The following is a 144,179-nucleotide window of genomic DNA, read 5'->3' on the forward strand; positions in this document are numbered from 1 at the left end:
ACACGTACCTGGCCTGTGCCTACCTTGGAGGGATAGGGGGCCTCAAAAATATGAGTGTACTGGGCCCCAGGATATCTGTTGCTGGCCTGGTGACAACCACAATTGCACAAACACAGCTTTTTTTTTTTTCTAGACTGTATGCCCACTACCCTGAACACACCACCCTTACTCCACTCCACACAGACAGTGCCCTTGCCTGCCCTATACAGACTTGAAGGGAACTGTGAGTATGCACCGCTGTATTCGGTGTGTCACACACACACACACACACACACACACACACACACACACACACACACACACACACACACACACACACACACACACACACACTGCTCCAGCCTCCAAACAGACAGTGCCCCTGCCTATATAGACTTGAAGGGACACTGACTGTGCACTTCAATAGCTGCTGCTAGCTAGCTAACTAACTTTCACTGAGAGCTCTGCCTACTCCATCGGATATCACTCAAGAAATGGCACCCAAGCACGGAGAGGGACTTTTAAATGCAAGCCAAATCATGCAAAATCTGACAGAGGACGACGTTTTACCTAATTTTGGGATGCAAGTCAAGCGGGAAAACCTGAGCCGAACTCAGATCCCCGTCGGATCTCCTATGCTCGGCTGGGTCCGATTTTCGGATAACCAGAACCACTCATCTCTAAAACTAATAACATAAATATGAGGTACACCCTGTCACGATCCGGGTAATTAGTCACCACTTTTTACCTTCTAAGTGCCTCCCAGCGTTCCAAGCCTAGATTCCACCTGCGTTGTCTACGTGCAACGCACTGTACAACATTGCCTCAGTCTCCCCTCAATGATCCCGGCAGCGCTGTCATGGCAACTACACAGCAAGTTCCTTCTGTCATAGTGAATGGCGTCTCCTGTCCTCCGCAACCTCCGCCGCCCTTACTACAGATTCCCACATGTTAGTTCAAACAGATTTTCCCTCCAGAACCAAACATGGGCGCAGCAATGTTTGGAATCATCACATGTTACTTCATAGCCTATCCGCAGGACTCTGCCTGATTGCTTAGCCAATACCTGCTTTCCAGCTGGTATAAATATCCTGCATCAAGGCTGCATAATCGTCAGTGCCTTGGTTGTCTTTCCCAGTGATACATGTCTCTTCTGCCTGTGGTTGTTCCAGCTTGTGCTTCCAGGTATTCCAGCTCCTGGGACCTTGCTCCACTTAAAGAGACCCCGCACCAGTTTCCATCCTGCGGTGCTGCCTGATTCCAGCAGTGTTCCTACACTGTCCCTTGTGATCAGCAGTGATTCATCACAGGCTTCCAGTGTTGTGATGGAGGGACACGGAGGGCACAGCGCGCGCCTCTCCTGTGTCCCTCCTGGGTCTCCGTCGGGTCTAATAAATGAAGTGCCGTTCGTGAGCTCTGATTGGCTCACGAACCGGCACTTGCTTTAACAGACCCGCCGGAGACGCAGGAGGGACACAGGAGATACGTGCGCTGTGCCCTCCATGTCCCTCCATCACAAAACAGCGGGGGAGTGCGCAGGGATTTAACTGGCACAGGGGGGAGCATATTCGGCACAGTGGGAGAGGGAGCATACTTTGCACTTTGGGGGGCATATGTGGCACTTAGGGGGCATATGTGGCACTGGGGGGGTATATGTGTACGTGGCACATGGGGGGGCTATATTTGGCACTGGAGGCATGTGAGTACCTGGCACTGTGGGGGAATATCTGGCACTGGGGGTATATGTGGCACTGGGGGCGTATATGTGTACCTGGCACATGGGGGGGGCTATATTTGGCACTGGGGGTATGTGAGTACCTGGCACTGTGGGGGAATATCTGGCACTGGGGGCATATGTGGCACTGGGAGCACAGCCCTAGCAACAAGCACTACCCCCTAGCAACGAGCATGACACCCAGAGCATGAAACCCCTGGCAACGAGCATGACACCCAGTGCATGAAACCCCTGGCAACGAGCATGACACCCTGAGTATGAAAACCCCTGGCACCGTGCATGGAACCAAGAGCATGAAACCCCTGGCAACGAGCAGGTAATTTAAAAGTAATTAGAAGCCTTACTGTAGGACTTAATGTGTAATGGGCATTACGGTGTGTGGCATAATGTATCACGGACATTGCGGTGTGTGGTATAATGTCTCAGGGGCATTGCAGTGTGGCATAATGTATAACTGGCATTGCGGTGTGTGGCATAGGGTATAACGGGCATTGCGGTATGTGTCACAGGCATTACAGTGTATGGTATACTATGGTGCCCGGGCATTGTGATATGTGGGATAATGTCTCAGGGTCATTGCAGTGTGTGGCATAATGTATCACGGACATTGCGGTGTGTGTCATAATGTGTCAGGCATTACGGTGTGTTGTATACTATATCACGGGCATTGTGGTATGTGGTATACTGTCTCAGGGTCATTGCAGTGTGTGTCATAATGTGTCACAGACATTGTATGTGCTATAATGTATCAGGGGCATTGCAGTGTGTAGCATAATGTATAACGGGCATTGCGATTCCTGTCATAATGTGTCACAGGCATTACGGTGTGTGGCATAATGTGTTGGGGGCATTACGGTGTGTGCATATTGTGTCATGTGCATTATTGTGTGTGGCATAATGTCTAAGGGCCATTGCAGTATGTGGCATAATGTATACTAGGCATTACTATAAGGAGGAAAAATGACAAATAATGTAAGGGGCATGAATCAGGATTATTTTTCTTTCCTGTGGTGGCTAACGTCTGGGCGTGCAGGTTGCAAAACTGGGGTATAAGGTAGTATTTTCTTGCAATGCCACGCCCCTTTATGCGAAGCCACACCCCTTTATGCGAAGCCACACCCCTTTTGTGACATGTTTGCCCCTTTACTAGTGCCAATTATGGGGGATGGGGGATGGGGAGGCGGGGGGGGGGGGGGGGGAGGGGTGCCGAATAATTTTTTAGCTTGGGGGAGAAAAATTTCTAGTTACGCCACTGTGTGTTCCTGTGTCACTTCAGCACTCAGCGGTGTTCCTGCATCACCTCCAACACTCAGCGGTGCTCCAGTATCGATATCCGTTCCTTACGGTGTTCCAGCATCATTCCATCTGTCAGCTGTTTCTCAACATCGAACCACAGTTCACCATCGGTGCTCACCATCGGACTCTAACATCATCGTGAGTTCCGCTACACCTTTCTGTCTGGACCGGTTCCATCCGGCATCTCCGGCAGTTCTCCTGTGCATCTTCTCAACCTCTGTGCATCCATTAGAAATCCAGCTTTCAAAGTATCATCTGCTGGTCAGTATCTGCTCGTTCTCATCTACAGTGGTTAGCTGTGTCCAACGGACATTACATTTCTGGGTCTTGCAGAGACTTTATTACCAACTCATTCTATATTGCCACAGTATCTTTTTACCATTGCACTAAAGGAACTGTACTGTTATTATCACTGCACAATCTACCGTTGAATTACCTGAACTGACTAGGTGTATACGAACTGTGTATTTAATAAACAGACTTTATTTTACCACGTTGTCTTCATCACGCCTTCGGGCTTCAGTGCCTAATATTCTGCATATCTAAGAACCCTATTCAACCATCCAGGTTCAAATACACATCCTCCCCTACGCCTGAGGCTTCCTTAGGTCAGCCTCAGCCCTCAGTTGTGACACACCCTGAGCTGGATTAAGGGGGGCGGAGGGGACACTGACCCCAGGCCCTCTCAATCAAGGGACCCCCCCTGCCGGAGCACACTGGCATCACCATCTCTCCCTCTTCTCAGTGGCGGATCTAGACTTAACTTTTAGGGGGGGCGGTTTAAGAATGATGACTCCTCCCCCTAATCATAGCCCCTCCCACTTAGTAATGCCCTTCCCGTTCGCTTCTAAAATTTCCTATTGTTGCCATTACTAATAAAATGTTGCCAGTTAGTGGAGACAACCCTGCGCACTGGTAATACAGACTGGCGAATCGCCATTCCTTCCATCAGGGGTGGTAGAGGCTGAGACAGTAGGGCAATTTAAACATGCATGGGATAGACATAAGGATCTCCTTACAAAGAAATAAGGATCAAATAAGGTTAGAGATAACAATAATGTAAAAAAAAAAAAGGGGCAGACTAGATGGGCCAAGTGGTTCTTATCTGCCGACAAATTCTATGTTTCTATAGCACACAGAATGAGCCGAAATTCACATTATAGCACACTGAATGAGCTGAAATTCACATTGTAGCACACTGAATGAGCCGAAATTCACATTATAGCACACTATATGAGCCGAAATTCACATTATAGCACACTGAATGAGCTGAAATTCACATTGTAGCACACTGAATGAGCCGAAATTCACATTATAGCACACTGAATGAGCCGAAATTCACATTATAGCACACTGTATGAGCCGAAATTCACATTATAGCACACTGTATTAGCTGAAATTCACATTATAACACACTGTATGAGCTGAAATTCACATTGTAGCACACTGAATGAGCCGAAATTCACATTGTAGCACACTGAATGAGCCGAAATTCACATTGTAGCACACTGAATGAGCCGAAATTCACATTATAGCACACTGTATGAGCCGAAATTCACATTATAGCACACTGTATGAGCCGAAATTCACATTATAGCACACTGAATGAGCCGAAATTCACATTGTAGCACACTGTATGAGCTGAAATTCACATTGTAGCACACTGAATGAGCCGAAATTCGCATGATAGCACACCGAATGAGCCGACATTCACATTGTAGCACACTGAATGAGCCGAAATTCACATTATAGCACACTGAATGAGCCGAAATTCACATTACAGTACACTGAATGAGCCAAAATAATGCAGGCACTGGGAGCAAGGGGAATCCTACCCCCATATTAACTTACACTGGGGCAGCGAGGAAAAAAAACACAGGGGGGAGACGTGGCACACACACACTTTAGCTAGGAGGGGGGACATATCATACACTTTAGTTAGGAGAAGAGGGGGGAGAAATGGCACACAGACACTTTAGCTAGGAGGGGAGGGGGGAGACATGGAACACAGACGCTTTAGTTAGGAGGGGAGACATGGCACACACACTTTAGCTAGCAAGCTAGGAGGAAAAGGGGGGTGGATGACACACACACACACACACACACACACACACACACACACACACACTTTAGCTTGGAGGGGAGGAGACATGGCATACACTGACACCTACTCATATTTTGTCCGCAGCAGCATGAGGAGTCGGGATGGAGGCCGGGTCCCGCCGCGGTGTTGGGAACGGGGTGGAGAGCGGTGCAGCACGGCGGGGGAAGGGGAGAGAGAGAGCGTCCTGACGCGCATACAGGGAGGAGGGGGCGTGGTCAGAACGGATGGCAGAGGCAGCAGTGTATACAATCACTGTAGCCTGTCCCCGCCGGCCTGTGTTCTGACCACGCCCCCTCCTCCCTGTACGCGCGTCAGGACGCTCTCTCTCTCCCCTTCCCCCGCCGGTGCCGGTATGTGTAGGGGGGGGCGTTCGCCCTAATCGCCCCCCGCTAAATCCGCCACTGCCTCTTCTGCAGCAGCAGAGGGAAGAACCTGGGCAGCCAGAATACAAACAGAACAGTGTGCAGTGGAGGCAGAGACAAAGGAGTATCAGGTCACAAGAGCTCCTGACCAGAGGAGAAATCGGAGTGGTGAGAGAGCTGTCCGTGACCCAGAGATCCCATCATAAACAGCAGACTAGATTGATGTGTCTGGGTCCTGTGTAACCTGTTATCTGATGAGATCATACGGGATTGGAGAGAGAGATACTCAGAGAGTCCACCTAAGTCTTGTCCCAGGGCCTAATTCAGTAAGAATTGCAATTGCAATTCCTTGCAGTGCAAATGCAGGAGTAGGTGCATACCACATCTTTCCTGCATTTGTGATGCAATTGCATCTGTGATGTACATCTCGACCATCGGTTGCGATGTTCATTTGCTGCCACAGTGTGGCTTGTGTCGCAGTGTGGTTTGTGAGACCAAGGAAACTGCGTACACAACACAATACTTGGCCACGCCACTCCTGGAAAATGGTGGTGACATGCCCCCATTTTCCCCACCACTGCAGTGGCGGATTTAGCGGGGGGCGATTAGGGCGAACGCCCCCCCCTACACATACCGGCACCGGGATAGAGGCCGGATCCCGCCGCGGTGTTGGGAACGGGGTGGAGAGCGGTGCAGCGCGGTGGGGGAAGGGGAGAGAGAGAGCGTCCTGATGCGCGTACAGGGAGGAGGAGGCGTGGTCAGAACAGAGGCCGGCGGGGACAGGCTACAGTGATTGTATACACTGCTGCCTCTGCCATCCGTTCTGACCACGCCCCCTCCTCCCTGTACGCGCGTCAGGACGCTCTCTTTCTCCCCTTCCCCCGCCGCGCTGCACCGCTCTCCACCCCGTTCCCAACACTGTGGCGGGACCCGGCTTCCATCCTGACTCCTCATGCTGCTGCGGACAAAATATGAGTAGGTGTCAGTGTATGCCATGTCTCCTCCCCTCCAAGCTAAAGTGTGTGTGTGTGTGTGTGTGTGTGTCATCCACCCCCCCTTCTCCTCCTAGCTTGCTAGCTAAAGTGTGTGTGCCATGTCTCCCCTCCTAACTAAAGCGTCTGTGTTCCATGTCTCCCCCCTCCCCTCCTAGCTAAAGTGTCTGTGTGCCATTTCTCCCCCCTCTTCTCCTAACTAAAGTGTATGATATGTCCCCCCTCCTAGCTAAAGTGTGTGTGTGCCACGTCTCCCCCCTGTGTTTTTTTTCCTCGCTGCCCCAAAGTTAATAGGGGGGTAGGATTCCCCTTGCCCCCAGTGCCTGCATTATTTTGGCTCATTCAGTGTACTGTAATGTGAATTTCGGCTCATTCAGTGTGCTATAATGTGAATTTCGGCTCATTCAGTGTGCTATAATGTGAATTTCGGCTCATTCAGTGTGCTACAATGTGAATGTCGGCTCATTCGGTGTGCTATAATGTGAATTTTGGCTCATTCGGTGTGCTACAATGTGAATTTCAGCTCACACAGTGTGCTACAATGTGAATTTCGGCTCACTCAGTGTGCTATAATGTGAATTTCGGCTCATACAGTGTGCTATAATGTGAATTTTGGCTCATACAGTGTGCTATAATGTGAATTTCGGCTCATTCAGTGTGCTATAATGTGAATTTCGGCTCATTCAGTGTGCTACAATGTGAATTTCAGCTCATTCTGTGTGCTACAATGTGAATTTCAGCTCATTCAGTGTGCTATAATGTGAATTTCAGCTCATACAGTGTGCTATAATGTGAATTTCGGCTCATACAGGGTGCTATAATGTGAATTTCTGCTCAGTCAGTGTGCTACAATGTGAATTTCAGCTCATTCAGTGTGCTATAATGTGAATTTCGGCTCATACAGTGTGCTATAATGTGAATTTCGGCTCATTCAGTGTGCTATAATGTGAATTTCGGCTCATTCTGTGTGCTATAGAAACATAGAATTTGTCGGCAGATAAGAACCACTTGGCCCATCTAGTCTGCCCCTTTTTTTTTTTTACATTATTTTTATCTCTAACCTTATTTGATCCTTATTTCTTTGTAAGGAGATCCTTATGTCTATCCCATGCATGTTTAAATTGCCCTACTGTCTTAGCCTCTACCACCCCTGATGAAGGAATGGCGATTCGCCAGTCTGTATCACCAGTGCGCAGGGTTCTCTCCACTAACTGGCAACATTTTATTAGTAATGGCAACAATAGGAAATTTTAGAAGCGAACGGGAAGGGCATTACTAAGTGGGAGGGGCTATGATTAGGGGGAGGAGTCATCATTCTTAAACCGCCCACCCCTAAAAGTTAAGTCTAGGTCCGCCACTGCACCACTGGCTGCCTCCGCCCCTGTACCGCCCTTCAAACAAATGATTGACAGGCAGACGCGTTCGCGTCCCTGTGGTGTGATTGCAGGATCTGTTCTGCACTTGCGCAGTTTCCTATCAGGAATATGCAGTAAGTATCGCATAAGCAATCCTTACTGAATTAGGCCCCCAGTGTGTAAGTACTACAGAAGCTGTGTATTTTAAGGCTGTTTAAGTTGTCTTTGTTAAACTGCAAGAAAACTCTATAATATAGTTGTCTCTCAATTATGTGGAGTTATAAACAGTATCCAGGTACTATTAAACCATTACTTTAAATCTAATATACAGTATTGGTTTAAACTTACCGGTAATATACATAATATAAACATCACACCCCACCCCAGAAACACATTGCTGCACTTGCACTGTGGTGCTGACAATATGTGGAGGGCCAGAGGAATGGGGACGGGCCCCCTCTGTCTTAAGTGCCTCGGACCCCCCTAATGCTTAATCTGGCCCTGGGTATATGGGGACATCGTCATCACCATTAGTGCGTATTTTGTACCAGGGCTAAAGCACATACAAGTAATCTGGGACATTTTGTGTGAACATACTCTCACTGTACTTTCCCACTGCTACAGTAATACACCCCATCCAATCCTAGGCCCTGCCCATCTTGCCCCTGCTGGCACAAGGATACTTATGAATTTTTGGTGTGCATGTGCAATACAAAAACATTGCTGTTTAAGAAGGGTGTAAAATTTGTTTGTGTACAACTCTACACAACCCCTTATGTCATTATATCTATTCTAAATCTCCCAGAATAAATCCAGATTCACAGCTAACTGGAGAATGATTACAGGGATCATAAATCCTGGAGGATGGAACATGAATAAATGCAGAAGCATGCCGGGATTCACTAAAGGGAAAATGCGGTAAAACCTCCATTTTACCGCATTTTCATATGTACTAACCCCCGACCGCCGCGTTTTTTCCCCATAGGGTATCGCCATCTTTTTATGGCGATACCCTATAGAAGCCTATGGGATTCTTACCACTGCCGCCGCATCCCACCGCCGCCCCGTGCTGCTCACGACGACCTCCCCCCCCTCCACCCGGCATACCTGTGAGTTGCTGCTGGTGCGGCCTCCCTCCTCCTTTTCCCCCGCAGCACAGCCTTGTCTCCTTCCGGCTGCAGGGGGGAGGAGGAGGAGCCCGGGGGCTCCCTGCACACGTCACCTTCCGGGTCTGGGAGGTGGTGGAGACCCCCGCTGACCCCCACGACCCCTGCAGACATCATCGCGGGGGCCTCCTATACCGCATTGCGATATTAATCGCATATGTTAGTACATATGCGATTAGTATTGCTGCGGTAGGCGGTGAGTGACAGCGATGAGAATAATAAATCCCGCTCGCAGTGAGCTTGAGCAAATCTCTGCCATTGACATGCCTAGTAGGGATAGCATACCCTGGATTGGTGTATTTCATTCTTACTGCATTCTTCCCTCTTCAGGTTCACAAGACATGTGGCTGTTCTGCTTTGGAGCTGGTGTTGTCTGCACTAGATATTACAAATTATGCTGATGGATCACTTACTGATTGGACAGCTACCTCCACTAAATCCACTGGGCCTTTGTAGACTTGGGAATACATGATGCGTGTTAGGATTCGGAATACTTTTGATCTCTCAGAAGTTAGAGAAAATCAGGAGAAATCCTCAAGTTTTCATTAATAGCACTAATCAACATCTCACTCGCACTCACGGCACAGAAAAGAGTTTCCTCCATTTTCCTACTAATGTAATTAATTACTAGGCCCAGGATTCTTTGTCTAACCTATTCTAATCCTTTCCTATTACACTCAAAATTTCAGTTTCCTTTTATGTTTTATGTACCAGGGAATAAAAATACTTAATTTCTACAGGACCTAAAATGACCTAATCTGGGTGTTAGTACCTAAAATGACCTATTTTGACTGTTAGAACCTAAAAAGACCTGATTCTGTTACTTAAGTTGAAATTATATAAATTTACTGTGGAAATGTGTGGAATGAGTAGTTTTCATATGTAAATCATATATACAGACAGTGCGGACTGGGGCATGAAGGCCCCACCGTGGAATGCAGTGGTAGGGGACCATGTTTAGGGGTTGGTCAGTCTCCAGAGGGGGTGTGGCCAGCCGCTACATTGGTTTGCCTAACCATTAGTGAGTGCATGGGCTGGGCCCCTTCATAAATATATAAATACTGCTACTGCGTGCATGATAATGTACAAGATAAATATTGGCAATGCACTGTAGAGAATACATCATAGTCCTGTGCAGTATAAGGTAACATATGTATAATGTATAATTCAAGAACACAGTCTGGAACCTGATCACTAGAGGAGGAGGAGGGGCCCCAGGCAGTGAGGCCCACCGGTGGTTTCCCCTGTACCCCTGTGGGCCAGTCCGACCCTGTATACAGATGTGTCCGGCTACAGCCTTGTTTTTTTAGTTTCACTTTTTTAACAAGTTTAGCTGACATTGGGGGTGATTCCGAGTTGTTCGCTATTTTTTTCGTTAGCACAACATGGCCCTCATTCCGAGTTGTTCGCTCGGTATTTTTCATCGCATCGCAATGAAAATCCGCTTAGTACGCATGCGCAATGTTCGCACTGCGACTGCGCCAAGTAACTTTGCTATGTAGAAAGTAATTTTACTCACGGCTTTTTCATCGCTCCGGCGATCGTAATGTGATTGACAGGAAATGGGTGTTACTGGGCGGAAACACGGCGTTTCAGGGGCGTGTGGCTGAAAACGCTACCGTTTCCGGAAAAAACGCAGGAGTGGCCGGAGAAACGGTGGGAGTGCCTGGGCGAACGCTGGGTGTGTTTGTGACGTCAAACAGGAACGACAAGCACTGAACTGATCGCACAGGCAGAGTAAGTCTGAAGCTACTCTGAAACTGCTAAGTAGTTAGTAATCGCAATATTGCGAATACATCGGTCGCAATTTTAAGAAGCTAAGATTCACTCCCAGTAGGCGGCGGCTTAGCGTGTGTAACTCTGCTAAATTCGCCTTGCGACCGATCAACTCGGAATGAGGGCCCATATTCGCAATTTTGCGAACACGTTGCACAATAGCGAATAACCGCCCCCAACGTATTTTTGCTATTTCGTACGCAGTATTACACAAAGTAGGCGTATGCCAAATGACACCGCACTAATGCATACCCATCGCAATTTCACAAACCTCATCGTAAAAATCCTAACTCCTCGTAAATTTACACATTCCTCTTAAAAATGCTCACGCTTTTGCGGAAAAACGCACAGCAATGTTTTTTTTTTCCAAGTTATATTACACCTTTCAATTCAAACTCAACAAGCCTTCCTCAATTACGAATCTAATTAGTGTAATGAATGATTGTGGTCATGACCAATTAAGTCTTCAAAGAATACCTACAGAACACTTTGTAGGCATAATTGGCCATTACCATGTTTGTTTATAAATAAGTGAAATAGATATGTAAACTGGGCCTGGCCTAATGTTAAATAGCATATTTTTGTGTGGAGGTGTAGTGTGTGAATATATGTGTTACATGTTTTTCTAAACAATAAGCTACTAATTGACATAATTTGTTTGTTTTTTTTGTAAATAATAAGATTAATATTCGTAAGTTTAATGTGTGTTTTTTGTAAGGCAACCAATTTCTGCTAGGCAATATGCTGTTCCTTTATTGCATTAAAAAACACAACAACCGCTTAACTGTAATAATCAATTTTTTATTTTTGTACATATTTTTTTCATTTTTGTGTGTGTTTTTTTTATAACCAACAACAAATATTTACAAATTTTACAATTAACAAATTGGAAAAATGTTTCAATCCTCTCTACATCTGCCAGCATGGCCTGCAAATTAGTCTTTAGCCTTGTAATGATGCCAGGCAGGCTTGTGGGATCTCCAACTGCACCATCTGAAAAGAAGAGCAAAAATAAAAATAAAAAACTTACTCACATTACCTATTACACAAGCAAGCCACAAAGCACACTTTAATGGCAAAGGGACTACATCATGGATGTTTGAATGTTAAAACAGTAGCATAGCAACACACAAGCAAGCTCAGCAATGTTTGTTATTGTTAACTTTCAATTTTAAAAAGTGTACCACACCATGATGTACATTTACTAAGATGGGAGTTCTATTTAAGATGGGACGTTGCCCATAGCAACCAATCAGATTCCACATATCTTCTAGAAGGTGCTAAATAAATGAGAAGTTGAATCTAATTGGTTGCTATGGGCAACATCCCATCTTGAATAAAACTCCTATCTTATTGAATGTAACCCCATGCTGGGATTCATTCACATCTGGAGTGAAGCAGACTTGTATTTTTTGGTGTTTGCCCTGCATCATCACACTGCATATCAACATCTTCAGAAGGACAACATATCCTAGCATGCCCACACTCCCTGAAAGCCTGCCTTACTACATAAGGTGAAACATGTTTTTTTTTACTAAAAAAAAACATTTTTTGAGTGTAACTTTCACAACACAAATCATTGTGTCCTTAGCCTGGCTAACAAAGTGAAGCATGCAAGTTGAATGTGCAAATATTAGGAATACCCAGGCACAAGTGTAAAAGAACAACAACATACTAAACTCCACTCAGGTCTAACTGTTTCACTGACAACCTAGCACATATAAACCCTGTTGTCCTGGCAACCCTGTGGACCTAATGAGTGTCGACCTAGAGTGGACACCCTAAACATTGCAGACATAGACATTGTACATCTAATGATACTCACACAAATGTAAATACAACATCCATTCCATGATGAAGAAAACAAACATTTTTCCTTGGGCCAAGATTGGCCACAGTACAACACTGCATGTATTGGAATTTGAAGTTAAAGTAGGTAACAAATACATTTTAAATGTGTTAAAACTTACTCTCATCAGCCACATGCGCAGCACCCTCAACAGCCCCAGGGGCTTCTGCTGCCCATTCACTGGGTGGGGAAGGAGGCTGGATGGGGGAAGGAGGCTGGATGGGGGAAGGAAGGTGGATTGGGGAAGGAGGATGGATTGGGGAAGGAGGAGGGATTGGGGAAGGAGGATGGAATGGAGAGTTGTTTACAGAGGGTGGGTCTGATTGAGAGGGGGAGGGGGGCGGAGAGGGTGTTTGGGCCACAGAGTGGGAGGGGGCCAGAGAGGGGGAATGGGAAAGAGAGGGGGATGTGGGCGGAGTGGTGGTTTGGCCTACAGAGGGGGAGGGGGACAGAGAGGGGTATTGGTAAAGAGAGGGGGAGGGGGACAGAGAGGGGTATTGGTAAAGAGAGGGGGAGGGGGGCTGAGAAGGGGATTGGGAAGGAGAGGGGGATTGGGTGACAGAAGAGGAGGGGGGCTGAGAACGGGATTGGGAAGGACTTTCTGCAGCAGCTTGCCGTTGTGTTCGCCCTAGAATGACATAGGTAATATTTAGGTTGTTGGTTTAAAAATGATAACAACAGTATTTTTTAATTACACTGTTCTGTCCCATTTTAAAGACACAGGGGTAAAATTGATAATTTTACAAAAACTGGTGATGTTGCCCATAGCAACCAATCAGATTCTACGAGACATTTATTAGGCTGCTTCTAGAAGATAATATATTTAATCTGATTGGTTGCTATAGGCAACATCACCAGTTCTAAAAAGCTCCCACCTTAGTAAATTTACCCCACAGAGCAAGTTATTGGGTTCAGTTGACAGCCTGTGTAGCAACTCAGTACAACAACATTCACTTTTTCAGAAGCACTTTGCTACACAGTCAGTACTGCTTGCCCTAACCACACACACTGTGTCATGTTTGTTCTACAATAGTTCATTGTCAGTGTGCTAATTTTCACACTATATAATTTAGTGAAAATATGCAAGTTTGGCATTACAAATTTCTGCTAATAATCTCAGTGTTATTTAATGTAATATGAAACTTACTGCGCCTACGTCTAGTGCGGATTTGTTGGCGGAGTTCCGCCAACAGGTCCGGTGTGCGATGGCGGAGGTCGCTCCAGCGCCTTTCAAGCTGGATTATGGAGCGTGTGGTCCGGGTGCGGCTGCGGAGTATGCGGCGGACCTCCGCGTAGGCCTCACACTTTATCCTATTGGGGATAAAGGGGGCTGCGCGTCCTACGCGGCGGTCCATCACCGCAACCAACACACGCAGCTCACGGTGGCTAAATGCTGCTGCGCGCATGGTGCCAATGGCGTTTTCCATATATGGGCTTATATTTATAGTGTGTGGTGGCATGTGATTGGTTGTAAATTTATGGTGTCATCTAATAAACTTTATTGATGTGTGCATTGCTGTGAAGGACAGTGGGTACAGTTCGCAATAGCGGAAATTCGCAGCCGCGGAAGAACAAAAAACAATACATACACTCACAATTCCACTCACATACACACACACTTATAGAAAAGTAATTGGTACAATCTGTGTACTCACCACATTTGTCAATAACAATCAGCTGCACAAAGTCACAAAGTTTTCGACATTTAGGATCATATGTTGTGTCATTTGTAATGTAAACAGATGCATGGCATATAGACATTTGTGGAACAAGGGTTACAAACAGAATATTTAGTCAAACATTGCATATTAAAAATGTAAACAGGTATGCCTTGCACAACACTTAACTGGGCATATAATTAAAAATTTAAAAATAGGACCTGGGGTTACTAGGGGCAACATTACCTAATATTAGATATGGACACATATTTCCCCCCCCCCCAATTTTTTTTAATTAAGTAACATTAAGTGTAGCCTGCATTATGTGGTTCATGTTATTTGGTATGTACAAAGGAATATGTCTATGTCGATAAGATTTAGGTAGGTTCTAAGTTGGTTTATTCACCAGTGATTGCATTTGCTACTATTAAATAATTTCAACATGCATTTAACATCAATGTTTATTTTGGGTAAACAAAATTTTTTTTATTTGGGAGCATGTCAGATGTGTAGGTGCTAACAATAAAAATGTTATGTGCCCAGACAATTGCTGTCTGTAGTATTTTGGCTGAGCAGTTTGCTCAGTAATTGGACAACAGGTGAATTCATTGGCATAACAATTGCTAATTAGGGCAGACACACTAGTCACAGTACTTCGCAAGTGCAGAGTAACTGCAGACTTACTCCTCGGCTGCGACAGGATAGCGAACATTTGTTGTGTACATTTACCATCGTATACGCATTTCTGCACAAAACACGCCTACTGCTGGTTGCATACTCCCACACTAGCCGCCCACTTTCACGCCCATTTCGTTAGGTAGCGAAGCCGTACCTCTGTCACGCCTCCGTCACTCCCAGGTTTTCAGTTAGTTATTTTGCTCAAGCGTCGTATCGCTCCCTTTGCGCACGTGCAGTATAGCTGTTGCGCATGCGCAGTTGGCGGATTTTCGCCATTTTGCGATGCGATGAACTGCTGCGATCAACTCGGAATGAGGGCCATTGTACAGAAGGCCTGAGATCATACCTCCCAACCGTCTTGATTTTTGCGGAACAGACACTTTTTTGGGACAATGGGGGTCATTCCGAGTTGTTCGCTCACTAGCAGATTTTAGCAGCATTGCACACGCTAGGCCACCGCCCTCTGGGAGTGTATCTTAGCTTAGCAGAATTGCGAACGAAAGATTAGCAGAATTGCGAATAGAAAATTCTTAGCAGTTTCTGAGTATCTCGAGACTTACTCCTACACTGCGATCACCTCAGCCCGTTTCGTTCCTGGTTTGACATCACAAACACGCCCTGCATTCAGCCAGCCACTCCCCCGTTTCTCCAGACACTCCCATGTTTTGTCCTGGCACGCCTGCGTTTTTCCGCACACTCCCAGAAAACGGTCAGTTTCCGCCCAGAAACACCCACTTCTGTCAATCACACTCCGATCACTTCAACGATGAAAATTCTTTGTTCGGACGTGAGTAAATCTACTAAGTTTTGTGCTAAAATACTTAGCGCATGCGCACTGCGTGCGCATTTTTGCCTTAACCGCTCCGTTGTGAAAATCGACAGCGAGCGAACAACTCGGAATGACCCCCAATACGCGGATCGCAGTGTTCCACAGTGTGTGTGTATGTGGGGGAGATTGTTGGAAAGTCTCTGTCATTCGCTGCCCTGCCTAGAGAGCAGATCAGTGGTGAATAGATGCTATTCACGGGAAACAGAGGGACTGGGGGCATGGCCAGCAGCTCACAAAGCGCTGGGCATGCCCCCTCAGTGATGAAAACGCAGGCATGTCTCGCGATTGCAGTACTCCCGCAAAGCCACGCTCCTTTTCCCATAGGCCACGCCCCTTTTTGGTTGTAGATGTTGGGAGTTATGTGAGACCATGGTTCACGTGCAGTGCACATTGGTCTGACCTAAGTCCCTTTTGTCACAGAGGACCCCCATCTGGCTTGTGTAAAGGTACGTCTATGCTTACATCTGTTGGCTCAGCATCACTTGGAAGGTTCCAGAGACATTTTAATATTAAATAGAGGTGATAAAAAAAATGTATTACTGCAATAGGTGGTGATAAAAAATGTTTTCTACAGCTGCTTATTGATAAAAACAAAAGTCCCCTTAATCTTAATGTGAGTGTGTAGATGAGTCCATATCCTATTTACAATTGTAACAGCATATTTCTTCACTGAATAAGCTATATTTTAAGCCTACATCTGAGTAGTGCTGGGAACATACTGCTTTTACCCTCCCAGTGCAGACTGTACCTTTTTCAAAACCATTCAGTAGTGGCTGAATTCCCATAGTTCAAGTATCAGAAACCGATTGTGTTATACAGTAACTTCAGTTTTTTGTGTTCCACCAGTTACCCATCCTTTCACATAATTGACCATCCTCCTACATCCTGCAGGAGACTCCTGCCTCATTGTAGAGTATCCCGCTGCTCTACAAAGTTCAACAAAAACCCCAGATTCCCCGCTGCCCCATCGGGAATCTGGGCTGCACATGCGTAACCTTGGATGTGACGGGGGTGGGGCCTGAACAAGAGGAGCAATCCGAGGAAATATCAGAATGGAGGCAGCTCCACACTACAACCTCCATGCTTTGCTCAACCTAGACAGGAAGTGTGTTTACATTCACTCCCTGCCTGAGGCTGAGCTGCCAGAGAACTGCTAGACAGTGACACAGTCAGTCACAGAGCACACAGAGCAGCAGCTGCAGAATCTACCCCAGCCACCATATACTGACAGCAAAAAGGTAAGCGCTGGATGCGGGGGGCAAAGAGACATGGAGAGGGGGAACTCAGGTGCTGATAACGCTGCTATGGGAGGGGGGCAGTGACATGGAGAGTTGGAGCTCAGGGGGAAATGACACTGCTGTGAGCTAAGGGGGAGATTACACTGCTATAAGGAGAGGAAGGAGAGTAGGGGTCAGGGGGCTGATGACACTGCCATGGAGGAGGCAAAGATATGGAGAGTTGGGGCTGATGACACTACTATGTGGGAAGGTGGAGACATGGAGAGTGGGGGCTCAGAGGGAAAGGACACTGCAGAACACACCCATAGGTGGAGCTAGCCATGCCCTTTGGACAGAGCATGTCACGTAGCGCATTCTGCTGCCTACCTTAATCTCCCTGGAACTAGTTTTCAAAAGTATGTCCTTTCGTTTCATATGATATGATTGCTCATATTGTAGTGGGTGCAGAGGCTTTTGATGGACCTTTATGGATGAAATAATGAGCACTTTACCTTGGATCCATTGCATCACTGATAATTTCTCCACTGAAGCACCCACCATAGTTTCTGGAATGATAAAGTAGAGTGGGGAAAAGTGGAGGGGGAACCTCATGTCTCTGAGCAATCTCCAAATTCCAGTTCATATGTATAGTGAGACCTTTAATTCCATCTTTTCAGTATTACCTCTTTAACCTGAGCTGAATGTTTTACAAAAGACACAGTGCTATTTTAAGCAGTGATTTAATTCCAATCATTTCTCTTCTCTTAGCATACCTCCCAACCATCCTTTAGTGGGACAGTCCCACTTTTTGGACACTGTCCCATGCATGGGTTGTAGTGTCCCACGGGTGGTCAGATGATGGGTAACACTGTACCACTGTGTATCTGGAGAGCAGCAGCATCCCTCCAGTGCTGGGAGGAGGCTGGGGACTGCACAGCAGCTTTCAAAGTGCTGGACTCACCCTCAGTGTGATGTGGGCCTAGCGGACATGAGTAAATGCCTATATTCACAAACATTCCCAATTCTGAATATTGAATGTTGGGAGGTTTGTCCTTAGCAGTCTTTGATCTAGCTTCTATTAGGGCCTAATTCAGACCTGATCGCTAGCAAGTGATTTTTGCGCTACTGAGATCAGATAGTCGCTACCTACAGGGGGAGGGTATATTAGCTGTGCAAGTGTGCGAACGCATGTGTAGCAGAGCTGTACAAACAGATTTTGTGCAGTCTCTGTGCAGCCCAGGACTTACTCAGCCGCTGCGATCACATCAACCTGTCCAGGACCGGAATTGACTTCAGGAACCCTCCCTGCTAACGCATGGACACTCCTGCATTTTTCCAGACACTTCCTGAAAACGGTCAGTTGACACCCACAAATGCCTTCTTGCTGTCAATCTCCTTGCGATCGCCCGTTCGAACGGATCCGTCACGCAAACCCATCGCTGAGTGGCGATCCGCTTTGTACCCGTGTGACACGTCTGTGCATTGCGGTGAATACGCATGCGCAGTTTGTGCCTGATCGCCCTCTGTATGAAAACACACAGCAGCGATCAGGTCTGAATTACCCCCATAGTCACTAGTTTGCAACTTCAAGAACTGAATTATTATTTTCTCTTACGTCCTAGAGGATGTTGGGGTCCATTTTAGTACCATGGGATATAGACGGTTCCGCAGGAGCCTTGGGCACTTTAAGACTTTTCAACAGTGTGAACTGGCTCCTCCCTCTATGCCCCTCCTCCAGACCTCAGTTTAGAAAATGTGCCCGGGAGACTGGCTGCACATCAGTGAAGCTCTACTGAGTTTTGCTGAAAAAGACTTTGTTAGGTTTTTTTTATTTTACAGGGAAGCTGCTGGCAACAGTTTCCCTGCTTCGTGGGACTTAGGGGAGGAAGTAGGAACCAACTTCTCAGTTAGTTTAATGGCTCTGCTTCCGCTGACAGGACACCATTTGCTCCTGAAGGGTACTGAACACAGCCCTTGCCTGGCTGCTGCTCACTCCCACAGCACTGCCGCCACCCCCTAACAGAGCCAGAAGTCAGAAGGCTGGTAAGTATTAACCGGAGGGCTCTCCGGTCATCATGGCGGCATAAACGTACCAGCGCAGCGCGGGACGCTGCGCAGCAACATGTCTCTCAGCACAGGGTGCAGGGCGCGTGGGGGGGGGGGGCGTGCTCTGAGGGACATGATAAATCCTTACTCTCACTGGCAAAATGTACATACATGTGAGCCGCTGATGTACACTACCCCCGCCAGTATAAATATTACTGTTGCTGAACCGCACCATTACAGGGGGCGGGGCTTCACCTCAGAATTGCTTGTAACACTCATTTGGCGCCATTTTCTCCTCACAGAGATGCCGGAGCGCTGATCCTACAGGCTGCTTCTCCTCACACATCGCTGATACAAGTACCAGGGTGTTATAGAAGGGGCGGGGAGCACATAAATTATTGAAGTCTGCGGTCTTCACATTGGATATAAAGCGCTGTTTTGGTATATATGTATATTCATTGTATGTAATACATATAGGGCGCGTGGTGTGGACTGGCAATTCACTCTGGGTCCCTCTGACAGACATTAGTATAGGTCTGTCCCCATTAGCTCCCGTGTGTGTGAGTGGTGTGACTGTACATACACGCGTGTATCATGTCTAGAGAAAGTAGTTCCCCAGAGAAACCCATTTTGGAGGCACAAGAGTGTTCTGAGCCTGTGTGGGTGAGAAAGCTGCAGATTAATATGGCTAAACTAGCAAGGAAATTCTCTGAGTCTGAAGAACAGACAAAGCATTGGAGACAGTCTGTGGAAGATGCTTTATTTGCTGATTCACCTACAACGTCCACTCGGGACCCCTCCAGTTCCCAGAAAAGGTCCCGACACTGACGTCGACACTGGGGATTTGAGGGGGGTAGATCCCAAACTGGCTAAGAGCATTCAATGTATGATAGTCGCTATAAAAGAGGTGTTGGAATTTCCTGACACATGAGGAAAAAGATAATTTTAACATAAATATAAAACAGGTGGTGACTTTTCCTCCGTCTAAGGACTTAAATGCCTTTTTTGAGGAATCCTGGGCTAACCCGGAAAATAATTTTGCTATCCCTAAAAGGTTGCGGGTAGCATACCCTTTCCCTGAAGAGGATAGGCGTAAGTGGGAGTCACCCCCAATGATAGACACCTCAGTCTCTAGGTTGTCAAAGAAAATCATTTTACCTGCCCCGGGGTCAGCTTCATTAAAAGAACCTGCTGACCACAAATTAGAGACGACTTTAAAGTCCATCTATGTTGCTACGGGTACATTACTCAGGCCCACAATTGCTTCTGCGTGGGTAGGTAACGCAGTTGAAAGTGGGCAGATAACTTGATTGTTAATATTGACACGGTCGATAAAGATGCAAATTCTAGGTCATGTCAAAGTCAGAAAAATATCACTATGCACACTGCCATATTTGCACCTCGTGCGAGCTCCCGCTGCGCGTGCAAGAGCTCTCCCGTGCGTGCGCATACTCGCCTTCGCGGGCACCCGCAGGCGCACGATATGCGCATTTACGGTAGAGTTTGTATGCGTCTAGCGGGCGACTCAATCGTTACATATTTTAACCATATAAGGTATTTTGTAGATCATGGTCCCTTTGATAGATTCTGAAAGTTTAGTTAATGTAGCATGTTCATGGACAGAGAGATCCCTCTTTTTCTGATACAAGGGGTCAGACAAGGATTATACAGTGGTGTTTAGTATCCATCGGAAGAGTATTTAATTAGCAATATTCCGGTGTTGGTTTGAAGCGGATTAATCGCTCGTGCGAATAGTTATGGACATAAGAAGTTTATGTCCATTTACTATTATTTGCACTTACTTATCCATGCGGCGGGAAACCTAGTTTCCCACCCACCTGAGCAGTTGGAAGTAGACACAGCCCACCTGTATGAATCAACCTATGACCTTTTGTTTTAGTGCGAAGACGAATTCCTGTGTCCAATGAACAATGAGATTGTAGGGACCATTGAATTGTATTGTGTGTGGGGCATAAATAGACAAGCCGATCACATCCAGCTCACTCTTCAACGGTTCTCATTGCTGATAATCGGGAGCTGGATGTCCAGAGGCGCATGCGATCGTTCCCCTTTGTGCGTAAGTTTTCTCCGCAATCATATTGTCTTTCTTGTTATTGTGAGCCATATCTCTCTCTCTCTCTCTTCTCTTTCTCTCTCGTTTCTCTTATATAGTTATTGTACTGATATTGTATTTCCTGTGTAGTTATCTGGTTAGGTAGTCTATGTTATATTTGTAGTGTATGACTTGTATTGTATTATTCTTTTTGAACGTTCATTCATTTCCTTAAAAGGCGTTAGACCCTTAGACCGGTATTGTGTGTTTATTGCAGTGGGTAATAGGAGCGTCTCTATCGCTCAAACAGCTTTAGTGTAAACCAGCTTACACTGTGTTGCATTTTCACCTTATCACTACAAAAGGGTTTACAGTATAAGAATATCAATTCTGTGTGTTACATTCAAGGTCTACTGATTGTTATCTTGTGAGCGTCTGCGCCGCTCGTGATCTCCTCGTGGTCTCGAGCGTCCGCTACGCTGGTAGCGTAGCATTACGGTAGTCGCTCACCTATAGTGTGCCCGATACCAACAGCGTATTCTCGCGAGCGTTTGTGTCGCTCAAGCGGCTCGCTCCCGATACAGCGTCCGCTACGCTAAGAGCGTACCCTTACGGTACCTCGTGCGCCGGTTGCGTACAGTGTTTCTTAACCTCTGTATAGTGTGTTATATAGGATAAATATTTGGCTTTATCTAGTCGGCAGCCTATAGCGTGCCTGCCTGTGATCCCTTGGCCGTAAGTGAACGTGACGCTCGAGCGTCTCGACTACGGCTAAGCGATTGTTACGCAACGTGCGTACCCTTACGGTATACCATACGTAAATAGCGTACTGTGTTCTTAGACCTCTTAAAGGGTTTTAAGTAAGATAAATATTTAGCTTTATCAGTCATATCAAAGACTCTGCAGGTCACTTGGTTGAGGCTATGAAGGACGTAGGCATACTGGGCTCACGGGCCTCTGCTATGGCGATTTCAGCCCGCAGGGCGCTCTGGATCCGTCAATGGAATGCTGACGCAGAATACAAAAGAAATATTGAGGCGCTCCCTTACAATGGTGAGGTCCTCTTTGGAGAGAAACTAGATGCCATGATATCAACTACTACATCTGGCAAGTCAGCATTTCTGCACCGGCTAAAAAAGTATATCATTCTCATACTATGCAGTCCTTTCGGCCCAACAAGTACAAAAAGGCTAAAACTACCCCTTTTTTTCACAGGAAAGGGGAGAGGAAAAGGTAGAAAACCTACAACACCCTTAGGCTCCCAGGAGCAGAAGTCAGCAACTACTTCTGCAAAAGCCACAGCATGACGCTGGGGCTCCTCTGCGGGAGTGCTATCGAGTGGGGGCACGTATACTATTTTTCAGCCAGGTCTGGCTTTGCTCAGACCTGGATCCTTGGATTTTACAGATAATATCCCTAGGTTACAAGTTGGAATTTCAAGACCTTCCCCATGCCGATTTTTCAAATCAGCCATGCCAGTTTCCGCTCAAGACAGCACAAATGTTCTGAACGCAATACACAAATTGTGTCAAGGCAAAGTAATTGCCTTGGTTCCTGCCGAACAAAGGAACCAAGGCTTTTATTCAAGCCTGTTTGTGGTACCGAAACCGGATGGCTCGGTCAGACCAATTTTAAACCTAAAATCTCTGAATCTCTATTTGAAAAGATTCAAATTCAAGATGGAATCCTTGAGAGCAGTGATTTCCAGCTTGGAAGAAAAGGAATTTCTGGTGTCAGTGGACATCAAGGATGCTTACTTGCATGTCCCCATTTACATGCCACATCAAGCATACCTGAGGTTTGCAGTTCAGGATTGCCACTACCAATTCTAGACATTACCATTCGGGCTCTCCACGGCTCCGAGAATATTCACCAAGGTGATGGCGGAGATGATGGTTCTCCTTCACAAACAAGGAGTCAACATAATTCCATACTTGGATGATCTCCTCATATAAGCGAGATCCAAGGACAAGCTACTCCAGAACATAGCATTATCCCTGAAGGTGCTTCAACAGCACGGTTGGATCATCAACTTTCCAAAATCCCAGTTGGAACCGACAATGAGATTATAATTTTTGGGAATGATACTGGACACAGAGGTACAGAGAATATTTCTACCGGTGGAAAAGGCTCAGGAGATCCAGAGCATGGTCAAACAACTTTTGAGACCAAGAACAGTATCAATTCATCAGTGCATTCGCCTGTTGGGGAAAATGGTAGCGGCTTACGAGGTGCTACAATATGGCCCTTTCCATGCCAGGGTCTTCCAGTGGGACCTACTGGACAAGTCGTCAGGGTCGCATCTCCACATGCATCAAAGGATAATCTTGTCAGCGAAAGCCAGAATTTCGCTCCTGTGGTGGCTACAATTTTCTCACCTCCTGGAGGGACGCAGGTTCGGGATTCAGGCCTGGATCCTGGTGACCACGGATGCAAGTCTCCGAGGATGGGGAGCAGTCACTCAAGGAGAAAGCTTCCAAGGAAGATGGTCAAGTCAAGAAATTCACCTTCACATAAACATTCTGGAGTTGAGAGCGGTGTACAACAGCCTTCATCAAGCGCCACACCTTCTTCAAGGTCGTCCCATACAGATCCAGTCAGACAATGTAACGGCAGTAGCTTACATAAACCGTCTAGGCGGTACAAAAAGCAGGGCGGCAATGGCAGAGGTGACAAAGATACTCCTCTGGGCAGAAAGACATGCAAAAGCTCTGTCTGCAATTTTCATTCCGGGAGTGGACAACTGGGAAGCAGACTTCCTCAGCAGACACGATCTCCATCCAGGAGAATGGGGCCTCCACCCAGAAGTCTTTGCAGAGGTAACAAGTCGTTGGGGCGTTCCTCAAGTGGACATGATGGCATCTCGTCTCAACAAGAAGCTTCCGAAATATTGTTCCAGGTTGAGAGACCCACAAGCAATAGCAGTGGATGCACTGGTGACCCAGTGGGTGTTTCAGTCGGTGTATCTGTTCCCTCCACTTCCACTTGTTCCAAAGGTTCTCAAGTTCATCAGAAGAACAAGAGTTCAAGCAATTCTCATTGCTCCAGACTGGCCAAGGAGGGCCTGGTATCCAGATCTTCAGGAGTTATTACTGTAAGATCCTCGGACTCTTCCTCTTCGCGAGGACCTGCTTCGGCAGGGGCCGTTAGTTTATCAGGACTTACCGCGGCTGCGTTTGACGGCATGGCTGTTGAGCGCCAGATCCTAGCCCGTAAGGGTATTCCCAATGAAGTCATTCCCACACTTATTCTGGCCAGGAAAGGGGTTACGTCCAAACATTACCATTGTATTTGGAGAAAATACGTATCTTGGTGTGAATCCAAGAAGTCTCCTGCGGTGGAGTTTCAATTAGGACGTCTTCTCCTATTTCTACAGGCGGGTGTGGATGCTGGATTGAGATTAGGATCTATCAAGGTTCAGATTTCGGCCTTGTCAGTTTTCTTTCAAAAACAATTGGCTTCTCTTCCTGAGGTCCAGACATTCGTAAAGGGGGTTCTGCGCATCCAACCTCTCTTTGTGCCTCCTGCGGCGCCATGGGATCTTAATATGGTGTTGCAGTTCCTTAAATCGAACTGGTTTGAGCCTCTACAAGACGTAGAGTTGAAGTTTCTCACTTGGAAAGTGGTCATGCTATTGGCCTTGGCCTCAGGCAGACGGGTGTATGAGTTAGGAGCTCTCTCACACAAGAGGCCTTACTTAATATTTCATGAAGATAGGGCTGAACTAAGAACACGTCAGCATTTTCTTCCGAAGGTTGTGTCTTCTTTTCATATCTACCAACCAGTGGTGGTGCCAGTGGCTTCTGACACCTCAGCCGTCTCAAAATCCCTGGATGTTGTCAGAGCGTTGAGGATTTATGTTGCAAGAACGGCTAGGATAAGGAAAACAGAATCTTTGTTTGTCCTCTATGACCCCAACAAGATTGGGGGTTCTGCTTCTAAGCTGACTATTGCGCGCTGGATCAGGGGTACCATTCAGCACGCTCATTCCACGGCAGGATTACCGTTACCAACTTCGGTAAAAGCCCACTCTACAAGGAAAGTGGGTTCGTCCTGGGAAGCTGCCCAGGGTGTCTCGGCTTTACAAATCTGCCGAGCTGCTACTTGGTCAGGTGCAAACACGTTTGCTAAGTTTTATAAGATTGACACCTTGGCTGCTGACGACCTAAGGTTTGGTCAGTCAGTTCTGCAGGAACATTAGCACTTTCCCGCCCGTACTGGGAGCTTTGGTACATCCCCATGGTACTAAAATGGACCCCAGCATCCTCTAGGACGTAAGAGAAAATAGGATTTGAATTACCTGCCGGTAAATCCTTTTCTCGTAGTCGTAGAGGATGCTGGGCGCCCGCCCAGTGCTCATTTTTCCTGCTGATTACGTTTATCTTTTTGCACATTATTTCATGTGTTCAGTTGTTAACAGCTGTTGCTGTTGCGTTATGCATGCTGGTTAGCATGACTTATGTTAAAGGCCATGTTAGCCGACATGTTGTTTATGGATGGTGTGAGCTGGTGTGAATCTCGCCACAAGTTTAATAGTAATTCCCCTCTTGAGAATGTCCGTCTCCTCGGGCACAGTTCCTATACTGAGGTCTGGAGGAGGGGCATAGAGGGAGGAGCCAGTTCACACTGTTGAAAAGTCTTAAAGTGCCTAAGGCTCCTGCGGAACCGTCTATACCCCATGGTACTAAAATGGACCCCAGCATCCTCTACGGACTACGAGAAAAGGATTTACCGGCAGGTAACTAAAATCCAATTTTTTCAATCATAGCAATTTATATAATTTTTAAACCAAATTATAAAGCACAACAGAATATGCTGGTGCAATATAAATAATTGTTTATTAATAATTAATTAAACTTTTACATTTCCACAACTGAAATGATCAGCCCTTGTATAATTTCACTATGGACATTTGACATTTTCCTCTCTTTTAAAAACATTAAATATAAAGAATTTCTGTCAGTGGTGAATTTTACCTAGGGCTTGCAGCGCACCAGCAGTACAATCTGCCACCCCAGTGACTGCCCTGGCAGTGGCTTCCTAGAGATGAGCGGGTTCGGTTCCTCGGAATCCGAACCCGCCCGAACTTCAGGTTTTTTTACACGGGTCCGAGCGACTCGGATCTTCCCGCCTTGCTCGGTTAACCCGAGCGCGCCCGAACGTCATCATCACGCTGTCGGATTCTCGCGAGGCTCGGATTCTATCGCGAGACTCGGATTCTATATAAGGAGCCGCGCGTCGCCGCCATTTTCACACGTGCATTGAGATTCATAGGGAGAGGACGTGGCTGGCGTCCTCTCCGTTTATAGAGATTCGAGAAGAGAGTGAGACAGAGAGAGACACAGTAGTAATTTTGGGGAGCATTAGGAGGAGTACTACTACTACTAGTACTTGCTGAAGTGATAGAGATAGTGTGACTGTATTATCTGACTTGTGGGGGAGACACTGACAGTGGGGAGCAGTTAGAGTCTGAGAGCAGGACTCAGGACTCAGGAGTACATATAACGTACAGTGCACACTTTTGCTGCCAGAGTGCCAGCCACACTGCCATTGTTTGTGACCACACTGACCACCAGTATAATATATATTGTGATTGTCTGCTTAGGACTCAGGAGTAGAGATGAGCGCCGGAAATTTTTCGGGTTTTGTGTTTTGGTTTTGGGTTCGGTTCCGCGGCCGTGTTTTGGGTTCGACCGCGTTTTGGCAAAACCTCACCGAATTTTTTTTGTCGGATTCGGGTGTGTTTTGGATTCGGGTGTTTTTTTCAAAAAACACTAAAAAACAGCTTAAATCATAGAATTTGGGGGTCATTTTGATCCCAAAGGATTATTAACCTCAAAAACCATAATTTACACTCATTTTCAGTCTATTCTGAATACCTCACACCTCACAATATTATTTTTAGTCCTAAAATTTGCACCTAGGTCGCTGGATGACTAAGCTAAGCGACCCTAGTGGCCGACACAAACACCGGGCCCATCTAGGAGTGTCACTGCAGTGTCACGCAGGATGGCCCTTCCAAAAAACACTCCCCAAACAGCACATGACGCAAAGAAAAAAAGAGGCGCAATGAGGTAGCTGTGTGAGTAAGATAAGCGACCCTAGTGGCCGACACAAACACCGGGCCCATCTAGGAGTGGCACTGCAGTGTCACGCAGGATGTCCCTTCCAAAAAACCCTCCCCAAACAGCACATGACGCAAAGAAAAAAAGAGGCGCAATGAGGTAGCTGTGTGAGTAAGATAAGCGACCCTAGTGGCCGACACAAACACCGAGCCCATCTAGGAGAGTCACTGCAGTGTCACGCAGGATGTCCCTTCCAAAAAACCCTCCCCAAACAGCACATGACGCAAAGAAAAAAAGAGGCGCAATGAGGTAGCTGTGTGAGTAAGATAAGCGACCCTAGTGGCCGACACAAACACCGGGCCCATCTAGGAGTGTCACTGCAGTGTCACGCAGGATGTCCCTTCCAAAAAACCCTCCCCAAACAGCACATGACGCAAAGAAAAAAAGAGGCGCAATGAGGTAGCTGTGTGAGTAAGATAAGCGACCCTAGTGGCCGACACAAACACCGGGCCCATCTAGGAGTGTCACTGCAGTGTCACGCAGGATGTCCCTTCCAAAAAACCCTCCCCAAACAGCACATGACGCAAAGAAAAAAAGAGGCGCAATGAGGTAGCTGTGTGAGTAAGATAAGCGACCCTAGTGGCCGACACAAACACCGGGCCCATCTAGGAGTGGCACTGCAGTGTCACGCAGGATGTCCCTTCCAAAAAACCCTCCCCAAACAGCACATGACGCAAAGAAAAATTAAAGAAAAAAGAGGTGCAAGATGGAATTGTCCTTGGGCCCTCCCACCCACCCTTATGTTGTATAAACAGGACATGCACACTTTAACCAACCCATCATTTCAGTGACAGGGTCTGCCACACGACTGTGACTGAAATGACAGGTTGGTTTGGACCCCCACCAAAAAAGAAGCAATTAATCTCTCCTTGCACAAACTGGCTCTACAGAGGCAAGATGTCCACCTCATCATCATCCTCCGATATATCACCGTGTACATCCCCCTCCTCACAGATTATCAATTCGTCCCCACTGGAATCCACCATCTCAGCTCCCTGTGTACTTTGTGGAGGCAATTGCTGCTGGTCAATGTCTCCACGGAGGAATTGATTATAATTCATTTTAATGAACATCATCTTCTCCACATTTTCTGGATGTAACCTCGTACGCCGATTGCTGACAAAGTGAGCGGCGGCACTAAACACTCTTTCGGAGTACACACTTGTGGGAGGGCAACTTAGGTAGAATAAAGCCAGTTTGTGCAAGGGCCTCCAAATTGCCTCTTTTTCCTGCCAGTATAAGTACGGACTGTGTGACGTGCCTACTTGGATGCGGTCACTCATATAATCCTCCACCATTCTTTCAATGGTGAGAGAATCATATGCAGTGACAGTAGACGACATGTCCGTAATCGTTGTCAGGTCCTTCAGTCCGGACCAGATGTCAGCATCAGCAGTCGCTCCAGACTGCCCTGCATCACCGCCAGCGGGTGGGCTCGGAATTCTGAGCCTTTTCCTCGCACCCCCAGTTGCGGGAGAATGTGAAGGAGGAGATGTTGACAGGTCGCGTTCCGCTTGACTTGACAATTTTCTCACCAGCTGGTCTTTCAACCCCAGCAGACTTGTGTCTGCCGGAAAGAGAGATCCAAGGTAGGCTTTAAATCTAGGATCGAGCACGGTGGCCAAAATGTAGTGCTCTGATTTCAACAGATTGACCACCCGTGAATCCTTGTTAAGCGAATTAAGGGCTCCATCCACAAGTCCCACATGCCTAGCGGAATCGCTCCGTGTTAGCTCCTCCTTCAATGTCTCCAGCTTCTTCTGCAAAAGCCTGATGAGGGGAATGACCTGACTCAGGCTGGCAGTGTCTGAACTGACTTCACGTGTGGCAAGTTCAAAGGGCATCAGAACCTTGCACAACGTTGAAATCATTCTCCACTGCACTTGAGACAGGTGCATTCCACCTCCTATATCGTGCTCAATTGTATAGGCTTGAATGGCCTTTTGCTGCTCCTCCAACCTCTGAAGCATATAGAGGGTTGAATTCCACCTCGTTACCACTTCTTGCTTCAGATGATGGCAGGGCAGGTTCAGTAGTTTTTGGTGGTGCTCCAGTCTTCTGTACGTGGTGCCTGTACGCCGAAAGTGTCCCGCAATTCTTCTGGCCACCGACAGCATCTCTTGCACGCCCCTGTCGTTTTTAAAAAAATTCTGCACCACCAAATTCAAGGTATGTGCAAAACATGGGACGTGCTGGAATTTGCCCATATTTAATGCACACACAATATTGCTGGCGTTGTCCGATGCCACAAATCCACAGGAGAGTCCAATTGGGGTAAGCCATTCCGCGATGATCTTCCTCAGTTGCCGTAAGAGGTTTTCAGCTGTGTGCGTATTCTGGAAACCGGTGATACAAAGCGTAGCCTGCCTAGGAAAGAGTTGTCGTTTGCGAGATGCTGCTACTGGTGCCGCCGCTGCTGTTCTTGCGGCGGGAGTCCATACATCTACCCAGTGGGCTGTCACAGTCATATAGTCCTGACCCTGCCCTGCTCCACTTGTCCACATGTCCGTGGTTAAGTGGACATTGGGTACAGCTGCATTTTTTAGGACACTGGTGACTCTTTTTCTGACGTCCGTGTACATTCTCGGTATCGCCTGCCTAGAGAAGTGGAACCTAGATGGTATTTGGTACCGGGGACACAGTACCTCCAACAAGTCTCTAGTTGGCTCTGCAGTAATGATGGATACTGGAACCACGTTTCTCACCACCCAGGATGCCAAGGCCTCAGTTATCCGCTTTGCAGCAGGATGACTGCTGTGATATTTCATCTTCCTCGCAAAGGACTGTTGGACAGTCAATTGCTTACTGGAAGTAGTACAAGTGGTCTTCCGACTTCCCCTCTGGGATGACCATCGACTCCCAGCAGCAACAACAGCAGCAGTAGGCGTTACACGCAAGGATGCATCGGAGGAATCCCAGGCAGGAGAGGACTCGTCAGAATTGCCAGTGACATGGCCTGCAGGACTATTGGCATTCCTGGGGAAGGAGGAAATTGACACTGAGGGAGTTGGTGGTGGGGTGGTTTGCGTGAGCTTGGTTACAAGAGGAAGGGATTTACTGGTCAGTGGACTGCTTCCGCTGTCACCCAAAGTTTTTGAACTTGTCACTGACTTATTATGAATGCGCTGCAGGTGACGTATAAGGGAGGATGTTCCGAGGTGGTTAACGTCCTTACCCCTACTTATTACAGCTTGACAAAGGCAACACACGGCTTGACAAATGTTGTCCGCATTTCTGGTGAAATACTTCCACACCGAAGAGCTGATTTTTTTGGTATTTTCACCAGGCATGTCAACGGCCCTATTCCTCCCACGGACAACAGGTGTCTCCCCGGGTGCCTGACTTAAACAAACCACCTCACCATCAGAATCCTCCTTGTCAATTTCCTCCCCAGCGCCAGCAACACCCATATCCTCCTCATCCTGGTGTACTTCAACACTGACATTTTCAATCTGACTATCAGGAACTGGACTGCGGGTGCTCCTTCCAGCACTTGCAGGGGGCGTGCAAATGGTGGAAGGCGCATGCTCTTCACGTCCAGTGTTGGGAAGGTCAGGCATCGCAACCGACACAATTGGACTCTCCTTGTGGATTTGGGATTTCGAAGAACGAACAGTTCTTTGCGGTGCTTTTGCCAGCTTGAGTCTTTTCAGTTTTCTAGCGAGAGGCTGAGTGCTTCCATCCTCCTGTGAAGCTGAACCACTAGCCATGAACATAGGCCAGGGCCTCAGCCGTTCCTTGCCACTCCGTGTGGTAAATGGCATATTGGCAAGTTTACGCTTCTCCTCCGACAATTTTATTTTTGGTTTTGGAGTCCTTTTTTTACTGATATTTGGTGTTTTGGATTTGACATGCTCTGTACTATGCCATTGGGCATCGGCCTTGGCAGACGACGTTGCTGGCATTTCATCGTCTCGGCCATGACTAGTGGCAGCAGCTTCAGCACAAGGTGGAAGTGGATCTTGATCTTTCCCTAATTTTGGAACCTCAACATTTTTGTTCTCCATATTTTAATAGGCACAACTAAAAGGCACCTCAGGTAAACAATGGAGATGGATGGATACTAGTATACAATTATGGATGGACTGCCGAGTGCCGACACAGAGGTAGCTACAGCCGTGGACTACCGTACTGTGTCTGCTGCTAATATAGACTGGATGATTGATAATGAGATGAAATCAATATATATATGTATGTATATATAATATCACTAGTACTGCAGCCGGACAGGTAGATAATATATTTATTAGGTATTGGTAATGATGACTGATGACGGACCTGCTGGACACTGTCAGCTCAGCAGCACCGCAGACTGCTACAGTAAGCTACTATACTATAGTAGTATGTACAAAGAAGAAAGAAAAAAAAAAACCACGGGTAGGTGGTATACAATATTATATATATATATATATATATATTATATACAATTATATATATATTAAACTGGTGGTGATTGATTATTAAACTGGTGGTCAGGTCACGTTGCAACTTGCAACTAGTACTCCGAGTCCTAAGCAGACAATCACAAAATATATTATTATACTGGTGGTCAGTGTGGTCACAACAATGGCAGTGTGGCACTGACTCTGGCAGCAAAAGTGTGCACTGTACGTTATATGTACTCCTGAGTCCTGCTCTCAGACTCTAACTGCTCCCCACTGTCAGTGTCTCCCCCACAAGTCAGATAATACACTTACAGTCACACTATCTAATCTATAAATATCACTTCAGCAAGTAGTATAGTAGTATACAGTATAGTAGTACTCCTCCTAATAATGCTCCCCAAAATACTGTGTCTCTCTCTTCTCTAAACGGAGAGGACGCCAGCCACGTCCTCTCCCTATGACTCTATAAATATCACTTCAGCAAGTAGTAGAGTAGTATACAGTATAGTAGTACTCCTCCTAATAATGCTCCCCAAAATACTGTGTCTCTCTCTTCTCTAAACGGAGAGGACGCCAGCCACGTCCTCTCCCTATGACTCTATAAATATCACTTCAGCAAGTAGTAGAGTAGTATACAGTATAGTAGTACTCCTCCTAATAATGCTCCCCAAAATACTGTGTCTGAGTAGTATACAGTATAGTAGTACTCCTCCTAATAATGCTCCCCAAAATACTGTGTCTCTCTCTTCTCTAAACGGAGAGGACGCCAGCCACGTCCTCTCCCCCTATGACTCTATAATATCACTTCAGCAAGTAGTATAGTAGTATACAGTATAGTAGTACTCCTCCTAATAATGCTCCCCAAAATACTGTGTCTCTCTCTTCTCTAAACGGAGAGGACGCCAGCCACGTCCTCTCCCTATGACTCTATAAATATCACTTCAGCAAGTAGTAGAGTAGTATACAGTATAGTAGTACTCCTCCTAATAATGCTCCCCAAAATAGTATACTGTGTCTCTCTCTTCTCTAAACGGAGAGGACGCCAGCCACGTCCTCTCCCTATGACTCTATAAATATCACTTCAGCAAGTAGTATAGTAGTATACAGTATAGTAGTACTCCTCCTAATAATGCTCCCCAAAATACTGTGTCTCTCTCTTCTCTAAACGGAGAGGACGCCAGCCACGTCCTCTCCCTATGACTCTATAAATATCACTTCAGCAAGTAGTAGAGTAGTATACAGTATAGTAGTACTCCTCCTAATAATGCTCCCCAAAATACTGTGTCTCTCTCTTCTCTAAACGGAGAGGACGCCAGCCACGTCCTCTCCCTATGACTCTATAAATATCACTTCAGCAAGTAGTAGAGTAGTATACAGTATAGTAGTACTCCTCCTAATAATGCTCCCCAAAATACTGTGTCTCTCTCTTCTCTAAACGGAGAGGACGCCAGCCACGTCCTCTCCCTATGACTCTATAAATATCACTTCAGCAAGTAGTAGAGTAGTATACAGTATAGTAGTACTCCTCCTAATAATGCTCCCCAAAATACTGTGTCTCTCTCTTCTCTAAACGGAGAGGACGCCAGCCACGTCCTCTCCCTATGACTCTATAAATATCACTTCAGCAAGTAGTAGAGTAGTATACAGTATAGTAGTACTCCTCCTAATAATGCTCCCCAAAATACTGTGTCTGAGTAGTATACAGTATAGTAGTACTCCTCCTAATAATGCTCCCCAAAATACTGTGTCTCTCTCTTCTCTAAACGGAGAGGACGCCAGCCACGTCCTCTCCCTATGACTCTATAAATATCACTTCAGCAAGTAGTAGAGTAGTATACAGTATAGTAGTACTCCTCCTAATAATGCTCCCCAAAATACTGTGTCTCTCTCTTCTCTAAACGGAGAGGACGCCAGCCACGTCCTCTCCCTATGACTCTATAAATATCACTTCAGCAAGTAGTAGAGTAGTATACAGTATAGTAGTACTCCTCCTAATAATGCTCCCCAAAATACTGTGTCTGAGTAGTATACAGTATAGTAGTACTCCTCCTAATAATGCTCCCCAAAATACTGTGTCTCTCTCTTCTCTAAACGGAGAGGACGCCAGCCACGTCCTCTCCCTATGACTCTATAAATATCACTTCAGCAAGTAGTAGAGTAGTATACAGTATAGTAGTACTCCTCCTAATAATGCTCCCCAAAATACTGTGTCTGAGTAGTATACAGTATAGTAGTACTCCTCCTAATAATGCTCCCCAAAATACTGTGTCTCTCTCTTCTCTAAACGGAGAGGACGCCAGCCACGTCCTCTCCCTATGACTCTATAAATATCACTTCAGCAAGTAGTATAGTAGTATACAGTATAGTAGTACTCCTCCTAATAATGCTCCCCAAAATAGTATACTGTGTCTCTCTCTTCTCTAAACGGAGAGGACGCCAGCCACGTCCTCTTCCTATGACTCTATAAATATCACTTCAGCAAGTAGTATAGTAGTATACAGTATAGTAGTACTCCTCCTAATAATGCTCCCCAAAATACTGTGTCTCTCTCTTCTCTAAACGGAGAGGACGCCAGCCACGTCCTCTCCCTATGACTCTCAATGCACGTGTGAAAATGGCGGCGACGCGCGGCTCCTTATATAGAATCCGAGTCTCGCGAGAATCCGACAGCGGGATGATGACGTTCGGGCGTGCTCGGGTTAACCGAGCAAGGCGGGAGGATCCGAGCCTGCTCGGACCCGTGGAAAAAAGCTGAAGTTCGGGCGGGTTCGGATTCAGAGGAACCGAACCCGCTCATCCCTACTCAGGAGTACTACTTGCAAGTTGCTGATAGTGTGACCAGTGACCTGACCACCAGTTTAATAATCACCACCAGTTTATGAGTTTAATATATATATATATATATATATAATTGTATATAATATATATATAATATTGTATACCACCTAGCACCTACCCGTGTTTTTTTTTTTTTTTTCTTTCTTCTTTATACATACTACTATAGTAGCTTACTGAAGCAGTCTGCGGTGCTGCTGAGCTGACAGTGTCCAGCAGGTCCGTCATCAGTCATTACATAATAAATATATATACCTGTCCGGCTGCAGTACTAGTGATATTATATATACATATATATTGATTTCATCTCATTATCATCCAGTCTATATTATCAGCAGACACAGTACATTAGTCCACGGCTGTAGCTACCTCTGTGTCGGCACTCGGCAGTCCATCCATAATTGTATACCACCTACCCGTGGTTGTTTTTTTTTTCTTTCTTCTTTATACATACTACTATAGTAGCTTACTGTAGCAGTCTGCGGTGCTGCTGAGCTGACAGTGTCCAGCAGGTCCGTCATCAGTCATTACATAATAAATATATAATATATACCTGTCCGGCTGCAGTACTAGTGATATTATATATACATATATATTGATTTCATCTCATTATCATCCAGTCTATATTATCAGCAGACACAGTACGGTAGTCTACGGCTGTAGCTACCTCTGTGTCGGCACTCGGCAGTCCATCCATAATTGTATACCACCTACCCGTGTTTTTTTTTTTCTTTCTTCTTTATACATACTACTATAGTAGCTTACTGTAGCAGTCTGCGGTGCTGCTGAGCTGACAGTGTCCAGCAGGTCCGTCATCAGTCATTACATAATAAATATATATACCTGTCCGGCTGCAGTGCTAGTGATATTATATATACATATATATTGATTTCATCTCATTATCATCCAGTCTATATTATCAGCAGACACAGTACGGTAGTCCACGGCTGTAGCTACCTCTGTGTCGGCACTCGGCAGTCCATCCATAATTGTATACCACCTACCCGTGGTTTTTTTTTTTCTTTCTTCTTTATACATACTACTATAGTAGCTTACTGTAGCAGTCTGCGGTGCTGCTGAGCTGACAGTGTCCAGCAGGTCCGTCATCAGTCATTACATAATAAATATATAATATATACCTGTCCGGCTGCAGTACTAGTGATATTATATATACATATATATTGATTTCATCTCATTATCATCCAGTCTATATTATCAGCAGACACAGTACGGTAGTCCACGGCTGTAGCTACCTCTGTGTCGGCACTCGGCAGTCCATCCATAATTGTATACCACCTACCCGTGGTTTTTTTTTTTCTTTCTTCTTTATACATACTACTATAGTAGCTTACTGTAGCAGTCTGCGGTGCTGCTGAGCTGACAGTGTCCAGCAGGTCCGTCATCAGTCATTACATAATAAATATATATACCTGTCCGGCTGCAGTACTAGTGATATTATATATACATATATATTGATTTCATCTCATTATCATCCAGTCTATATTAGCAGCAGACACAGTACGGTAGTCCACGGCTGTAGCTACCTCTGTGTCGGCACTCGGCAGTCCATCCATAAGTATACTAGTATCCATCCATCTCCATTGTTTACCTGAGGTGCCTTTTAGTTGTGCCTATTAAAATATGGAGAACAAAAATGTTGAGGTTCCAAAATTAGGGAAAGATCAAGATCCACTTCCACCTCGTGCTGAAGCTGCTGCCACTAGTCATGGCCGAGACGATGAAATGCCAGCAACGTCGTCTGCCAAGGCCGATGCCCAATGTCATAGTACAGAGCATGTAAAATCCAAAACACCAAATATCAGTAAAAAAAGGACTCCAAAACCTAAAATAAAATTGTCGGAGGAGAAGCGTAAACTTGCCAATATGCCATTTACCACACGGAGTGGCAAGGAACGGCTGAGGCCCTGGCCTATGTTCATGGCTAGTGGTTCAGATTCACATGAGGATGGAAGCACTCAGCCTCTCGCTAGAAAAATGAAAAGACTCAAGCTGGCAAAAGCACCGCAAAGAACTGTGCGTTCTTCGAAATCCCAAATCCACAAGGAGAGTCCAATTGTGTCGGTTGCGATGCCTGACCTTCCCAACACTGGACGTGAAGAGCATGCGCCTTCCACCATTTGCACGCCCCCTGCAAGTGCTGGAAGGAGCACCCGCAGTCCAGTTCCTGATAGTCAGATTGAAGATGTCAGTGTTGAAGTACACCAGGATGAGGAGGATATGGGTGTTGCTGGTGCTGGGGAGGAAATTGACCAGGAGGATTCTGATGGTGAGGTGGTTTGTTTAAGTCAGGCACCCGGGGAGACACCTGTTGTCCGTGGGAGGAATATGGCCATTGACATGCCTGGTGAAAATACCAAAAAAATCAGCTCTACGGTGTGGAAGTATTTCAACAGAAATGCGGACAACAGGTGTCAAGCCGTGTGTTGCCTTTGTCAAGCTGTAATAAGTAGGGGTAAGGACGTTAACCACCTCGGAACATCCTCCCTTATACGTCACCTGCAGCACATTCATAATAAGTCAGTGACAAGTTCAAAAACTTTGGGTGACAGCGGAAGCAGTCCACTGACCAGTAAATCCCTTCCTCTTGTAACCAAGCTCACGCAAACCACCCCACCAACTCCCTCAGTGTCAATTTCCTCCTTACCCAGGAATGCCAATAGTCCTGCAGGCCATGTCACTGGCAATTCTGACGAGTCCTCTCCTGCCTGGGATTCCTCCGATGCATCCTTGAGTGTAATGCCTACTGCTGCTGGCGCTGCTGTTGTTGCTGCTGGGAGTCGATCGTCATCCCAGAGGGGAAGTCGTAAGCCCACTTGTACTACTTCCAGTAAGCAATTGACTGTCCAACAGTCCTTTGCGAGGAAGATGAAATATCACAGCAGTCATCCTGCTGCAAAGCGGATAACTGAGGCCTTGACAACTATGTTGGTGTTAGACGTGCGTCCGGTATCCGCCGTTAGTTCACAGGGAACTAGACAATTTCTTGAGGTAGTGTGCCCCCGTTACCAAATACCATCTAGGTTCCACTTCTCTAGGCAGGCGATACCGAGAATGTACACGGACGTCAGAAAAAGACTCACCAGTGTCCTAAAAAATGCAGTTGTACCCAATGTCCACTTAACCACGGACATGTGGACAAGTGGAGCAGGGCAGGGTCAGGACTATATGACTGTGACAGCCCACTGGGTAGATGTATGGACTCCCGCCGCAAGAACAGCAGCGGCGGCACCAGTAGCAGCATCTCGCAAACGCCAACTCTTTCCTAGGCAGGCTACGCTTTGTATCACCGCTTTCCAGAATACGCACACAGCTGAAAACCTCTTACGGCAACTGAGGAAGATCATCGCGGAATGGCTTACCCCAATTGGACTCTCCTGTGGATTTGTGGCATCGGACAACGCCAGCAATATTGTGTGTGCATTAAATATGGGCAAATTCCAGCACGTCCCATGTTTTGCACATACCTTGAATTTGGTGGTGCAGAATTTTTTAAAAAACGACAGGGGTGTGCAAGAGATGCTGTCGGTGGCCAGAAGAATTGCGGGACACTTTCGGCGTACAGGCACCACGTACAGAAGACTGGAGCACCACCAAAAACAACTGAACCTGCCCTGCCATCATCTGAAGCAAGAAGTGGTAACGAGGTGGAATTCAACCCTCTATATGCTTCAGAGGTTGGAGGAGCAGCAAAAGGCCATTCAAGCCTATACAATTCAGCACGATATAGGAGGTGGAATGCACCTGTCTCAAGCGCAGTGGAGAATGATTTCAACATTGTGCAAGGTTCTGATGCCCTTTGAACTTGCCACACGTGAAGTCAGTTCAGACACTGCCAGCCTGAGTCAGGTCATTCCCCTCATCAGGCTTTTGCAGAAGAAGCTGGAGACATTGAAGGAGGAGCTAACACAGAGCGATTCCGCTAGGCATGTGGGACTTGTGGATGGAGCCCTTAATTCGCTTAACAAGGATTCACGGGTGGTCAATCTGTTGAAATCAGAGCACTACATTTTGGCCACCATGCTCGATCCTAGATTTAAAGCCTACCTTGGATCTCTCTTTCCGGCAGACACAAGTCTGCTGGGGTTCAAAGACCTGCTGGTGACAAAATTGTCAAGTCAAGCGGAACGCGACCTGTCAACATCTCCTCCTTCACATTCTCCCGCAACTGGGGGTGCGAGGAAAAGGCTCAGAATTCCGAGCCCACCCGCTGGCGGTGATGCAGGGCAGTCTGGAGCGACTGCTGATGCTGACATCTGGTCCGGACTGAAGGACCTGACAACGATTACGGACATGTCGTCTACTGTCACTGCATATGATTCTCTCACCATTGAAAGAATGGTGGAGGATTATATGAGTGACCGCATCCAAGTAGGCACGTCACACAGTCCGTACTTATACTGGCAGGAAAAAGAGGCAATTTGGAGGCCCTTGCACAAACTGGCTTTATTCTACCTAAGTTGCCCTCCCACAAGTGTGTACTCAGAAAGAGTGTTTAGTGCCGCCGCTCACCTTGTCAGCAATCGGCGTACGAGGTTACTTCCAGAAAATGTGGAGAAGATGATGTTCATTAAAATGAATTATAATCAATTCCTCCGTGGAGACATTGACCAGCAGCAATTGCCTCCACAAAGTACACAGGGAGCTGAGATGGTGGATTCCAGTGGGGACGAATTGATAATCTGTGAGGAGGGGGATGTACACGGTGATATATCGGAGGATGATGATGAGGTGGACATCTTGCCTCTGTAGAGCCAGTTTGTGCAAGGAGAGATTAATTGCTTCTTTTTTGGTGGGGGTCCAAACCAACCCGTCATTTTAGTCACAGTCGTGTGGCAGACCCTGTCACTGAAATGATGGGTTGGTTAAAGTGTGCATGTCCTGTTTATACAACATAAGGGTGGGTGGGAGGGCCCAAGGACAATTCCATCTTGCACCTCTTTTTTAATTTTTCTTTGCGTCATGTGCTGTTTGGGGAGTATTTTTTGGAAGGGCCATCCTGCGTGACACTGCAGTGCCACTCCTAGATGGGCCCGGTGTTTGTGTCGGCCACTAGGGTCGCTTATCTTACTCACACAGCTACCTCATTGCGCCTCTTTTTTTCTTTGCGTCATGTGCTGTTTGGGGAGGGTTTTTTGGAAGGGACATCCTGCGTGACACTGCAGTGCCACTCCTAGATGGGCCCGGTGTTTGTGTCGGCCACTAGGGTCGCTTATCTTACTCACACAGCTACCTCATTGTGCCTCTTTTTTTCTTTGCGTCATGTGCTGTTTGGGGAGGGTTTTTTGGAAGGGACATCCTGCGTGACACTGCAGTGCCACTCCTAGATGGGCCCGGTGTTTGTGTCGGCCACTAGGGTCGCTTATCTTACTCACACAGCTACCTCATTGCGCCTCTTTTTTTCTTTGCGTCATGTGCTGTTTGGGGAGGGTTTTTTGGAAGGGACATCCTGCGTGACACTGCAGTGCCACTCCTAGATGGGCCCGGTGTTTGTGTCGGCCACTAGGGTCGCTTATCTTACTCACACAGCTACCTCATTGCGCCTCTTTTTTTCTTTGCGTCATGTGCTGTTTGGGGAGGGTTTTTTGGAAGGGCCATCCTGCGTGACACTGCAGTGCCACTCCTAGATGGGCCAGGTGTTTGTTTCGGCCACTAGGGTCGCTTATCTTACTCACACAGCTACCTCATTGCGCCTCTTTTTTTCTTTGCGTCATGTGCTGTTTGGGGAGGGTTTTTTGGAAGGGCCATCCTGCGTGACACTGCAGTGCCACTCCTAGATGGGCCAGGTGTTTGTGTCGGCCACTAGGGTCGCTTAGCTTAGTCATCCAGCGACCTCGGTGCAAATTTTAGGACTAAAAATAATATTGTGAGGTGTGAGGTATTCAGAATAGACTGAAAATGAGTGGAAATTATGGTTTTTGAGGTTAATAATACTTTTGATCAAAATGACCCCCAAATTCTATGATTTAAGCTGTTTTTTAGTGTTTTTTAAAAAAAACACCCGAATCCAAAACACACCCGAATCCGACAAAAAAAATTCGGTGAGGTTTTGCCAAAACGCGGTTGAACCCAAAACACGGCCGCGGAACCGAACCCAAAACCAAAACACAAAACCCGAAAAATTTCAAGTGCACATCTCTATGGCTTCCCATTGGAAACACTCCCTGCTAATCACAGCCAGACAGGCAGTCCCAGGGGTAGGTATTTACTCCCCATGGACTTCCAGTCTGGACTGCAGTAGTGACTGCAATGGAGCCACTCTCCTGCTTTGACAGCAGACCGACTTGACTTCTCTAGACTACAGCTGATGTGGTCCCTAGAAGCAGGGCAGATTTCTTTTTTTGCATGCGCACATTTATAGACCCCCGCCCTAAAGCCATACAAGTAAGGAGCCTGTCATACTTGCCTATTCTATCTCAGACTGATAGGAGAATAGCCCACCTTCCTGGATCACGCTGCTCTTCGTTGATAGTAGATTGTTATATGATGATGTAATTTATTACAAATCTTTGCCCCTCCCCACTTACCCACACTTACCCACCCAAAGTAGGCAAATATGAATTCCATCAACTTGAAATATTTTTTCTCTGACGTCCTAGTGGATGCTGGGAACTCCGTAAGGACCATGGGGAATAGACGGGCTCCGCAGGAGACTGGGCACTCTAAAGAAAAGATTAGGTACTATCTGGTGTGCACTGGCTCCTCCCTCTATGCCCCTCCTCCAGACCTCAGTTAGAATCTGTGCCCGGCTCGAGCTGGTTGCACACTAGGGGCTCTCCTGAGCTCCTAGTAAAGAAAGTATTTATTAGGTTTTTTATTTTCAGTGAGATCTGCTGGCAACAGACTCACTGCTACGAGGGACATAGGGGAGAGAAGCTAACCTACCTGCTTGCAGCTAGCTTGGGCTTCTAGGCTACTGGACACCATTAGCTCCAGAGGGATCGAACACAGGCCCAGCCTCGGTTGTCCGGTCCCGGAGCCGCGCCGCCGCCCCCCTTGCAGAGCCAGAAGACGGAAGATCCGAGGAGAAAATCGGCGGCTGAAGACTCCGGTCTTCATTAAGGTAGCGCACAGCACTGCAGCTGTGCGCCATTGCTCCCCATGCACACCACATACTCCAGTCACTGATGGGTGCAGGACGCTGGGGGGGGGGGGGGGGGGGGGGGGGTCCTGGGCTGCAATTAGATTACCTTAAAAATGGCAAAAATACACATAATATAGTCTAATACACTATATATGTGTAAAATCCCCTGCCATAATATTAATATAAAGAGCGGGAGAAGCCCGCCGAAAAAGGGGCGGGGCTATCTCCCTCAGCACACTGGCGCCGTTTTTTCTTCACAGCTCCGCTGGAAGGACGCTCCCCAGGCTCTCCCCTGCAGTTTCCAGGCTCAATAGGGTAAAAAAGAGAGGGGGGGGCACTAAATTTAGGCGCAATACTGTGTATTATAGCTGCTATAGGGAAAAATCACTTTGTGTAGTGTAATATCCCTGTGTTATATAGCGCTGTGGTGTGTGCTGGCATACTCTCTCTCTGTCTCCCCAAAGGACTTTGTGAGGTCCTGTCCTCAGTCAGAGCATTCCCTGTGTGTGTGCGGTGTGTCGGTACGGCTGTGTCGACATGTTTGATGAGGAGGCTTATGTGGAGGCGGAGCAGGTGCCGATAAATGTGATGTCACCCCCTGCGGGGTCGACACCAGAGTGGATGGATATGTGGAAGGTATTAACCGACAGTGTCAACTCCTTACATAAAAGGCTGGATGACGTAACGGCCGTGGGACAACCGGCTTCTCAGCCCGTGCCTGCCCAGGCGTCTCAAAGGCCATCAGGGGCTCAAAAACGCCCACTACCTCAGATGGCAGACACAGATGTCGACACGGAGTCTGACTCCAGTGTCGACGAGGATGAGACATATACACAATCCACAAGGGGCATCCGTTGCATGATTACGGCAATAAAAAATGTGTTGCACATTTCTGACATTAACCCAGGTACCACTAAAAAGGGTATTATGTTTGGGGAGAAAAAGCAACCAGTGGTTTTTCCCCCATCAGATGAGTTGAATGAAGTGTGTGAAGAAGCGTGGGCTTCCCCCGATAAGAAACTGGTGATTTCTAAAAAATACTGATGGCGTACCCTTTCCCGCCAGAGGACAGGTTACGCTGGGAGACGTCCCCGAGGGTGGATAAAGCGCTCACACGCTTGTCAAAAAAGGTGGCACTGCCGTCTCAGGATACGGCCGCCTTAAAGGAGCCTGCGGATAGAAAGCAGGAGGCTATCCTGAAGTCTGTATATACACACTCAGGTACTATACTGAGACCTGCTATTGCTTCAGCATGGATGTGCAGTGCTGCAGCAGCGTGGTCTGATTCCCTGTCTCCCTTGACAGGGACACTATATTGCTAACCATAGAGCATATTAAAGACGTAGTCTTATCTATGAGAGATGCACAGAGGGATATTTGCCGGCTGGCATCTAGAATAAATGCAATGTCCATCTCTGCCAGGAGAGTATTATGGACTCGGCAGTGGACAGGTGATGCGGATTCTAAAAGGCACATGGAGGTTTTGCCTTACAAGGGTGAGGAATTGTTTGGGGATGGTCTCTCGGACCTCGTTTCCACAGCAACAGCTGGGAAGTCGACATTTTTACCTCAGGTTCCCTCACAGCCTAAGAAAGCACCGTATTATCAGGTACAGTCCTTTCGGCCCCAGAAAGGCAGGCGGATTAAAGGCGCGTCCTTTCTGCCCAGAGGCAGGGGTAGAGGGAAAAAGCTGCACCATACAGCCAGTTCCCAAGAACAAAAATCCTTCCCTGCTTCCACTAAATCCTCCGCATGAGGGGCTCCACTGGTGGAGCCAGGTGCGGTGGGGGCCCGTCTCCAGAACTTCAGCGACCGGTGGGTTCGCTCACAGGTGGATCCCTGGGTTCTACGTGTGGTATCTCAGGGATACAAGCTGGAATTCGAGACGTCTCCCCCTCGCCGTTACCTCAAATCGGCCTTGCCAGCCACTCCCCAGGACAGGGAGGTAGTACTGGCGGCAATTCACAAGCTGTACCTCCAGCAGGTGATAAAAAAAAAAAAAAGTTCCCCTCCTTCAACAGGGAAGGGGTTACTATTCCACACTGTTTGTGGTACCGAAACCAGACGGTTCGGTGAGACCCATTCTAAATTTGAAATCCTTGAACACTTATATAAGAAGGTTCAAGTTCAAAATGGAATCGCTCAGGGCGGTTATTGCAAGCCTGGAAGAAGGGGATTACATGGTATCACTGGACATCAAGGATGCTTACCTGCATGTCCCCATTTACCCACCTCACCAGGTGTACCTCCGTTTTGTGGTACAAGACTCCCATTACCAATTCCAGACATTGCCGTTTGGTCTGTCCACGGCACCGAGGGTATTTACCAAAGTAATGGCCGAAATGATGATACTCCTTCGAAAGAAGGGAGTTATGATTATCCCATACTTGGACGATCTCCTTATAAAGGCGAGGTCCAGGGAGCAGTTGTTGGTCGGAGTAGCACTATCTCAGGAAGTGCTACAACAGCACGGCTGGATTCTGAATTTTCCAAAGTCGCAGCTGGTTCCTACGACGTGTCTGCTGTTCCTGGGTATGATTCTGGACACAGAACTGAAAAAGGTGTTTCTCCCGGAGGAGAAGGCCAAGGAGTTGTCATCTCTGGTCAGAGACCTCCTAAAATCAAAACAGGTGACGGTGCATCACTGCACGCGAGTCCTGGGAAAGATGGTAGCTTCTTACGAGGCAATTCCATTCGGCAGATTCCATGCAAGGATCTTTCAGTGGGATCTGTTAGACAAGTGGTCCGGATCGCATCTTCAGATGCATCAGCTGATCACCCTGTCCCCGAGGGCCAGGGTGTCTCTGCTGTGGTGGCTGCAGAGTGCTCATCTTCTCGAGGGCCGCAGATTCGGCATACAGGACTGGGTCCTGGTGACCACGGATGCAAGCCTCCGAGGTTGGGGGGCAGTCACTCAGGGAAGAAACTTCCAAGGACAATGGTCGAGTCAGGAGGCTTCCCTACACATAAATATTCTGGAACTAAGGGCCATTTACAATGCCCTAAGTCAGGCAAGACCCCTGCTTCAAAACCAGCCGGTGCTGATTCAGTCAGACAACATCACAGCGGTCGCCCATGTAAACCGACAGGGCGGCACAAGAAGCAGGATGGCGATGGCAGAAGCCACAAGGATTCTCCGATGGGCGGAAAATCACGTGATAGCACTGTCAGCAGTGTTTATACCGGGAGTCGACAACTGGGAAGCAGACTTCCTCAGCAGGCACGACCTCCACCCGGGAGAGTGGGGACTTCATCCAGAAGTCTTCCAACTGATTGTAAACCGTTGGGAAAGGCCACAGGTGGACATGATGGCGTCCGCCTAAACAAAAAGCTAAAAACATATTTCGCCAGGTCAAGGGACCCTCAATCAATAGCTGTGGACGCTCTAGTGACACCGTGGGTGTACCAGTCGGTTTATGTGTTCCCTCCTCTTCCTCTCATACCAAAGGTGCTGAGGATAATAAGAAAGAGAGGAGTAAGAACTATACTCATCGTTCCGGATTGGCCAAGACGGACTTTGTACCCGGAACTGCAAGAAATGATCTCAGAGGACCCTTGGCCTCTGCCTCTCAGACAGGACCTGCTACAACAGGGGCCCTGTCTGTTCCAAGACTTACCGCAGCTGCGTTTGACGGCATGGCGGTTGAACGCCGGATCCTGATGGAAAAGGGCATTCCGGTTGAAGTCATTCCTACGCTGATAAAAGCTAGGAAAGATGTGACAGCAAAGCATTATCACCGCATATGGCGAAAATATGTTGCTTGGTGTGAGGCTATGAAGGCCCCCACAGAAGAATTTCAGGTGGGCCGTTTTCTGCACTTCCTACAGTCAGGACTAAAATTGGGTTCCATTAAAGTCCAGATTTCGGCCCTGTCTATTTTCTTTCAAAAAGAACTGGCTTCACTGCCTGAAGTTCAGACGTTTGTTAAGGGAGTGCTGCACATTCAGCCCCCTTTTGTGCCCCCGGTGGCACCTTGGGATCTCAACGTTGTGTTGGATTTCCTAAAATCACATTGGTTTGAGCCACTTCAGACCGTGGAATTAAAATATCTCACGTGGAAAGTGGTCATGCTTTTGGCCTTGGCTTCGGCTAGGCGGGTATCAGAATTGGCGGCTTTGTCCTGTAAAAGCCCCTATCTGATTTTCCATATGGACAGAGCAGAATTGAGGAAGCGCCCCCAATTCCTTCCTAAGGTGGTATCAGCGTTTCATTTGAACCAACCTATTGTGGTGCCTGCGGCTACTCGGGACTTGGAGGCCTCCAAGTTGCTGGACGTAGTCCGGGCCCTGAAAATCTATGTTTCCAGGACGGCTAGAGTCAGAAAGACTGACTCGCTGTTTATCCTGCATGCACCCAACAAGCTGGGTGCTCCTGCTTCTAAGCAGACTATTGTTCGCTGGATCTGCTCCGCGATTCAACTTGCACATTCTGCGGCTGGACTGCCGCATCCTAAATCAGTCAAAGCCCATTCCACGAGGAAGGTGGGCTCTTCTTGGGCGGCTGCCCGAGGGGTCTCGGCTTTACAACTTTGCCGAGCTGCTACCTGGTCGGGATCAAACACGTTTGCAAAATTCTACAAGTTTGATACCCTGGCTGAGGAGGACCTTGAGTTGCTCATTCGGTGCTGCAGAGTCATCCGCACTCTCCCGCCCGTTTGGGAGCTTTGGTATAATCCCCATGGTCCTTACGGAGTTCCCAGCATCCACTAGGACGTCAGAGAAAATAAGAATTTACTCACCGGTAATTCTATTTCTCGTAGTCCGTAGTGGATGCTGGGCGCCCATCCCAAGTGCGGATTGTCTGCAATACTTGTATATAGTTATTGCCTAACTAAAGGGTTATTGTTATGAGCCATCTGTTAGTGAGGCTCAGTTGTTATTCATACTGTTAACTGGGTATTGTATCACGAGTTGTACGGTGTGATTGGTGTGGCTGGTATGAGTCTTACCCGGGATTCCAAATCCTTTCCTTATTGTGTCAGCTCTTTCGGGCACAGTTTCCCTAACTGAGGTCTGGAGGAGGGGCATAGAGGGAGGAGCCAGTGCACACCAGATAGTACCTAATCTTTTCTTTAGAGTGCCCAGTCTCCTGCGGAGCCTGTCTATTCCCCATGGTCCTTACGGAGTTCCCAGCATCCACTACGGACTACGAGAAATAGAATTACCGGTGAGTAAATTCTTATTTTTAGGCCAAACTCCAGACCTCAGCCTTGCCTGGGTGCTTTAACCAGCCACATACACTTGCATCAGAAGCTGTGATGATCCCCTAGAGGCCTAGAAGGTCAGCTGTACTCATCCTCTTACTGCTGCAATGATCTCCTGACAGAAGGTCATAATTTTTGTGAGTCTATTTCCTGAGTGAAGTAGGCAGTGCTTAAAGTGGTCTTAGAGAGGTGGTGGAACTCACCCCCACTCCCTCCGGCGCCCATGCAATAAAAGTATTGCGCGCGCCGTAGGTGCGCACCCAAAAAAAGTGGTGTGGTCTCAAAACGAAAGGGGCGTGGTCACACAATAGTAATAAAGCCCACAGTAGTAGCACCCCTAATACACATAATGCCCACAGTAATAGCACCCCGTAATACACAATGCCCACAGCAGTAGCACCCCTTTTACAATGACCACAGTAGTATTGCTCCTTATGCAATGTCCACTGTACTGGTAGTGCCCCTTATATAGAACCCATAGTAGTGGTATCCCTTATGCAATGCCCCCATTAGTAGTGCCCCTTATGTCCCCAGGAGTGATGCCCCTTATGAAGTACCCCCTTTACAATGCCTTCATTAGTAGTGCCCCCATTAGTAATGCCCTTAATGGTAATGCCCCTGTGTAGTATTGCCCCCAGTAATAATGTTGCCTGTAGTAATGCCCCGTCATTTAGCCCCCTGTAGTTTAGCCCCAGTAGTTATGCCCCCAGTAGTTTAGCCCCCAGTAGTAATGCCCCTGCAGTTATGACCCCAGTAATTTACCCCCACTTTATTTTAGCCACCCAGTGGTAATGCCGCCAGTGGTTTAGCCCCATGTAGTTTAGCCCCCAGTGGTAAATAATGCCCCCTGTAGTTTAGCCCCTGCAGTTGTGCCCCCAGTAGTTTAGCCCCCCAGTAGTAATGCTCCCAGTAGTTTAGCCCCATGTAGTTTGCCCCAAGTAGGAATACCCCAGTAGTTTAGCCCCAGTAGTAATGTGCCCCTGTAGTTATGCCCCCCGTAGTAATGTACCCTGTAGTTTGCTCCCAGTAGTTAGCCCCATGTAGCTTGCCCCCAGTAGTTAGCCCCTGTAGCTTGCCCCAAGTAGTAATGCCCCCAGTAGTAATGCCCCCTTGTAGTTTAGCCCCGCTGTAGTAATGCACCCCTGTAGTTTGCCCCAGTAGCTTGCGCCCAGTAGTTAGCCCCATGTAGCTTGCCCCCAGTAGTTAGCCCCCAGTAGTAATGCCCTCTGTAGTTTGCCCCCTTGTAGTTTAGCCATCTTGTAGAAATGCCCCTTGTAGTTTAGCCCCCCTGTAGTTTAGCTCCCAGTAGTGATGCCCCCAGTAGCTTGCCCCCAGTAGACGTGCCTTAAAAAAAATAAAAAAACACCATACTTACCGTAGATATGCCCCCAGTAGTAATGCGCCCCTGTAGTTTGCCCCCAGTAGTTACCCCCATGTAGCTTGCCACCAGTAGTTAGCCCCCTGTAGCTTGCCCCAAGTAATAATGCCCCCTTGTAGTTTAGCCCCGCTGTAGTAATGCACCCCTGTAGTTTGCCCCCAGTAGCTTGCTCCCAGTAGTTAGCCCCATGTAGCATGCCCCAAGTAGTAATGCCCCCGTTGTAGTAATGCCCTCTGTAGTTTGCCCCCTTGTAGTTTAGCCAGCCTGTAGTAATGCCCCTTGTAGTTTAGCCCCCAGTAGTTTAGCCCCCAGTAGTAATGCCTCCAGTAGTGTGCCCCAACTAGTAATGCCCCCTGTAGTAATGTGCCCCTGTAGTTTGCCCCCAGTAGTTACCCCCATGTAGCTTGCCACCAGTAGTTAGCCCCCTGTAGCTTGCCCCAAGTAATAATGCCCCCTTGTAGTTTAGCCCCGCTGTAGTAATGCACCCCTGTAGTTTGCCCCCAGTAGCTTGCTCCCAGTAGTTAGCCCCATGTAGCATGCCCCAAGTAGTAATGCCCCCGTTGTAGTAATGCCCTCTGTAGTTTGCCCCCTTGTAGTTTAGCCAGCCTGTAGTAATGCCCCTTGTAGTTTAGCCCCCAGTAGTGATGCCCCCAGTAGTAATGCCTCCAGTAGTGTGCCCCAACTAGTAATGCCCCCAGTAGTAATGCGCCCCTGTAGCTTGCCCCCAGTAGACGTGCCTTAAAAAAAAAAAAAACGTACTTACCAAGCCCCGCTCCCGCGTCCTTCAGCTGTGATCCTCCTGGAGTCCGGTTCTCTGCACTGTGAGTACAGTAGAGCCAGGAGCCGGAAGCAGGAGCTCCTGCCGCCGGGCTACGACTGTAACAGCGGGCGCCCGGCATCTCCCTGTGGCGGTGGCACACATCGGGTGAGGTGAGCCAGAGGAGGCGGAACTGCATTCCGTCTCCAAGTGGAACTGACGGAACGCAGTTCCGCCCCGTTCCGGCTCACTTTAACCCCTGGAAGTAGGTAGGACGGGGACGTAACAAAAAAGTTCATGGTGACCTATTTCATTGTAGCTCTACTACTGCTACATGTTCCTGCAAGGTTTTGCCTGTTTTCCAGTGTTTGTGAGCAAATTGTTGATAGTCATTTGCTATTATCCATTACCAGATATTTTTTACAACCAACCAGATCTGCCAGATAATTGTATAGTATATGCCCAGTTTAATTTACAGTGACCTCCTGACTGCAGAGAATCAGGACAGGATCAGACAGTGTAGTGCCTAGCCCAGTGGTTCCCAAACTTTTTTGAATCATGACGACGGAGTCTCAGAATTTTTTCACAGCACCCCTAGGCAAAAGTGTCCTATTCAGAAATTCAGAAAAAAATTAAATTACCTGTAAGTAAACTGTGTTATTATGTTATCCTTAGGTACAGTTGTGTGGTGAGGGACAGGATTCACTTCTGCTTGTCCACATATTTTATGATTGGCAGCCACCAGCACTGGTTTTGCCTATTACATTGACCATAAATAATTTAAATTAGTCCTGGACCACCAATCCAGGGCACCCCTCCAAGATCTGAGGCTCCCCAGGGCACCCAGTTTGGGAACCACTGGCCTAGCTACAGATTATCAGGACAGGACCAGGCAGTACTGAGTTTCTTTTTAATGCCCAATGATATCCTGACTGCAGAATATCAGGACAGGATCATACTGTAGGGCTTCTACCTAATTTCCTGTATTCTTCTGAGTGTGGATCCATAGATCTACAAGAAAAAAGGTCTACAGTCATTAGGTAGACCACTAATGGTCGACATGCATTAGGTCGACAGGGTCAAAAGGTCAACAGGGTCCTTAGGTTGACATGAAAAAGGTAGACAGTAGGAAAGGTCGACAGGGTCAAAAGGTCGACATGCCAAAAGGTTAACACAAAAAAGGTTTACTCAACATTTTAGCATTTTTCGTGTGTTTTTTGGCGTGAAAGCATGTGGAACCCCAATTAGTGTACTGTGTCCCTTCTCATGGCTCGTTTCGCTTGCCATGCATCGGCCCGAATGCCTCGCTCCGCTACTGCTGTGCTCGGCACAGGTCACTATTCCCAATCGAAGTCCATGTGGATGGTAAAGTATGAAAAAGTTGGTTAATATGCTAAAACCCCTCAAAAGTTTGTGTCGACCATATGCTTGTCGACCACATGTGACCATAAGCAACCAGTCAGACAGTTCTTCAACATGGTCATGTGGTGGCAAATTTCATTTTTAAAACCATTGATTATAAATATATTTTTTAAACATTTAAGTAATGCATAGTGTAAAGTATTGAGTAATGTATATTGGGGGTCATTCCGAGTTGATAGCTCGCTGCCGATTTTCGCAGCGCAGCGATCAGGTGAAAAAGCGGCTTTTATGCGAATGCGTATGGGCCACAATGTGCACGCGCATCGTACGGGTACAAAGCCCATTGTGGTTGTGCACAGGTTGCAGCAAAGTTTTCAGTCGCACTGACGGCCACAAGAAGATTGACAGGAAGGGGGCGTTTCTGGGTGTCAACTGACCGTTTTCAGGGAGTGTTTGCAAAAATGCAGGCGTGTCTGAATAAACGCAGACGTGGCTGGGCATTCGCTGGACGGGTGTATGACGTCAAATCCGGACACGAATAGGCTGAAGTGATCGCAAGCGCTGAGTAGGTTCAGAGCTACTCTGAAACTGCACAAACTGTTTTTGCAGAGCTTGGCTCCACAAGCGTTCGCACTTCTGCTAAGCTAAAATACACTCCCGAGTGGGCGGCGGCATAGCGCTTGCACGGCTCCTAAAACTAGCTAGCGAGCGATCAACTCGGAATGACCCCCATAGGCCGTATAGCCAGTTTTAATTAACATTTTTTTGTAGACTTCCAAGTGCCAGTGTTTTATATACAGCTCCAAGAGCTACTTTCAGGCCTGTTACTGTATGCATACTACTATAATAGCTCAAGAGTTACTCATGAATGTGGAGAACTACCATATGCTTTCAACTGATTAGATCTTTTTTAGGTATCTGTGTTCTAGTTAAGACCAGCCCTATTCTGAGGAGGTGGAAGATATGTCTCACTCTTTATCAGCCGACAGGACCTGTATATACGACTGGGTTAATGTCTGCAGAGATCTGCTGTTCTCAGCTAACAAGAATGAAACATTACTGCTGCAGAAATAGAATTCAATTCAGCCCAAGAGCTACCCATGAAAGCGGAGGAATTTGATGAGATGTTCAGGGATACTTCTGCATCCCAGTAGATGGCGCTGTTAGCAGTTTGGCTCTGCATACGTATTATACAGCTAAAGAAAATAACTCTTAACTCTTTTTAGTTAACCCTTGCCTACAAACATCTTCTCTAGGGATCGAACACACATTATTACAGCTGAAAATCAAATGAGCTATTTTATAACTTTTATATTATAAACCAAAAGTCACAACTAAAGTGGAATACAGCTTGTCTTTTGCGTTGTATGTGTAGTGTATTAGAAGTCATATTGGGACTGGTGAACAGAAAGATACATTTTATGTTCTAAATGCAGTTGTAAATGTAATGAAAAGCGTGTGTGCCAATTTTACATCAGATAAAAACAGGAATATGTGTCAGGTTGATATGAGGATAACACAGTAGCATATACTGTACACCTGACTTGACAGAACAGATTTGGCTTCACAGTGTAATAAATGCTGAAGTCACAGTACATCATTTGTACACAATATTGGACCTTATTCAGCTTCAGTAGCATTTTTGCTAATTTAGAAAAATTGCAACTGCTAATGCTGGGAACGGACCAGCACAGGGCAAAGCCTTTCCCGTTTGCAGTGGCCTTGTGTGATGTCACGCGGCCACCTTGAAAACATCCCAGACCCTAGAAGCTAATTGAGTGCTAGAAGGTTTGAAACAATTCTTGTAAGTGTTTCGCTGAGAGGGATAGACATGCTCCGCCAATCAGAAGCAGTTTCCAATCTTCATCATCATCACGTGTGGATTTCGCACCTGGAGTTGAGAACCAGTAAATAAGATTTTACTCACCGGTAAATCTATTTCTCGTAGTCCGTAGTGGATGCTGGGAACTCCGTAAGGACCATGGGGAATAGCGGCTCCGCAGGAGACTGGGCACAACTAAAGAAAGCTTTAGGTCACCTGGTGTGCACTGGCTCCTCCCACTATGACCCTCCTCCAAGCCTCAGTTAGGACACTGTGCCCGGACGAGCTGACATAATAAGGAAGGATTTTGAATCCCGGGTAAGACTCATACCAGCCACACCAATCACACCGTATAACTCGGGATACTATACCCAGTTAACAGTATGAATATAACTGAGCCTCTCAACAGATGGCTCAACAATAACCCTTTAGTTAGGCAATAACTATATACAAGTATTGCAGACAATCCGCACGTGGGATGGGCGCCCAGCATCCACTACGGACTACGAGAAATAGATTTACCGGTGAGTAAAATCTTATTTTCTCTGACGTCCTAGTGGATGCTGGGAACTCCGTAAGGACCATGGGGATTATACCAAAGCTCCCAAACGGGCGGGAGAGTGCGGATGACTCTGCAGCACCGAATGAGAGAACTCCAGGTCCTCCTCAGCCAGGGTATCAATTTTGTAGAATTTAGCAAACGTGTTTGCCCCTGACCAAGTTGCAGCTCGGCAAAGTTGGAAAACCGAGACCCCTCGGGCAGCTGCCCAAGATGAGCCCACCTTCCTTGTGGAATGGGCTTTTACAGATTTTGGCTGCGGTAGTCCAGCCGCAGAATGCGCCAGCTGAATTGTGCTACAAATCCAGCGAGCAATAGTCTGCTTAGAAGCAGGAGCACCCAGTTTGCTGGGTGCATACAGGATAAACAGCGAGTCAGTTCTCCTGACTCTAGCCGTCCTGGAAACATAATTTTTCAAGGGCCTGACTACGTCCAGTAACTTGGAATCCTCCAAGTCCCTAGTAGCCGCAGGCACTACAATAGTTGGTTCAAGTGAAAAGCTGATATCACCTTAGGGAGAAACTGGGGACGAGTCCTCAATTCTGCCCTATCCATATGGAAAATCAGACAAGGACTTTTATATGACAAAGCCGCCAATTCTGATACACGCCTGGCCGAAGCCAAGGCCAATAACATGACCACTTTCCGCGTGAGATATTTTAGATCCACGGTTTTTAGTGGCTCACACCAATGTGATTTTAAGAACTCAACACCACGTTGAGAACCCAAGGTGCCACTGGAGGCACAACCGGGGGCTGAATATGCAGCACTCCTTTTACAATGTCTGTACTTCAGGTACTGAAGCTAGTTCTTTTTGGAAGAAAATCGACAGAGCCGAGATCTGTACCTTAATGGAGCCTAATTTTAGGCCCATAGACACTCCTGCTTGTAGGAAATGCAGAAATCGACCTAGTTGAAATTCCTCTGTTGGGGCCTTTTTGGCCTCACACCAAGCAACATATTTTCGCCATATGCGGTGATAATGTTTTGCAGTTACATCTTTCCTGGCTTGAATCAGCGTAGGAATGACTTCCTCCGGAATGCCCTTTTCCTTTAGGATCCGGCGTTCAACCGCCATGCCGTCAAAACGTAGCCGCGGTAAGTCTTGGAACAGACAGGGCCCCTGCTGCCGCAGGTCCTGTCTGAGCGGCAGAGGCCATGGGTCCTCTGATATAATTTCTTGAAGTTCTGGGTACCAAGCTCTTCTTGGCCAATCCAGAACCACGAGTATCGTTCTTACTCCTCGCCTTCCTATTATTCTCAGTACCTTTTGTATGAGAGGCAGAGGGAGGAACACATAAACCGACTGGTACACCCACGGTGTTACCAGAGCGTCCACAGCTATCGCCTGAGGGTCCTTTGACCTGGCGCAATATCTTTTATAGCTTTTTGTTGAGGCGGGACGCCATCATGTCCACCTGTAGCCTTTCCCAATGGTGTACAATCCTTTGGAAGACTTCTGGATGAAATCCCCACTCTCCCGGGTGGAGGTCGTGTCCGCTGAGAAGATCTGCTTCCCAGTCGTCCACTCCGGGAATGAACACTGCTGACAGTGTTAACACATGATTTTCCGCCCATCGGAGAATCCTTGTGGCTTCTGCCATCGCCATCCTGCTTCTTGTGCCGCCCCGTTGGTTTACATGGGCGACTGCCGTGATGTTGTCTGATTGGATTAGTACCGGCTGGTTTTGAAGCAGAGGCCTTGCCTGACTCAGGGCATTGTAAATGGCCCTCAGTTCCAGAATATTTATGTGTAGGGAAATCACTTGACTTGACCAAAGTCCCTGGAAGTTTTTTCCCTGTGTGACTGCCCCCCAGCCTCAAAGGCTGGCATCCATGGTCACTAGGACCTAGTCCTGTATGCCGAACCTGCGGCCCTCTTGCATGGAACCTGCCGAATGGGATTGCTTCGTAGGAAGCTACCATTTTTTCCCAGGACTCGCGTGCAATGATGCACCGATACCTGTTTTTGCTTCAGGAGGTCTCTGACTAGAGATGACAGTTCCTTGGCTTTCTCCTCCGGGAGAAACACTTATTTCTGTTCTGTGTCCAGAACCATCCCCAGGAACAGTAGACGTGTCGTAGGAACCAGCTGTGACTTTGGACTGTTTAGAATCCAACCGTGCTGTTGTAGCACTTTCCAAAATAGTGCTACCCCGACTAGCAACTGCTCCTTGGACCTTGCCCTTATAAGGATATTGTCCAAGTACGGGATAATTAAAACTCCCTTTTTTCGAAGGAGTATCATCATTTTGGCCATTACCTTGGTAAACACCCTCGGTGCCATGTACAGTCCAAACGGCAGTGTCTGGACTTGGTAATGGTAATCCTGTACCACAAATCTGAGGTACTCCTGGCGAGGATGGTAAATGGGGACATGCAGGTAAGCATCCTTGATGTCCCGGGATCCCATGTAATCCCCCTCGTCCAGGCTTGCAATAACCGCCCTGAGCGATTCCATCTTGAACTTGAATTTTTTTATGTATGTGTTCAAGGATTTTAAATATAAAATGGGTCACACCGAACCATGCGGTTTCGGTACCCCAAACCGTGTGGAATAGTAACCCCGTCCTTGTTGAAGTAGGGGCACCTTGAGTATTACCTGCTGGGAATACAGCTTATTAATTGCCTCTAGCGCAGCCTCCCTGCCTGAGGGAGTTGTCGGCAGGGCATATTTGAGGAAACGGCGGGGGGGAGACATCTCGAATTCCAGCTTGTACCCCTGAAATACTACTTGAATGAAACAGGGATCCACCTGTGAGCGAGCCCACTGATCGCTGAAATTTTTGAGACGGCCCCCCACCGTACCTGGCTACACCTGTGGAGCCCCCGCGTCATGCTGTGGACTCAGAGGAAGCGAGATAAGAATTTTGATTCTGGGAACAGGCTGACTGGTGCAGCTTTTTCCCTCTCCCCATGTCTCTGTACAGAAAGGAAGCGCCTTTGACCCGCTTGCTTTTCTGAAGCCGAAAGGACTGTACCTGATAATACAGTGCTTTCTTAGTCTGTGAGGAAACCTGAGGTAATGGATACAAGGTCCCAGAGACCATCCCCAAATAATTCCTCACCCTTATAAGGCAGAGTCTCTATGCGCCTTTTAAAGTCAGCATCACCTGTCCAGTGACAGGTCTCTAATACCCTCCTGACAGAATGGTCATTACATTCATTTTGGATGCCAGCCGGCAAAATATCCCTCTGTGCACCCCTCATATATAAGACGACGTCTTTAAATATGTTCAACTTCTCATGTGTGACAGGGTCACCGACCACGCTGCAGCAGCACGATCTGCAGGTCTCAGTCTAGTACCTGAGTGTGTAAATACAGACTTCAGGATAGCCTCCTGCTTTTTATCAACAGGTACCTTCAAAGTGGCCGTTCCTAAAACAGCAGTGCCACCTTTTTTGACAACCGTGTGAGCGCCATATCCACCCTAGGGGATATCTCCCAGCGTAACTTATCCTCTGGCGGGAAAGGGTACGCCATCAGTAACTTTTTAGAAATTACCAGTTTCTTATCGGGGGGAACCCACGCTTTTCACACACTTCATTCATTCATCTGATGGGGGAACAAAACACTGCCTGCTTTTTCTCCCCAAACATAAAACCCTTTTTTAGTGGTACTTGGGTTAATGTCAGAAATGTGTAACACATTTTTTATTGCCGGGATTAAGTCACGGATGTTCCTAGTGGATTGTGTATATGTCTCAACCTTGTCGACACTGGAGTCAGACTCCGTGTCGACATCTGTGTCTGCCATCTGAGTGAGCGGGCGTTTTTTGAGCCCCTGATGGCCTTTGAGACGCCTGGGCAGGCGCGGACTGAGAAGCCGGCTGTCCCACAGCTGTTACGTCATCCACCCTTTTATGTAAGGAGTTGACACTGTCGGTTAATACCTTTCACCTAACCATCCACTCTGGTGTCGGCCCCACAGGGGGCGACATCACATTTATCGGCATCTGCTCCGTCACCATATAAGCCTCCTCATTAAACATGTCGACACAGCTGTACCGACACACCGCACACACACAGGGAATGCTCTGACTGAGGACAGGACCCCACAAAGCCCTTTGGGGAGACAGAGAGAGAGTATGCCAGCACACACCAGAGCGCTATATAATGTGGGGATTAACACTATAACTGAGTGAAATTTCCCCAATAGCTGCTTGTATATATAATATTGCGCCTAAATTTAGTGCCCCCCCTCTCTTTTTAACCCTTTGAGCCTGAAAACTACAGGGGAGAGCCTGCCTGGGGAGCTTTCTTCCAGCTGCACTGTGAAGAGAAAATGGCGCCAGTGTGTCTGAGGGAGATAGCTCCGCCCCTTTTTCGCTGACTTTTCTCCCGCTTTTTTCTGGATTCTGGCAGGGGTATTTACCACATATATAGCCTCTGGGGCTATATATTGTGGTATTTTTGCCAGCCAAGGTGTTAATATTGCTGCTCAGGGCGCCCCCCCCCCCAGCGCCCTGCACCCTCAGTGACCGGAGTGTGAGGTGTACATGAGGAGCAATGGCGCACAGCTGCAGTGCTGTGCGCTACCTTGGTGAAGTCTGATGTCTTCTGCCGCCGATTTTCCGGACCTCTTCTTGCTTCTGGCTCTGTAAGGGGGACGGCGGCGCGGCTCCGGGACCGAACACCAAGGACTGGGCCTGCGGTCGATCCCTCTGGAGCTAATGGTGTCCAGTAGCCTAAGAAGCCCAATCCGGCTGCAAGCAGGCGAGTTCGCTTCTTCTCCCCTTAGTCCCTCGCTGCAGTGAGCCTGTTGCCAGCAGGTCTCACTGAAAATAAAAAACCTAAATCTATACTTTCTTTCTAAGGGCTCAGGAGAGCCCCTAGTGTGCATCCAACCTCGGCCGGGCACAAAATCTAACTGAGGCTTGGAGGAGGGTCATAGTGGGAGGAGCCAGTGCACACCAGGTGACCTAAAGCTTTCTTTAGTTGTGCCCAGTCTCCTGCGGAGCCGCTATTCCCCATGGTCCTTACGGAGTTCCCAGCATCCACTAGGACGTCAGAGAAAATGGTATGCTTCCTGACATATTCTTCTTTGCTGTAGTCTGCATGAACCATATTTGCACAAACATTCTCTAACTGTAGCCAGGCAATGCCACTCACCAATCCCTCCTCTCTAAGGGGTATAATGTTTACAAAAGTGTGGGTTTAAAGAAATGGAGACAGGGGCGTCTTAAGAGAGGAGGGGGCCCGTGTGCACACTCTGGGTGGGCCCCCTCCTCTCCGCAATATGCCAGCGTCTACTGCGCAATGTCTTACTGAGCATACGTGGCAGCCATTTTTGCGGTGTTTTTCTGCTGCGATGGCTGCTGCTGCAGCGCCCAGCAGGGGGACTTCGTAGAGGTGAGTATGAAAATATGGGTGCAATGTGTGCGGTGTGGGACGCAACATTGCACCCATGATAGAAACCCCAATGAATGGAGATGTTGCCCAAAGAAACCAATCAGATTCTAGCTGTTATCTTCTAGAAGCTGCTAGATAAATAAGTAGAATCTGATTGGTTGCTATGAGCAACATCTCCACTTCTAAAACCCCTGCATTTTAGTAAATATACCCCTACGCAGGGCTGCCATCAGAAATTGTCGGTCCCGGGACTGACAACACAAACAGGGCCCCTCCCTCCCCCAAAAAAATTCTGCCACACTGCTCCACCAGAATGTTGTGGACCTACAGGAATGGTTCACAGAGATCTGATGAGCAGGGAAGGCTTGTTTTAAGAAGTAGTCCCTGCGCATCAGCCAGCTGTTGATTTACAGACTGGTGCAGCTCTACAGGTATTGGCGGTAGGGGCTAGCGATGGGGTCCCCTCTCTGTAAGGGCCCGGGACACCAGTCCCCACAGTCACCCCCTGATGGCTGCCCTGCCCCTAAGTGTAAGGGGTTGTACTAGTCCCCTTACACTTAGAAGTGCAAAATGTGACCGACAAGGGGGGTAATTCAGACCTGATCGCTAAGGTGCATTTTTTGCATCTCTGCGATCAGGTACTCGCTGCTACAGGGGGAGGGTATATTTTGTGTGCGGGTGTGCAATCGCATTTGTTGGAGAGCTGCACAAACATGAGTTTGTTCAGTCTCTGCTCAGCCCGGGACTTACTCTGCTGCTGCGATGATCGGTGCCGGAGCTGACGTCAGAAACCCTCCCTCCAAATGTATGGTCCCTCCTACAAAATGGTTAGTTGCCACCCACAAAAGGCCTCTTCCTGTCAGTCACCTTGCGATCATCCGTGCGATCGCTTTTGTCGCACCATCCCGTCGCTATGCGCCGATGCCCGGTGCAGTCGTCCGATGCGCTAGTGCATTGCGGTGCATACGCATGCGTAGTACAGACTTGATCGCCCGCTGTGCGAAAACGCACAGCAGCGATCAGGTCTGAATTACCCCCATGGTACAATAGAAGTATAAGACATTTTGTGCATGTGTAGGACATGTAGTGCACGTGTAGTACAAAAAAAGTACAGTTTGTGTCAAAAAGACATTTATGTCCAACTCTACATTAGCCACAGAATAAGTGGCAAATCATTTAGTAAGTAGGCTTAATATGTTAGTGAACATGTATATACAGTATATATTTTATAATTTTTTTTATTCACATATTCATTATATGACATTTCTACTTGATACAAATAAATACATGTGGTGCTGGACAATTATTGGACATTGATGCCATGTGCATGAGCTAGCTGCAATGGATGCATTATTTTGCTACATGATGTAACAATATGGCTAGGGCCACACATAGCGGCCAGGCGGGGCCCGCTTAGCCGGGAGAGGGGTTTGTGTGCACACGGATCCTCTTCTGTGGGATCCCGGAGAACAAGACCCGGCCAATGACACACAGGATTTCATAGAACACAGGGGGTCATTCCGAGTTGATCGCTAGCAGAAAATGTTCACTGTGCAGCGATGAAGCAAAAAACGGCACTTCTGCGCATGCATATGTGGCGCAATGCGCACGCGCAATGTACTTTCACAACGGCCGATGTAGTTTCACACAAGTTCCAGCGACGCTTTTCAGTCGCACTGCTGGTGACTGAAGTGGGCGTTTCTGGGTGTCAACTGACCGTTTTCAGGGAGTGTTCGAAAAAACGCAGGCGTGCCAGGAAAAACGCAGGCGTGGCTGGGCGAACGCAGGGCATGTTAGTGACGTCAAAACAGGAACTGAATAGTCTGAAGTGATCGCAAGCGCTGAGTAGGTCTGAAGCTACTCTGAAACTGCACAAAATTATTTTGTAGCCGCTCTGCGCTCCTTTCATTCGCACTTCTGCTAAGCTAAGATACACTCCCAGTGGGCGGCGGCATAGCGTTTGCACGGCTGCTAAAAACAGCCAGCGAGCGAACAACTTGGAATGACCCCCACAGTGCGCACTGTGTGAACACATACATTGAAATGTATGTGTTCACACTGAAATCCCGTCGTCCTGCCGTCTGGCCTGACCGCAGCATGCTGCGGTTGGATCCGGCAGCGGCGCGACTGCGGCACATGTGTGGGTACCTGCATAGGCGCCCTTGTGCAGTCTCCTTGCGGCCAAGCAGGTCCCGCTGAATGGGACCCACTTGGCTGCTATGTGTGGCCCCAGCCTAATAGATGCCAGCTTCATTGGCATAATCTAAACAAAGTCTGCGTATATTTGAATGTCATTTTGATTTTAGTTGTTCCATTTAGATCTGCACTGTGCACCCCCAAAATGTCAGTGGTTCCCAAAATCTCTACTGTGAATAGTTGACATCTACACTTTAATATAGCCACATCTAGATCTTCTGAAAATGATTAAATATATGTATTTTTAATTTATCATGCACTGGTCCAGTATAACAGGGGCATTGGTTAAAGTGTTTAATGTGTTAACCACAGAGTGTTACACGGTAAACAGCAGCATTATTAAAAGAGGCGCAGTAACTGTGTGCCAGTGGATTCTCTTTAAGAACTTGGCGTAGCTTTTCCTCTGCATGAAGCATCTTATTGCATGTGTGTGTGAGAGAAAGGAGGTTTCAGTGGATGTCAGTTTATAGTTGTAATGTACTGCCTGCTCTAGAAATGTGTAAATTAATATCTATCACTGTGCAAAATATTAGATATTTCCACACTGCACTTACAAACATCTGGCCACGTTTGCAAGTGTGTGTGTGTGTGCCATAATATTTATCTATTTATTTGTTTGCGCGCACATTACATTTTTAAATCTATTGTCATTTACACGCTTTGTTTAGAAAAAAATAAAAATTCCTTTTTTCTATAAGCATTAATATGTATTGCCTACTTGAAGAAAGTAAATGTGTGAATCATTGCTATTTCAAATAACCAGCTTTGCAAATGTTTCTTGTACAGGATACGGGTTACAGACAATATATGGAGGAGTTTTAGCCATGCATCCAGGACAAGTGGGAGGTAAGTACATACCAGTGACGTGCGGTGAGGTCATGGGCTGGGGAGGCACTGCAGCTAAACACCCCCCCCCCTCCCCCCCGGGTATAAAAAAAAAAAAAAAAGTGCAGTCCCCCCCACACCGCTAAAACCAGCACCAGGCAGAACCAGCCAGGGGGGGTAATGCCATAGCAGGGGAGACACTCAGTGTGGGGTCCCCCTGCCATGCCGTTAAACACCCCCCAAACCAGTCAGCCCAGGGCTAGAATTCCTCGGAAAGTGGGGCCCCCAAAAAATCAAAATGGGGTCCCCCCTCCCTATGCCCCGCACCCCTGGTGGCGGTGGGTGCGGGGTTCATTGTATGCTAATACTGTTCTTTACAGGTGGCCTACAGGTCCCAGCAAGCCTGCCCCAGCATGCTGGCACTTGGAGAACCACAAGTGCCAGCATGCCCGGACATAAAGGGCCCACTGGCACCTGTAGTCCACCTGCAAAGAATAGTAATATTGTTCTTTACAGGTGGCCTACAGGTCCCAGCAAGCCTGCCCCAGCATGCTGGCACTTGGAGAACCATGAGTGCCAGCATGTCCGGACATAAAGGGCCCACTGGCACCTGTAGTCCAAAGCTACACAAAATCTGCTATAAGCGCCTAATCAGATTGTTTTCAAAACGACATCATGAGCGCTGCCAAAAAAGCACCGTGTATATGCTTTAAAAAATGCCAAAGAACAAAGAGAAAGGATTGGCTGCGCTTATAATGTAGTAAAGAAACTTTGTTAATGGAGAGCTGACAAACGTAATAATAATGAATAAAAGGTTTTATTAAAATATTAGTATACCAATGAAATTAGAAACACAATATTTAAAAAAAAATAATGCATATAAGTATGCTCTGAGCTGACCCTATATATTTAGCAGCAAGTAACAATGTTCACACAATAGATTAGTGATATGTAATAGCGATAAGAGATAAAATAACATAACATATGTGACATTCGTATGGCTACTCACTAAAATTGTATCATTCACAAGAATAATTAGACTGCACACTATCTAAAAGTACAGAGGCAGCATGTACTTTAAGATTCAGAAAAGTCCCGGCAGCAGGTGTTTTAATTGAGGAAGATATTGTAATTACCTCTCCTGGGCTGTTAATGCCGGGCGTCCCCGGTATTATCCACTATAGCCTTTTCTGTAGATTGATAAGGAAGGTAAATTGGAAAAAATTGCTCTGATGGGAGCTTATTCCCATGTAATGATGGGTATCTGTGTATTAACCGGCTTATTCCTGGATTCTCCCGGGGGCTGGTGAAATCCTTTAAATGCCCACTCATATGCAGGAAGGAGTATGCCGTCCAGTGCCGTTGTTAATGCTGCTGACAGGATACCTGTAGGCGCCGTGCATCGGCGTGAGCCAAACCTTCCAGGTGTGATAAATCAAGTTCTCTTGCTGAAACCGGAGCGTCCGGAGGCGGTAAGCACCGCTAGCAGCAGAATGAAGGCGCTCAATGTGAAGCGTTACCCGGAGCAGTTCGTAGCGGATACGTGCAGTGCCTTCTATATATCTGCAGTGGACGCTCAGTACCTGTGCAATGCTGCCTCTGTACTTTTAGATAGTGTGCAGTCTAATTATTCTTGTGAATGATACAATTTTAGTGAGTAGCCATACGAATGTCACATGTTATGTTATTTTATCTCTTATCGCTATTACATATCACTAATCTATTGTGTGAACATTGTTACTTGCTGCTCAATATATAGGGTCAGCTCAGACAGAGCCGGCCCTAACCAATATGATGCCCTCGGCAAGATTTTGGCTGGTGCCCCCTAGCACGACCGCTGGTTCCGCCTCTGACCCTGCACCCCTTTCCCAGCACCATCACCCCCCACCCATAGCAGTCCTTTTTTTTTGTTTTCCTACCCCCTGTAATTTAAATAAGAACAGTGTGCACATTTGGCCTCACACATATGCCGCACATTATTAGTGCCCTTATACACATAATGACACACATAGTGCCCCTTACACATGTTACACATTATTAATGCCCTTATACACATAATGACACATGTAGTTCCCAGCGTGAGTCAACTGGCAGCTCTGCTAACGTCGGGTGCCTATTTTTAATGAAAATGCATCTTATTTGCATTACTATGTGGCTAGGATGCACAAGCAGCTTCTGCTGATTAAAATGATATGTGGCATGCCTATATACTGTGTGAGACTGTGGCTGTATCTGCATATGAAATGCTACACACAGAATATAGGCATGCCGCATATCATTTTAATCAGCAGAAGCTGCTGATGCCCCTAGGCATACCAGATGCCCTAGGCAATTGCCTAGTTTGCCTATACCTAGGGCCGGCTCTGAGCTCAGAGCATACTTATATGCATTATTTTTTAAAAAATATTGTGTTTCTAATTTCATTGGTATACTAATATTTTAATAAAACCTTTTATTCATTATTATTACGTTTGTCAGCTCTCCATTAACAAAGTTTCTTTACTACATTATAAGCGCAGCCAATCCTTTCTCTTTGTTCTTTGGCACCTGTAGTCCACCTGCAAAGAATAGTAATATTGTTCTTTACAGGTGGCCTACAGGTCCCAGCAAGCCTGCCCCAGCATGCTGGCACTTGGAGAACCACAAGTGCCAGCATGCCCGGGCATAAAGGGCCCGCTGGCACCTGTAGTCCACCTGTAAAGAAAATATAAAAAAAACAAAACACTACACGTTCTTTAAAAAAAAACCTCTACTGAACAGGGTCTTCACCTGGGGGGGGGGCGGTGGCCTTTAAGCTCTTTTGCATGGCCGCCGCCTTCCCAGGGCTTCCGGCGTCTTCACCTGGGGGGGCGCCACCTCCCCAGGGCTTCTGGCGTCTTCCTCCGGCGTCTTCACCTGGGAGGCGGCGGCCTTTAAGTTCTTTTGCATGGCCGCCGCCTTCCCAGGACTTCCAGCGTCTTCACCTGGCGGGCAGCGGCTGCTAAGCTCTTTTGCATAGCCGCCGCCCATCCAGGACTTCCACAGCGTCTTCGGTCTTCAGGAGCTCTTCACAGCTCCTCCTCCGCCGTCGGACTGACAGCCGCTGCCTCGCGCTGACTTATATAAGTCAGCGGGAGGGGGCGGGGCGATGACGCGGCGAGCCATGATTGGCTCGCGGTGGCCATCTTGAATTTCAAAAATAACGCTGAGGCGCCATTTTTGAAATGGGTACCGCTTCCGCTGCCAAACTCTGCACAATGCTCCTGAATGCCACGTCCAGCCGCCGCTACCGCCGCCAGCACCTCTGCCGCCCGGCCCGCCGCATCCCGCACCTCCGCCGCCCGTACCTTCGCCGCCACCGACGCCCACATAGTGATTGACAGCGGATCCAGTGACGGTTGAAAGCACGTCCCTGTATGAAAGCGGCACCTCTAATGGTGCCGCTTTCCCATGCAATTTCAATGGGCTTTTCCTGCCCATTGCTAGGCCCCGCCCGCGCCCGCCCCCCGCTCCCATATCTTTTCCCAATCACTACGGGAGGCACCACGATCGGTGCCTCCCAAACGAATTATGCACACTTTAATGATAAGTAAAATAATAAAGAAGATACTTATGTGTCATAAGTATCTTCTTTGTATTATTTTACTCATTAATGACAGGGGAGGCACTGCCTCCCCTGCCTCCCCTGACTGCACGGCCCTGGTACATACTATTCTGTAAGACTGCAGGTCTTCATTTTTAAGAGTGGGGGGAGATGGACTGAGAAGCGAAAAGAGTGGAGAAGTGAGCCAGTGGATAAGTTGCCCAAGGCAACCAATCAGCTGCTCTGTATAATTTTATAAATGTTACTTCAGTTCTGATTGGTTGCCATGGGCAACTTCTCCACTGGCTGGCTTCTTCACTCTTTTCACAGCTTAGTGTATGTAACTCTACATTTTATATCTGAGGTTTTTTTCTACCAATGGTGTCTTTAACTTGTTCCCAGTACAATCTGCCTTATTCAATACTGATAGCATCCGAGATGCGACTGCATTGTGCCATTTTCAGGCCCATTAGCACGCACAGGTGCATGTGTAACAATGTAATAATCAGGTAAGTAGTAAGTTAAAATAGATATAACTCTGCGTTTTTCAGGTAAGTACTTACTTACTTTTAATTATACCTTGTCTTATTCTCCCTTCTAGCTTTCTTTAATGCTTCAATCTTCACAGAGAGGCGAGGAAAAATTTCACTCGGATACCTTGCCTGAGGGATTTCTTACACAACGAATTTTATTAACTTTTGTCCCTTTCTTAAGGAGTCAATGGGGGTAATTCTGAGTTGATCGCAGCAGGAACTTTGCTAGCAGTTGGGCAAAACCATGTGCACTGCAGGGGAGGCAGATATAACGTGCAGAGAAATTACAATACTGAAATACAGTGCAACTTGTACATTCAACACAATAAAAAGAACATATTTTATTTTACTGGAACACGTTGTCGCTGTGTTTCTTCTTCACTTTAACCGACTGAAGCTAGGTATAATGGATTAGTACTAGTTCTTTAAGATTCACACTATGCACTGTTCACTATGCAATAAACACTGATAATATTAAACTGAACTAGACTAATAGTAATATCACCTTTCAAAGTCACACTACAACGTTACTATTGCAGTCTATCTGAGTACTCTTTCCTCGCTCCCTACCTCATTGGTGCACATATGAAGAATCCTGTCCTACTGGTACCAGTGACATTTGTTGAGTCTATGATATGTCTCTGAGACAAATGGGGCAATATCACGTCCTGAGAGATTAGGTTCCACTGTTTTGTGTCACTTGCTGCCTCTCACTAAACATGCAGTAAACTCCTCATGGAAGATGAGAATTAAGGCAAATTTATAACGGTATTTTATAATCCAGTAGTATTATAATCCTGTTTGATGCTTAAAGAGAGTGGAAAATCAGAGCCATGTAGCTAGAGTTCACTGACTAATGGGCCTTACATACTGTGCGATCCGCCGCCGAGCTGCCCAACCGCCGATGCGGCAGGGGGAGAGGTGACGGGGGAGTGAAGTTTCTTCACTCCCCCTTTCACCCGGCTCCATAGCAAACAATGCATGCTAATATGGACGAGGTCGTCCATATTGGCCTGCATGCACAAGCAACGGGGCACCAGCGATGAACGAGCGCTGGGCCGCACATCGTTCATCGTTGCTGCCTCCACACTGAAAGATATGAACGGTATCTCGTTCATTAATGAACGAGATTGTTCATATCTTTCAGTAATATCACCCAGTGTGTAGGGCCCATAACACTGTTAATCACTGTTCCTTCCAGTATGTATGAATGCTGTAGTTTACTTGTTAACTCAACCTCAGCTGCTGCAGATTTATTACCACAGTCTTATGCCTGAGAAAACTAATATCCACGTAGTAGGTTAAAGGCTGGTGAGTAATTCAGAGTCTAGTATCAATTTCTCATTACTGTCTGTCTATTAGAAAGACTCTGGAGCATCAATAGATTGCAGTTACTTACATCAATCCAGCCCTCAGTTGTTAGCTGAATGTCTCTGTATATATCAGGGTATAAACTCAGGGCTTTAGTGTAGAATGCTCACTAAGCTGCGTTTAATAGGAGGAGCTGCATATAGAAGTCGGTTCACATATAAGTCTGTGTGAGGCTATCACTGATGTATGTTGGCAGCAATGAAATCAATCACTGCAATTATCCTGATGGGGCTGTTACAGACATGCAACCAGGATACCTTATTAGGGCTCTCCGGTCCCTCCTCCAATACAGTATGTCACGGTGACACCCCACTGGCGCTCCTCTCAGTGGCATTGCGGCTCTCACCGGCCCTGGTCGTGACAGCAAGTGGCAGTTCAGGGCTCCCTCATGCCTCTCTCTCCCTATCACCTCAGGACACTCCTCAGCAATCCCCTCAGGAGGTAACCCCACCTCCTACTCTTCCCGCTCTGCACCACCCAATCAGCAGCTTTGATTCCTCCTGCTCTGCAGGTCTGCAACTGGGTCCTAGTGCTCCACAAGTTGCTGACCTTTGGTTGCTGGCGTTGCCAAGCAACCTAACCAAGGGGAAGCTGTTAACCCTTTCAGCTGCACTGTGTCGGCTAGTGAGATAGTCCTTTTAGGGAAAGTTTAGGTGTCTCATCCAGGTTGTCTCCAGTATCTGGGTGATGGTGTATGCATGTATATATGACCCCCAAACGTCCATATAACAGGGGTCCATTACAGAGTGTCTGACGTGCAAGGGCCGGCCAATACGATTGAATCGCACTGATGCAAACGCCTTTGCCTGGTTGACAGGCAGAGGCATTAATGGGATGGTTGGGGATGGCAATGCAGCATTATGGGGGTGACAATGCGGGAGTGTGGTGTTGGAAATGGGGGGGGGGGGGCGCTGCGATACATTACATGCGGCCACTACAATGAGGAAAATGGCTTCCTCTGCAGCCAGGCTGTGCAGGCAGCGGGCCTTCCCTTATTCAGCGATGCGATTGCAATTGAATTGTGATCACATCGCTGCCCACCATCAGTGGCACCGAGAGTCAGGGGAAGCAGGTACAAATTACCCGGGCTCGGGCTGCTGGAGGGACCCGTGCCCACTAATCTCCTCCCCCCAAGGATACCTGTACTGTCACTGCCCAGACACCACCACTGCATTTTAAATACACTTCTCTATGCGTGTGCCTGAAATTAGAACTGTGACTCTGCATGGACACAATTGGGACACATGCACAGTGCAATTTAGACACATGCGCAGCACCAAAATATTGCTCCACTGTGTCCGACATCAGCAGTGCATACACCGCTGAGTTAGACCCTTTGATATAACAGATGTCATAAATACAAGGTACAAAGACGACTCAGAGTCCTGTACATCCATGCAGTTTGTATACCTACCAACATTTAAAAAACAAAACTGTGATAAAAAAGCCCCACCCACAATCCATCCAGCTACACACATTCTCAAAAGCAACACCCGCTTCCTACAGGGTCATGCCCAGGGCTGGCACAACGCGGTTAGCGGGGTAAGTGTCAGGGACGCCCACAGTGTCTTCTCTGTCAATGTCCGAAATCCCTCTGCCTTAACGAGGAGGGAAAAGGGGCACTGGAGGTGCCCAGGCCCCTACCTAGCCTTTCCAACAGGCCTGGGCCCAGGTAAACAGTACCCGCTACCCCCTCTCATGGTGCCTTTGGTAAGAGTAGCAGGTGTGCGCCAGGCTCTAGAGGCACTCTCCCCAGCCTGCTCCACTGCTATCCAAGGGTTAGTGGTAGAACGGGCTCTACCTCCGCCCGCCCACCTTACCCGGCCATATCAGCATTGTAAGGGAGGCTGGCTTCTCTTTGGCTACAACCTGCCCCACTATGGGGGTAATTCCAAGTTGATCGCTGCAGGAAATTTTTTAGCAGTTGGGCAAAACCATGTGCACTGCAGGGGAGGCAGATTTAACATGTGCAGAGAGAGTTAGATTTGGGTGTGGTGTGTTCAATCTGCAGTCTAAATTGCAGTGTAAAAATAAAGCAACCAGTATTTACCCTGCACAGAAACAAAATAACCCACCCAAATCTAACTCTCTCTGCACATGTTATATCTGCCTCCCCTGCAGTGCACATGGTTTTGCCCAACTGCTAAAAGATTTCCTGCTGCGATCAACTTGGAATTACCCCCTATGTACTGCCCACTAGAGCTGCCCATCCACTTATATTAAAAAAATTGATGCATGTGGTGGGTGGGCGCTGGGCAATGTTACAGGCAGTAGAGTAACTTGGCCTCCTCTGCGTCGGTAAAGAGATGGCGTGTTGACATCATCACGCATCTATTACTCCTACTGCATGAAGAGGAGACCTGAGAGGACCCACGCGGATGATGCCATGCCAGATTTCTGCTGCCAGCCTTCAGAATGGAGAAAATCTACTCAGATGATGAATGTGCATGTAAGTGGTGAATGGGGGGTGGGGGCTGCTACTGTGTCTTTGGTGAATAAGGGGTGTTGGTTTGAGTGCTGCCAGGATGTTTTTACCTCTCCCCAGTGTCACCCACTGCCTCTCCCCAGCATCTCCCACTGCCTCTCCCCAGTATCACCCACTGCCTTTCGCCAGCATTGCCCATTGCCTCTACCAGACTCTCCAAAGAATTACCCACTGTTTCTCCCCAGTGTAACCCACTGCCTTTCCCCATCATATCTCACTGCCTGTCACTCACTGCCTCTCCCCAGCATCTCCCACTGCCTGTCATCCACTGCTTCTCCCCAGTGTAACCCACTGCCTTTCCCCATCATATCCCACTGCCTGTCACCCACTGCCTCTCCCCAGCGTCATCCACTGCCTGTCACCCACTGCCTTTCCCCAGCATCACCTACTGCATCTCCCATTTATATGAGGTCACAAACTTATAGTTTGCAGGGGGGTGCCGAACACCCTAGCACCTGCCCTGGTTATGCCCTTTCTGGGTTAGTAAACCCAGGACATTTACAACAAAACTGAGACTTTTGGGGAATATAATTTTCAACACCCTAATGTTATCCATAGGGCTTACTGATAATGTTAAGCGAACAAGAGTGCTTGCCCAACTACTGAAATATGCATGTATGGGCCTGATTTAGTAGTGCATGCAGTGTCGATGTTGGACGCAGTGGAGCAATTTTGCACCTCTGTTCATGTGCCAAAGCAGCACTGCGCACAGTGAGCTTAATGCAGGGCTGGTGCAGCCATTTTGATTAATAAGTTAAATGGGTTACATAACCCACATACGAAAGGTAGCCGGTGAGGCAGCCATTTTGGGTGCGCAGCATAGGTTATGTTAGGGAAGGATAGGCAATGCCTTGACAATATTATACAACATGGGGAAGTTGTGGTGTACTAAAGCTAGAGGCAGAGGCCTTATATAACAATCAGTTCCAAGTGTTTTTGATCCCACACATGGGCGTACCAGGCGAGGCAGCCATCACAGGCAGACTACAAAAGTTACAATGTGTGAGATAAGCCATACAAGGAACATGTGTAATATGATATGTACTGCATGAATAGAGCCACGTGTTGTTCACCCCACCCTAGAAAGATCCATCCGAGACAGCCATCTGGGGCGCACTGCGTAAGCTACATCTGGCAAGGGGGGTCATTCCGAGTTGTTCGCTCGTTGCCGATTTTCGCTATGCTGCGATTTGTTGCTAAATGCGCATGCGCATGGTACACAGTGCGCATGCGCTTAGTTATTTTACTAAAAACTTAGCAGTTTTGCTGTGGATCCTGCGGCGCTTTCAGTCACACTGCTGATCGGTGAGTGATTGACGGGAAAGGGGCGTTTCTGGGTGGTAACTGAGCGTTTTCCGGGAGTGTGCTAAAAATGCAGGCGTGTCAGGGAAAAACGCGGGAGTGTCTGGAGAAATGGGGGAGTGGCTGGCTGAACGCAGGGCGTATTTGTGACGTCAAACCAGGAACTAAACGGACTGAGGTGATCGCAATCTAGGAGTAGGTCTGGAGCTACTCAGAAACTGCAAGGAATTATTTAGTAGCAGTTCTGCTAATCTTTCGTTCGCTATTCTGCTAAGCTAAGATACACTCCCAGAGGGCGGCGGCCTAGCGTGTGCAATGCTGCTAAAAGCATCTAGCGAGCGAACAACTTGGAATGAGGGCCAAGGTGTGCAATTAGTGGAAGTATAACATCTAGGTGGAGGAAAAAAATAGAGAAGCGGAACACAAAAGCATTAAATAGCAGTATTAAAACAATGGTGACAGCACTACAGAAACTATGGCAAAGTTAATAAAAACTTAAAAATGTAAAATAATGAAGTAAACTGCAACAAGCCCCTGAACCTAGCTTCTCCGTCACTCGAGTGTGCAGTCCTCTCACATGTAGTCTCTCAAGTACATATTTACAACAGAATAATTATCAAGGTGGCATAAGAAAAAAACAGAAGTAATACCACATAATGTGAGTAGGCCAAAGTCCAAATCCAGTTCAAACTTTGTTCTAACCCCATGCTTCAGATCCCATGCTTAAGATGTAGGCTTCAATGTGGCAGGGTTTCAAATGGGAGGGAGCAAACGTGACCGGTGGTCACAATACCGACGCTGGAATCCCGTCCCCTTACATCCCTGACAGTCTGCATGCCGACTAACATGGACTATTCACATAGAGTGGGAATAAAACCTGTGGCGAGCGCAGCCACCGAGCCTGCAAGGGGCTTAGTTCCGCTCCCCCCCCCCTTCTCCGCTGGCCATTAGCAAGTCGGGATTCCGACGTCAGTATGGTGACTGGCGGTCTCCTGACCATTGGTCACACATACCCAACCCTTTCAAATAATGTATTTTTGTATTAGCTGCTGGGTCAGCTTGTGTGGGCCGTTTAAGTAATTTGTTCAACAAGTTAATTAATGGAGGGGAAGTTGCAGCATTACATTTGCAAAAAAAACTTTCAATACAGACTATTCTTGAAATGAAAAGCATCAGATATGAGAGATAAATAGCGATAGCGTACACAGACGATTTGTTCGCAAAGTGAGTGACAAGTAGTCAATGTTTGAGAAAGTTAACAAGGGGTGGCTAGAAAAAGGGACTGTTTTCTAGGTGTTGCCCAGAATTCCCTTGCAGCTGGAGAGGCCTCTTAGAAGAGGAACTCCATCTGAGTGTTGCTTAGAATACCGATGTTCCTGATATTTCCAGGCAATGGGATTAGGAAAAGCATCAGGAAAAGGAGGCCAGTGTGGTTTACAAAATAAGTATCATCTAGTGTGAAAGTAAAAAAGATGGCCATTAGGAAATATAAGCAGACTCAAACTAATGAGGACAAAGAGGAGTATATTGTATGGGGGGGGGGGGGGAGAGACAATCACTAGACTGCCTGTCAGGATCCCGGCGGTCACGATGCCAACACCGGAATCCCGACAGACAGTGAAATACTTCCCGCCAGAATCCCAGCGCCAGAGGCTTTTCTCCCATAACATGGCGAGCACAGCAAGCCCGCAAGTTGCTTTCTAGTGCTCGCCCGCTGCCGGCATACTGGTGGTCGGGATGACGCTATCAGGATCATGACACTGGCCACCAGTAATACGTATGTAATCCATCAGGGGGAAGGAGGCTAAGAAGGTAATCAGACATGCAAAGGCCGAAGCTGAGGAGAAAATGGCCCAGTCAGTGGGGGTATCGACCTAATGTCTGTCTAACATATGGTGTCTATCTACTGACTGTCTAACTAGACACTGTCTATCTATCAATCGGATACCCCTACTGACTAACTAGACACTATCTTTTATACCACACCCAGTAGGTAAAGGGGGTAAAACTTAGCTATGGCCCTGCAATGAATTACTAATATTTAATTAAAAATATATTTTTTTGTTTATCAGCATTACTAACGATATCCCAGGCCACACCTTCAATCCAGCCAACCCATGACAAGCCCTGTTCTATCCACTTCCATAGTTATAGATACCACACTCCAAGTTCATATCACCCAGCAGTACGGTCATGATTTTGGAGGACTGTCCTAAGATTGGATTGTCTAGGGTGGATGGATGCAGGGCAAAAAGAAGCTTTTCTTGTGACAATTCCTGGCGGGGTGTGTGGTCACACCTATGAGGCAGGGCAATTGGTCAGTGCAAGCTGTGCTGGGGGGGCTAGTTAATTGATAAGAAAGGTGTTTCACCACAGGTGATGGCAATCATACATTACCAGGAAAGTCCAGGAACAGAGCATTTTCTCCCTCATGGAGAGGGTCAGGTAGGCAAGTATGCTTTAGCTGCCAATTTATGGTCACTCTAATTACTTGATAGTCATTTTTTATTGTTATCAGCTGATCCACAAAGCAAGTCCGAGTCATCCCTGAAGCTGGAGCGCAGACTTAATGAACACAGCTTCTTTAGGCAAAAGGACACGTTTGCAACTTTTTGTTTTTGTTTAATTTTACAAAAAAACACAGAAACATTCTCAGATTTATTATAATGCAAAAACGAATTATTTGTTTGGGGGAGGACACTACATAATAACAAGTGCTACATGTGGAATGATTTGTCTTATATTTGAACAAAGATTGTATAGCGCTCTTTATTACATTACAGAAGGCTCTCTAGCAGAGCTCCTCTGCCATACTATCCAACTAATAATATAGTGAAAAAAATAATCATATACAAGGCCTCTATACATCTTTAGAAAAACATAGGGGTCTATTCATGAAGCAGTGAAAAGAGTGGAGAAGTGAGCCAGTGGAGATATTGCCCATGGCAACCAATCAACTGGTACGTATAATTTTACAGAATACACTTTATGGATGTTACCTCAACACTGATTGGTTGCCATGAGCAACTTCTCCATTGGCTCACTTCTCCACTCTTTTCACTGCTTCATGAATAGACCCCATAGTACCTGGATCCATCTTCAATTTTTAACATCACTATGGATAGATAGCAGTCACAATTTCAAAGTTGTGGTAAGTTATGATCTATATATGATAAATATGTCTGTTGAATGATGTCTATGGCTTTAAAAGATGAATGGCTTGTGGTTCTTCAAGGTTAGGTGAACATCGGCAAAGGATTTGCTCAGCAAAAGAATACTGTCCATCCTTGCTGTAGAAGCTACTTGTCTTTCCTGAAATAGTCCATTTCTATAGTTCCCCTTTTTTCACCATAACTTTGCCAGTTCTAGAAGTATATCATCATATATTTTCCAACAGTCTGTAGTTTGCTCTTTGAAGTTTTTGGTCTTGCATGGAAACACACTGAGTGGCTCAAAGAGGAATAAACTTCACTCTACAATTCACTTCCAAAACACTGAGGATTAACCTTACTACCCAAAATAAACAAACAAGCCCGAAAGCACTCATGCATTTTGATTCTATCACCCTGCTCATTTGGAAAATCCTTTATGTGGTCTGTCAGACACTGCATTTCCACTAGGAAAAATCTCTCAGGATAAAGGAATGCATAGATCAACAGGGGCAGTGATTGACAGAAATAATAATGTTACACTAGAGCTAGGCTCATAATATTTCACACTAATATAAGTCAGACGAAATTTCATGGCAAGTCAAAAAGGTGAAAATGCGAATTGCTAATGCATCTAAACCTCCCATATTTGGTTGTTCTGGTAAGCTGGACAACAAGATATAAGATAAGAACTGGTCCTTTGCAATAACATGCCCAACGTCAAGGTGATATTTAAGGAAGATTCTATTGCTGTGAGATTCAGCGGATCAAAGTAATATTTGCAATCAGAACTCACGTTACAAGAAAACTGTCTCAAAACCTCTTTAAAAATATGTTTTATGGATATAAAAGTGTCATTCACAGCATATATTTGTTCATCTTATTTTCTATGGTGTAAACAAAAATAGTATTTCAAAAACAGTATTTAAAAGGAAATTTGTCTTTCGTGGTCTATGCACTAAACCTTGAAGAGTGATTAAATCAGTGGTCAAAGTGTGCCTGTATTCAGCGGTATAACATACTGGCACTTTGATTGCACCACTGCCCCGAAATTTGCCTGTACAGCAAGCGGCAATGCAGCAAGGGAGTGTCCTGCATGCTGCTCCTGGCTCCCAGCCCTCGTGCCTCCATCCTGCTGCCAGTGCTGTGGATCTCCCTCGTGGCAGTGTAGCCTCCTGCGGGATGATTGGTGCTGCCCTCGGCGGGTCCAGGCATCCACACCCACTGCTGCTTGTCTGTTGACATATCTACAACATCTGGGTGCCAGTGACCTCACGTAGTCAGCTACTGGTGTATCAGCTCCTGTTATAACTGGGCGAGTCACTGCTTCCTTTCCACCTTTTCCTGTGACTACTGGGGATCTGACTGTTTTAAATGGTCCACTCACTGAAGTCCCTCACTTTCTGCATAGTACTGCCTGCTCATTCCTAGAGAACTCTCTGTTAAGGACATTACTGTTTGCCATCTGGACATTTCCCTGGTCCCTATTGGTGTTTTCTCCAATTGGTACCTATACGTGTGTGTCTTTTTTTTTTTTTTTTAATGGGGGCTTATGTGTGTGGGTATTTTCTCCTCTTATGTCTATTTCAGGGCCACAACTTGGGGGGTAGCTAAGGGAGCATGTGATCCAGGCGCCAGTTAGTGGGGACACTGGGACCTTGTCATGTCAGACCAGCACCCGGCCAGGAGTAGTTTTAGGTGTGGAAAAGCAGGCAGGTGTCTGGGGTGCTGCGGCCTAAGGGTGCGCCCGCAGGCACCCGCCGCCTGCACCCCGGCTGCAGCAGGCGCCATGGGCTGCATGGGTGCACGCTGCAGCTGACACGATTGAGGGAGACAGTCAGACGCTAGAGGTCCTGCTTGATCTCTAGTGTCTGTCCCCCTGCTCCACTTCAGATGCTAGATGTAATGTGGAATCGTCATTACGTATTTGGCATAATGTGGATTGGGCATTACAATGTGTGGCATCATGTGTAAGGGGCATTACTATACGGAGGAAAAATGTCAAATAATGTAAAGGGCTTGAATTAGGTTTATTTCCCCTGTGTTTTTGTTTTGCCTGTGTTGCATAAGGGGCTCTACCTGGCGTAATGTGTATAAGGGGTACCACTGTGTGGTGTAATGTGACTGACGGACACTACTGTGCAGTATAATCTGAATTGGTACTATTCTGTGGCCACACCGATTCCCCATGAAGCCACACCCCTATTTGTGACGCATGACTGTTTGGTATGGGGAGGCAAAACAAGGTCTAGAATCGTCTCTGTGCCCGGCAAACCAGAGAAGGAAGAGGAGCAGCATGGGATTTGTAGTTAATCTTTTTACCTCCCAGAGTCTGAGCAGTGAAAGATAAACTACAAATCCCATGAGGCATTGCGCCCTTTCAAAAATGCCAGAGCTCTGTGTCTAGGGAGCGGTGTGAGGTGGAGCAGGGAGTGGAGTGGAAGCTGCCGGGGACTGCTACGGACACTATTATCATCACTGGAGCAGTTACTGTGCACAAGGCTGCAGACAGCAAGGGGAGGTGGCCCGGGAAGAATCCGGCGATTACTAGGGAAAGAACAGGGCGAGTCTAAATTACATATCCTGCACAGCTTATGCAGGCACCCTGTCACTCAAGAGATCTATAAACTTTATATTCAGTGTCATCATAGAGGTACACTGTGTATTGCTGGTTCTTTGTGATTGTTTTTAGTATTTTTTTTTGCTTTGTGTTTTTAATATTTTTCTTGATTTTTTATTTATTTATTTTGTTTTTTTTATTCTTTTAATTTTTTTGGTTTCATTTTTAAGTTCCCCATTTTATTTTATTTTTCTTCCTTTACTTAGTTTTTTGTGCCGTCTCTAAATAAACACTGATACACCAGTGCTTTTTAAATTGTACTGTACTCTGCTGCCGGGGGGTGCCAATTTTCGCCTTGCCCTGGGTGACAGAAATCCTAGTTTTGGCCCCACTTATGTGATTTTATTTTATTTTATGGGGCCAATGTGTGTGTTTTTTTATGGGGACCTATGTGTGTGTGTTTTCTCCTATCGGTTCCTATGTGTGTGTATTTTTTCTTTATGGGGGCCTATGTGTATATATGTGTGTGTTTTTTACTTTATGGGGGGGCCTATGTGTGTGTGTTTTCTCCTATCAGTGCTTATATGTGTGTTTTCGCCTATCAGTACCTATGTGTGTATTTTTACTTGTGGGAGCCTATGTGTGTTTTTTCCTGTGGGGGTCTAAGTGTATGTTTTTTTCCTACCGCAGCCTGTGTGTTTTTTCTAATTTCAGTGCCTGTGTGTGTATGTTTTTTTTTCATTCAAAGCTTACAAGTTTTATTATTTTAAAATAATAAATGTATTTGGTTTTTTTTTTATACAAAACCTATGTGTTTTATTATTTTCCTGTGGGGTCCATGTGTTTTATTATTTGTGGGGACTATGTGTTTTATTTCATGCATAGTCTATGCATTTTATTATTTTTCTATGGAGGCCTATGCGTTAGCTTTTTTTCTTGTGGATGTCTATAGGGGGTATCCAATTAGCCGCGATAACGCAGTTTCGCTATATTTTATTGCATTTGTGATAACTCTGTATCCAATTAGTTGCAAAAAGTTATCGGCGATAAGTCTCCATAGGGTTTATCGCAAATTTCTCTTCACCATCTCTGAGCAGGGGATAAGTAGTGCAAAATCCCTATTTTAAAGGTACAAATATGGGGATTTGGTTCAGAACCCGTGGAACACTCCCTTGAATGACTAGTTAGGCACTTAGATGTTTTTAATTCTTTTTAAGGATGTTCTTAATTATTTTCAAAGATGTTTTTAATTGGCCAATAATTACGTCATTTTTGGAGTCAAAAGATGCAAAGCGATAGAAATTGGGGTACAAGGTATGGCACAGGTATACTGGGGTGCCGAGTGTGACAAGTGTTTTTAGACTTGCAGGTGGGAGTAATCAGTCTATCTCCACATTTTTTTAAAGTCCCCTAAAATATAATATACACTTATATCCATTTTTATGTACCCCAAATTTAATAAGCACTTATTATGCTTAAAAAAATGCTTTCTATAATTTTTTCACATTTAAAAAATTATGCCTATAACAGCCATTTTAAACAATTTAATGACACCATATAGTTTTATTATGGCCACTAATAGACTTCTAAAATGTTTTTCTATATTAGTTTGGCTTTTTTGGGGGAACAGGCAGCTTTCCGCCTTTCTCCTATACTTATCTCTGGTTTTGCCAGCTAGATATATTGCGCAAATCCAGTTATCACCATTTTGGAATAGGATAGGTGCGGATAGGGAACATGCAGCCTGTGATAAGCTGATTTTTCGGGAGATAGGTGCGATAACTTTAGCCCCAATCATGGATTGCATTATTGCAGCTACTTGGATACCCCCCTATGTGTATGTGATTTTTCCTATTGGTGCCTATGCGTGTATGTTTTTTTCAGTGTTTTTTTTTTTTTTACTGTGTGGGCCTATGTGTGTGTTTTTTCCTATTGGAGACTTGTACATTTTTTGTACCCCCAAATCAAAATTCCCACTGCGACCAGTAGAAAAAAGTACAATCCAATCAGCTCTTAACTATTGTGTTACAGGTTGTCTGAAAACGGGGGCATGGTGACCCTATTTTCTAGTTGTGCCAAGGCCCATGTCTGCATCTTCCAACACAGATTTACTGGCCTCGGCTGTGGAGTTCAGATGGCCATTCTGAGTACAAATGGGCTTACTCAGATGGCTCATGTCCAGGGCCAGTTCTACCCCTTGTGGCGCCCAGTGCGAGAGTTTCCACTGGTGCCCCCCCCCCTCTCCGTGGCAAAACAGTTAGTGTGCGGGGGGCGTGGCTTCATAGGGGAGGGGCGTGGCCAGTTATGCTCACAGTAGCTGTGCCCCCCAGTTGATTTGCCCCCAGTAGTTGTGCCCCCTCTTTATTTGCTCCCAGTATTTGTGCCTCCTCTTTATTTGCCCCCAGTAGTTGTGCCCCCTCTTTATTTGCGCCTCCTCTTTATTTGCCCCCAGTAGTTGTGTCCCCAGTATTTGTGCCTCCTCTTTATTTGCCCCCAGTAGTTGTGCCCTCTCTTTATTTGCCCCCAGTAGTTGTGCCCTCTCTTTATTTGCCCCCAGTAGTTGTGCCCTCTCTTTATTTGCCCCCAGTATTTGTGCCTCCTCTTTATTTGCCCCCAGTTGTTGTGCCCCCTCTTTATTTGCCCCCTGTCGCTGTGCCCCCCGCTTACAAACACACACACAAAATAATAAAAACAATACTTACCACTGCCCCGCTCCTGCTTCTTCTTCTGCTGCTGCTCCGTCAGTCTGGCCGCCTGCTCCTCTCTATGGGAGAGACGTCAATGACGTCTCTCCCATAGCGCCGCACAGACACTAGAGGTCAATAACGACCTCTAGTGTCTGTGCCTGGAGCCGGCTGCAGCGGACGCCCACACAGCCCACGGCGTCTGCTGCAGCCGTGGAGCGGGGAGCGGAGTGCAGGCAGGCGGCGGTGCCTCCGGGGTGACTGCGGCCGCGCCCCCAGGCCGCAGCGCCCCGGGCAAAGGCACTGCTTGCCCGCACCAAGGACCGCTCCTGCTCATGTCTACACGATGGTGATCCAATGCTGCATCATCAGACACCGCACTTGAATCTGCAATGTCTGAAGTGGGACGTCTTTTGTCCTCAGACGCCTCCTGCACTATTAGCATATTCTCTCATTGCTGCTAAGTCCAAAGATGTAGGAGCGATGCAAATAGCACTCTAAATCAGGCCCACAGACTGTAAGCTCCACTGGATGAGAATGACTGAATATTCCATGTACAGCACTGCAGAATATGTGTGCAATTTATATATATATATATATATATATATATATATATACACATATATACAGTGGTCATAGTGGGGCGGTATATGGCGGTATGGTATACCGCCACTTCTTCCACTGACCCGGAAATGCGGAACTGAAAGTGCAGCAGGAGGTAAGGGAAGTGGCCATCCTGCTGCACATGTTGCTCCCCGTCCCTGCGCGGCGGTTGTGTAGAGCGCTGTACTAGCTCACAGCCGCCCGCCGCCGCTCACCGTCGCCAGCAGCCCACCGCTCACCGCCGTCAGCAGCCCACCGCTCACCGCTGCCAGCCACCAGCAACAAATGAGGTAATGTTCCCCTGCTGTCACCTCTCTCTCTGTCGTTACCGTCCCTGTCCCTGTCACTCTCTCTCTCCCAGCTGTCACTGTCGTCACTCTCTCTCCCTGTCGTCACTCTCTCTCCCTGTCGTCACTGTCGTCACTCTCTCTCCCTGTCGTCACTCTCTCTCCCTGTTGTCACTGTCTTCACTCTTTCTCCCTGTCGTCACTTTCTCTCCCTGTCGTCACTCTCTCTCTCCCTGTCATCACTGTCGTCACTCTCTCTCCCTGTCGTCACTGTCGTCACTCTCTCTCCCTGTCGCCTCTTTCTCCCTGTCGCCACTCTCTCTCTCCCTGTCGCCACTCTCTCTCTTCCTGTCGTCACTGTCATCACTCTCTCTCCCTGTCATCACTGTCGTCACTCTCTCTCCCTGTTGTCACTGTCGTCACTCTCGTCACTCTCTCTCCCTGTTGTCACTGTCGTGACTCTCTCTCCGTCGTCACTCTCTCTCTCCCTGTCTTCACTCTCTCTCTCCCTGTCGTCACTCTCTCTCTCCCTGCTGTCACAATTTCAGCTCATTCAGTGCGCTATAATGTGAATTTCGGCTCATTCAGTGTGCTATAATGTGAATTTCGGCTCATTCAGTGTACTATAATGTTAATTTCGGTACATTCAGTGTGCTATAATGTGAATTTTGGATCATTCAGTGTGCTATAATGTGAATTTCGGCTTATTCAGTGTACTATAATGTGAATTTCGTCTCATTCAGTGTGCTACAATGTGAATTTCGGCTCATTCAGTGTGCTATAATGTGAATTTCGGCTCATTCAGTGTACTACAATGTGAATGTCGGCTCATTCAGTGTGCTATAATGTGAATTTCGGCTCATTCAGTGTGCTACAATGTGAATTTTGGCTCATTCAGTGTGCTACAATGTGAATTTCGGCTCATTCAGTGTGCTACAATGTGAATTTCGGCTCGTACCGTGTGCTATAAGGTGAAAGGGGCACCAGTACTAGATAGTATAAGGGGTACTACTACACGGGACACGCCCCCTTGTTGGGTGACCATGCCCCCTTTGGGTGACCACGCCCCTTTGCTGGAGCTCGCGCCATAATTACATCCTTGACTTTAGCATACCCCCACTTCAAAATTTCCACTTCGACCACTATATATATATATGTAGATAGATAGATAGTAATATTTAAAAATACATAAGAATGCTCATAGACGCATACTCTACACACAAATGTTGAAGGAAGCGCCAATCAGTGTCACAGGAGGGTTCACAAATAGCCTATCACAAGAGAACAACTAGGACAAGGACAGCATGGGTTGATGTGTAGTGAGCAAAAGAAAAATTATCTAGATTGTCAATAAAAAATACATGAACATCAACGTGAACTTTATTGAGAGCAGCAAATTGTATGATTTAATATGTACTAAAAGGTATCCCTTCTTAGCAATGGGCAGCAATCCCAGCCTTATAGGCAGACAGTCATAAAATGACATTACATGACTCCTCAGAGATCACACTGCCTCCACACAGCCCCCCTCCTCACAGATCACACTGCCTCCACACAGCCCCCCTCCTCACAGATCACACTGCCTCCACACAGGCCCCTCCTCACAGATCACACTGCCTCCACACAGCCCCCCTCCTCACAGATCACACTGCCTCCACACAGCCCCCCTCCTCACAGATCACACTGCCTCCACACAGCCCCCCTCCTCACAGATCACACTGCCTCCAGACAGCCCCCCTCCTCACAGATCACACTGCCTCCACACAGCCCCCCTCCTCACAGATCACACTGCCTCCACACAGCCCCCTTCCTCACAGATCACACTGCCTCCACACAGCCCCCCTCCTCACAGATCACACTGCCTCAACAGTGTGCCAGAGGGGCACAAGGTAACATGTCATAGTTGGGCACAGGGTCAGACATGGCACAGTGGGGCACAACATAACAATTGTAACAGGGGCACAGGGTAATACATGGCACAAGGCAAAACATAGGACAGAGGGGCACAAGGTAACAGATGGCACAGGGAGCACAAGGCAGTGACGTGCGGGGAGGTGAGGCATGTGAGGCAGAGCCTTTCCTGTCATATTAACGTATACGTCAGAGTTTTGACTATATAAAGTATATGAAAAATACAAAGATTATATTAGAAATATCTTCTTTGTATTATTCTAATCATTTTTATAGTCAAAACTCTGTAGTAAAAAGTCTATGGCAGGTGCTTACCTTTTCCGTACATCTCTAATCAAAACTCACCAAATTTCCAGCAGTAATGCCCACATTCCAGTGTAATGCCCACATGAACCCTTTGGCTCATATATGGGGCAGGATGTACTAAAGGGAAAATGCGATAAAACTCCCGTTTTCAGGGGTTTATTGCCTTTTCGTATGTACTAACACCCGGCCGCCACGTTTTTGCCCATGAGGGTATCACCATCTTTGGATGGCGATACCCTATAGAAGCCTATGGGCTTCTTATCGCCGTCCGCCACAACCCGCCGTCTCCGCCACCCCCCACCACTGACGCCGACCCCCATCCCTCCCGGCATACCTTCCTCCAGGAAGCCTGGACCCGGAAGGTTAACTCCTCCTCCCCCTAGCAACGCAGCCGGAGGTCCTTCTGGCTGCAGGGAGGAGGAGGAGGCGCCGGGGCATCCTGCTGCTGCTTCCCGACGTGGGAGGAATGTGGACACCCCAGGCAGGTGACGGAGACCCCCCGCACACAACCTCACAGGTATCACGGGGGGCCTCCGTCACTGCAATACGATGTTAATCGCATATGTTAGTACATATGCGATCAACATCGCTACAATGGGCGGCGAGGGTGGCGATGTATGTGGCTGAAGCCCATTGTGTGTAAATCTGGCTCTAAGACTAGCCTGTGCCTCCTGAGCTATTTACCTCACCACACATCCCTGGCAGGGCCGGTTCCAGCCCTTTTAGCGCCCCGGGCGGGAAATAGGGGCATGGCTTCATACAGGGGGCGTGGTCAGTTACGTCCCCTGTACAGTAGAGTAGCGCCGCTGAAATGCTGTGCGGTGCGCATAGCATCTAGTTCCCTTCGTGGAGAGGACCTTTTACGCACCGCACAGTAAAGGTCCTCTCCACGAAGGGAAACTAGACGCTACGCGTCTAGTTCCCTTCACAGCGGGCAGCGACAGCGGGCATCGGCAGCGGGACACAGCGGGCAGCTGGGGGAACAGCAGTAGCAGATCCTGCCATGGCGGCGCCCCTGGCAAAAGTCCTGCTTGCCCGTGGCAAGATCCGCTACTGATCCCTGGCACAGGGTAAAGGTAATCCATAGCACAGAGTAGCACATGGCACAGGGCGGCACATGATAATACATTGCACAGGGTAATACATAGTACAGGGGGCACTTGGTAATACTTAGCACAGGGTAAAACATGGCACAGGGAAACACATGGCACAGGGTGATACATAACTCAGAGAGGCACAGGCTAACACATGGCACAGGAGGTACAAGCTAATATATAGCACAGGGAGTACAAGGTAACACATTGCACAGTGGTGCAACACATGGCACAGGGTAATCCATAGCACAGAGTAACACATGGCACAGGGGTGCACATGACAATACATTGCACAGGGTAATACATAGTACAGGGGGCACATGGTAACACATGGCACAGGGTAAAACATGGCACAAGGGGGCAGAGGGAAACAGATGGCACAGGGTAATATATAACTCAGGGAGGCACAGGGTAACACATGGCACAGGGTAACACATGACAAAGTTGGGCACAGGTTAATATATAAAACGGGGGCAAAAGGTACACGGGCACAATGTAATAGATGGCACAGGGGTCACAGGGTAACACATGGCACAGGGTCAGGACTGTTTGTAGCCAATTTGGCTAGAATAGTAAACAAATACGCCTCCCCCTACACCCATAGACAGACGGGGGAGCATGGCCTCATTAAAATCGGACCCTACACCAACAGAACTCGGCCACCACAGGAAAGAAAAAAATTCTACCATATTAAGCCCCACACAGTAATGCCCCTTGCATCATATTATGCCCCCTGAACCATATTATGCCACACACTGCAATGCCCATGATTCATTATGCCCCACATTAAGGCTTCTAATAATTTTTAAATTACCTGCTCATTGCCAGGGGTTTCATGCTCTGGCTGTTATGCTCATTGCCAGGGGTGTATAATGCTCGTTGCCAGGAGTGATGCTCACTGTCGCCAAAGGCCAGTGGCCTCCTGCTATTACTGGCTCCCCCTCCTCCAAGCCATAGTACTCCGCTCACTGGGCGGCGTTTTGCAAAATGACACGGTTTGCAGTCGTTTCTCAAAACTCCGCTCAGCAAGTGGCATACTGGCTGGGAGGAGGGGGAGCCGGTAATAGCAGCATTCAAGTGCCGTGGGGAGGGCCCTGTGCAAACGCACGGCTCAGCCGCTGCTTGAAACGGCACTGCACAGAATAATATATAGCACAGGGGGGCACGTGTAGTGATGAGTATGGAGAAATCACCCAGCGGCAGTTGCAGAGGTGGAGATGCAGCACAGTCCAAAATTCAAATAGGGGAACCACACCTACTGCCACCTCAAACGGTGCCAAACATTGTCAGCCAGGGCTCACTGGCAGATGGTGTGGCTCCCCTACTTGAATTTTGGACGGCACTGCAGCCCCACCTCTGCAACTGCCGCTGGGTGATTTCTCCACACATATCACTACACTTAGATATGGAGAAAACATAAATATACCTTTTTTTTTTTTTTTTTTTTTAGCTTTTATGAGATAATTATGTTTATTAAATATCCTCCTTGGTGACATATGGCTATGAAACTTAGTAGAATAATACAAAGATGTTTATAAGTTATAGCTTCTTTGTATTCTAATAATTTGTATAGTCAAACTGTGGAGTCTGATAGGGAGCATTGCAGGTGAGGCTTTGCCTTCCCTGTCTGAACATCCCTGCTGTAGATATATTTGATAAGCAAAGCAAATAAAAATAAAATATATAAAAAATAAATATACAATAAATAAAAACTGTATAAAGAAGGAGAGAGTATTGACTGCATAGGAGAGGAAAGAGTTAAACATCTGGGGAGGGGTGGACCTAGCTGTGAGGAAAGTACAGCCTTCTTTAGGGGGAGGGTTTGCTATATATAGGGAAGGAGAGGCCATCTTAAGTCTCTTGGTGATTTGCTTTGGGGTAAGTGCTGCTTTGCAGAATCCCCCCATTTTCTTTTTCGGATTTATACATTTCAGTGTTTTGTCAGCTAGTCATGGGCAAAGTGATTCACTGAACTGAGCTGAGACACATGACTCAGTTCAGTGAAGTGTCTGGAGTCAGTGTCTCGGCACATGAGTCATGACTCATCTGTAGTGGAATGTGTTGCAGAGACTGCACATGAATCAGTGAGTTGCCAGTGCTGGAGGATCAGTGCTGGACTCATGGAGTTATTCAGCTGCAGTGATTGTACAGTGTATCTGGGGGAGGCAGCTGCTTATGCCCTGATTGTTAATAATATGTTAACATAGATTTACTGTTATGTTGATATATTATTAATAACCACTTATTGCATACTAGTTATAGAATATGACATTACTTTTGGCTGAGGAGAGAAAGCTTAACAGCCATGAAACACATCATTCATTCTGTAACTAAACCAAATAAAAACTTTTTTTTTTATTTTGCATACTTTGCTAATTGGATGATTTTAGGTGGGCTTGGATTTATTATATTATCCACTATCTAGCCTCCAGGGAGTTTGCCACCCACAATCACACTGAGCGGGATCAGTGAGCACTGAGCCGAGAGCCCTGTACCACAGGGGCTCCACCTCCTGCTGCATGAATCAGATTCATTCACTGAGTCACTGAGTCTACACAGTGTACAACTGTCTCAACTCACTGGCAGACTCAGGATGAATCATGATTCACGACATGGATCAGGCACAGCAGCAGAGCACTCACTGACTGGTGAGTCATGACTGCTCCCTCCCCCCTCCCACTGGGTGTCACCTGGTATAGCCTCTGGCCAATCACAGCTAAAGACAGCAGAACACACTGACTGAAGGACACAGGACACAGAGTTTCCTCCCTCTGTCTGAGAGAAGCTGCTGCTGCTGCTGTCTCGACTCATGAAACAGTGAGTGACTCGAGTCATTCACACTTCCTGATGATTCGGGTCACTGTGTTGAGACAGAGAGTCAGTAGCCATCTCTATTGTCAGCTCCCTGCATTTAGGTCACACATCAGTGCTCTGGCTGCCACTCGCCCACGTTACCGCTCATCGGGCGGTGGGGGCTGGTTCCAGGGGCGAGCTGGCTGGCCCTGGGGACGGCGTCCCGTCTCCTAGGGCCTCCTCGAGGGATCTGGCGGAAGCCGGGCCGGATGTGACTGGCGGGAGCGGCCGACGAGGAGGATCAGAGAGGGAGTCAGGCCGCCCGGAGGTGGGCGGGCAGCAGCCCTTGCCTCCGGGCATGGCCGGGGAAGCCCCAGTGCCGGGTGCCTGCGGGAGCGCGCCGCGCCAGGCGCTCATCCAGGGACCGGAGACTGAGTTCGATGCCCAGCTCTTCCCCCTTGCCGGGGCCGGCTAGTGGTTCCAGACGGGGGGAGGGCACTGGGCGGGGGACGGTGGCCAGCCGAGCGAGGCCTGTCGCAGGGCCTCGCACGGCGTCATCCCCAAACGCTTCGGCTGAGAGAGCACGGACCGGAAGCGGTGGGACGCCCACGCGCGGCTCCGGCGGCGCCGCTCGCGCACGTGTGCGCCCAGCTTTCCTCGTCTCCTCAGCCCTCTCCCCCGCAGCCGGAACACGGTGTGGAGCGGGGAGGGAGGGGGAGAGGCAGTGATCAACCAGGTTAGGCTAATGGAGCTCTTAATGCAGGAGCCCAGACAAGAGGCCTTGTGGTGACAGAGAGCAGTGGGGCGCGCGCCCGAGGTGCGCGCGCGCCCACGCTCGCCTCTGGCGCCGCTAGCCGCGCACGTGTGTGCGCAGCAGCGCCGCCGGCCCTGCTGTCTCCCCTGCTATCTCCCAGGCAGCCGGAGTCCGGCGGGAGCCGGGGGGAGAGGGGAGACAGGGCAATTATGATCACTGGCAGGGCAGTGCGATACCAAGGAGAAGGGGTGCGGCAGCAAGAGGTCACCGGGTGCGCGAGCCCGTGTCCACTGAAAGCAGAGCAGTGCGCGCGCGCTCTGCTGCGCCGCGGGGTTCCCGGTCTTTTCAGATCACTCCCCCAGGGCCGGAATCTAGCGGCCTGCGGGGGAGGAGGGGGGACAGGGAATGGGTTAGTGGCCGCGGGGCTGCTGCACGCGCCGCAGGAGCTCGCGGCGGTCCCCCCCCTCTGCGGCATCGGATAGTTCCGATACACGGGAAGAGGGGACAAATTCGGAGGCGAGGGCAGTGCGGGCGTCGACAGCGGTGCCTCCGCTTTACCGCAAGGGCAGCGTGCGTCGGATGCCCGGCACACGCATGTCGGGCGGCGAGTGCGTGGTCGCACGCGGGCCCCGGCGAAGGACCCAGGACCGCGTTTTGGGGCAGTCACGACCCCTCCGGAGCGCTGGCTCGGCCCTGGCCACAGCGGTGAAGGTGTTAGGGCCGCTAGCCGCAGCTGCCTCCCCTAGAACGGCTGTTCGTTCCGGCGGGCTGCGGGCTATGGCGGCGCAGCGGGTGGCACGCGCCTGCCGTGAGCTCGGGACGGTCGCCGCAGAATTACAACAGGGTCCAGGGCAGGACGCGGGGGAGCTCACGTCCGCAACGCCCCCAGCACTGAGGCTGCGGCATGTGCCGCGAGTGCTGGAGGGGTCCTCCGCTTCTTCCTCTTTTTCAAGGGAGCTCGGGGATGAGGCGATGGCAGATTTCGAGGAGGAAGGCAACGATTTGGACGCGCCGGAAGATTCCATGTTGGGGCAGTCGGCGGCATCAGGTAAGGTGGTGCAGTCGGTATTCGGGTTCCTCCACGAGCTCTAGTTCGCGTAGTTCTTCCTCTTCCTCATCTTCAATGTAGTCACAGGCGTCCGAAGTCAGTAGCACAACTAGGGCAAAGAAGCGGGCATAAATTCGCCAAGAGGGCAGCGGAACAGGCGCAAGCGGCTTAGCGAGGAAGCGCGTAGGGCCAAGAAGCTCGCAATTTGCCCGGTGTCGTGCGATTCGTCTATACTGCTGTACTGCGGGGGCTGCGAGATAGCTGCCGCAAGAAGATTTGGAGGGGGGACTTCGTGGACGTGTTCGTATTGACGAAGGTCGCGAAGAAAGAGTATAAGGTGGCAGCGCAAAGAAGGGCATCGGGGCTGAGGCATTCCGTACCTTCGATAATTGCCTGGCCGGGTTCTGGGTCTTCGCGGCATCTTACCTGGAGGACAGGCCGGCAGAGCACACGAATATAATTAGGTACCTGCATCTCGTACATGACATGCAGCGCACGTCTTCGGGATCGGAGTGGCGCAGGTACGATCAGGAATTCAGGGAACAACAGGAAGGTTTGCAGGTCATGGACTTCGGGTTCAAGGACGTTGAGGTTGGGCTCAAGGTCACCCGGGCTTCGCTACAGGCGGAGGAGCCCCGGAAGCCGGGGGCGGACGGGCACCACGCAGGGTCGTCCTCCCAGTGGTTCGGTGCGGACGGCGGATTGGCCAAGTCAGGTAGGTCGGCAGTCCGCGCAGGGGGGCGTGCCACCACAAAAGGAAAATGTTTCACGTTTAACAACGCGGCGTGTTCCTTCGGGGGATGACTTGGTCATCTCTCCAGTGGGGGTGGTTCCTAAGAAGGCTCCAGGCGCCTTCCGGCTCATTTGAGTTCGCTTTTAGGTGTGTACTGCCGGAAGCTGTGAAGGGCGACTGCGGGGTGTGCCAGAACGCACCATTTCGTGCGTTTGTCCTCAGAGATTAAGAGGGATTTGGCAATATGGGCCTCGTTCCTCGAGGACTTCAACGGGGTGTGTATATGGCAGGCCCCAATGGCGGACAGCGCTAGGTTGCAGCTGTTCACCGACGCAGCGGGCGCCTCTGGATTCGGTTGCCATCTGGAGGGATCTTGGTGCGCGGCCTCGTGGCCGGCAGAATGGCATCGCGGGGGTTTCACGAAGGACCTTTTGCTTCTGGAGTTTTTCCCATTATGGTGGCGTTGGAGGTCTGGGGCGATCGGCTGGCTAATCGCAGCATTTTGTTTAGATGCGATTATCTGGGCGTGGTGCATGCGATTAATAACCAGAGGGCAAAGTCGTTGGTGGTTATGCGGGTGCTAGGGCAATTGCTTTTGACATGCTTGCGTAGGAACCTGTGGTTCCGCGCGCAACATGTGCCCGGTTTGGAGAATGGGATTGTCGACGCTTTGTCGCGAGGACAGTGGGAGAGGTGTTGGTTGTTGGCACCTGAGGCCAACGAGCAAGGTTTTCATTGTCCCGGTTAGGTTTGGCAGGTGATCGGGCCGGACTGGAGGGTCTAGCGTTGCGGTCAGTAGCGCCAGCCACGCTCAAGGCTTACGAACAAGCTTGGAGTGAATGGGAGGAGTTTGTCCAAGGGCGTCAGCATCAAGGTAAGAGTAGGCATCGGCTGATGCTTTCTTTTATGTGGCAGCTTTACGTCTCCGGTAGGTCACGAGCAGTGGTATCGCGGTATTTGGCAGGCATCTCATTTTTCTGCAAGCTGCGAGGCGTCCCTGACGTAACGAAAAGCGAGGTTCTGCGGAAGGCAATGAAAGGGTGGGCGCGAGTTGCGCCGTCGCCACCGGATAGGAGGCGGCCCATCGATGCGGCTTTGTTGCCAGCCGTCATCGAGGCGGTAGGGCGAGTCGCGTCGTCCAGGTTTGAGACGCTTTTGTTTAGTTTGGCGTTCTCAATGGCTTACCACGGGGCCTTTCGAGTTTCTGAGTTGGTAGCGCCTTCCAAGAGAGCAGATTCGCGCATGCTGGTCGGGGACGTGGTAGTGGGTGAGAGGTCCTTGCTGTGCAGGTTGCGACGCTCCAAGACGGATCAAGTGGGGAGAGGGCGCTGGGTTACAATGGTTCCAGCGCTAGAGGAGAGCGTTTGCCCAGTTGGCTGGCAAGGCAATATGTGGTGGTGCGACCCGTTAAGGAGGGGTCTTGGCTGTTGCATTATGATGGGCTGCCAGTCACGAAATACCAGTTTCGTTGGATGCTGAGTCGTTGTTTGGCGGGCTTGGGCCTCCCACCCACTGCTTTCGGTACCCATTCCTTTCGCATAGGCGCAGCGACGTCGGCTGCTGCGGCGGGTTGCTCCAGAACTGAAATCCAAGCGGTGGGGCGATGGAAGTCGTCAAGTTACAGACGATATATTCGCCCCGTCACATGAGAGGTCGGTTTGCGCTTGGGGCTTTGTTTAAATGGCAATGTATTACGTTGTTCCAGTTCTGTGATTTTATGGTGTTGTGCGTCTGTTGGTGTTCCCCCTTTTTTATCCTACTCAGGGATTAGCTACTCGCCGTTGCTGGCATGAGTCGGCAGCGGGGGTCTGGAGTTATTTGCGATTTTTTGCCTGACTTGACGGACTGAATTCTAATCTATAATTCGGCTAATTTGGTCTAATCAGAGTCCCTCAGCAGGTCTTTACGTTTCACCTCCAGCTGAGTTATTACATGTGTTTCCCATTTTATACCCCCCCCTTTTTTTATTTCGTTTGTTTTATTTGATCCTTCCCCTTTGTGTCTTTAATTGCGCTTTAAATTGGCAACGGAACATGGTGCAGTCGGCTAGGCCGTGACTGCTGCAATGGCGAGATCTAAAGTTTTCTTTTTTGGCAGATCCTTCAGTATAAACAATTAATAAGCCTCTTAGTAATCAATTCTACCCCTCTTTTTCCCTTCAGGATGGTTCGGAGACTATTTGCCCATTTGGGTGGTTGGCCACTCTTACATTTACTGGGCGGCCAGGTTTGTGGCCTCGGAAGGGTCTCAGGCATTGCTAGGAACACAGGGTGTCAGATGGCTTGGCTGGCGAGGAATGATGTGGGGTGAGCTGAGGAGTAGGTTAGTGAGTCAGGCCAGCAAGCATGGAGTCCCTAGGGTTTTGGTTGTCCATCTAGGTGGCAACGACCTGGGGAAGAGGACATCCTTGGATCTGCGGTGGGCCATGATACAGGATCTGGCAAGTGTGACCGCGGCATGGACCAATTGTGTGTTGGTTTTTTCCATGATGGTGCCAAGATTGTGTTGGAGGGTTGTGGCGGATGGTCGCCAGATTGATGAGGCCCGGAAAAAGGTGAACGGAGCGGTGGCAAAGTGGGTGCTGTCCCACGGTGGGAGGGTGGTTCGCCACCCGAGGATACGGTTCAGAGACAGCCACCTTTTCCGGCGCGATGGAGTACATCTATCCAATGAGGGGATGATGTTTTTTCTGGAGGATCTAGGTTTCGCTTTGCAGGAGTTAGGGTAGGTTTATGGTGGCGGTGCGAAAGACTTTGGGGATGAGTCTTTCGCTGTTGGCGGAAAAGAACGGCAGTTTTGTATTGTAGGGAAAACTGTAGTGTTTTTACAGTTTGTTGTGGTTTAGGTGCACTCACCTCCATCGACTTATGGCCGCTTGACCACCCGTCCGGGAAGGCAGCGGCAGGGCACCCAGGAGCGGTGGGTAGTCACTGTGGGGGTTGAGTTGTCACCTATTACCGGTTTATAGTAAGTTTTAGTAAATTTATAGGGTTAGTTATTTAAAGTTAATTCAGATTAATTGAGCCGTTCTTTTGGGCCGCCACCATATGCCAGCTGGAGCGGCATATTAAATTAATTTCTTTATTACAGGTTTCCTAATGGATAGGGACAAATAAATAGCTAGCAATTTTCTGCCAAAATTCAAGTCTCAGTGTCGTTATTTCTGGTTCTAGGTTATGAATGCTTTACTTTCAAAGAAAGGGGTCCACCAAATATCACTAAGATGTTTAGGAGAGAGTATTGACTGCATAGGAGAGGAAAGAGTTAAACATCTGGGGAGGGGTGGACCTAGCTGTGAGGAAAGTACAGCCTTCTTTAGGGGGAGGGTTTGCTATATATAGGGAAGGAGAGGCCATCTTAAGTCTCTTGGTGATTTGCTTTCCCACCCTCCCGCCCTGGTATTAAGAATTTGTGGCACGTGGGCTTTGGCTTTAAGTTGTTGGCTGTTTTCGTTGGCTATTTATTGGCGGAAAAGAACGGCAGTTTTGTATTGTAGGGAAAACTGTAGTGTTTTTACAGTTTGTTGTGGTTTAGGTGCACTCACCTCCATCGACTTATGGCCGCTTGACCACCCGTCCGGGAAGGCAGCGGCAGGGCACCCAGGAGCGGTGGGTAGTCACTGTGGGGGTTGAGTTGTCACCTATTACCGGTTTATAGTAAGTTTTAGTAAATTTATAGGGTTAGTTATTTAAAGTTAATTCAGATTAATTGAGCCGTTCTTTTGGGCCGCCACCATATGCCAGCTGGAGCGGCATATTAAATTAATTTCTTTATTACAGGTTTCCTAATGGATAGGGACAAATAAATAGCTAGCAATTTTCTGCCAAAATTCAAGTCTCAGTGTCGTTATTTCTGGTTCTAGGTTATGAATGCTTTACTTTCAAAGAAAGGGGTCCACCAAATATCACTAAGATGTTTAGGTAAAATGAGAGCTGCACAAGGTGCAGATATCACTGTAGGATATCGGCTTAGGTGACAAAGAATCAGCAGAGGGAGGAGGAGATGTGAATTATGATATCAGTTCTGCAGAAGAAGTAAGATGCACTGCATTCCTTCAAATGATGGTGCTCTGTAGGCAATGTTTATTTTCGGAGGTGGATGAATCTGCTGGTACATGTCCGTGCAGTCCAGTTCGGGATAAAGGCAGATATTAACCAGAATCTACTCCAATAATAAGAGGTCTGAATACTGTAGTCATATAACACAAATGTAGTCAAACCTGCAGACATTAACCACATTAAATACTTGCAAATCGTCTTTATTTCTGCTATTTCACTGCTCTCTCATTCAGCCACTACTCCTCCTCCTATTCTAATTTTACTGCCACTATTTACCCCATCCATACTATGGCCAGACTGGCATCATCCCCCATTAATCCTTTGTCTTCCTAATCCTTTATTCTGTCCCCTGGTACCACCTCTATCCTTCTCTCCCAGTCTCGTACATCTCATCCTCTCTCCTCTTCTCTGTCTTCCATCCTCCCCTCTGCCTCCCTTCCCCTCCTCTTCTGTTTCCCCATTGCAATTTACTTCTGCCCCTTCACAGGCTCTCTACCCCACCACTCAACCTTGCTCTCTCCCTCCTCTGCCTGTCACCTCACCTCTCCTCCACCACTGTCATACTGCACTCCCTTCATGCCTCACTCCTGCAGTCCCCCTTCCTAGCAAAGGGCCCAGCACCATCATTACACCTTCTATATCCCTTCCTTTCAAATTAATCTTACCTCAACGCTACAGCAATCCTGATAATATCATTCACATCTCTCCCACAAACTCCTACCCCCTATCCTGTGCCCTCTGGAATGCCAGATCTGTTTGCAACAAACTGGCCCCTACTCATGGCCTTTTCATTTCAAACTCTCTGCATCTCCTGGCCATTACAGAAACCTGGATTACTCCCTATGACACCACTTCTCCTGCTGCTTTTCTGCTGGGGGCCTCACATTCTCACACACTCCCTGAACCGGGGGACGCCATGGTGGTGGTGTTGGGGTCCTTTTATCCTCTAGCTACACATACCAACTTATACCACCAGAACCATCCCTTACAGAATCTACATTTGAGGTCCATGCGATACGCCTCTACCAACATACTAATTTTCGAGTTGCTGTCATCTACCGTCCACCTGGCACTTCCTCCATATTCCTCGACAACTTTGCTTCCTGGCTACCTCACATCCACTCTTCTGACATTCCCTCCATTATCCTAAGTGATTTCAACATCCCTATCGATAGCCCCAGAAAATCACTTACCTCTAAACTCCTTAATCTCACCTCTTCACTTCCCTCCATTATCCTAGGTGATTTCAACATCCCTATCGATAACCCCAGAAAATCACCTACCTCTAAACTGCTTAATCTCACCTCTTCACTTGGTCTCTCCCAGTGGACCACCTCACTGGATCTGGTTTTCACTCCCCGCTGCAATATTTCTGATTTCTCCAATTCCCCTTTTCCCCTCTGACCACCACCTGCTGTCTTTCAACTTATCTATCTCTGCTTCCCCATCTCTCCCTCCTAAGGCTACTATCACTAAGTGAAACATTAAGCTATTGACACTTCATCCCTATCCTCCCTGTTCAACTCACTTCTCTATCCTATGCTCTGTCTCTCTCTCATGCCCTGAACAAGCCACATCCCTATTCAATGCATCTCTTACTTCTGCTCTTGACTCCACCAACCACTATTCACCCTCGCAGATCAACACCTCAACCCTGTGACAGTGAGGAAATCATGCTCTAAGGCAGACTTCCTCCATTTTAAATTTATGCTCTCATCCTTCAGTGCTGCCCTTTCCCTCGCTAAACAATCATACTTCAAAAATCTCATCTCTACCCAGTCTTCCAACCCCCGGCGCCTCTTTGCCACGGCAAACTCTCTCCTCTGCCCACTACCACCTCCTCTTCCATCCTCATTGTCTGCTCTTGACTTTGCCACTCATTTTACATCTAAGATTGACTCCATACGTCAGGACATCACATCCCACCAGACCAGCTACCAGCCACCACCCATCCCTTGCCACCCCTCCCCTTCCCTCTCACCAACTCTGACATCTGGTGAGGAAGTCATGGCCCTCATTCCATCCCCTCACTTGACCCTATCCCCTCCCACCTCCTCCACTACCTCTCTCCTTCTGCCTGTTCCCATCTTGCCCACCTTCTCAATCCCTCCCTCTCATCAGGCACTGTCCCCTCTGCCTCCAAGCATGCTTTTGTCTCCACTATTCTTAAAAAAAACCTACCCTTGATCCAAACATTCTCTCCAACTATCGACCCATCTCTGTCCTCCCTTTTGCCTCCAAACTCCTTGAGTGTATTGTCTATAACCGCCTCACTGCCTTTCTTTCCTCCCACTCACTGCTTGACCCATTCTAGTCTGTTTTCCACTCTCTCCACTGCACTGGAACTGCCCTCACAAAAGTCTGCAATAACCTCAAATCTAAGGGCCACTTCTCTGCTTATTTTTCCTGACCTCGCTGCTGCTTTTGACACTGTGGACCACCCTCTCCTTCTGAAAATTCTTCACACTCTTTGTCTGCTTGATACTGCCTTTCCTCCCCTAATCTCTCCCCAGCCCTCCGTACTCGTACCTCCAACTGTCTCTCTGCTATCTCTTCCTGGATGTCCCAGCGCTTTCTTAAACTCAACATGTCCAAGACTGAGCTGATCTTCTTCCCACCCACCTGTACAACCTCACCTCCCACAATCCATTGATGACACAACTATTTCCTCTAGCCCCCAAGTATGCTGTCTTTGCGTAATCCTTGTCTCCTTCCTCTCTTTCAAACCACACATTCAGCACCTCTCACAAACCTGTCATTTTCAAACATTTCCAGCATCAGACCCTTTCTCACCCAAGATGCCACCAAGGTCATTATCCACTCGCTGATTATTTCCAGACTGGATTACTGTAATCTCCTCCTAACTGGCCTTCCTGACAGTTACCTCTCTCCACTCCAATCTATCCTCAATCTATCCTCAATGCTGCAGCCCAGCTCATCTTCCTCACTAAATGCACTAAATCCACCTCCCCTCTCCTACAAGCCCTTCACTGGCTTCCCTTCCCTTCAGAATCCAATTCAAACTTCTCACACTTTCTTACAAAGCACTCACCCACTCCTCTCCCATTTACATCTCTGACCTTATCTCCATTTACTCTCCCACCCGTCCTTATCTCCATTTACTCTCCCACCCGTCCTCTTCACTCTGCTAATGCACGCCGACTCTCCTGTCTTCTGATTACTTCATCCCACTCCTATCTCCAAGATTTTTCACGTGCTGCTCTGGAATTCTCACCTCCCCCCCCCTCAGACTCTCCACCTCTCTACAGAACTTCAAATGGGCTCTTAAGACCAACTTCTTTACCAAACCCAGCCAAATCTCATTCTAACCCTCTGTCTCACGCTTGGTCTACCCCATCTGTGTCACCCCTGTCTGTCTGCCCCTCCCTTTTATCATAAGTAGGGCCCTCTTCCCTCATGTGCTTATCCTTTTCTTACTTTAATAATCCTCAACTGCCCAAATCCCGCAGTTTTCTGCCACCTTGATACTCAGCGTCGTCTACTAATGTAGTTATGCTTAGTTACCCTGTACTTGTCTTATATTGTCTTTAATTGTAAGTCAATGTTTTCCTGTTTTGATTATGTGCATATGTACTCTGTAACTGGGTGCTGCGGAACCCTTGTGGCGCCATATAAATAAAGGATAATAATAATAATAATAATAATAATAATAATAATGGCATGTGAAATTAACCTCTGTAGTGTGTGCCACTGATTGATATTAATGCAACAGATAATATTAATTGCCCAAAAGTCCAATAGAAAGCAGTGTATACATGAGTAGCTCAACTTAGGTAGTCATATGAACATATTTCACTGATCCATAATTTATTATTATTATTATTATTATTATTATGATATATAGACTCACATTTGTAGACAGTATATAAAGAATGGCTGGCTTGAAGGATCATGTGATTGGACAGATCACGTAAGCCAAAAGTAAGACATATTGAAGGTAAGTATAGGGACCAGAAATATACGGAAATAGAGGTGTCTATATTCTTAGAAAACAAATGTAGCAGCCATCGTTATAGAGGTCAAAAATAGTACTGTATGGAAATGAACCTCTTTAGTGGGAATGAGTAGTACAAATATATACTATCAAAAGTTTCAATGCAGATGTTCTTACAGAGGATAAGGATAGTCTCATATACTGTATATGTGGTTACTGAGACATGCATGCTATTAGGTTTCATAATAAGTATTTAAATAAGAACGAGATGCATCATCGCTTGGAGAGTGATAAAATGGATAGTGATGAAGTACCAACCAATCAGTTCCTAACTGCCACGTTACAGGCTGTGCTTGAAAACTGACAGGAGCTGATTGGTTGCGGGTTTATCACTTCATTTTGTCACTCTCCAAGCAATGATGCATCTCGCCCTTAGAATGTTAATTACTAAAAAATAAAGTAAATATAAGAATATTAATTAAATACAATGAATACGAGTTAACAGGGCATTTTTTAAAATCTCTGCAGAATTTAGTCAGGTAATCTTAGACATCAAAGAAAAGTTCTTAAAATTAAAAATAAACTTGAGGGGCCTATACATCAGCAATTACAAAAAAAAAAAGATTTACATTACTGATATTTTACAGTGATTTGCAGATCATTTTTATTCAAAGATCAGACCTGTGAATCATGAAAGTGCTCATTTCACTAGTAAAATACTAGTAAACGATCTGCAAATTGGCTGATTGTTATTATGCACTAGCAATCTGCAATTGTCAAAAGAGTTTAAAGGTGCATATATACGGTGAGATCCTTGCTATGCCTGATTTTGACTATGTGATTTCCCTTAAATTCCCTCAGAGCCCAGATAGCTCAGATTTTAACTATCTGTACTTTCAATTTTGACTAAGTGCCAATTTTGACGGGATCGGTATGAAAAACCTCCAATCAAAATGCCGACGTTCAAAATCCCTACACCAATTGACCGATGGTCAAAATCCCGACAGGGTCAAAATCCTGACATGGACAAAATACCGACATTTAAAATACCGACAAGGTCAAAATACCGACATGTAAAATGCCGACAGGTCAAAATACTGACATGCTTTTTTGTTTTTTGTGTGTGTATGTCGACATAAGTCAACATGGACACCATATAAAGTGTACTGCGTCCCCTCGCATGGCTCGCTGCGCTCGCCATGCTTCGGGCACGGTGCCTCGCTGCGCTCGGCACACTATTATATTCCCCCTCCAGGTCCACTGGGATGGTAAAGTATGAACAAGTCGGTTTCAATTAAAAAAATCATGAAAAACTCATGTCAGTATTTTGACCTGTTGGCATTTTATATGTCAGTATTTTGACCTTGTCGGTATTTTAAATGTCGGTATTTTGTCCATGTCGGGATTTTGACCTTGTCAGGATTTTGACCATCGGTCAATTGGTGTCGGGATTTTGAACGTCGGGATTTTGATTGGAGATAAACTGACTGCATCCCAATTTTGACTATACTTTGTACTAGATTAGGGGTTGGCAAAATACGGCCCGCGGGCCGCATGCGGCCCGCGAACCGATCCTGCCCGGCCCGCTGCCTCCCACCTGCATGCAATGACAAGCGGCCCGACAGGACCGCTTGTCATTGTCCCGGCCAACTTCCAGCCCAGGTCACCAGCAGCGGCTGCGAGCTAATGCCTGCGGCAGCGCGGCTCTGTTAACCGCAGCCGGCACTATGTGATCTCTCCCTCCTGGGCCTGCTCCCTGTCAGCGCAGCTCCTCCTCCCCCTGCTACTCTCACTCACCCAGCCAGCCAGGCAAAGCTCCGCCTCTGAGACAGGGGGAAGGACTGCTTGCTTTGCCGTGCGGAGAATGGTGGGCTCTCAGTAGCAGGGGTCTCTCGGGGCATGTGTCCTGGGCCCCCCTACTTAAATGGGCCATCCCTGATTATCAGAAGGAAGAAAGAAGGAGGAAGTAGTGTCCCTGCAGGGGGCGGAGCTATCCAGCACGGAGCACAGCCCTGATGCTCCTGCACTTTATAATGCATGGCAGGTAGGATGATGGACTTCCAAAGAAGTCAAAGTTTTCATGCAGTGACATTCTTTCATTTAAGGTATGAGGGACCATAAATTATATTATGTCTGTGTAACTGTAAATGATAATGTGCCTGTAACTCTGTGTATGTGTCTGTATATGTATATGTATATGTCTCTGCGTAACTCTATATGTGTCTATAGCTCTGTATATGTGTCTGTAGCTCTGTATATGTGTCTGTAGCTCTATATGTGTCTGTGTAACTCTATGTATACTGTATGTCTGTAACTCTGTATATGTGTCTGTGTAACTATGTATATGTAGCTCTGTGTATGTGTTGGATCAGTATGATTCACCGCCACTTGAGATCCCGTCGGTCAAGATACCGACGCTGGGATCCCGATATCTCGAAACTGACAGGGGTGAGTAAGGGGTGTTCTCCCTTCTCCCCAACCCCCTAACCCTCCCTCCCCGCAACCTAACCCTAACCTCCTCCCTTGGTGCCTAACCCTAACCACCCCCCATGGCTGCCTAAACCTAGGGCCCTTCCCCCAGTAGCCTAACCCTAACCCTCCGAGGGCGGTGCCCAACCCTAACCTCCCCTCCCCGCAGCCTAACCCAAACCCTCCCCCCCACCCACAGTGTGTAAAAGAGAGCTCTACCTGCTGTAATGTAAAAGGGGCTCTACCTGGTGTAATGTGTGTAAGTGGCGCTACTGTGTGGCATCATTTAAATAATGTAGACTATTGTGCAGCCTAATATGAATCTGTATGATTTTTGGCCACGCCCCTTCCACACGAAGCCACGTCCCTATATTTTTGGCGCATGGAGGAGGGGGGGAGCTGCTATTTTGTGTGCGGCCCTCGAATACTGACAGGAAAGTGTCAAGTGGCCCCTCAGCTGAAATAATTGCCCACCCCTGTACTAGATAGTCAAAATGTATTCGCCTGCACAGTCTGTCTAGCCTTGTGATACCGACCCCGCGGGACCGCACATCGGGATCGAATCAGTATCATAAGCTGCCTAACACCTTGCGATTTCCACTAACTTTCCTTGCGATTTTGACTATACAGTCAAAATCGAAAAGATATATCTCACCGTGTGTACACACCTTTAAACCTGCGGAAATATCAGGAGACCAGATTACCAATCACTAGACCAATTTAGAAGTGCATATGCTCCTAAAACTAGTTTGTCCAATTCTTTTTGACATGTAGAAGTCACATTGTATGTATTATTCTGATCCTATCACTGGATTAGATACCCTAATAACCGAATTTGGAGACTGTTGCTCTGTATTTCTGATTAAATTTGAAAAAATAAAATCATTGGCCAATTGTACCAAATTACCACGTTAGGGCTCCCTTAATTTTGCTCTCCCATCTTGGCCTAATTATTTAGAAATAAATAGAACTCACTGTCATGCAAAAGGCATCTCACTTTATTTGTAAATTCAACCCAGTCATTACAATTACTGTAATGTTATGTAAGTCTCTTTATGAAATTATGCTTTCTGCCTCTAGGTAATATCATCTATATATGTCATTACTTATACCCGGCATTGGGGGACATGCAAGCCCAGAAAAGCTTCACCCCCACTAGGTCATACTAATGCGCCAAGAATTTGAATTTTACAGTAATTCTCTGACAGAAGAACCCGCAGAAGTGCAGGTTTTTTCGCAGGGGTCCCCTAGGGAGCCCAGGATTGCTCACTACGAAACTCTGTAGTGCTATTGCCTCAAAAAGTGGTGATACAAGTTGCAGTTAGAGTGGTACCTGCAAGAATACACCCCGTAGTTGCAAAATGGCTAACAACTGTTTGCAATAGCATTGCAGCTAAAACTACCTGGGGAAAGTAAAAGACACAGCTAAAGAGTTTGAAGCTCAAAGAGCTTAGCAAACAGCCACAGGGCCTGTACAGACAGGTCAGGAACTGCTATGATCTAGCGTGAATAATGTTAAGAGATGTTGCATAAAGTTCACCATGCTTTTGTGACTTTAACAATTCTATTTATTTTTGTAGAGTAAACTGCCAATACTCATATATATTTGTTACAGAAGTATCCTCACTTTCTGGGGGTCTGTACTCCATATGGTGCATGATACCCGCATACTTGCCTACTCTCCCGGAATGGCCGGGAGGCTCCCGAAAATCGGGTGACCCTCCCGGCGCCCCGGAGGAGCAGACAAGTCTCCCGATTTGCGGGGGTCCCCCCTGCACGTCCGCCCACTTAGTGTGTAAAGTGGGCGGTCCGGGCAGTCGATGACGCGATTCTTGCTGAATCGCGTTATCATAGCCACGCCCCCTGCAGTGTAATGCCGGTGATCGCGGCATTACAGAGTGGGGGCGTGGCTTAAATGAGGTGCCATCGTGATCCTGCCCTTGCTCCGCCCCCGCCCGCCCTTGCTCCACCCCCGTCCCACCTCCGGCCCACCCCCTCCTCTTCGTCACAGCCTCCCCTGCCCGCCCTGTGAGCCGACCTGGCTGCTCTCTCCCGCAGAGAGCAGCCAGAATGTCGGTAACTATGGATACCCGGCGCAATTGAGATGCACTGAGAAGAGTAGCATACCGTATTTTTCTTTTAATTGTGCATCTTGATCGCATCGCAGACAGAGCCGTTTTAACAGCAGTGTGGGCCCCTGGGCACAGCAATGCACTGGGGCCCCTACCCATCCTCCAGGGAAGGGGGTGTTATCAGTGGCAGCTTTGATGTCCCGCGGGCGGTAGGGGGTGTACTATCTTCCGCCCAGCATATAGGACCTGGAGCAGTAATTTCTGCTAATTACTCCTTTACTGCACAGATGGGGTGGGAGGGAGAACACTAAACTGTAGAAGGTGGCATTGGGCTGAATGAAGGGGCCCCGGTACATGACTTCCAGGGTGGTATGGGGTGTTTAATATGTAATGGAAGGGTCGATAGTGGAGTGGGCTTAATATTCATCATTTTCTGTTGAGAGAGCAGCTTGCATGACTGCAGATATCTCAAGTTCCTGGAAAAAGATTTCTCAGCTTTAATGGGATGAAAAATTTGAGTGTCTCACCTGTCAGGAGGTACTGGGGACTTGGGGATTCGAGTTCAGGAGCCAGAGCAATCCACCAACGAATATATAAAACTGCATATTAGGCGTGTGGAGCTTGAGCAGGGACCAGCTACTTGAATGCTGATATCTCTGGTTCTGGGCATAGTAGAGACAAGCTGCCAGTGTCCACCGAAAGTGAAGAGTCCCAGCTTTTGAAATATACCCACATAAAAACTCTAAGTCATACAGAGCCTGAGATATCTGGCTGGGAAGAGTAATTATCAGGCTTGGATGGGGACCACTGCTTTGAAGTCGGATATCTCAGGTTCCCTATGGCCGATTTTCAAAAATCTGGTACCTCTGGAAAGAGGGGAGCCTCAGCTATCAGCCTAGGGCCCTTATAATCCTGGGGCCCTTGGGCAAGAGCCCAGTGAGCCCATACAAAAAGACGGCCCTGATCGCAGATGCAGCAAAAATCCGCTCACAGTGTAGCAGAGACGCTGGCTGTGATTTTAAACGCACAGGAATTGGTTTTACACATGTGCAAAGTCGCAGATGAAGCACAATGGAATGTGGCATGAGGAAAAGCTGCAGTCGCTCGCACTGGAACCCATTATACTCAGTCACACACAGATATACAAATATAACACACCAAATTGATCAGTGTACACTAGCAATGTAGTTTTGTCACTTTGCTGTGTTTTACTTATGCTAATAAGACACACATTTTTGATGGCTAATGGTATTTGCGGAAAATACTACGTGTCCTGAAAAAAACAAGGTATAATTTGTGCGGGTACTGTATAAATAAAAATCAGTAATATTGATGATGGAATATGACACAGAAAATAGTCTCAGCACAGAGGTGAGAAAACCTGCAGCAGTGAAGGGGTTAAAGAAATATACGTTATTAACTACACATTAATGTAATATTATTATTATCATCCTTTATTTATATGGCACCACAAGGGTTCCGCAGCACCCAATTAAAGAGTACATAAATAAATAATCAAAACAGGAAAATAGTGACTTACAGTTGAAGACAATACAATACAAGTATGTATACACATAGCTGCATCAGCAGACGACACTGACATAAGTATCAGGGTGGCAGAAAACTGTGGTGTCAAAGTCAGAAAAATGTCTCTATGCACACTGCCATATTTGCACCGCACACTGGTACATGCTGCGCATGCGTGCGCTTTCCCGTGACTGCGCATACCCGCTATTGCGTGCACCCGCTCGCACGGTATGCGTATTTACAGTAAAGAGTATGTAGTCGTAGCGTGCGACTCATTCGTTACAAATGTTCACAATTAATGTAGTTTATAGATCATGGTCCCTTTGATAGATTCTGAAAGTTTGGTTAAAATAGAATGTCCCTGAGCTGAGGAATCCCTCTTTGCATCGTACGAAGGGTCTAACAGGAATCATACAGCAGTGTTTGGTACCCATCGGAAGAGTATTTAATTAGCAATATTCCGGTGTTGGTTTGGAGCGTATTAATCGCTCGTGCGAATAGTTATGGACATAAGAAGTTTATGTCCATTTCTATTATTTACTCATACTCAGGTATGCGGCGGGAAACCTAGTTTCCCACCCACCTGAGCTGTTGGAAATCGTCACAGCCCACCTGTATGAATCACCCTATGACCTTTTGTTATGATGCAGGGCCGAATTCCTTCGGCCAATGGACAATGGGATTGTAGGGACTATGAGATTGCATTGTGTGTGGGGCATAAATAGGCAGGCCGACCATATCCAACTTCACTCTCTCATCAACGGTTATCTGCTGATAGCCGGGAGCTGGATATCGAGGCGCATGCGATCATACCCTTTGTGCGTAAGTTTTCTCTCCGTAATCATTGTCTTACTGTGAGCCAATTTCTCTCATCTCTCTCCGTCTCTCTCTCTCTCTCCTCTTTTCTCTTATATCTCTCATAGTATTATAGCATTGTATTGTATTGCATTTAGGTCAGTGTAGTATTGTCTTTTTGTATTTATTGTTTAGTTCTGTGGTTAGGAAGTCTTTGTTATATTGTAGTGTATCATTTGTACTGTTATCCCCTTTTTACAAGTATATTAGATATAATACAGTAAATAGGCTTCGGACCCTAAACCAGTATCTGTGTATTTTCTATAGTGTTAAGTGTTCACTTGAGCGTCGGTGACACTCAAGCAGCTTTGTAGTTAGTCAGGTTACACAAGGTTGCACGTACACCCTGTATTCACATTAAGGTATTCTGTGTATTTCATTGGTATAAGGTTTAGACATAAAGGTATAGCATTGTGAGCGTCTGCGCCGCTGGTGACCTCGTGGTCTTAAGCGTAAGCTACGCCATAGCGAATCATTACTCTAGTCATAGCCAATAACGTGTCCTGTGATCACTGGGCCGTGAGCGAACGTGACGCTTGAGCGTCTCGCCTACGGCTGAGCGATCGTTACGCAACTAGCGTACCATTACGGTACTTCTTAAGCAAACAGCGTACAGTGTTCTTAGACTTCATAAAGGGTTGTTTATACGACAAAGGAATTTAGCATTGTCAATTGGGGACTCGTCCTATCCTTCTCATATCTGCACTAGGTAGATCAGCAGACATTATCCCCCCAGCAAAGGGTGGGAGGTTGTCTCGCAGTGCTGACGGGATAAGCGTCTGCTTCGCTTAGATAAAGAGTGCTGAAGGAATCCGGGAACCGGAAGTAAGAACAAAACGCTTGTGTCTTTTAAAACTGTTTTATTTCTCTTCTGTCTTGCGTATACACGCACGCATACATTTATCTGCATTTCTTTTTCAATTTCGTATATCACTATTCCTGTTTGCCAATTTTTATAGTTGATAGAAAGTGCTAAAAAGAGATTTGCTGTTATTTCATAGTAAAGGTAATAGTTAAAGTATAGAACAACACACGATTTGTCTAGGAGACAAGGCAGTCAGTGTGGATTGCGGTAGATGATCAAGGATCATTTACATTGATAAAAGTATATATTGTGTTACGGTGGATCTTTGCATTGTGTACACGTGTCGCTAACAAAGACTAGCGTACGCAATCCAAAAGGCAGACGCACGCAGCGTTCATTACGCAACGTAGCGTCCGGTTACGCCCACGCAGCTCAAGTCACGAAAAGTTGAATTAGCGCAAAGCGAGAATTAGCGCAAAGGCGATAAGTAACGCACAGCGGTAGATAACGCGAAGCGGTAAATAACGCAAATCTATTTTTGGAAAAATCTGAAATTTAGTTTAACAGATCCTGCTCCTAATTGGTAACACTGTTGGACTGAAGACAATTTCTGCGCAGAAATAGATATAGAAACAAAAGTGTACATGTGTTGAGTGAGTGTGTTTTTTATACATAAGTTTATACAACTTTAAGGTGGAACCAAAAGGAAAGTCGGGTACTCGTCAAGGGACATACGTGTAAGTGACATATACGGTGGCTAGGGAGGCATCCCTGGTTAAATAATATTTGAGCATTAGAGTATAGCGGACCATAAGGTAACAAGACCAGGAGGTCATAAGGTAACAAGACCAGGAGGTCACAAGGTACTAAAAGGTCCGCTATAAAGGTACAAGAGGCACAACGCCTGGGGTGTTGGTGCAGAACCCATATAGGCCATAAGCTCATGCTGAAGGAATCGCGGCCGGAAACATCGATTCCATTAAATCTCTCAGTACATAACAGGTAGTGCTTATGTACTGAACGATTGGACCGCACGTAATTGTGTGCAGTAGTTAGTAATCTGACCTAATACCATTAGAGTAAAGTGGTCACAAACGCTATTTGTACATTCTGACGTGATTTGTGTAATTTTTTATTTTTAAAGGGAAGTTCGCTGGTCACTCAGGAACTATCTAACAACCCCACCTTTACTGGAAAGAGTAAGTGTCCTGCGGGTAACCCTCATATGTTCCAGTAAACAGAAGGTTTTTGGTAGGGCCCTGTATCGAGTACGCCAGCACCACGTCGGTGTGATCAGGTCGTATTGGTCGAGGTGGGCGAGTGAGTGGGGTACTCGGTAAACCGCCACCGCCGTCCTACTGTGGAGTAATTTGGTTGTCTGTAAAGGCTTGCTGAAAACCTTGATACAGAAATCCAAGGAGGACTAAGCAACACCTGCAGACTATGGGGGCCAGTTGCTCAGGTAGGGGGCGATCAACCTTGGTTCAGGCTGATTCTGTGAACCGACCAGTTGGGTCGGCACGATATGTAATGTGTGAAAAATATGGAAGTCACACCGAATCTTTATGTGATGAATGGGAAAGAATGACTGTACAAGACAGGGACAAATTCCCAAGAATAGGTAGCTTTAGTCCAGAAGTGTTACAAAATTTAAGGAGGAGGATATGTCTCGTAAAATCAACAAAGAGACGAATTCAACATCATGATTATTTACAGTTATGGCACCAGGAAGGTGAGATACAGAGAGGTTTGGCTCTGGCGGCAGGATCTGGGGCAGTCAGGAAGCTGATAGCCACAGCTCCTCCTCCACCATACATTGCAGGAGAGAAGTTGATTGCGGAGAGAAACGCACTGGGTTGTAAAACACAAACTCTTAGTAACCCTGTAAATGTTAATGATGTTAACCAAATAACTCATGCAAGTATTAACCCGTGCAAGATGTACCCTGTTTTGAACCTTCCTCAGGAGTGTGATCAAGAAGACGATTCAGCAACAATTTCAGCTCTCTCTCTTGCAGCCACCATAGCAGAGACCACAGTAGGCACAGCGACACCCACGAGATTAGTGAAAGCCCCTAGCGGAGGGATAGGTGAGGTCGTGTCAACGGGTAAGTACGGCACCATGCACTACACTGAAACAATTGTACCACAACAAGCAGTAGAATCTACACAGGAAGAGGCTGTTAGAATTGCTCCTGTAAGGGTAATAGCAGTTCCCAATGGAAAAACAGATGTGTCTGGAGCCACTCCCATAAGGAACATTGCCATGTACACTCCATTTTCCAGAATGGAATTAAGAACAATAGTGTCCGAATTTCCTGACCCCAGAAAGGACTTAGTTGCTAGCCAAAAATACATCAGGGATCTAGGTAACACTGTAGAACCCAACAACAAGGATTGGCAGATACTGCTAAGAGCTTGTTTACCTTCCAATGTTGACGCAACTCAATTTTTAGCTGACTGTGCATTGGATAAAGATATACCGCTTACAGACGTGTACAACAAGGATAATGTAAAAAGGATAAATTTACAGCTAAAGGAGTATTTCCCAGCCGTTGTTAAATGGAACAAGATATTCTCCATTAAGCAAAAGGAGTCCGAAACGGCAACAGAATATTTTCACCGGGCACTATTAGAAATGGCAAAGTACACTGGTATAGAAGACATTAAGACCAACCCAAACCATCGAGAAGTAGCAGTATCTGTACTGATGGATGGTTTGAAAGAAACATTAAAAGCTAGGGTACAGACCACGCAGCCATGTTGGCGAGGTCTGTCAGTGTCCACATTGAGAGAGGCTGCTATTGATCACGACAGAAACATCACTAGGCACAGGGAATCGCAAAGTGATAAGTTGATGTCCGTAAGTATACAGGCGCTGACCACAAGGCAGCCTGCGTATGTACCACCGAATCCTGTGGGTAAGGCAAGTGTAATAACATGTTTTTCTTGTAACAGACCGGGACACTATGCACGAGAATGTAGAACAAAGAGTGTACAAAGATCTTTTCAACCCCCTAGACAACGACACGACACACGACATTGGGAGCAGGGTCCACAGAGGCGGAGTTTTGAGCCACATACAGGGGAAACAAAAAGATATCCCCCGAACAGAGATTGGCATGCCTCTGGTAGTTCCCAGCTAACCCCCGCACAAGTAGTCGCTGCCAGCAGGATTCAGGGAGGTCAGCATACCCAATAGGGGTGTGGCCATACCTGTAATCTGCACCCAGTTAGGTTGATTGCTAGTCTTGGAAGCGAACCAGAGATTGCAATCAATGTAGCTGGTAAAACTTTAAACTTTCTTGTAGACACAGGGGCGGCCAAGTCAGTGATAAATTCGACAGTGGGCATGAGAACCACTGGTAGGACAATTCCAGCCATGGGAGTAACAGGAGTAGTCCAGCACTACCCTGTTAGCAAACCAGCCGAGATTACAATAGGGCCTTTGCATACCAAGCATTCCTTTTTGCTGGCTGCATCGGCACCAACTAATCTCCTGGGAAGAGACTTACTATGTAAAATGGGTTGCGTCATTTATTGTACTCCTGAAGGTGTATTCTTGGACATCCCTGAGAATCACGCTCAGGAAGTACGAGACATGTTAGACTCCCCATCAAAATTAATGTCACATTCCATTATGACAAATAGGAACCCATCCCAAGTAGAAGAGATGACATCTCAGATACCAGAGTCACTTTGGACAAAAGATGGACAGGACACTGGATTAATGGCAAACGTAGCTCCAGTAGTTGTACAAGTAAAAGATGGTAGGATAGCTCCAAAAATCCCACAGTATCCTCTGAAGCCAGAGGTGGAGTTAGGAGTTTTCCCAGTAATAGAGCGCTTGCTACAACAGGGCATTCTAGTAAGAACGTCCAGCACAGCAAATAGTCCCATCTTCCCTGTTAAAAAGAGTGGGGGGAGGGGTTACAGGCTAGTGCAGGATCTAAGGGGGATTAACAAAATAGTTGAGAGTCAGTTCCCCGTAGTGCCTAATCCAGCTGTCATCCTAATGCAAATTCCTCCCACTGCCAAATTTTTCACTGTTATTGACCTCTGCTCCGCATTCTTTTCGGTACCTCTGCACCCTGACAGCCAATATTTGTTTGCATTCACATACAGAGGAGTCCAATACACGTGGACTCGGTTACCCCAAGGTTTCATAGATAGTCCAAGTATATTTTCTCAAGCTTTGCATGATTGTTTACAGTCTTTCCAACCGGAGAGTGGATCAGTGTTGATACAGTACGTGGATGATCTACTACTGTGTTCTGATTCATTGGAGGCATCCCTGAAGGATACGAAACAGCTCCTGTTTCATCTTTCAGACACAGGTCACAAGGTTTCCAAAGACAAGTTGCAATTATGCCAAACTAAGGTAAAATATTTGGGACACTGTCTAACACAAGGACTGAGACACCCGACCGCTGATAGAATCCAAGCCATTAGAGACATGACACTGCCACAAACCCAGCAACAGATCAGGACGTTTTTAGGAATGTGTGGGTATTGCCGTAATTGGATCCCAGGGTTTTCCATATTGGCGCTACCTTTGCAGGAAATGGTCTCCTCAAACAAACCTGATCGGATTTCGCATACAGATGAATCCGAAACAGCATTTGAGAGACTCAAACAGTGTCTAACGCAGGCACCAGCACTAGGTATGCCAGACTATGGGAAACCCTTTGAACTATACGGAACAGAAAGTGCTGGGTGCGCAGCAGGTGTACTAACACAAAAACACGGTGACGCCAGCAGGCCAATTGCATACTACAGCGCCCAGCTAGACACGGTAGCGCGATCCCTCCCCACATGCTTGCGTAGCGTTGCGGCGATAGCATTGCTAGTGACGAAAAGCGAAGATGTCGTGCTAGGCCACAACCTCACAATCCATACACCGCATGCGGTATCAGCCTTATTGAATTCTGCCCAAACCAGACACGTCTCATCAGCAAGGTTTACAAGATGGGAATTGGCATTAATGGCCCCAGTAAACATCACCATAAGGAGATGCAGTGCATTAAATCCTGCAACATTTCTCCCAGGTGTGCCTGGTCAGGCACAAAGGGTGGAAGGTGAGAGTGATGGGGAAGGAGGATTTAATGCAAAGGAAGATACACATGATTGTATGGAATATTTGACCCAAAATTTTACCGCAAGGCCTGACATCAGTGACAATCCACTGGAAGATGCAGAACTCACGTTCTACACGGACGGTAGTTGTCACAGACAGTCAGACTCGGGAGACTTGTGTACTGGATACGCAGTCGTAGATGACCAAGGCACCATAGAAGCGGAACCGCTAGGCCCACCTCACTCAGCCCAGGTTGCTGAACTGGTCGCCCTAACCAGAGCATGTGAATTGGCTAAGGGTAAGTCAGCCAATATCTACACCGATTCTAGATACGCCTTCGGGGTAGTACATGATTTCGGAGCGCTATGGCGGCTCAGAAATTTCATGACGGCGGCTGGTACACCGATAGCGCATGCAGCTTATATAAAAAGGCTTCTAACAGCGATACAGGAACCCGACAGAGTGGCTGTTATCAAATGTAAAGCACATACATATAGCCAAGACCCAGTATCCCTTGGTAACAGCCGAGCAGACGAGGCCGCAAAGCTTGCAGCTGCTACCCCCATACGGACAGACACCACACAACTGATGGTATTTAATACCATCAACACACAGAAGTTGTGTGAGATGCAGTATTTGTGTTCCACACAGGAAAGAGCAGTCTGGAAGGCAAAGGGATATGGCCAGGAGTCCTCAGGGCTCTGGACGGACGGACATGGTAAACCAGTGGCCCCCAGGGCATACCTTCCATGTCTGGCTGAAGCAGCTCACGGGCTGACTCATCTAGGCAAGGAGGGGATGTGCAAATTGGTAAGAGCATACTGGTGCGCCCCAGGATTCTCCTCTCATGCGAGTAAAAGAGCAATGTCATGCCTTACCTGTCTGAGAAAGAATATTGGAAAAGCAATACCTACAGAACCATCCCATATCCCACCTGCCGGCGGCCCTTTCCAGGTAATACAAATTGACTTCATTCAATTACCCCCATGTCGAAATTTGAAATATGTACTTGTTTGTATAGATGTTTTCTCGAATTGGGTCGAAGCTTTTCCAGCAGCTACAAATACCGCTATGTTTACAGCTAAGAAAATTGTGCAGGAATTTGTATGTAGATATGGTATCCCTAGAATCATTGAAAGTGATAGGGGTACCCATTTTACAGGTGATGTCTTTCAAGGAATGTGTAAGTTGATGGGAATTGATAGTAAGCTGCACACTCCGTACCGTCCACAGGCGAGTGCGAAGGTCGAAAGAGTGAACAGCACTATTAAAAATAAATTGAGTAAAGTAATGACAGAGACAGGATTGACGTGGCCAGAAGCTTTACCCATTGTTTTGTATAGCATCAGAACCACTCCCAGGTCCCCCCTTAATCTGTCTCCTTTTGAAATCTTGTTTGGTCGACAACCGCATGTCATGATTAACCCTCAGGATGATTTGAAATGTAACAATGAAGTAACTGTAAAGTACTTGATTAACATGAGTAAGCAGTTGAGGAGTCAAAATGATAATCTGAAGTTGGTGATTCCTGATTTACCAGGTAGTAATTGTCATGACATTGAACCTGGGGATTATGTAATGATACGAAATTTTCTACGCTCAGGTTGTCTTATTGATAGATGGGAAGGACCATACCAGGTCTTATTGACTAGCACCACAGCATTGAAGGTTGCTGAGAGAGAGACTTGGGTCCATTCATCCCACTGCAAAAAGGTTGCTGATCCAGAGAAGTCCCGTGATAAGGAACAGACGGTAGAGGTTGTATCACTGGAGTGTCTGTTCCAGGAGGACTGAGGCGGCACCTGAGCCTTGAAGACCGAAAGCAGTTGTCGACTCCCTTCTCCCTTTTATTGTTTTTCTCCACTTCCCAGCCCCTCTCCCTTAAAATTTCTTTTTCCCCCTTCTCATTCTTCTCTATTTCCTCCTCAAAGATGGACTTGCCCCAAGAGACTGTGATCCGGATTTTGATGTTAACCATGATGTTGACCAGAGCAGTCTGTTCCGGCGAGAGTACCATAGAGGTCGAAAGAGGTTCTGGAATGGGTTCCGATTATGATGATGGAGGCGTAGTTTTCCAAGATCAACCAAACCAACAAGCAAAGGCGAGTATCAGAAAACGATCCGATAGAAGAAATTGTGATGGATTGTTAGCTGAAGAAAATTGTATCTGTAGGCTCTGTGATAATCTGGTTGAAGATGGGTGCATAAAGAAATGCCAATCCAGTTTTAATATCCATATGGACCGGCATCCATTGAGTGACTATCACTCCTTAGTGGGTAACGTGTTAAACCAAACAGATTGTTGGGTATGCTCTCAAGTACCTCAGGGTCACAGCAAATCAGGGCTAGTACCATTTCCTTTAACGTTAGGGGAGGTACTTGAGCTAAGTGGTGGGAGACCGGTGGACCGGAGGTTTAACATCTCCAGCCCTCCTAGTTTGAAGCTCCACCAATACCATGCGGATAGGTCCCTCATATGTTTTAACATCTCCAATCCCAGAAAACCGGGAAATTGGGAAGTGTCATGGAGCAACCTTACCATGACCTTTTCACACAGAGCAGATAGAATGCCTACAGATACAGAGCTCGTACGCCATATAGCCAGTAGAGGAAAATCTTTTCGGTATCGATATACCTTAGGAAACAGGATTACTAGAGTTGGAGAGGTATCACCAGGATACTGTGCACATATCGTACAAACCGATACGTGTGTTAAGCAGATGGAAGAATTAGGGTCAGGAGATTTCACCTGGAAGGTTTGTAACATGGTCATGTCCTTCTCCGTCCCTTATGTTCTCCCCGATGATGCATATTTCATATGCGGGAGAAAGGCGTACAAGTGGCTTGCCCCAAACTCTGAAGGATTGTGTTATATTGGAAAAGTATTGCCTGAAGTGATGACTGTTACACATGACAAAATGAAGGACATACACCGTGGTGCCCAAGCTCCTTATACTCACACTCATTACGAGCACCGAGTTAAAAGACAGCTGTCAGAAAGGTTAGAGCATCCGGCCTCTGATCTTATCCATGAATCCACCGGGATTCAGGTTCTGGTAGCGTTAGATTTCACTCGTACCGCTCGAGGAGTGATGAATTATAGATACATTTCCGCACTCGCCAATTTGTTAGATAATATCACTGAAATGTATGATGACACGTTTAGATACACTGGAAGAGAACTTCAAGCTTACAAAACAGAACTAGTTCAGCATAGGATGGTTCTTAATTATCTTACAGCAGTAACAGGCGGATATTGTGTTACATTGGCAACACAGTACGGCATAAAGTGTTGCACGTATATCACAAATAGCACCGAGGATCCGGTAGAGGTCATAGACCAAAAGATGGACGATATTCTCCAATTGAAGTGGGAATTTCGTCGAAAACACAATCACACCCTTGCTGCTGTAGGTAATGAGCTGACTGGTTGGGTGTCATGGTTGAACCCGCGAAATTGGTTCTCCGGTTTAGGAGACTGGGCTCAAGGAGTCATAATGGATGTTGGAAAGTTTCTACTATGTATCCTGGGTGTCATTATATCGATTGGATTGATATTTAGATGCGGGCAGGCTTTAATGAGGTGCAAACAAAGTACAAAAGTGATGAGCTTGAGGAGCGAGGAAACTGTAATTAACCTGGATTTGATTTATGACCCAATGATAGAAACCAGAATGTGATGAAAATGCGATTATACGGTCCGTTTCTTTCACCTGTTTTTCTGCTTTTCTCCAAGATACAAAGACCCCCTTGGACGAGGAAGTTGACGAGACGCTATACAGACAACAGACAAGCACCAAAGATGAAGTTTTGACAACCTATGATATGGACACTTGATGAACTTTGCCATGGATCCCCAGTTTCCCTAGTATTTTTAAACTCACGCTAGCCCAACATTTTTTGTAAATCTGATGGCTCAGACAAAGCTATTTGCTCATGCCCAAGGAGCAATACAGCGCAAAGAAGACGACTCTCAACAGATACCGAACACAACTTCAACAACAGATGTACATTTCCCTGACATAGAATATCATTGCATTTTTCGTAAGTGTTCTTTATCTTCATCTCTACAACCCCCAGGTAACGACACACATAGACGATAGGGAATACAGGCACAGATAGCAGCAACCACATACCTCCCCCATTCATGTATCATCAACTAAAATGTGCATCCCCATTTTGTTACAACCACAGCTGAAATGAGCTCGGTAGAGTTTGACAGCCCATCCACAGACCTGTACCACAGGATAAGAAGGAATTCAAATGTATACTTCGCAATACCTCGAAGCTTGATTTACCACACGTACGGCACGATGATACATGACCCTCCAAACATGGACTCATACACACATGCTTCTACTTTCTCACTAGGTCATACCCTTTTCACACCTACTCCTCTCTTCTTCCTTACCCCACCATGGAAATCAATTAACCCCTGACTTACATTTTTCTCCTTAAATATTTTAGAAGGTGGCAGTTATTATTGACTGCCAAAGGGTGGACTGTCAAAGTCAGAAAAATGTCTCTATGCACACTGCCATATTTGCACCGCACACTGGTACATGCTGCGCATGCGTGCGCTTTCCCGTGACTGCGCATACCCGCTATTGCGTGCACCCGCTCGCACGGTATGCGTATTTACGGTAAAGAGTATGTAGTCGTAGCGTGCGACTCATTCGTTACAAATGTTCACAATTAATGTAGTTTATAGATCATGGTCCCTTTGATAGATTCTGAAAGTTTGGTTAAAATAGAATGTCCCTGAGCTGAGGAATCCCTCTTTGCATCGTACGAAGGGTCTAACAGGAATCATACAGCAGTGTTTGGTACCCATCGGAAGAGTATTTAATTAGCAATATTCCGGTGTTGGTTTGGAGCGTATTAATCGCTCATGCGAATAGTTATGGACATAAGAAGTTTATGTCCATTTCTATTATTTACTCATACTCAGGTATGCGGCGGGAAACCTAGTTTCCCACCCACCTGAGCTGTTGGAAATCGTCACAGCCCACCTGTATGAATCACCCTATGACCTTTTGTTATGATGCAGGGCCGAATTCCTTCGGCCAATGGACAATGGGATTGTAGGGACTATGAGATTGCATTGTGTGTGGGGCATAAATAGGCAGGCCGACCATATCCAACTTCACTCTCTCATCAACGGTTATCTGCTGATAGCCGGGAGCTGGATATCGAGGCGCATGCGATCATACCCTTTGTGCGTAAGTTTTCTCTCCGTAATCATTGTCTTACTTTGAGCCAATTTCTCTCATCTCTCTCCGTCTCTCTCTCTCTCTCCTCTTTTCTCTTATATCTCTCATAGTATTATAGCATTGTATTGTATTGCATTTAGGTCAGTGTAGTATTGTCTTTTTGTATTTATTGTTTAGTTCTGTGGTTAGGAAGTCTTTGTTATATTGTAGTGTATCATTTGTACTGTTATCCCCTTTTTACAAGTATATTAGATATAATACAGTTAATAGGCTTCGGACCCTAAACCAGTATCTGTGTATTTTCTATAGTGTTAAGTGTTCACTTGAGCGTCGGTGACACTCAAGCAGCTTTGTAGTTAGTCAGGTTACACAAGGTTGCACGTACACCCTGTATTCACATTAAGGTATTCTGTGTATTTCATTGGTATAAGGTTTAGACATAAAGGTATAGCATTGTGAGCGTCTGCGCCGCTGGTGACCTCGTGGTCTTAAGCGTAAGCTACGCCATAGCGAATCATTACTCTAGTCATAGCCAATAACGTGTCCTGTGATCACTGGGCCGTGAGCGAACGTGACGCTTGAGCGTCTCGCCTACGGCTGAGCGATCGTTACGCAACTAGCGTACCATTACGGTACTTCTTAAGCAAACAGCGTACAGTGTTCTTAGACTTCATAAAGGGTTGTTTATACGACAAAGGAATTTAGCATTGTCAGTGGGGTTTGGTGTCGTCAAGAGAAGGTTTAAGTAAGAGAAGTTTAAGCACGTGACGGGTTGAGGGCCCTGCTCGTGAGAGCTTACATTCGATGGATATTATATTAGCTCCACAAACAATACTGTCACTTAGAATGAATTATAAACTCGGAGTGCAGAGATCAGCAAATAGTTCTCAGGGGGAGAGAGACTTCTCCTTTTAAATGTAACTTTACAAACTGGTGCATGACTGTATGACATTGTTATTACAAAGCATCTGGATGCCTCTGTGAGGATACCTCGTCCTCAAACCAGCACAAGCCAGAATTATGTAGGGGACCGAGTGGGAATGTGTGTCATACTGTCCAGCAAGCACAGTTTTGGCCTTCACACAACCCGATGACAATTGCAGTATTGCAGAATTTAATTGCTTAAGAACATGTACATTTTAATCTCAGGTTTCCAGATTTATCTGGAAAATGTTGCTGTAAACTAGAGATACTGTAGTTAGAAAAGTGTCCGTAACGAACCAGAGAAATGAATGTCGTTTCTGCTGAGGAGATAACTTTATGCTTTACTGCAAAGGCAAAGAGCAGAAGAATGACCAGGCACTGTGTACGTACCCCTGTTGCCAGTCAGGTCTTCCTTTCTGTGTTGAGATAGGTGTCCGGTATCTAGGTCGACCACACTTAGTTCGAAAGTTACTAGGTCCACCACTATTGGTCGACATGCATTAGGTCGACAGGGTTTCTAGGTCGACATGGTCACTATGTCGACATGTTCTAGGAGTTTTTCACAATTTTTTTACTCCATTTTTTGAACTTTTTCATACTTTACGATCCACGTGGACTACATTCGGGAATAGTAACCTGTGCCGAGCGCAGAGGTAGCGGAGCGAGGCACCTTGCCCGAAGTTCGCTTGCCATGCAAGGGGACACGGTGCACTAATTGGGGTTTCCGGTCACTCTACGAAGAAAACTACCCCATTTTTAAAAAAAAAACCTCATGTCGACCTTGCTCATGTTGGCCTAATGCTTGTGTCGACCTACTGTCGACCAATAGTGGTCGACCTAGACACTGTCGACCTAAGTGTGGTCGACCCTATGAACCACACCCGTGCAGATATAACCAAAGCATTCAGTGGTGAAATATTTATTGTAAAGTTTTAATTAGGAACTAATGACATCACTAAGTCAGGAAGAAAATCCTGTTTATTAGTATTGTCACTGTTCCGTAGTGCATTGATATGCTGAATGTTTATTCCCCACAAATCACTGCCTCAGTTGTATTGTGTGTTATACCCCTTTCACATCGCAAATGCCGTGTCCCACCCGGGAATTGGAAATGGGTCCTTACTGGGTGGGACCCGGCATTGGACCCTAACAACTGGCTCCCTGACCCGGCAATATGACGAGGTCGGGTTGCCATAGTGGTGGGGGCAGAGCTGGCATCGGGGGAGGCACTGGGAGATGAGCTCATCTCCACACAACCCGGTAATAACACTGCTTTATTCCCGGGTTTAATTACCTGGTCAGGCGACCCGGGAATTCGCCATGGGCCCTATCGCACCGCACAGTGACCTGTGTCGACCTGGCAATATGCCGTGTTGATACCGGGTTATTTGTGCGGTGTGAAACGGGTATAAGTGATGAGTACACACTGCCAGCAATCTGGCGACCATTTCTTTCCAGCACCACAGGGGTTAATAAACCTTGTCCTATGTAATGCCTGATTTGTGTATGTCTTATTTGGGAATTTTGAATGTAATGGACTAATGCCCACTCCTCAGTAACTTGTTATATACAACAGCTAAGTGTGAAAGTCCTCACTTCTCCCAGCAGCCAAACCCTAATGCACTCCAGAATCCTGGCAGCTGTGTATTGTGTTACTGACTCAGTGCCTGTTTATGGCCTGTGATGTTATCTGATCTCCCTGCATCAGGCTACTACTTAGCAAATGGGCTCTGGAAAGATATAGCTCACTAATACATGTTGTATATTCATACGGCCTGCTTGTTTTAACCCTTACTTTTAAGGCAGCTTTGTTACTGATCTTTCCATTTGAGAGGTTAATGATGTCTCTAAAAGTAAAATTGTATTATGCTCTTATAGTAGCTAAGAGAAACTATGCTGCAGTAGTCACTGAGTTACATTTCTGATTAGTTTAAAAAGCACTTTTCTTTTGCAAAAGTCCTTTTTTAAAACGTGTCTAAGTCACCCAAATGGCAGTCTCTCCCAGAAGTGGACTAGAGAAGAGGAGGCCAACGTGCAGTCTCCATGCATACCAGTGGCGTGCGGTGAAGTCAGTGGCCAGTGAGGCACTCCTGATTCACGCACAATCGCCCCCCCTCCCCCCCCACATTCTTCCACAAAGCCCCCTGGATAACACACACACTATGGGGGTCATTCCGACCCGATCACTGCTGTGTGTTTTCGCGAATGGGCCAGAACTACGCATTCGCCGGCACCGCAGTGCACCAGCGCATGCCAGACGTTGACGGCCGTCACTGCTTAGCGATTGCCTCTGCCTGATTGACAGGCAGAGGCAGTCACTATGTGGGAGGGGGTGGCACGGCGACGGTTAGCCGCCGTTTTAGGGGCGCGGTCCGGCCAACGCAGGCGTGGCCGGACCGTGCGGGGGGGGGCGGGCCGCAGTGGCTGAGTGACGTCACACGCAGCTGCTGCGACCCGGTCTGCGAGGGAGTAACTCCCGACCAGCCACAGGAGCTGCGCTGGCCGGGAGTTACTCTTGAAGTACAAAAGCATTGTCGCTGTGCGGTGATTTTGTACTTCTGCTGGGGGTGGGGTGGCGAGCCAGATATGCAGGGCGGACTAGCCCTGTGCTCGGCGTCCCCCCGTATGTCTGAGTAACTGATCGAAGCTGTGCTAAATTTAGCACAGCTAAGATCAACTCCAAATGACCCCCTATAATAAATATATATATATATATATATATATATATATATGCATCTCACACCAAACAAGCAGCGGCACTCGGAGACTTTATCATAGTGAAAAATCAAGTGTGAATTTATTCCATCTCACAAGGCCAACGTTTCGGGGCTTGTCTACCCCTTTGTCAAGGTGATTCAAAAGACTTTTGACTCACCTTGACAAAGGGGTAGACAAGCCCCGAAACGTTGGCCTTGTTGTGAGATGGAATAAATTCACACTTGATTTTTCACTATGATAAAGTCTCCGAGTGCCGCTGCTTGTTTGGTGTGAGATGCATATGAAATATTTCCAGAGGGCACCGGAGCCAAGTAACACTGAAGGGTGAGTGCCGGTCCAAAAACAGCATATATATATATATATATATATATATATATATATGCACACACACACACACACACACACACACACACACACACACACACACACACACACACACAGCATTAATACACTCAGCACCAATTCAAAGATAACATTATTAGACACTCCCTACCCCAGACAACAATACTATATTGGCACCCCAAATGGCATTAATTAGCCCCGTTTTGCCATGATTGCTGCTCTGCGAAAACCCGTAGCGAGCGATCAACTCGGAATGAGGGCCAACGATCACAGCAGAACTGCTAGATTACCTGACTGAAATGACAATTTAGGGAATTCAAATCATCAGCTGCAACCAGCATTGCATGTTTTTCCTCTCACCCCATAAAGGTGCAATGCCAGCAATATCGTAAGTGGCCGATATGTGTGCAACCGGGCATCACATGGAAGTCAATTCTAGCCAATGTTTCATTTATAGGCCCTGCAACTGCAATGAAAAATACCAATGACAAACTACGTTTGATAGTAATCACAGCTCGCCTATGCAGCCCCCAGTCATGTGCTACACACCTTATTATTCACTTGCTGTATAACTTTCATACGGTCTGTTACTAAATTTGTTCAAAACAGATCAATTTTTCAAGTTTACTAGTTGCCTACATATAATGAAGACAGTCATTTTGTAAGCTGAATCAATATTAATGAGTAGGCAGACAGGGTTTCACTAGGAACTTGCGACATCAGTGAGGGACGAGGTACAGAGTGCCTCATACCTCAGTGTTGTCATTAGTTCCCAGTGACTTTGTAGGCTTCACTCAGAACTATTGGTTCATCTCACATTATGGGGCCAATCCTATTCCTCAGGATATTTTTGTGGCTACGAGTAAGTGCTGCCGTTTTCCGCTCTGTTGCTGCTGCCGCTCCGCGAATGCGATCGCGGCTTTTTACTGTGCTGGAGACAGTGCACAGCTGCCTGTCTCCATCTCTAATAGTAAATATTCGGGCCATGCGGGGCGAGGGGAAGGGGGTCCAGGTACTGGCAGCAGTGTACTTACTGAGGATGGCTGTCTTCTTCCTGCTGTCCCGGCTCCTCTGAGGCATTGTCGCGTCATTATTACATGAGTGCGACACTGCCGGGAGCCAGACGCAGAGCTTCCTGGACTTCCTGCAGCGCCCTCCAGTGGCCGGCCCTGGCTACTAGTGCCGCTGCTAATGCTTTTTTTCAATGGGCTTTCACAGCCCGTAGCTTGTCCCCGCCCCCTGCCCGCCCACGGCTTCAGCTCCTTCAATATTGTAAGTATGAGGCAGCGCTCTCGGTGCCTCACAAACAAATGTGGCTGCATTTGAACAACAAAATTGATTACTATAATACAAAACACATATTCATAACACAGAATATGTGTTAAAAATATGTTCTTTGTATTATTTTAATCATTAAATGACAGGTGAGGCACTGCCTCCCCTGACTGCACGTCCCTGACGGACAGAGCCGGATTAAGGCTTCGGGGGGCCCGGGGTACTTAAAAAAGGGGGCCCTAAAGTCTAAAATTAAAATGAGAATATATATATATATATATATATATATATATATATATAAATGACACACGCTGTACAATTTGAACTAGGGGAGGATCGGGTAGCTTGGATATTTTATCTTCTACATATGATATGTGTATATATATATATATATATATATATATATATATATACAGCCGACTCCGGGGTCTGCCACTCCATAGTTATCGTTAATGAACAGTGCCGGTGCCCTCGCAAAGGTAGGTAATAAATAGACTCGGCGGCGCGGCACTCGGCTTCTCAGCAAATGAAAGACGGACAACTTCTGCCTATGTCAACGTTTCAATGCATTGAAACATTCGTCCTGACGAAAATGTGAACAATACATTGAAACGTTGACATAGGCAGAAGTTGTCCGTCTTTCATTTGCTGAGAAGCCGAGTGCCGCGCCGCCGAGTCTATATATATATATATATATATATATATATAGACACACACATATAAAAATACGTATATACATTATACATACAAACACATAATATACAGTGTATATATATATATATATATATATATACCCAGAACATTAACTTCACATTTTAATTACATTAAAAAAGTTAATTCAGCCTGTCTTACTTTTGCGCTGCTGTGCTGACGGGAAAGACAAGCTGTGACGAGTGACACATGTACACTGCACAGGAGGAGAGCACTTTCCTCTCTCTCCTCCGCCGGGTACAACAACCTTCCTTCCGCGCCGAGGCTGGACGTGGCCGGGATCCCGCCTCCTTCTTCCCCTGCAGCCTGCGCTCCAACCAGTCAGGGAGCCGCAGGCTGCAGATTCAGTCATCATTGGACATCGGCGCCATCGTTCAGACCGGCTGCCCAGTAGAAGTCTGCAGCGCTGGCGCGGCTGCAGTTGTTTGACGGCAGCCAGTGGGCGAGCAGGGAGAGCATCGTCGCAGATCGGATCGGTGATAGAGATCCAATCTGCGGCGGGTGACGGGGGGCCCTCTCACAGCATGGGGCCCAGGGGTACTTATCCCCAGAGCCCCCCCCTTAATCCGGCTCTGCTGACGGAGTCTGCATGCGTTGATCTCCGGAAACAAGGCACCCATGCAATTTTCCCAGTGATCGCTCCTCTGTGCATACGTGACACCTGCACTATTTTCTTTTTTATTTCTGTGGCACTGCAGACAGGAAGTCTTTAAGTGCACCGCACACCCTGCACCTGGAAGTCCCTCCCCTGAGGATACTTTTCTCTGTATTGGGATACATGGCTAAAGCAGGTTTCCACAAAGGAAGACCTTGGAGTAAATTTACTAAAGGTTGATTTTAATCCTTTTTTTTTTTTTTTTAATAGATTTTAAATCACTCTAAACTCATCTAAATTCATGCTGTGTTTCAGGGGCTAACTGGCACATTTACTAACACTTAAAAATCGGTATAAAAAAACTTGTTAGTAAATGTGAGTTTTAGCCCGTGAAACACTACATTGATTTAGACAGATTTTAAAACGATTAAGATTGATTAAAATAGACTTTTAGTAAATTTACCCCCATATGTGCAGAGCCATACCTAATCATGCTGCCACCTCTGTCCCACAATATAATAATACTTGAGAGTTCCGGTGTAACAGTTATTGTAAAAATGTTACTATGTTGGTGGACTTACTGGGTAGCATTATAGATTGGGTACTGTCCCACAATGCATTTCTCTCCAGTTTTATCTGGTGCACCCAAATGAACCCCACACAGCCACAGGGAGTAAGGAAGGAGAGAACAGGGTCCGGGTGCATGGGCAGCACAGGCTGCATTATAACTAGAGATAAGCAGGTTCGGTTCGTCGAGATCCGACCCCCCCCCCCCCCCCCCCCGAACTTCACGTGGTTTACACGGGTCCGAGGCAGCCTCGGTTCTTCCCGCCTAACACGCAAAACCCGAACGGGGGAAAACGTCATCATCCCGCTGTCGGATTCTCGCGAGATTCGGATTCCATATAAAGAGACGTGCGTCGCCGTCATTTTCACTCGTGCATTGTCGAGATAGCGAGAGGACGTGGCTACATTCTCTGCCTGAATAGCCCAATATCAGCAAATCTCAGCTCAATATCTGTGCTCAGTATCAGTGATGCATTGTGGTGACCAGTATATAGTAGTACAGTACAGTAGTCCATTGCTGCATTTTGCTGCTCCGTGTCAGTTCTATTATCCAGAACAGTGCTCAGTATCTGTGCTCATTATTATCATTGCTGCATTGTGGTGACCATTGACCAGTATATAGTAGTACAGTACAGTAGTCCAGTGCTGTATTTTGCTGCCCCGTGTCAGTTCTATTATCCTGAACAGTGCTCAGTATCTGTGCTCATTATTATCATTGCTGCATTGTGGTGACCATTGACCAGTATATAGTAGTACAGTACAGTAGTCCAATGCTGTATGTTGCTGCCCCGTGTCAGTTCTATTATCCTGAACAGTGCTCAGTATCTGTGCTCCTTATTATCATTGCTGCATTGTGGTGACTACTGACCAGTATATAGTAGTACAGTACAGTAGTCCATTGCTGTATTTTGCTGCACCGCGTCAGTTCTATTATCCTGAACAGTGCTCAGTATCTGTGCTCCTTATTATCATTGCTGCATTGTGGTGACCACTGACCAGTATATATATTGTAGTACAGTACAGTAGTCCATTGCTGTATTTTGCTGCACCGCGTCAGTTCTATTATCCTGAACAGTGCTCAGTATCTGTGCTCATTATTATCATTGCTGCATTGTGGTGACCACTGACCAGTATATAGTGGTACAGTACAGTAGTCCAGTGCTGTATTTTGCTGCCCAGTGTCAGTTCTATTATCCTGAACAGTGCTCAGTATCTGTGCTCATGATTATCATTGCTGCATTGTGGTGACCACTGACCAGTATATAGTAGTACAGTACAGTAGTCCAGTGCTGTATCTTGCTGCCTAGTGTCAGTTCTATTATCCTGAACAGTGCTCAATATCTGTGCTCAGTATCAGTGCTGCATTGTGGTGACTAAAAGTCCAGTGTCTTGTGCTACATCTTGCTGCTGTAGGGTGCTGTGGTAGTGTCCTGTCACTGTGCATAGTTCATCATCATTCCAGTCACAGTGGTATCTGGTATCTATCTAGTGGTATCTAATTCCAGATATTACTGCCGTCTAATTCCAGATATATTACTGGTATATAATTCCATACATTAAAAAATGGAGAACAAACATGTGGAGGGTAAAATAGGGAAAGATCAAGATCCACTTCTACCTCGTGCTGAAGCTGCTGCCACTAGTCATGGCAGAGATGATGAAATGCCATCAACGTCGTCTGCCAAGGCCGATGCCCAATGTCATCGTAGAGAGCATGTAAAATCCAAAAAACAAAAGTTCAGTAAAATGACCCAAAATTCTAAATTAAAAGCATCAAAACTTGCCAATATGCCATTTACGACACGGAGTGGCAAGAAACGGCTGAGGCCCTGGCCTATGTTCATGGCTAGTGGTTCAGCTTCACATGAGGATGGAAGCACTCATCCTCCCGCTAGAAAAATGAAAAGTGTTAAGCTAGCAAAAGCCCAGCAAAGAACTGTGCGTTCTTCTAAATCACAAATCCCCAAGGAGAGTCCAATTGTGTCAGTTGCGATGCCTGACCTTCCCAACACTGGACGGGAAGAGGTGGCTCCTTCCACCATTTGCACGCCCCCTGCAAGTGCTGGAAGGAGCACCCACAGTCCAGTTCCTGATAGTCAAATTGAAGATGTCACTGTTGAAGTACACCAGGATGAGGATATGGGTGTTGTTGGCGCTGAAGAGGAAATTGACAAGGAGGATTCTGATGGAGAGGTGGTTTGTTTAAGTCAGGCACCCGGGGAGACACCTGTTGTCCGTGGGTGAATAAGGCCATTGACATGCCTGGTCAAAATACAAAAAAAATCACCTCTTCAGTGTGGAATTATTTCAACAGAAATGCGGACAACAGGTGTCAAGCCGTGTGTGGCCTTTGTCAAGCTGTAATAAGTAGGGGTAAGGACGTTAACCACCTAGGAACATCCTCCCTTATACGTCACCTGGAGCGCATTCATCAAAAGTTATTGACAAGTTCAAAAACTTTGGGTGACAGCGGAAGCAGTCCACTGACAACTAAATCCCTTCTTCCTCTTGTACCCAAGCTCCTGCAAACCACCCCACCAACTCCCTCAGTGTCAAATTCCTCCTTAGACAGGAACGCCAATAGTCCTGCAAGCCATGTCACTGGCAAGTATGACGAGTCCTCTCCTAACTGGGATTCCTCCGATGGATCCGTGAGTGGAACGCCTACTGCTGCTTGCGCTGCTGCTGGGAGTCGATCGTCATCCCAGAGGGGAAGTCAGAAGACCACTTGTACTACTTCCAGTATGCAATTGACTGTCCAACAGTCCTTTGCGAGGAAGATGAAATATCACAGCAGTCATCCTGTTGCAAAGTGGATAACTCAGGCCTTGACAATTATGTTGGTGTTAGACGTGCATCCGGTATCCGCCGTTAGTTCACAGGGACTTAGAGAATTACTTGAGGTAGTGTGTCCCCGGTACCAAATGCCATCTAGGTTCCACTTCTCTAGGCAGGCGATAGCGAGAATGTACACAGACGTCAGAAAAAGACTCACCAGTGTCCTAAAAAATGCAGCTGTACCCAATGTCCACTTACCCACGGACATGTGGACAAGTGGAGCAGGGCAGACTAAGGACTATATGACTGTGACAGCCCACTGGGTAGATGTATTGCCTCCCGCAGCAACAACAGCAGCGGCGGCACCAGTAGCAGCATCTCGCAAACACCAACTCGTTCCTAGGCAGGCTACGCTTTGTATCACCGCTTTCCATAAGAGGCACACAGCTGACAACTTCTTACGGAAACTGAGGAACATCATCGCAGATTGGCTTACCCCAATTGGACTCTCCTGGGGATTTGTGACATCGGACAACGCCACCAATATTGTGCGTGCATTACATGTGGGAAAATTCCAGCACGTCCCATGGTTTGCACATACAATTAATTTGGTGGTGCAGAATTTTTTTAAAAATGACAGGGGTGTGCAAGAGATGCTGTCGGTGGCCCAAAGAATTGCGGGCCACTTTCGGCATTCAGCCACCGCGTGCCGAAGACTGGAGCACCAGAAAACACTCCTGAACATGCCCTGCCATCAGCTGAAGCAAGAGATGGTAACGAGGTGGAATTCAACCCTCTATGTGCTTCAGAGGATGGAGGAGCAGCAAAAGGCCATTCAAGCATATACATCTGCCTACGATATAGGCAAAGGAGGGGGAATGCACCTGACTCAAGCGCAGAGTAGAATGATTTCAACATTGTGCAAGGTTCTGCAACCATTTGAACTTGCCACACGTGAAGTCAGTTCAGACACTGCCAGCCTGAGTCAGGTCATTCCCCTCATCAGGCTTTTGCAGAAGCAGCTGGAGAGATTGAAGGAGGAGCTAAAACGGAGCGATTCCGCTAGGCATGTGGGACTGGTGGATGGAGCCCTTAATTCGCTTAACCAGGATTCACGGGTGGTCAATCTGTTGAAATCAGAGCACTACATTTTGGCCACCGTGCTCGATCCTAGGTTTAAAGCCTACGTTGTATCTCTCTTTCCGGCAGACACAAGTCTGCAGATGTTCAAAGACCTGCTGGTGAGACAATTGTCAAGTCAAGCGGAACGTGACCCGCCAACAGCTCCTCCTTCATTTTCTCCCGTCACTGGAGCTGCCAGGAAAAGGATCAAATTTCCAAAACCACCCGCTGGCGGTGATGCAGGGCAGTCAGGAGCGAGTGGTGACATCTGGTCCGGACTGAAGGACCTGCCAACGATTACTGAAATGTTGTCTACTGTCACTGCATATGATTCGGTCACCATTGAAAGAATGGTGGAGGATTATATGAGTTACAGCATCCAAATAGGCACGTCAGACAGTCCGTACGTATACTGGCAGGAAAAAGAGGCAATTTGGAGGCCCTTGCACAAACTGGCTTTATTTTACCTAAGTTGCCCCATCTCCAGTGTGTACTCCGAAAGAGTGTTTAGTGCAGCCGGTCACCTTGTCAGCGATCGGCGTAGGAGGTTACTTCCAGAAAATGTGGAGAAGATGATGTTCATCAAAATGAATTATAATCAATTCCTCCGTGGAGACATTTACCAGCAATTGCCTCCAGAAAGTACACAGGGACCTGTGATGGTGGATTCCAGTGGGGACGAATTAATACTCTGTGAGGAGGGGGATGTACACAGTGAAAGGGGTGAGGAATTGGACGATGATGAGGAGGTGGACTTCTTGCCTCTGTAGAGCCAGTTTGTGCAAGGAGAGATTGATTGCTTCTTTTTTGGTGGGGGCCCAAACCAACCAGTCATTTCAGCCACAGTCGTGTGGCAGACCCTGTCGCTGAAATGATGGGTTTGTTAAAGTGTGCATGTCCTGTTTATACAACATAAGGGTGGGTGGGAGGGCCCAAGGACAATTCCATCTTGCACCTCTTTTTTATTTTATTTATCTTTGCATCATGTGATGTTTGGGGCCAATTTTTTTAAATGCCAACCTGTCTGACACTGCAGTGCCACTCCTAGATGGGCCAGGTGTTTGTGCTTCCCACTTGGGTCGCTTAGCTTAGTCATCCAGCGACCTTGGTGCAAATTTTAGGACTAAAAATAATATTGTGAGGTGTGAGGTGTTCAGAATAGACTGGAAATGAGTGGAAATTATGGTTATTGAGGTTAATAATACTATAGGATCAAAAATAACCCCCAAATTCTATGATTTAAGCTGTTTTTGAGGGGGTTTTGAAAAAAAACACCCGAATCCAAAACACACCTGAATCCGACAAAAATTCTTAAGGGAGGTTTTGCCAAAACGCGTCCGAATCCAAAACACAACCGCGGAACCGAATCCAAAACCAAAACACAAAACCCGAAAAATGTCTGGTGCACATCTCTAATTATAACACATGTCATGTCAGCATGACAGGCCTTGTGACTATTCTGACACATGCCAGAAGGGCCAATGACCTGATGCGGGGTTCCAGTTATCTGGAGGCCTAGCCGAGCAGCACTGCCTCTTGGCATTCTGCTTGGCTAGCTTGTCTAAATAGCAATGATGGATTGCAGCTAAATAATGCATAATGAATTGTTAATAAATAGCAATGCGTAGGACTCAAATATGCAGTATTGCAGTATTAGCCCCAAAGTTTGGAATTCTGCACATAAATCTTGCTGGGATGCTGAGATCAGATGAGGATGGCCGCTGTTCACTTCATACATGCGTACTGGCAGGCGCAGCCGTCAGCTGGGCAAGCACAAATCAACCCCTGTGACCTTATTTACCACTGAGGCAGAGTACATTACACTTACAGAAACTGCCAGGGAAGCCTTATGCTTAAAGGGGGGTACACACGGAGAGAGCCATGCTTAAAATCTAAGCAATCTAACTAGATTGCTTAGATTTTAAGCACGGATCTCTCTGTGTGTATACCCCACAGCAATATCGCTATCGCCGGTGCTATATTAGCCGGCAATAGCACACAGGCACAATCTAGCACATCACCAGCGGGTGAAATGAGCGCAGCCCCCCCATTCTCTCCCCTCCCCCCTCACTCAGCACACATCTCTCCCCGTGTGTACGGTTCTTGAGAGAGTTACTCAAAATACTTAATTTACACTTAAGAGACTAATCAGAATTCTTAATTTACACTTAAAAGGGATCTATTTACTAAGCCTTGGATGGAAATAAAGTGGACGGAGATAAAGTCCCAGCCAATCAGTGTCTAACTGCCATGTCACAGGCTGGGTTTGAAAAATGACAGTTAGGAGCTGATTGGCTGGTACTTTATCTCTGGTCACTTTATCTCCATCCAAGGCTTAGTAAATAGACCCCTTAAGTGTAAATTAAGTATTCTGAGCCAAGATGAGACTATCAACATTGACAACAGGGTACAGTTGACTTGTCCTACAGCACTAAAGCATCATGGATGGACCAAGAACATTGCTATTAGACACCACTATGGGCCTATTCCAAAGTTGATCGCAGCAGCAAATTTGTTAGCAGTTGGGCAAAACCATGGCCCTCATTCCGAGTTGTTCGCTCGCAAGGCGATTTTAGCAGAGTTACACATGCTAAGCCGCCGCCTACTGGGAGTGAATCTTTGCTTCTTAAAATTGCGAACGATGTATTCGCAATATTGCAATTACAAACTACTTAGCAGTTTCAGAGTAGCTTCAGACTTACTCAGCATCTGCGATCAGTTCACTGCTTGGCGTTCCTGGTTTGACGTCATAAACACACCCAGCGTTCGCCCAGACACTCCTCCGTTTCTCCAGCCACTCCCGCGTTTTTTCCGGAAACGGTAGCGTTTTTATCCACACGCCCATAAAATGCCGTGTTTCCGCCCAGTAACACCCATTTCCTGTCAATCACACTACGATCGCCGGAGCGAAGAAAAAGCCGTGAGTAAAAAAACTATCTTCATAGCAAAATTACTTGGCGCAGTCGCAGTGCGAACATTGCGCATGCGCACTAAGCGAAAAAACGCTGCGATGCGAAGAAAATTACCGAGCGAACGACTCGGAATGAGGGCCCATGTACACTGCAGGGGGGACAGATATAACATGTGCAGAGAGAGTTAGATTTGGGTGGGGTGTGTTCAAACTGAAATCTAAATTGCAGTTTTAAAACTAAAGCAGCCAGTATTTACCATGCACAGAAACAATATAACCAGGGCCGTTTCTAGACAATTTGGCTCCCAGTGCGAGATTTCAAAATGCGCCCCCCCCCCCCATTGCTCTAAAAAAAAAAAAATGTGTGCCCCCCCCCCCCCCCCCCCCATATAGCTATAAAAAGAAAAAGCATGCTCCCAACAAGGGTGTGTGGCCTGATTAAAATGGGCGTGGTCTCATTAAAGTGGGCATGGCCTCATCTGATATCATCACACCCACCACAGGGGAAAAAAAATAAAAATAAAAAAGTCCCCTTTTTACACATTACAGCAGGCAAGTGTCCCCATATTACACAGCGCGGCAGGCAGGTGTCCCCATTTTACACAGCGCGGCAGGCAGGTGTCCCCATTTTACACAGCACGGCAGGCAGGTGTCCCCATTTTACACAGTACGGAAGGCAGGTATCCCCATTTTACACAGTACGGTAGGCAGGTATCCCCATTTTACACAGTACGCAGGCAGGTGCCCCCATTTTACAAAGTGCAGCAGACAGGTATCCCCATTTTACACAGTGCGGCAGGCAGGTATCCCCATTTTACACAGCACGGCAGGCAGATATCCCCATTTTACACAGCACGGCAGGCAGATATCCCCATTTTACACAGCACGGCAGGCAGATATCCCCATTTTACACAGCACGGCAGGCAGGTGCCCCCATATTACACAGTACGCAGGCAGGTGCCCCCATATTACACAGTACGCAGGCAGATGCCCCCATATTACACAGTACGCAGGCAGATGCCCCCATATTACACAGTACGCAGGCAGGTGCCCCCATATTACACAGTACGCAGGCAGATGCCCCCATATTACACAGTACGCAGGCAGATGCCCCCATATTACACAGTACGCAGGCAGGTGCCCCCATATTACACAGTACGCAGGCAGATGCCCCCATATTACACAGTACGCAGGCAGATGCCCCCATATTACACAGTACGCAGGCAGATGCCCCCATATTACACAGTACGCAGGCAGGTGCCCCCATATTACACAGTACGCAGGCAGGTGCCCCCATATTACACAGTGCGGCAGGCAGGTATCCCCATAGGGAGGTGTCCCCATTTTACACAGTGCGGCAGCGGCAGGCAGGTTTCAAGTTGAGGGGAAGGAAGGGGGAGAGGGGGGGGGGGGGAGAGAGAGAATACTTACGTCTTCCCGCTTTTCGGTCCCGCCGCCTCACGTCCCTCGCGCCGGCCGCCTCCTCCTTCATGCTTATCTCCTTCTCGCCTCTCCCGAGCGCTCCTGCTCGGGGGGCGGAGTTTCGCGGAATGACGCGTTTGCGTCGTGACGTCACGACGCAACGCGTCATTCCGCGAAACTCCGCCCCCCGAGCAGGAGCGCTCGGGAGAGGCGAGAAGGAGTAACAAAGTGCCGCGGCGGGCGCCCCGTGCAGTTGCACGGCTCGCCCGCCACTAGAAACGGCACTGAATATAACCCACCCAAATCTAACTCTCTCTGCACATGTTACATCTGCCCCCCCCCCCCCTGCAGTGCACATGGGGGGTCATTCCGAGTTGTTCGCTCGCAAGCTGCTTTTAGCAGCTTTGCACACGTTGAGCAGCCGCCTACTGGGAGTGAATCTTAGCTTAGCAAAATTGCGAACGAAAGATTCGCAAAATAGCGAATAGACACTTCTTAGCAGTTTCTGAGTAGCTCCACACTTACTCGGCATCTGCGATCAGTTCAGTGTTTGTCGTTCCTGGTTTGACATCACAAACACACCCAGCGTTCGCCCAAACACTCCTCCGTTTCTCCAGCCACTCCCGCGTTTTTCCCAGAAACGGTAGCGTTTTTTCACACACTCCCATAAAACGGCCAGTTTCCGCCCAGAAACACCCACTTCCTGTCAATCACATTACGATCACCAGAACGAAGAAAAAACCTCGTAATGCCGTGAGTAAAATACCTAACTGCATAGCAAATTTACTTGGCGCAGTCGCACTGTGGACATTGCGCATGCGCATTAGCGACTAATCGCTCCGTTGCGATTAAAAAATACAGAGCGAACAACTCGGAATGACCCCCCATGGTTTTGCCCAACTGCTAACAAATTTGTTGCTGCGATCAACTCTGAATTACCCCCCTATATCCGTGAATTAGTGGAAAGTCTATCAGTCTGTAGTACTAGTACTGTAAGTGAAATAATGGCGCTTGTAAGTTAACGAAGGGACTGATGTCACAACTACTAAATGTCGTCCTGAGAAAGGATGGACTGGCATATATCTGAAGTTTTGATATGAATCATTGTTGTATTATTTGTTGAATAACTCCATGGGGTATATTTACAAAGATTCGTGTGTTGGCCGTTTTGAAGGGTGTTTGAACTCGAATGGTATCGGGTGCATTTTACTGCAACTTTTTGAATCCTGATACGATCATTCACTAAGCTGCCGAGTTTTGCACATTCGTTTTTTCCGATGTCGATGTGATTCGTAATATCAGTACCGCATGCTGGTACTTGTGGGTCTCCAAGTACCAGCTTGCGGGGGAGGCTTGCTGGGACTTGTAGTACTGCTACTAAAAACAATATTCACATTTTTTCAAAAGGCTATCAGCCCCCCATCCGCCGCCCTTGGATGGGGGGGGACAGCCTCGGGCTTCACCCCTGGCCCTTGGGTGGCTGGAGGGGTTGGACCCCTTGATTTAAGGGATTCCCACTCCTCCAGGGTACCCCGGCCAGGGGTGACTAGTTGGGTATGTAATGCCAGGGCCACAGGGACCACTATAAAAGTGTCCCCCGGCTGTGGCATTATGTACCTGGCTAGTGGAGCCCGGTGCTGGTTTCAAAAATACGGGGGACCCCTACGCTTTTTGTCCCCCATATTTTTGGAACCAGGACCAGGCGCAGAGCCCGGTGCTGGTTGATTAAATATGGGGGAACCCCTGTCATTTCCCCCCCCCATATTTTTTCAACCAGGACCGGCTCAAAGAGCCCGAGGCTGGTTGTGCTTAGGAGGGGGGACCCCACGCAATTTTTTTTCCAGTTTTTACACTAAAAAGACCCTTTTTCATAGATAACCATGCACAGATCTCACTGATCAGTGCATAGTTATCCAAACTCGACTGGAAAAAGCAGGTCTATTTTTTGGCAGCTTTTTTTAACGAATCGAAAAAAAATAGACCCGCACTTGAGCACTCAGAGACTAACACCCAAATACGAATGAATAGTGAATGCCCGTATTGTATGAAATAACAGCCGAGTTTGACGGATGGTCTATTCATTCGTATTTCAGAACTTTGCCAATCAAACCATTACGAATAGACCAGACACTGCTTTCTGCTTAGTGAATTCCCGGATTGGGACTTAGAAAAAAAAAACACAAATCGGCCAAACTCGGATTTTTAGTAAATACTGGCCCATGTCTTTGTCAAAAGTGGACTTTATTAAAGTAAAGTATAAAAGTATTTTATGTGACTGGAGACAGTGCTCCTGTGCTGTCTCCTCCTCTGATGTACTAAGCCTTGAAAGGGTGATACATTTCCCGGTGATAAAATACCAACCAATCAGCTCCTAACTGTCGTGTCACAGGCTGGGTTTGAAAAATGACAGGAGCTTGGTGGTTGGTACTTTATCACAATGAAATGTATAACTTTTCAAAGCTTAGTACATCTGGCTCTCAGTGTAGCAGTGTCACCTGTGGGATGATGCCACTGTGCATGCATGGCCTGATGCCTGCCACTGTGTTAGAGTGCCACAGTAAGCTACTGAACAGATGTGTAGTACTTAGCTCCCCCTGTGAGACCTGTATGGGCACTATTATGTTATAGTTATTGCCAGGGAGCACTGCTGTTACCCTGTATCACTGCTGTGTGTAGCGCAGTTACTAGTGATGTGCACCGGACATTTTTCGGGTTTTGTGTTTTGGTTTTGGATTCGGTTCCGCGGCCGTGTTTTGGATTCGGACGCGTTTTGGCAAAACCTCACCGAAAATCTTTTGTCGGATTCGGGTGTGTTTTGGATTCGGGTGTTTTTTACAAAAAACCCTAAAAAACAGCTTAAATCATAGAATTTGGGGGTCATTTTGATCCCATAGTTTTATTAACCTCAATAACCATAATTTCCACTCATTTCCAGTCTATTCTGAACACCTCACACCTCACAATATTATTTTTAGCCCTAAAATTTGCACCGAGGTCGCTGGATGGCTAAGCTAAGCGACACAAGTGGCCGACACAAACACCTGGCCCATCTAGGAGTGGCACTGCAGTGTCAGGCAGGATGGCTCTTCAAAAAAATAGTCCCCAAACAGCACATGATGCAAAGAAAAAAAGAGGCGCACCAAGGTCGCTGTGTGATTAAGCTAAGCGACACAAGTGGCCGACACAAACACCTGGCCCATCTAGGAGTGGCACTGCAGTGTCAGGCAGGATGGCACTTCAAAAAAATTGTCCCCAAACAGCACATGATGCAAAGAAAAAAAGAGGCGCACCAAGGTCGCTGTGTGACTAAGCTAAGCGACACAATTGGCCGACACAAACACCTGGCCCATCTAGGAGTGGCACTGCAGTGTCAGGCAGGATGGCACTTCAAAAAAATAGTCCCCAAACAGCACATGATGCAAAGAAAAAAAGAGGCGCACCAAGGTCGCTGTGTGACTAAGCTAAGCGACACAAGTGGCCGACACAAACACCTGGCCCATCTAGGAGTGGCACTGCAGTGTCAGGCAGGATGGCACTTCAAAAAAATTGTCCCCAAACAGCACATGATGCAAAGAAAAATAGAGGCGCACCACAGGTATAGAATGTAGATGGATAGTATACTTAATGACGACACAGAGGTAAGTACAGCAGTGGCCTTCCGTACTGCTATATATAGTATACTGGTGGTCACTGTGTCAGCAAACTGCAAAACTAAAATGCACCACAGGTATAGAATGTAGATGGATAGTATACTTAATGAATGACGACACAGAGGTAGGTACAGCAGTGGCCTTCCGTACTGCTATATATAGTATACTGGTGGTCACTGTGTCAGCAAACTGCAAAACTAAAATGCACCACAGGTATAGAATGTAGATGGATAGTATACTTAATGACGACACAGAGGTAGGTACAGCAGTGGCCTTCCGTACCGTACTGCTATTATATATAGTATACTGGTGGTCACTGTGTCAGCAAACTGCAAAACTAAAATGCACCACAGGTATAGAATGTAGATGGATAGTATACTTAATGAATGACGACACAGAGATAGGTACAGCAGTGGCCTTCCGTACTGCTATATATAGTATACTGGTGGTCACTGTGTCAGCAAACTGCAAAACTAAAATGCACCACAGGTATAGAATGTAGATGGATAGTATACTTAATGACGACACAGAGGTAGGTACAGCAGTGGCCTTCCGTACCGTACTGCTATTATATATAGTATACTGGTGGTCACTGTGTCAGCAAACTGCAAAACTAAAATGCATCACAGGTATAGAATGTAGATGGATAGTATACTTAATGAATGACGACACAGAGGTAGGTACAGCAGTGGCCTTCCGTACTGCTATATATAGTATACTGGTGGTCACTGTATCAGCAAACTGCAAAACTAAAATGCACCACAGGTATAGAATGTAGATGGATAGTATACTTAATGACGACACAGAGGTAGGTACAGCAGTGGCCTACTGTACCGTAATGCTATATATTATATACTGGTGGTCACTGGTCAGCAAAACTCTGCACTGTACTCCTCCTATATAATATTATACTGGTGGTCCCCAGTCCCCACAATAAAGCAGCACACTGAGCACAGACATGGAGTGTTTTTCAGGCAGACAACGTATACTGGTGGTCACTGTCAGCAAAACTCTGCACTGTACTCCTGCTATATAATACAGCTGCTCCCCAGTCCCCACAATTAAGCAGTGTGAGCACAGATATATGCAGCACACTGAGCACAGATATGGAGCGTTTTTTTCAGGCAGAGAACGGATAACTGGTGGTCACTGATCAGCAAAACTCTGCACTGTACTCCTCCTATATACAGCTGCTCCCCAGCCCTCCCCACAATTAAGCAATAGTGCACAGCACAATCAAGTTCAACAATAACGGAGAGGACGCCAGCCACGTCCTCTCCCTAACATTTCCAATGCACGAGTGAAAATGGCGGCGACGCGCGGCTGCTTATATAGAATCTGAATCTCGCGAGAATCCGACAGCGGGATGATGATGTTCGGGCGCGCTCGGGTTACCCGAGCCATAAGGGAGAATCCGAGTATGGCTCGGACCCGTGTAAAAAGGGTGAAGTTCGGGGGGTTCGGTTTCCGAGAAACCGAACCCGCTCATCACTACTTTATACCTTATCTGCTGAGAAAGGTTCTATATAGTGTAAGCTTTAGAAAATAGGTTCCCCATTATCTGTCTGACTGTGCATTGTTATTTATATATAACTGCTTCTTCAGATAGGGAGAAACATAGAAACATAGAATTTGACAGGAGATAAGAACCACTTGGCCCATCTAGTCTCCTCCTTTTTTACCATATTTTTACCTCAATCTTATTTGATCCTCATTACTTTGTAAGGATATCCTTATGTCTGTCCCATACATGTTTAAAATGCCCTACTGTCTTATAGGCCCTACACACTGGCCGACATCAGTCAAAGATATGAACGATCTCATTCATAAATGAACGAGAAAACGTTCATATCTTTGAGTGTGGAGGCTCCAGCGATGAACGATGCGCGGCCCCGCGCTTGTTCATCGTTGGTCCCCCGTCGGCTGTACATGCAGGCCAATTTGGACGTTCTCGTCCATATTTGCCTGCACTTCAATGCAGCCGGGTGACGGGGGGAGTGAAGAAACTTCACTCCCCCCGTCACTGCCCCTCAGCCGCCGGGTCGCCCGTCGGCCGTATCCGCCGTCGGGCAGCTCGGCGGCGGATCAGCCAATGTGTAGGGCCCTTTAGCCTCTACCACCTCTTACGGGAGACTATTCGACTTGTCCACTACCCTTTCTGTGAAGTAACTTTTCTGGTTATGTTTTATGATGTAGGCCATGTACCATTTGAGTTGCCCTTCTTTGTACAGTCTCTAATGTATTAATATCCTTCTGAAGGTATAGCCTCCAGAATTGAACACAGTATTCTACATGGGGCCGTACCAATGACCTATACAATGGCATTGTTACTAGAGATGTGCACTTGAAATTTTTCGGGTTTTGTGTTTTGGTTTTGGGTTCGGTTCCGCGGCCGTGTTTTGGGTTCGACCGCGTTTTGGCAAAACCTCACCGAATTTTTTTTGTCGGATTCGGGTGTGTTTTGGATTCGGGTGTTTTTTTCAAAAAACACTAAAAAACAGCTTAAATCATAGAATTTGGGGGTCATTTTGATCCCAAAGTATTATTAACCTCAAAAACCATAATTTCCACTCATTTTCAGTCTATTCTGAATACCTCACACCTCACAATATTATTTTTAGTCCTAAAATTTGCACCGAGGTCGCTGGATGACTAAGCTAAGCGACCCTAGTGGCCGACACAAACACCGGGCCCATCTAGGAGTGGCACTGCAGTGTCACGCAGGATGGCCCTTCCAAAAAACACTCCCCAAACAGCACATGGCGCAAAGAAAAAAAGAGGCGCAATGAGGTAGCTGTGTGAGTAAGATAAGCGACCCTAGTGGCCAACACAAACACCGGGCCCATCTAGGAGTGGCACTGCAGTGTCATGCAGGATGGCCCTTCCAAAAAACACTCCCCAAACAGCACATGACGCAAAGAAAAAAGAGGCGCAATGAGGTAGCTGTGTGAGTAAGATAAGCGACCCTAGTGGCCAACACAAACACCTGGCCCATCTAGGAGTGGCACTGCAGTGTCACGCAGGATGGCCCTTCCAAAAAACACTCCCCAAACAGCACATGACGCAAAGAAAAAAAGAGGCGCAATGAGGTAGCTGTGTGAGTAAGATAAGCGACCCTAGTGGCCGACACAAACACCGGGCCCATCTAGGAGTGGCACTGCAGTATCACGCAGGATGGCCCTTCCAAAAAACACTCCCCAAACAGCACATGACGCAAAGAAAAAAAGAGGCGCAATGAGGTAGCTGTGTGAGTAAGATAAGCGACCCTAGTGGCCGACACAAACACCTGGCCCATCTAGGAGTGGCACTGCAGTGTCACGCAGGATGGCCCTTCCAAAAAACACTCCCCAAACAGCACATGACGCAAAGAAAAAAAGAGGCGCAATGAGGTAGCTGTGTGAGTAAGATAAGCGACCCTAGTGGCCGACACAAACACCGGGCCCATCTAGGAGTGGCACTGCAGTGTCACGCAGGATGGCCCTTCCAAAAAACACTCCCCAAACAGCACATGACGCAAAGAAAAAAAGAGGCGCAATGAGGTAGCTGTGTGAGTAAGATAAGCGACCCTAGTGGCCGACACAAACACCGGGCCCATCTAGGAGTGGCACTGCAGTGTCACGCAGGATGGCCCTTCCAAAAAACACTCCCCAAACAGCACATGACGCAAAGAAAAAAAGAGGCGCAATGAGGTAGCTGTGTGAGTAAGATAAGCGACCCTAGTGGCCGACACAAACACCGGGCCCATCTAGGAGTGGCACTGCAGTGTCACGCAGGATGGCCCTTCCAAAAAACACTCCCCAATCAGCACATGACGCAAAGAAAAATGAAAGAAAAAAGAGGTGCAAGATGGAATTGTCCTTGGGCCCTCCCACCCACCCTTATGTTGTATAAACAGGACATGCACACTTTAACCAACCCATCATTTCAGTGACAGGGTCTGCCACACGACTGTGACTGAAATGACGGGTTGGTTTGGACCCCCACCAAAATAGAAGCAATTAATCTCTCCTTGCACAAACTGGCTCTACAGAGGCAAGATGTCCACCTCATCATCATCCTCCGATATATCACCGTGTACATCCCCCTCCTCACAGATTATCAATTCGTCCCCACTGGAATCTACCATCTCAGCTCCCTGTGTACTTTGTGGAGGCAATTGCTGCTGGTCAATGTCTCCACGGAGGAATTGATTATAATTCATTTTAATGAACATCATCTTCTCCACATTTTCTGGAAGTAACCTCGTACACCGATTGCTGACAAGGTGAGCGGCGGCACTAAACACTCTTTCGGAGTACACACTTGTGGGAGGGCAACTTAGGTAGAATAAAGCCAGTTTGTGCAAGGGCCTCTAAATTGCCTCTTTTTCCTGCCAGTATAAGTACGGACTGTGTGACGTGCCTACTTGGATGCGGTCACTCATATAATCCTCCACCATTCTTTCAATGGGGAGAGAATCATATGCAGTGACAGTAGACGACATGTCCGTAATCGTTGACAGGTCCTTCAGTCCGGACCAGATGTCAGCATCAGCAGTCGCTCCAGACTGCCCTGCGTCACCGCCAGCGGGTGGGCTCGGAATTCTGAGCCTTTTCCTCGCACCCCCAGTTGCGGGAGAATGTGAAGGAGGAGATGTTGACAGGTCGCGTTACGCTTGACTTGACAATTTTCTCACCAGCAGGTCTTTGAACCCCAGCAGACTTGTGTCTGCCGGAAAGAGAGATCCAAGGTAGGTTTTAAATCTAGGATCGAGCACGGTGGCCAAAATGTAGTGCTCTGATTTCAACAGATTGACCACCCGTGAATCCTTGTTAAGCGAATTAAGGGCTCCATCCACAAGTCCCACATGCCTAGCGGAATCGCTCCGTGTTAGCTCCTCCTTCAATGTCTCCAGCTTCTTCTGCAAAAGCCTGATGAGGGGAATGACCTGACTCAGGCTGGCAGTGTCTGAACTGACTTCACGTGTGGCAAGTTCAAAGGGCAGCAGAACCTTGCACAATGTTGAAATCATTCTCCACTGCGCTTGAGACAGGTGCATTCCACCTCCTATATCGTGCTGAATTGTATAGGCTTGAATGGCCTTTTGCTGCTCCTCCAACCTCTGAAGCATATATAGGGTTGAATTCCACCTCGTTACCACTTCTTGCTTCAGATGATGGCAGGGCAGGTTCAGGCGTTTTTGGTGTTGCTCCAGTCTTCTGTACGTGGTGCCTGTACGCCGAAAGTGTCCTGCAATTCTTCTGGCCACCGACAGCATCTCTTGCACGCCCCTGTCGTTTTTTAAAAAATTCTGCACCACCAAATTCAAGGTATGTGCAAAACATGGGACGTGCTGGAATTTGCCCATATTTAATGCACACACAATATTGCTGGCGTTGTCCGATGCCACAAATCCACAGGAGAGTCCAATTGGGGTAAGCCATTCCGCGATGATCTTCCTCAGTTGCCGTAAGAGGTTTTCAGCTGTGTGCGTATTCTGGAAACCGGTGATACAAAGCGTAGCCTGCCTAGGAAAGAGTTGGCGTTTGCGAGATGCTGCTACTGGTGCCGCCGCTGCTGTTCTTGCGGCGGGAGTCCATACATCTACCCAGTGGGCTGTCACAGTCATATAGTCCTGACCCTGCCCTGCTCCACTTGTCCACATGTCCGTGGTTAAGTGGACATTGGGTACAGCTGCATTTTTTAGGACACTGGTGACTCTTTTTCTGAGGTCTGTGTACATTTTCGGTATCGCCTGCCTAGAGAAATGGAACCTAGATGGTATTTGGTACCGGGGACACAGTACCTCCAACAAGTCTCTAGTTGGCTCTGCAGTAATGATGGATACCGGAACCACGTTTCTCACCACCCAGGATGCCAAGGCCTCAGTTATCCGCTTTGCAGCAGGATGACTGCTGTGATATTTCATCTTCCTCGCAAAGGACTGTTGGACAGTCAATTGCTTGGTGGAAGTAGTAAAAGTGGTCTTACGATTTCCCCTCTGGGATGACCATCGACTCCCAGCAGCAACAACAGCAGCGCCAGCAGCAGTAGGCGTTACACGCAAGGATGCATCGGAGGAATCCCAGGCAGGAGAGGAATCGTCAGAATTGCCAGTGACATGGCCTGCAGGACTATTGGCATTCCTGGGGAAGGAGGAAATTGACACTGAGGGAGTTGGTGGGGTGGTTTGCGTGAGCTTGGTTACAAGAGGAAGGGATTTACTGGTCAGTGGACTGCTTCCGCTGTCGCCCAAAGTTTTTGAACTTGTCACTGACTTATTATGAATGCGCTGCAGGTGACGTATAAGGGAGGATGTTCCGAGGTGGTTAACGTCCTTACCCCTACTTATTACAGCTTGACAAAGGCAACACACGGCTTGACAAATGTTGTCCGCATTTCTGTTGAAATACTTCCACACCGAAGAGCTGATTTTTTTGGTATTTTCACCAACGCCCATATTCCTCCCACGGACAACAGGTGTCTCCCCGGGTGCCTGACTTAAACAAACCACCTCACCATCAGAATCCTCCTTGTCAATTTCCTCCCCAGCGCCAGCAACACCCATATCCTCCTCATCCTGGTGTACTTCAACACTGACATCTTCAATCTGACTATCAGGAACTGGACTGCGGGTGCTCCTTCCAGCACTTGCAGGGGGCGTGCAAATGGTGGAAGGCGCATGCTCTTCACGTCCAGTGTTGGGAAGGTCAGGCATCGCAACCGACACAATTGGACTCTCCTTGTGGATTTGGGATTTCGAAGAACGCACAGTTCTTTGCTGTGCTTTTGCCAGCTTGAGTCTTTTAATTTTTCTAGCGAGAGGCTGAGTGCTTCCATCCTCATGTGAAGCTGAACCACTAGCCATGAACATAGGCCAGGGCCTCAGCCGTTCCTTGCCACTCCGTGTGGTAAATGGCATATTGGCAAGTTTACGCTTCTCCTCCGACAATTTTATTTTAGATTTTGGAGTCCTTTTTTTACTGATATTTGGTGTTTTGGATTTTACATGCTCTGTACTATGACATTGGGCATCGGCCTTGGCAGACGACGTTGCTGGCATTTCATCGTCTCGGCCATGACTAGTGGCAGCAGCTTCAGCACGAGGTGGAAGTGGATCTTGATCTTTCCCTAATTTTGGAACCTCAACATTTTTGTTCTCCATATTTTAATAGGCACAACTAAAAGGCACCTCAGTAAACAATGGAGATGGATGGATACTAGTATACTTATGGATGGACGAGCGACTGCCGACACAGAGGTAGCTACAGCCGTGGACTACCGTACTGTGTCTGCTGCTAATATAGATTGGATGATAATGAGATGAAATCAATATATATATATATATATATATATATATATAATATCACACTAGTACTGCAGCCGGACAGGTAGATATATTTATTATGTAATGACTGATGACGGACCTGCTGGACACTGTCAGCTCAGCAGCACCGCAGACTGCTACAGTAAGCTACTATAGTAGTATGTATAAAGAAGAAAGAAAAAAAAAAAACCACGGGTAGGTGGTATACAATTATGGATGGACGAGCGACTGCCGACACAGAGGTAGCTACAGCCATGGACTACCGTACTGTGTCTGCTGCTAATATAGACTGGATGATAATGAGATGAAATCAATATATATATATATATATATATATATATATATAATATCACTAGTACTGCAGCCGGACAGGTATATATATTTATTATGTAATGACTGATGACGGACCTGCTGGACACTGTCAGCTCAGCAGCACCGCAGACTGCTACAGTAAGCTACTATAGTAGTATGTATAAAGAAGAAAGAAAAAAAAAAAAACCACGGGTAGGTGGTATACAATTATGGATGGACGAGCGACTGCCGACACAGAGGTAGCTACAGCCGTGGACTACCGTACTGTGTCTGCTGCTAATATAGACTGGATGATAATGAGATGAAATCAATATATATATATATATAATATCACTAGTACTGCAGCCGGACAGGTATATATATTTATTATGTAATGACTGATGACGGACCTGCTGGACACTGTCAGCTCAGCAGCACCGCAGACTGCTACAGTAAGCTACTATAGTAGTATGTATAAAGAAGAAAGAAAAAAAAAAACCACGGGTAGGTGGTATACAATATTATATATATATTATACACAATTTTATATATATATATATATATATATATATATATATATATATTAAACTGGTGGTGATTATTAAACTGGTGGTCAGGTCACTGGTCACACTATCAGCAACTTGCAAGTAGTACTCCTAAGCAGACAATCACAATATATATTATACTGGTGGTCAGTGTGGTCACAATGGCAGTGTGGCACTCTGGCAGCAAAAGTGTGCACTGTACGTTATATGTACTCCTGAGTCCTGCTCTCAGACTCTAACTGCTCCCCACTGTCAGTGTCTCCCCCACAAGTCAGATATACATTATACAGTCACACTATCTATCACTTCAGCAAGTAGTAGTACTCCTCCTAATGCTCCCCAAAATTACTACTGTGTCTCTCTCTACTCTAGTCTCACTCTCTTCTCTATAAACGGAGAGGACGCCAGCCACGTCCTCTCCCTATGAATCTCAATGCACGTGTGAAAATGGCGGCGACGCGCGGCTCCTTATATAGAATCAGAGTCTCGCGATAGAATCCGAGCCTCGCGAGAATCCGACAGCGGGATGATGACGTTCGGGCGCGCTCGGGTTAACCGAGCAAGGCGGGAAGATCCGAGTCGCTCGGACCCGTGTAAAAAAACCTGAAGTTCGGGCGGGTTCGGATTCCGAGGAACCGAACCCGCTCATCTCTAATTGTTACTTCTCTTTCTGCTGCTGATTCCTCTCCCAATGTAGCCAAGCATCTGACTAGCCTTCCTCATTGCTTTGTTACATTGCTTACCTGCCTTTAAGTCATCTGAAATAGTGACTCCTAGATCCCTTTCCTCCTCAGTAGTTTCCAGTATAGTGCCATTAATACTATATTTAGCCTTTGGATTTTTGAGACAAGTGCATGGTTTTGAATTTTTTGGCATCAAACTGTAGTTGCCACACTCTTGACCATTCCTCTAGTCTACCTAGATCCTCAATCATTTGTTTTACCCCTCCTGGTGAGCCTACCCTGTTGCATACCTTTGTGCCATGTGCAAAAAGGCATACTTTCCCTTTAATGCCATTTGCAATGCCACCAATATAAATATTAGAGATGAGCGGGTTCGGTTCCTTGGAATCCGTACCCCCCCCGAACTTCACCCATTTTACACGGGTCCGAGGCAGACTCGGATCCTCCCGCCTTGCTCGGTTAACCCAAGCGCGCCTGAACGTCATCATCCACGCGGTCGGATTCTCGCGAGATTCGTATTCTATATAAGGAGCCACGCGTCGCCACCATTTTCACTCGTGCATTGGCGATGATAGGGAGAGGACGTGTGCAGCGTTCTCTCAGTTGTGTTCAGTGTGCTGCAAATATCTGTGCTCAGTGTGCTGCAAATATCTGTGCTCAGTGTGCTTGCAAATATCTGTGGTCAGTGTGCTGAAAATATCTACATTCTCTGCCTGAAAAATGCTCCATATCTGTGCTCAGTGTGCCGCAAATATCTGTGCTCAGTGTGCTTTATTGTGGGGACTGGGGACCACCAGTATTATATAGTAGGAGGACAGTGCAGAATTTTGCTGACCAGTGACCACCAGTATTATACGTTCTCTGCCTGAAAAACGCTCCATATCTGTGCTGCATTGTAGTATATAGAAGGAGGACAGTGCAGAATTTTGCTGACCAGTGACCACCAGTATTATATCAGTACGGTACAGTATTCCACTGCTCTACCTACCTCTGTGTAGTCAAGTATACTATCCATCCATACCTGTGGTGCATTTTAGTTGTTGTGCGCAGTAGTAGGAGGACAGTGCATAATTTTGCTGACCACCAGTATATAATATATAGCAGTACGGTACAGTAGTCCACTGCTCTACCTACCTCTGTGTCATCAAGTATACTATCCATCCATACCAGTGGTGCATTTTAGTTGTTGTGCGCAGTAGTAGGAGGACAGTGCATAATTTTGCTGACCACCAGTATATAATATATAGCAGTACGGTACAGTAGTCCACTGCTCTACCTATCTCTGTGTCGTCAAGTATACTATCCATCCATACCTGTGGTGCATTTTAGTTGTTGTGCGCAGTAGTAGGAGGACAGTGCATAATTTTGCTGACCACCAGTATATAATATATAGCAGTACGGTACAGTAGTCCACTGCTCTACCTATCTCTGTGTCGTCAAGTATACTATCCATCCATACCAGTGGTGCATTTTAGTTGTTGTGCGCAGTAGTAGGAGGACAGTGCATAATTTTGCTGACCACCAGCATATAATATATAGCAGTACGGTACAGTAGTCCACTGCTCTACCTACCTCTGTGTCGTTAAGTATACTATCCATCCATACCTGTGGTGCATTTTAGTTGTTGTGCGCAGTAGTAGGAGGACAGTGCATAATTTTGCTGACCACCAGTATATAATATATAGCAGTACGGTACAGTAGGCCATTGCTATTGATATATTACTGGCATATAATTCCACATATAAAAAAATGGAGAACAAAAATGTGGAGGGTAAAATAGGGAAAGATCAAGATCCACTTCCACCTCGTGCTGAAGCTGCTGCCACTAGTCATGGCCGAGACGATGAAATGCCATCAACGTCGTCTGCCAAGGCCGATGCCCAATGTCATAGTAGAGAGCATGTAAAATCCAAAAAACAAAAGTTCAGTAAAATGACCCAAAAATCAAAATTAAAAGCATCTGAGGAGAAGCGTAAACTTGCCAATATGCCATTTACGACACGGCGTTGCAAGGAACGGCTGAGGCCCTGGCCTATGTTCATGGCTAGTGGTTCAAATTCACATGAGGATGGAAGCACTCATCTTCTCGCTAGAAAACTGCAGTGCCACTCCTAGATGGGCCAGGTGTTTGTGTCGA

At 47.1% G+C, this 144,179-nt stretch overlaps 1 long non-coding RNA gene across 1 annotated transcript; it reads right to left on the reverse strand.

The window, feature by feature from the left end:
- Window positions 1-11,545: 11,545 nt before the first annotated feature.
- LOC135057847 (uncharacterized) lies at window positions 11,546-67,009 on the reverse strand. The gene is made up of 4 exons (XR_010244407.1): window positions 66,721-67,009; window positions 65,127-65,343; window positions 12,736-13,242; window positions 11,546-11,758 (listed from the first exon to the last, which is right to left on the reverse strand). It is a non-coding gene; the product is annotated as an uncharacterized LOC135057847 (long non-coding RNA).
- Between the last annotated feature and the right edge of the window lie 77,170 nt (window positions 67,010-144,179).

Source organism: Pseudophryne corroboree, chromosome 3 (assembly GCF_028390025.1).
Source record: "Pseudophryne corroboree isolate aPseCor3 chromosome 3, aPseCor3.hap2, whole genome shotgun sequence".
NCBI lineage: Eukaryota > Metazoa > Chordata > Amphibia > Anura > Myobatrachidae > Pseudophryne > Pseudophryne corroboree.